The sequence below is a fragment of the Lissotriton helveticus genome, chromosome 10 (assembly GCF_964261635.1).
Source record: "Lissotriton helveticus chromosome 10, aLisHel1.1, whole genome shotgun sequence".
Lineage (NCBI taxonomy): Eukaryota > Metazoa > Chordata > Amphibia > Caudata > Salamandridae > Lissotriton > Lissotriton helveticus.
Genome location: NC_136071.1, coordinates 1,209,722,334 through 1,209,866,512, shown reverse-complemented (window position 1 = coordinate 1,209,866,512; position 144,179 = coordinate 1,209,722,334). Strand labels below are relative to the sequence as shown.

The 144,179-nt window shown below is 46.1% G+C and overlaps 1 protein-coding gene across 5 annotated transcripts; it reads right to left on the bottom strand.

Annotated features, from left to right (window-relative positions):
- Positions 1-23,260: 23,260 nt before the first annotated feature.
- Positions 23,261-119,653, bottom strand: LOC144784964 (vomeronasal type-2 receptor 26-like). 5 transcript variants are annotated; one of them, XM_078664084.1, is made up of 4 exons: positions 119,400-119,653; positions 89,381-89,608; positions 57,323-57,449; positions 23,261-26,156 (listed from the first exon to the last, which is right to left on the bottom strand). In XM_078664084.1, the coding sequence occupies exons 2-4, from the start codon at positions 89,594-89,596 to the stop codon at positions 25,249-25,251; spliced, it is 1,251 nt and encodes a 416-aa protein (XP_078520210.1). In that variant the 5' UTR covers positions 89,597-89,608; positions 119,400-119,653; the 3' UTR covers positions 23,261-25,248. The 5 variants fall into 5 exon arrangements, with proteins under 5 accessions (XP_078520210.1, XP_078520213.1, XP_078520212.1 ...); XM_078664087.1 differs by lacking the exon at positions 89,381-89,608 and adding an exon at positions 56,926-57,025; XM_078664086.1 differs by lacking the exon at positions 89,381-89,608.
- Positions 119,654-144,179: the final 24,526 nt, after the last annotated feature.

The following is a 144,179-nucleotide window of genomic DNA, read 5'->3' as shown; positions in this document are numbered from 1 at the left end:
CCTTTCTTCTGACGCTGCCCGATTTATCGGCGAAGCTTGGGCTCCCAACACCCACAAACGTTATGCGTCAGCTTGGAAACGGTGGTGTGATTGGTGTGCTCAGAGGTCAGTGGATCCCTCTTCGGCAGATGTCACCTTAGTTCTGAATTTTCTTGCTTCTCTTGCTTCATCTGGTTTGGCATACAGAACGGTAAATAATTTTCGTTCTGCCATTTCAGCGGGTCACATTCCAGTGGATACTAAACCGATTGGGGAACATCCTTTGGTTTCCAAATTGCTCAGAGGCATCCGGATGGTAAAACCTCCTTGCCCTAAGTATGTTACATTATGGGATGTGAAAAACAACAAGTTGGGAAGGGTCAAGGGGATTAATATTTATAGACCCTCCAAATTCAAACACCCCTCTTAAGACTATGAAGTAACACGAAAAATTGGAGGGTCTACAAGACCAGAGGCTGAGTCCGTAAGATCCTTACTAAGATGCCAGACTTATTGGATTGCACAAGATCAGTCCAAGTGGTCACATGACACTAGCTGTGTAGTTGATATCCTATCCGACCACCCACTTGGCGGAGCTTCGTCATATAGGACAACTGGAACCAGGGTAGTGCGTCAAGGCCCAGGTGAATTGGCCATAGAGCCCATACTTCTGGTTCGAACGGTGAGAGTGTCCATGCCACTACATGGTACTGGTCGTGTGCAGTGCAAACAAAAATAGTGAGTGAGTGATGTTAAAATGGCGTTCCTGATAAAAAAAAATTTTATTAGTATTCACCAGGACGTCAGATTAAGAACAAGTGTAGAACAGTGTAAAAAAATCACTGTTGCTTAGCTATGTTGTAGAGGCGGCCAACATGTTTCTGCCAACTGGTGTGGCTACACCGGCATTCTTCAGGGCCTTATAGATAAGCTCTTGCTACTGCATGAAAAACACGCTAATTTTTCTTTGTAAAGTGAAAAAGACAGACCTAGAATCCTAAAAAGACTGTCAAAACTACTCGTGTGGTCACATTGACCATCCTACCGTATCCCCTTGTGCCAATATCTCGAAGGTGGATACACTCCTGTAAAGAAAACAGAAAAAAACAAAACTATTTTGTGTTCATTATACTATGCAAACTCTAAGTGTCATAAGGACCAAAGGGGCTCAGCAAGACTAGTCCCTATTAGAGCAGTCAATTATTTAGGTTGCCAGAAGAGTAGACCATAGCCACTGCTACATGTAATTCAAAAAATAATGTAAACACGACTTACCCATCAGTATGTGGGAGTCGAACCTCACCTCACCCGGCAACGGCTCGGAGAATGAGGCCCCGCTCTAAGCACAAAAAACATATATCAATATATAAGCCTAGATGACTCAGAGGGCTGAGATAGTGTCCTGAGTCAAAAACATATTTTAAAGGGTTTGTGCATATATACAACTGGTTGTTAAATTGCCCACCAAGATCATGGGTCCCATGGAGAGCAATGTAAGGCTGGTGAATTAATAGACTAATATAACAAAAAACTAGACTGACTGAAAAAATCCTATGTGAAGACGTATTCTTCATAAGTGACAATTGTCATATGGAAATGTACCGTGGGATGTCTAATCCACCATACAATTACAGGTTTTTGGGCTGTAAGAAACAGCCATAGCCAATGTCTACAACTAAGACTTCTTTGCAATGTTTAGGCATATTATAGGTCCTTCCTCAATTATAAATTCTAGTTATTAAAAAAAGGTCGAACTCATCAAAGCTTAGTTGCTAAACAAGGCTCCCACACCAATTCCAGCGCAGCGCGACGCTCCTGCTTACCTCTCCGTCGGTACCTCTTGGCTGAATGTGAAGCCGAAGGGGAGGCGACGAAGAGAGGCGAGGCGCGAGGTTAAATACCTGCTCTGATTGGAGCAATTATCATCATAGCCGACAGCTGCTCTGCAATTGGGAATGCTAGTCTACACGCGTCTAATACAACGCGCATGCGCACCACGATGCGTGCAGACCCCTGGGCATGCGCGGAGGCATGCCACGGCGGTGTAAACAAACACCGCTCGGTCGCGCATGCGCGACTGATATTTCACTGTTTCTGACGGGAGCAGTGGCTTAAAATTAGAGCGTGATTGCTCGTCAGGCTGGGCATTGTTCAAAACCATCAGTCAAGCATACCGTGGTGGCAAGAAAACACTCTAGGTCATAAGGTCGTCTCCATAGTCTGGAGATTTAATAGAGGCGCTATGTAAATACGAACTGGACAAAGAGAAAAACATCGAAAAAAACATCGCCTCATTTGGCAATTATTAAACAAAAGGTCTCTTTGTCTAAAGGACGTTGTGCAGTCTGTGACACGACCTGGTAAACTGACTAGTTTGGAAACAACACCGGGCTAGTTGCAACCTATAGAGACCGTGTAGGGGTGAATGGTGAGAGCTACCCGAACACTGAGGCGAGGAGAAACTCTAATAGTGTCAAGTCCATAGTCAGGAGACTTGATGGAAGCACTGTGTGAGTACAACTGGACGGCGAGAATGTCTTCGCCTCAGTCTCTTATTATAAAGGGCATGATGAAGTTTGTGATACGCCCAAGTGAAATGAGTTGTTTGGAATTAGCACAGTGCTAGTTGCAAAGTATAGAGACCGTGTAGGGGTGAGAGGTGAGAACTACCCTAACACTGATGTTGGTCAAGTGGCCCAGTGTGAGCCAACAGGGATACGCACTGAAATATAGACCATGAGTGTAGCTCCTTGATAGACAGGGCGTACACTTCATGGGTGGCTACAGGAGTAGGGCACCCGCGAAGTACATACTGACCCCCAGACTGATACCGATGGGGTCAATATCATGTATTACCAGTGTCTGTGGGAAATGGTTTTGGTCATAGGAGGAGGTGGTGAACAAACTATTGTATTTCAGTTCCAGATGTATAGAAATTACAACTCCCAGGGGCTTACATGGAAAATCAAGGATGGTCATATGGAGACCCAAGGAATGTTGTCGTTCAACCCTGATATATCAGTCTTCATTTTAAAGATCCAGCGTTGTTCCTTCAAAAATAGAAATCGTGAGACATCCGTTATGTGCGCTGGGATGAAGGGTTGTTCTAATACCACCCACCTCAGGTCATCTGCTTTGTGCTTCTTGGTTAAAAAATGGTTCGTCAGGCAGGTGGACTGTTTGTTGCACCTTATCGTGCTCTTGTGCTCGCCGATACGTAGCGTAACTTTTCTAGTGGTATGGCCAATATAAGCCAGACCGCACGGGCATGTGATCATATAGATCAATCGCTCAGAGTTACAGTTCGTGTGGTTCATCAATTTCCATGGCCTCGATGTACCGATGTCTATGGAAAGGGTCTTCCGGGTCTGCGGGCAAGCCGTACAGCTACCGCATGGGTAGTGCCCCTGTACCGGAGTGGTATTCCAGATGGTGTCCAAAGTGGTCATAGTCTCTCTCCTCCGTGCCCTTGGTCTCGTGTGAACCAGACTGTCTCTGATACTGGGTCCACGTTTAAAGGCAAACAAAGGCCTGGATATTGCACCAGAAGCAGTGTTGAGCATTTTCCAGTGCTTCAGTACTATTTTCTTCACTGAGTTTGATCGAGTACTGAAGGTGTGTACCATTGTAATCCTGTCAGTTGGTGTTCTTTTTTGCTGATGTTCAATTAGTGCCTCTCGGTTATTATTGAAGGCTCTTTTGTGCGCCTTACGTATCAGATGATTGGGATAATGCCGTTCTTTCAGGTTCCGTGATAACTCTTTGGCGTGTTGTTCGTACAAGCGATTGGTGGAACAGTTTCGCCGGATCCTCAAATATGGTCTTTGGTCATATAGGACAACTGGAACCAGGGTAGTGCGTCAAGGCCCAGGTGAATTGGCCATAGAGCCCATACTTCTGGTTCGAACGGTGAGAGTGTCCATGCCACTACATGGTACTGGTCGTGTGCAGTGCAAACAAAAATAGTGAGTGAGTGATGTTAAAATGGCGTTCCTGATAAAAAAAAAAATTTTTATTAGTATTCACCAGGACGTCAGATTAAGAACAAGTGTAGAACAGTGTAAAAAAATCACTGTTGCTTAGCTATGTTGTAGAGGCGGCCAACATGTTTCTGCCAACTGGTGTGGCTACACCGGCATTCTTCAGGGCCTTATAGATAAGCTCTTGCTACTGCATGAAAAACACGCTAATTTTTCTTTGTAAAGTGAAAAAGACAGACCTAGAATCCTAAAAAGACTGTCAAAACTACTCGTGTGGTCACATTGACCATCCTACCGTATCCCCTTGTGCCAATATCTCGAAGGTGGATACACTCCTGTAAAGAAAACAGAAAAAAACAAAACTATTTTGTGTTCATTATACTATGCAAACTCTAAGTGTCATAAGGACCAAAGGGGCTCAGCAAGACTAGTCCCTATTAGAGCAGTCAATTATTTAGGTTGCCAGAAGAGTAAACCATAGCCACTGCTACATGTAATTCAAAAAATAATGTAAACACGACTTACCCATCAGTATGTGGGAGTCGAACCTCACCTCACCCGGCAACGGCTCGGAGAATGAGGCCCCGCTCTAAGCACAAAAAACATATATCAATATATAAGCCTAGATGACTCAGAGGGCTGAGATAGTGTCCTGAGTCAAAAACATATTTTAAAGGGTTTGTGCATATATACAACTGGTTGTTAAATTGCCCACCAAGATCATGGGTCCCATGGAGAGCAATGTAAGGCTGGTGAATTAATAGACTAATATAACAAAAAACTAGACTGACTGAAAAAATCCTATGTGAAGGCGTATTCTTCATAAGTGACAATTGTCATATGGAAATGTACCGTGGGATGTCTAATCCACCATACAATTACAGGTTTTTGGGCTGTAAGAAACAGCCATAGCCAATGTCTACAACTAAGACTTCTTTGCAATGTTTAGGCATATTATAGGTCCTTCCTCAATTATAAATTCTAGTTATTAAAAAAAGGTCGAACTCATCAAAGCTTAGTTGCTAAACAAGGCTCCCACACCAATTCCAGCGCAGCGCGACGCTCCTGCTTACCTCTCCGTCGGTACCTCTTGGCTGAATGTGAAGCCGAAGGGGAGGCGACGAAGAGAGGCGAGGCGCGAGGTTAAATACCTGCTCTGATTGGAGCAATTATCATCATAGCCGACAGCTGCTCTGCAATTGGGAATGCTAGTCTACGCGCGTCTAATACAACGCGCATGCGCACCACGATGCGTGCAGACCCCTGGGCATGCGCGGAGGCATGCCACGGCGGTGTAAACAAACACCGCTCGGTCGCGCATGCGCGACTGATATTTCACTGTTTCTGACGGGAGCAGTGGCTTAAAATTAGAGCGTGATTGCTCGTCAGGCTGGGCATTGTTCAAAACCATCAGTCAAGCATACCGTGGTGGCAAGAAAACACTCTAGGTCATAAGGTCGTCTCCATAGTCTGGAGATTTAATAGAGGCGCTATGTAAATACGAACTGGACAAAGAGAAAAACATCGAAAAAAACATCGCCTCATTTGGCAATTATTAAACAAAAGGTCTCTTTGTCTAAAGGACGTTGTGCAGTCTGTGACACGACCTGGTAAACTGACTAGTTTGGAAACAACACCGGGCTAGTTGCAACCTATAGAGACCGTGTAGGGGTGAATGGTGAGAGCTACCCGAACACTGAGGCGAGGAGAAACTCTAATAGTGTCAAGTCCATAGTCAGGAGACTTGATGGAAGCACTGTGTGAGTACAACTGGACGGCGAGAATGTCTTCGCCTCAGTCTCTTATTATAAAGGGCATGATGAAGTTTGTGATACGCCCAAGTGAAATGAGTTGTTTGGAATTAGCACAGTGCTAGTTGCAAAGTATAGAGACCGTGTAGGGGTGAGAGGTGAGAACTACCCTAACACTGATGTTGGTCAAGTGGCCAAGTGTGAGCCAACAGGGATACGCACTGAAATATAGACCATGAGTGTAGCTCCTTGATAGACAGGGCGTACACTTCATGGGTGGCTACAGGAGTAGGGCACCCGCGAAGTACATACTGACCCCCAGACTGATACCGATGGGGTCAATATCATGTATTACCAGTGTCTGTGGGAAATGGTTTTGGTCATAGGAGGAGGTGGTGAACAAACTATTGTATTTCAGTTCCAGATGTATAGAAATTACAACTCCCAGGGGCTTACATGGAAAATCAAGGATGGTCATATGGAGACCCAAGGAATGTTGTCGTTCAACCCTGATATATCAGTCTTCATTTTAAAGATCCAGCGTTGTTCCTTCAAAAATAGAAATCGTGAGACATCCGTTATGTGCGCTGGGATGAAGGGTTGTTCTAATACCACCCACCTCAGGTCATCTGCTTTGTGCTTCTTGGTTAAAAAATGGTTCGTCAGGCAGGTGGACTGTTTGTTGCACCTTATCGTGCTCTTGTGCTCGCCGATACGTAGCTTAACTTTTCTAGTGGTATGGCCAATATAAGCCAGACCGCACGGGCATGTGATCATATAGATCAATCGCTCAGAGTTACAGTTCGTGTGGTTCATCAATTTCCATGGCCTCGATGTACCGATGTCTATGGAAAGGGTCTTCCGGGTCTGCGGGCAAGCCGTACAGCTACCGCATGGGTAGTGCCCCTGTACCGGAGTGGTATTCCAGATGGTGTCCAAAGTGGTCATAGTCTCTCTCCTCCGTGCCCTTGGTCTCGTGTGAACCAGACTGTCTCTGATACTGGGTCCACGTTTAAAGGCAAACAAAGGCCTGGATATTGCACCAGAAGCAGTGTTGAGCATTTTCCAGTGCTTCAGTACTATTTTCTTCACTGAGTTTGATCGAGTACTGAAGGTGTGTACCATTGTAATCCTGTCAGTTGGTGTTCTTTTTTGCTGATGTTCAATTAGTGCCTCTCGGTTATTATTGAAGGCTCTTTTGTGCGCCTTACGTATCAGATGATTGGGATAATGCCGTTCTTTCAGGTTCCGTGATAACTCTTTGGCGTGTTGTTCGTACAAGCGATTGGTGGAACAGTTTCGCCGGATCCTCAAATATTGGTTAGGTTATCACGTAGTGATTGTGGATGAAAACTCCGATAAGACAGCAAGGAGTTTCGAGCCATGGGTTTCTTATATAATCGACTCTGCAGGCCGTTCCCTTCCGGAAAAATGAGAAGATCTAGAAATGGAAGTTGCTCCTTGCTGTACTCAACTGTAAAACGGAGATATTGATTTCTTGAATTCAACCACGTATGGAAGTCATTAACCTCTGAAACAGTGCCTCTCCATATGACAATGATGTCGTCTATATATCGACGCCACAGCAACACCTGATGAAAATAAGGGTTGCTGTGGTTAAGGATACGTTGTTGCTCAAATTGATGCATATATAGATTTGCCAAACTAGGGGCAAAGACACTCCCCATTGAGGTCCCGGAGACTTGGAGATAGAGGTCATCTTGATATTGGAAATAGTTCTCCATCATAGCCAGTCTGGCGCACTCCATGATGAAAGGTATTGGAGTAATAGTATCCGGAGGGTTAGATTCAAGTAAATTCCTGATGCAGTCCAGAGTTTCTTGCTGAGGGATACATGTATAGAGGGATTCCACGTCGAAACTCACCAATAGGTCGGTCTCAACGTTGAACTCGGTCTCTGCAATCAATTTGAGCAACAACATATCCTTAACCACAGCAACCCTTATTTTCATCAGGTGTTGCTGTGGCGTCGATATATAGACGACTATCATTGCCTATATGACGAAGCTCCGCCAAGTGGGTGGTCGGATAGGATATCAACTACACAGCTAGTGTCATGTGACCACTTGGACTGATCTTGTGCAATCCAATAAGTCTGGCATCTTAGTAAGGATCTTACGGACTCAGCCTCTGGTCTTGTAGACCCTCCAATTTTTCGTGTTACTTCACATTATGGGATGTCTCTGTGGTTTTACGTTTCTTGAACTCCTGGCCTGTTAATTCAATGCTTTCTCGGAAACAATTGTCCGCAAAATTGACAATGTTGCTATGCCTCTTGTCCGGCAAGCGAGTGTTAGATGTTCGTGCTCTGGATCTTGCCGGTCGCACTTTCTCACCTGAAGGTGTTTCTTTTTCCATTTCTCGCCGTACTAAAAGTAACACATCTTCTGTGTCTTATCCCTCTTTTCCACACAATCCCAAGCTGTGTGTAGTACAATGTAACAAGGATTATGAGGTGAGTGCTGCACCTTTCCGTCATGATTTGCAGGGTCAACTGCTTATAGCTTTGCAAAAGCCTTTTAAGCCTGTGTCTCGCGCTACCTTGGCACGTTGGGTACGATAGCTCATGTTAGAAGCGGGCATTGACGTTTCCGTCTTTGGGGCCCATTCTGCTCGGGGAGATATGGCTTCAAAGGCTTTTTCCTTGGGGGTTGGTCTCCAGGATATCATGAAGGCCGCAGATTGGTCTTAGGAATCTGTTTTCAAAACATTTTATTTCAAACCTATTGTTGCTGTTTCTTCTGTTGCGGTGGAGGAGCTTTGAACAAGCATAATCGGAGCCTCCGTCCTGACATAGAATTTAAAATTTGCTAACATTCGTGCCAAGAATTTTCAATTCTATTAAGGACAGGAGGCGAGGATTATCCCACCCTTATTGACATTTTATGCATTGGATTAAGTATGCATGTTGCTATACTGTAATGTTCTTTATTATATGACTCTTTCAATCAATCAATCCATCAAAGCATTTATATAGCGCACTACTCACCCGGAGGGTCTCAAGGCGCTGAGGGGTGGGGGGTCCGCTACCGCTCGAACAGCCAGGTCTTGAGCTGCTTCCTGAAGGTGAGGTGGTCTTGGGTCAGGCGGAGGTGGGCCGGGAGGGAATTCCAAGTCTTGGTGGCCAGGTAGGAGAAGGACCTTCCTCCTGTGGTGGTTCTTCGGATGCGGGGGACGGCGGCGAGGGCGTGGCTGGTCGATCGAAGCAGGCGTTTGGGAGCGTAGAAGTTGATGCGGCTTATTAGGTATCCTGGGCCTTGGTTGTGTAGGGCTTTGTGTGCGTGGGTGAGGAGCCGGAAGGTGATTCTTTTGTTGACCGGGAGCCAGTGCAGATCTCTCAGGTGTCCGGATATGTGGCTGCGGCGGGGGATGTCCAGGATGAGTCGTGCTATTGTGAATTTTGTACTCTATCCTTTGGAATGGCCTTTACGGCTCTGTTTTTATTTCCTCCAGGCTCCGACCTTAAATGAGATATACTGTGAGTTCCTGCTCTTCGTGGGTCTTCTTCTGTTCCTATGGTTTTGGAAGGTGCCTCCGTCCCTTCATATGGATGATGACTTTTCCTTTGGACGTTCTTAATGGATTTTGACTTTCTAATGTTCTCTTAGTTCTGGACAAAGAAAGAGGAAGCTGGAACCTCTATGACTATATTTATACCTTCTATGTACTCTATGGTTACTATGTGCTCATGGGAAGTGTAGTTTTTTGTTTTCTTTACTGTGTTTTCATTGGCTGCTGTCTCCAGTAAAGAAATTGAGAAAAGCATAATCGGAGCCTCCGTCCTGACATAGAATTAACAATATTAAGTCTCTACTCTCCTCTATGCTAATTCTTTTCCTGTTCCTTCTTTCTCTTTCCCTTGGTCTACACCTACCCAGTATTGGTGTTGCTTTGCCTCTCTTCTATTAGCTGCTTTACTTGATTTTCTTGTGTTTTCCTGTAATAACAAGCATATACTTTATCTCCTGTTTCTTCTATGTTTCTAAAACTGTTGTATCTTATTATGAATTCTAGATTCCTTACCTCAAGTAGTACAGCTGTTGTCTTTTATTGGATTCTCATTAAAGTAAGTCTTCTCCTAAGGTAAGCATGCCTGTCAAGTATCACGCATTAGGTGTGACGCTCATGCGTTTCAGTGCGGTGTTCCGCATCACCGCACTGAAATGCTTTGTCACGCATTTAATGCCTCTCCAAAACTCTGGCTATGCAGGGTGCCAGTGCGGGCCACCGGCGTTTGTGCACCTGTGTGATGGAACGGGTGGGGGAAGTAGCATGTAGTTTGGCAGAGGAAAAGCAGCTTGAGCGAGAGAGCAACATAGGGGCATGGGACTGCTCAGAGAAGTTCTGCCAGCAGCTTCTGGGCTCAGTAAATGAATAGTTAATGGTTCGCTCTCAGCTCTGGAGTTGCTGAGAGTGCTTACAATGTTACAATTCTGCCGGGGAGCCAGCCTGCCGTGCCTGGCTCCTGTGGCACACGCGGTTTTGGACTGACGTCGGGGCTGGGCCTGCCCTCCGCAGTGGTTTCTACTTGCTGTGGCACACCATCGGGGGCCCCGAATTAGAATCCGGGTGTGAATGTAGTGCCTCCTCAGGTCCTGGCTGGAGGAAGAGGAAGTAAGGTAAGACGGGCCAGAAGCGACGGAGAATCAATCGGTGTCGTCGAGTCCTCGGTGCGTGGCTGACTGTCTGCGGTGTTCAGCCCCCAATAAAGCCCCCAGCGGCGTTTACTTTGCCATATACCGAAACCAAAGTGACTGAATAATTTCTGCTCTGTCTGACGAATCGCCGACAGGACACTGTGGGTCGCCGCACATCAGAGGCATCGCCGGTGATTGTGGGCACTAAAAGTAGTGTGGCCTTTAGGGAACTTATAACTATTCCAGACGCCCTGCCTACTCGACGTGCTTTACTTTGTTTCAAACACCGACACAACGTGTTTCAGGTTGTTTTAACCATTTTGCCTGGGTATCTCCAAGAAGAGGTACTACTGTCCGGAAAGGGTATAATATGTAAACGGAAAAAAATTGAAAAATCCAGTCCTGCTTTATTTCTGCTTCAAGAAAGACTTTTGTTTAGCAATCTGTTGTTTCCTTCCTTAATGGGGAGTGAAGTGCTTTGATTGGGAACGATGCAAACGTGCTCAGGAATCCAAGCTACACAGTGAAAAGGTACTCCATAATTGTTTCTTTTTCTAACTTTAAAACTGCCCATGCTCTCCTAGGATGATGCACTGCCGAAATTAAGACCAAGGCTCCTTCAGGAACTAATCTTTGCTATGCACATATCTGCCAAGTATGCCCATGCCATCTGAGACTCCTGAGAGTTATGCCTTTTTAGTTTACAGCAGATTGTATTCTAGGACTTGGGATTTTAGTTAAACCAGTGCAATCATGTGCTTAAAATTAAAATACCAACATAGCAAGTGTTGAAGCCCCCAATTTTTTTTAGCTACGGTTCTTTCACATGACATGGGCTTGTTGGCTAAAAGAGGCAAAGAGCCTCATCCTTTGCCCCAGATTACAATAGCGTCTGTCCTGCTACTTCATTACAAGCTTCTGCACTGATCTAGCAGCTGCCTTATCAGTACTGCCCAACCATGCCATGCTGTGACTGCGGCAGCCGGAATCAGAGTCAGTTGATTGCTGAGAGCCGTGTTGGGGCCTCTCACGCCCTGTTACAGACTCAGGGGTCCAAAAAGGGGTGTAAGACTTCGGGGTCCAAAAAGGGGTGTAATTTATGATATTTATAAGTTTCCCTCATCTTCATGCTTGATTTTCTTCGCAAGAAAGTGTCACTCATAGCCATTGAAATGTCACTCATAATTACAATGAAATTATGAAAATGTCACACATTGCAATCTGAAACCATGGCAGCTATGGGTAAGTAGTTGTATTCCTTCTTCTGAATAGTTACATTCTGATTTGCTGATTACTTGTGGTACACTCCAATTCCTAAAGTTAGTTTTTATCTCTTGTAGTCAATATGCCTAGACTGCTTTTGATTCTTAAAGCTCTCTACTCTCTGTGCATTCCGAATTACATTAATTGAATTGAACAAATAGACGTTGAATTCACTTTTAATGTCACAAACTGGCTCAAGTAACTCACTAATGTATTTAAATGTTATGCTCGCGCTCTATCTATCTCGTTTCGTCAACAACAGAGCTCCAATAATATTGTGTGAATTCTCCTCAGAATTTTCTTGTTAATCACTCAAGAAATGATGGAAGAGTCTTACTGCAGGAATAGTTCGTCGCGCGTTGTATTTGCTCCGAATTCTCCACATGTCTTTGCACTCGACGCTGGATCTCAGGTTTGACCTGCGCCGCGCGCAGCTCGAATCTCCAACCGTCGCCGATGCTCAGGTGACGAGCGTCGGCGCGCGGGCTTCACCGCCTGGAACCTTCTGATGACGTGCACCACTAGAGCGCTAACCTTCCGCTCGCGGGCACGCTTTCCGGCAGCCATGTTGGACATGAATCGTCCTTTCCGGCAGCCATGTTTGACATGAATCGTCCTTTCCGGCAGCCATGTTTGACATGAATCGTCTTAACTGCTTTCCTCTCTGCTTGGGCCCCAAACCTTGTATCTCAGCGCCTAAGGACTGCCCTTTTCTGTGAGGGCAGCTAGAGATCCTAAAATGCGGAGTGAAAGGAGGGTTTCTTGATGGACGACAATGTACGTTTACAGGGAAGCAAGGTAGGATAGTGTCTTTTCACATTTTATGTAATTGTTCATCCTGTTCGGACTGGCAGAAATAATGGTAAAAGGGCGAGACATCATGGTGATGGGGACGAGAGAAGAATATGGTGACGCTCTGAGGTATCAAAGCAAATGGCCAGCGATAATGCATGTTAACACCTGCTTGTAAATGTGGTGAAATGATTATCTCAGCTTTTTTGGCTTTCAAAGCCAAGAAAGTGGAGATAATGCCCTTGTTAATATGCCCCAAAGTCTTTTCGATTGCAGCTTTATCCAGACATCTTCTTCTGATTGTGACTTTTTACACATTTTCCACTAACACGAGAATGTGCTGCACACACATGTATTCTTGGTAGGCATTGCCACCCTATAGTCTACACACTTGACCCAGGATCAGACAATCAGATTGCAATGCCCCTGTTTTCTCTTTCTGTGCTTGTTAGGAGACAACTTGTTTATGCTGGACAAAGCAAAGTAACTGTTCTTCAGCTCGGTGACAGTGTTATAAGGAGAGTGTCTTATTATACTCAAGTCATCCACGATACATTTGGTGAGAGTGGCACTTAATGCTGGGATTATCATGGAACCCCTGTGAACTGGGACTGGGAAAGCAGCCTAGCTGACTCCTGCCTTCATCTTGCAATGGAAGAAAGCTTGCACATTTAGACTGACTTCCTGACACATAAGACAAAGGTATGGGGGTTAGACTCCCCCTTTGATCTGGCAGTATAGTATTAGTATCAGATAAGAGTGAGGTAACATTAGTAAAAATTAACAAAGTTGAACTGTTTGTATTGATCACCAGTCTCATCTTTCTAATAATAGCAGCTCATGCTTTCTTTTGAAAATGCACTTTTGTATCTTTCTTGTGCATACTTTGGACATGCAAAAGCAGCAAACAGCAACTATTACCTTGGTCAGCTTAGGGATTTTGGATGCAGTACCCTGAGCTAGCCAAAAAATCATCAATTATCAAAGCAGAACGTAGACCAAGAGTCTAAGTTTACGACTTTTGGTATTCACAAAGGTAAGTTACCAGCAGTATCACCTGAAGTGGAATCTCCACACTTGGGCGGAGAGTGCGGATGTAAAGATACTACTCGTAACTTACATTTATGAATACCGAAAAATAATACCAAAAATCCTGACTCAAACATTCTGAATCAGGCCCGAGCCTGCAATATTGTGACTTTCTTGTTGACATTTACAGAGTCCTACTAAATTCATAGGATCCTTCTAACAAGAATGTGGTGAATACAAGGGGGGAAGGATGCATGGTGGGTAAGGGCAGAGGTGCATGGTGACACATTCATGGAAGGGGATATTTACTGCCCCTGTTGCAGATTTCCATCTACCAACAACCTCCGTAAAAAGCCTTCCCGGGGGCCTATCTTTTGTTAGAGGGGGAGGGGGGTGTAGCTGACAAAGCAAAGGTACCAGAGAGGAGAGTGATCCGTCGACTATGGTGAGATCATTACAATCAAGAGAATTATTGGAAGACCACAGAGGCACTGGTCAGCAGGGTTAGCCTTGGACCCTACCTCTGTCAAGCAGTGTCAGGCAAGCCTGGGGCAGTGGTTAGTATACAGGCTGTGGGTTTCAAAGTTTCCAATAATGTCTAGCAGAGGCCCAAGTACCTTGGGGTCTCGAGTTCATGATCACCTGTAGGCACTCACAGGATGCCTGTGGTGAGTGTGGGCCACTCAGCCGGTTGTCAGCCGGGCATCCTCAAATCATTGGGCACAGCCCCAGGGAGCAGTGAGGGCAGTGGAGGTGGCAGCAAGGCGCGTCAGGTGGGAAGCAGTGGTCCTGGCAGGGAACAGAGATCTTTCACTCCAGGCTGTTTGTAGCTATAAATTGACAAAAAGCACAGGTTGGTAGGAAAAAAGTCAAACTGGTGGTCTTGTTGCACTGGGGTATCCCGAAATCGGTGGTGTAGGGTCATGAAGGCCACAGAGGGAAGGAGGAGTGTTCTCCAGTCCAGGCAGGTGTAGAGGGCACAGTGTCTGTGTGCTGCCTCAATGTCCCTGGCTCAGGAGGATGGAACAGCAGACCTGGCCTAGCAGGACACCTGTGACTGTTGGGCCGGGCATGAACAGTGCAGGCCACTGGAATTATGTATCAACGGCCATGGAGGGGATGGCAACCCCACCTCTAGGTGGCTGCTCCCAGGTAGAGGGTTGGAGTTCACCTCTTGGGCAGGGAGGAGGGAATGCCAGCAAAAAGGCCCTATAGCTTTGCACTGTTCAATCATTGTGTGAGCCCTGCATAGAGCCTATTGCATAGAGACACTGAATGTTGAAAAGGAAGCCCCTAGCCAGGGGCATAGTGCACTCAGCGTGGGCCATCAACGGTAAGGCAGCGATGTGACTCCATGGTACAGCAAGGGCGGGAGAGCAGGACTCCCAAACTGGGTCAATGCATGCCCGAGGGGATGAGAATGGGGCTTCCATCCATCTGAAAGGGCTGAGACATCAGGTAAGGTAATTGAGGCTGTGAGGTAACCCCAGTGCAGAGTGGCTCAGGGGAGATGGGTTATCCTATGCAGAGCAGACTCTCTACCCCACTTTATGCATCAACTTGAGCAAGCATCCCCTCTCTCCTTTACTACAGGAAGCATCAGCCACTGACAGCTGTCCACCTGTGTAAAGCCGTTCCGAACTCAGCCTCAGTTTCCTTTCTCAAGATGCAAGGGGGGAGTTGGAATGGTGTCCCAGAGAGCACCGTGGAATGGAACGTCCATTTATGGCCACATTTTAGACTTTGCATTGGAGTCAGATACCAAAACCCTTTGATGTGACATGTGATGATATAAAATCCGAAGAAAATTAGTCATTCAACAAGAATCGTGGCTCATACATGCTTAAAAACCTTTGCAGAGTCCATTCAAAGCAGAGTCGGTGCATTACCAAATTGTGAAGAGCCCTTTTCAAAGGATTTACAAGTCTAGCAGGAGCCTCTGGTATTTCTGCATCAAAACATTTTTGTTCAGGTCGAATACATTGTAGGTCTGGCCAAAGAGATAGCAAGTTAGGGTTCGAGGTTTCTTTAAGACAGGTGCAATACAGCATTCTGCAAGGGTTTTTTCAATATGGTCTATGTAATTAGTACATTACATTTGATTGGGAATGTTCCTTGGTCCTTCAATTGTAGAACGGATCCAGAAACAGAAACTGACCTGTAGTGTAGTTCCTATATCCCTGATAGGCTCTGCACATTGGAATAATATACACTATGGTTTTGACATAGGACTGAGGTCAGTATGTCTCTATCGAGTACATTAAACTTAATTGCTTGTGTGTGTCAGATAACTCAGAGGTCAGTAGAAATGTTCTCGAATGAACAAGAAGAGATTAGTTTCTGACAACCGCACAAACATGACAACTTTGTTTCCCTTAGAGTTGGAACAATCTCAGAATCGTGGAAAGAATAGATAATCGTTTCACTCAGTCAATCGTGCATGCTTTGTTTCTACAGAGTTGCAAGAAACAGAGAGGCAGGTGTTTCAATAAAAAGGTTTTATTCAACAGTCTCATTTCTCATGCAAGAGGTATGAGCTACTACAATTGTAAGACAGAATGCGAAGTACAATACGTACAGCATTTACAGTAAGATGAAATAATACTGTAATACCATGGTTTGTAGCTATGACATATATTCATAAAAATACATACATAATTAACACAGGCTAAAATACTCATCTGGTGCTTCTAAAATAATCCTACCCCAGTGTACTTAACCTAAGTCTAGTACGAGGGAAGAAGTAGGTGCTGTTTGGTTATAGTCTAGTTTAGCTATAGTTGCCAGGAGTCCCTCTAGGTTCTAGTCTGCTCCATACTTTAGAATGAGAGAGGTTGGAATCTCTTTCCCGGGTCTTGATCTCTAACACCCCGCAAGGGGAGTCAGAAACACTGGAGCTGGATTCTCTGTGAGGAGGATGGCAGCGTCTGGTCAGTGAGTCAGTTGGGGACTTGACTTCCTTCCGAACTTGCCTTGGCGAGCCGTGTCGTGCAAGTAGGCAGTCGAACAGTGGACCAAACCATGGCAAGTGAAGGCATATTTATACCTTGAAGATGTTTAGGAATGCCAGTTTTAATGTAAAAGTTGGGCATAAGAACGTCGTGAATGAACCCTTAAGGAATAGATGTTCATGCATAATATATGAGTTCTTGGAGAAATCAATATTCAAGCAAGGGGAAGTCCTAAAGGCTCTGCTTCCCTCCTGGAAGCAGAGTCTGGTGTCTGTGGGGGCTCCTGAGTGGGTTTTATGCATGGTTGCGGTGATGTGTTCAATGGTAGTGGGCTTCCAGGTCAAGATTGATGGCTGATCAGCCGCAATGGGGGGGTGATGTCCTGCGTCAGTTCACTGAAATTGTAATAGAGGTTCTTGATCTTATGGTGGAGGTATGTGCTGAGCTTGTCGCAGAGTTGCTGAGAAGGTGTGACATCCGCGGCTTCGCTGGGTGGCTTTGTGAGCAGCTGTATGATGCAGAACAGTTCCTTGGCGTTGATCGCGTTAGCCTTGATTTTGTCCTTCATGAAGGTCCGTTTGGTGTCCCTAATGCACTGGTGGTATACCTTCAGGGTGCTCCTGTGGTTGTTCCGTGCTTCCATGGATTGATGGTTTTGCCAGGTCATCTGCACAAGCATCTGGCTTCCTATAGTTCCGTGGTGAACCAGACAGCCTTCAGCGGGCGTTGCTAGGCGGAGGGCCGGAGGGGTGCAAGTATGTTGAAGCAGCAGGTGATCCAGCAGTGGAGTTCATGGCTGCAGAGTTAGTGTTGGTTGTGGTGCTGGGGGGGTCTTGGCAGAGAGTGGTGGTGAGGAGTTCCTTTGTGACCTTGCTGCACTTTCTTTGTGGCGGTTGGGGGACGGGATTGGGTGCGCTGGTGGTGTTGAAGGTGAAATGGACGCATTGGTGGTCTGTCCAGGGCGGCTGGATGGTGTGGCTGAACCAGATGTTTGTTCCTCCCACGAAGATAGGGTCCAGAGTGTGTCCAGCCCTGTGCATGGGTGTGTTGACCAGTTGTTTCAGTCTGAGGTTGGCGAGACTGTTGAGGAGGGTGATGGAGTGGGGGTTGTTGCAGTTGTCGAGGTGGAAATTCAGGTCCCTGAGTATAATGTAGTGCAAGGAGATGATTGCGTGGGGTGCGGCGAGTTCAGTGATGATGGTTGCGTACTGGGTGCGAAGGTCCGGTGGTCTGTAGATGAGTATGCTGAGTAGTGTGGTCCTAGGGCTGGTCTGGATCAGGAAGTGGAGGTGTTCTGTGTAAAAAAAAAAAAATGTAAATTGATACTTGTATAGCGCACTACTCACCCACAAGGGTCTCAAGGCGCTTGTACGAATACCGCTGTGGAACCCATCCTGGCTTTCCCTGTAAGGTGTCCACTCCTGGGCACCCCCAAGGAGAAGCCAGGCACCCTTAGCGTTGTTGGGGCCGTTGTGGAGATTAAGCAACCTATTGCCCAGAGTTGCAGAGTGGGACTCCATGATTGGAATAGGCACCGAGGCGAGAATTATCAGGTCCGGGGAATTTTTTTAGCTCAAGACCCGCTCTGGCGGGGAATTGAACCCTGGTCCCGGGCCAGACCTCTGCATCAGGGTCTGCCGCTCCAACCATTGAGCCACGCTTCTCCACTGTGTTGGAGTGGGGGTTACTCATTCTGGATATGGAGAGTCAGAGGGGGGTCTTGTAAGCAGTGGTGAGTCCTCCTCCTGGGCGGTGGGGGCAGTCTTTTCTCAGGACCTTTTAGCCGTCATGGATGGCAGTGGCGATGTCGGGGCCGGCGGTGGCGATGGTCCAGGTTTCCGTGAAGAAGGCGACATCGGGCAAGAGGGTTTTGATCAGGTCCCATACCTCTATGGCGTGTCGGCGTGGGGAGCGCACGTTAAGGAAGACGCAAGTCAGGGTGTTGGTGGTGTGTGCTTCGGGTGGGCCTTTGGGGGTGTTGACGATGGTGAAGGATCTGTGGCAAGCTCTGCACGCAAACTCTCCATGGGTGGTGTTCGGTGAGGCTCTTACGCAGTCGGTGTGTCTTCCGGGGTTGAGTGCATTAACCCCTTCAGTGCTAATGACAAGGGTAACTCGTCATGGAGTTTCCATTGATTTCAATGGAAAGTCAATGGAAGTGCATCATGTGCCTTAGCAGCCAAGTGGTTAAGGATGGTTATGTTTATGTTTCAGAGGCAAAGAAACAATTCCACTGGCAACAATAAAAAACTGTGGCATGATCCTGCACATTCCGGACATGCAATGAAGCACTTCAATGCTTACTAGCATGCAGCGTGTTTGCATAAACTCAGTTCCTCCCTGGATGGCATTGCCTCTGCTTCCGTCTCACCATCCACACCCCAAACCTGGTCATCCCTCAATAAGATCTGTCAGAATTGTACCAATACCTGCTAAGGAAGAAGATCACTCTGTTGCATCAGGCTCTATAGAAAAGAGCATGCTGATCATTTTGGCTGGGCACACTACAAGGACATGACAGAGGAATTCAGACTGCTCACCGGTGCACATGTATCAGTGGTAGAGTCCATATCCATCTTCACCATGCACACAAAAGTGAATGGCTGCTGGTTGCAAATAACCTGGTGGCAAATGCTCAGAATGATGAACAAAACTGTGCTCGGCCTTAATGCAATCAATCAAGCAAGAACTGAGAGCCATTGGACTTGATGACTACAATGGAGGGTGGTGTATGTACAAAGATCGGTGCCTCTTGTGTACATTCATACCTGATACAAACAAACAATGGTCCAATCATGGGAGGCAAACACCACAAAGAGGGGTGATTGTATAACAAACACTTTCACAATGTATGAAAAAACACTTGTTGGAAAAGGAAAAAAAGCTGAATTCCGAAAAAAGACAAATACACATCAACAGTTTTTAGTTGAAATTTCTGGAAAAAATACTACTTTATGCATGGACATTTGAATCAATCACATAAGTGCTTAGGATTGTAAGGAATTAGAAATAGGAAGGTGCTCTGGGAAGGTGCGCGTGAAAGAAGATAGGAATTGGAGGGCTCTTCATCCTTTTATTAATTATATTTCTTCATCTACAAGCCTGTCAAATGTATAGGTATGGCATTATCTCCATCATATCATGGGCACAGTTAATGCATTACTTTTGTCAACATGCTGCTGATAGTAAATTTTTAAAAAATCACTTCTGTGGCCAATGAATTTTTTTGTTACTTGTTGGTGATGCGTGTCCACCTTATAGGTAAACTTGGGTTCGAGCCATTCACAATTGCTCCATATGTGTTCTTTATGTGATAATTCCATTATCTTATCCAGCATCTGTGTCTCATTTCGCATTGGCCACAGAAATGATTTGTGTTGGACAGTCATGGATTATTTTGTTATCCAGGTGAATTGTTAACACCAGATGATATGGAGCCTGGAGGCCTGTTTCAACTCGTATTTTTCGGCATTTGTTGTCAAACTTGGTTGACACCTACATTCAGGTCGCAATATTCTCATCAGCGTCATCTCTCTAGTCCTGATGAAGGCCCGTGTTTGAGGCATTCAGTGGCCCCCTCCATTGTGTCAGGTTGAAACGTCGACGCCTCTTAGAACTGAGGCTCATCAACATAATTCTTATTCTCGACTTGATTATTTTTTAATTTCTCATAATCTAATATCCTCAAATTCTAATCCCGCTGTTCAGAATATAAATATTTCTGACCGTGTTCTAATATCATGCATTTTATCTTGCGACTTCCGTCAACATGATGCAGGTCGTTGGTGCATGAATACCAATATTGTTCTTAATGACAAAAATAAGCCAAAATCTGCAATTGTTGAATATTTTTCATTGAACCCTGAAGGTTCTACATCTATCACTAATCAATGGAGAGGAGTTCGCCTAATGGCTAGGGCGCTCAACCTCGGACCTGGGGAACTGGGTTTGAGTCTCGGTAATGACACCAAAAACATCATGTGATTCTGTGCAAATCACTTAATCTCCCAGTGCCTAACAAAAATTAATGTGTGTCCTCATGTAACGTAACTGGTGCTATGTAAAGCGCTCTGATACCCGATTCGGGTCAAGTTCGGGCTATATAAAAATGGGATGCATTTAAAGCATTTATCAGAGGATAAACTACTTCCATTATGGCACATGAAATACATGATTTAATACTAAAATTAAACATTTGGATAAACAAACAGCCAAATATGAACGTCTATATATTACCTCCAATAACACCAAATGTAAGGTACAATTGCCGAAGTGTCGTTATGAATTGAACTCTGTTTTAAGCAATAGAGCAGGCATATAAATCCCTAATAACAAAGGTAAATTTTGCTTAAGTGCCAATAGATCTGGAAGACCTCTTGCTAACTATCTCCGTATAAAAAAACTATAATAATGCTATTCACCCTCCAAATTGTTCATTTGCTTTATCTCACAGTTACATAATTAAGGAATGTATGTAATATTATTCCGATTTATATAATAAACCAATATCTAATGATATAGTGCATATTGATAATTTTTTGAAAGGCTGTGGTTTACCTAAGATTTCACAAGCGAATGGAACTAATTTGGGTCTTCCTATTACTTTAGATGAAATACTTTTAGCAATTACATTTCTGAAGTTAAACAAATCTCCAGGTCCAGATGGTATTACTGCATACTTTATCAGGAATTTTCACCTCAGGTTTCATTGCATCTGCTTTCTTTGTTTTCTTATTCTAGTAATACCGGGTCTACTTTGGTGTCATTCTCTGATGCGCTAATTATAGTCCTCTCGAAACCGAATAGAGACCCTTCTCTGGTTACAAATTATTTCCCTATTTTTTTAATAAATAAAGATTATAAACTCTATGCTAAACTGATTGTGTCTAGATTAGCTATTGTACTTCCTCATTTTAGACATGTGGACCAGTCTGGCTTTATGAAAAATAGACATTCAACAAATAATACTAAAATAGTTTTTCATGCAATTGATCATTATTGCCATTTCCAGCAGGAGTTCTAGCATTAGATGCGGAAAAGGATTTTGATCAAATTCATTGGCAATACCTTTTTTTGCACCTTTTCTGCTTTCCATTTTTGTACATTGTTTGTTCGTCTGATTTAAGCTCTCTACTCTAGTCCGTCTACCAAACATTTTATTAATGGTCGACTCTCCCAGACATTTTTCCTCTTTAGGAAAACTAGGAAAGGTTAGCCATTATCTCCCTTAATTGTTCTTCTTGCAATTGAACCCTATTAACTGCTATTTGAAATTGTATAGAAAAAAGGGTCCTCCTTGTGTTTATCTTGGTGGGGAAGATTGGATGCAATTAAAATAATTGTGGCTCCTAAACTTTATTATCTTTTTTCAATGATACCTATTCAACTCCTTCCTAAATGTTATAAGACCATAGACAAATATTTCTCTAAATTAATATGGAATAACAAATCTACTCCAATAAGTTATAAAATACAGAAATTGTCTAATAACAATGGTGGGTTTGGTGTACCAGCTTTACTTTTGCAAGGGGCAATTTCAGTTGTTTGTGATCCATTCAGTGCCAGAAGGAGTGAGGGAGAGAGATAGAGAGGGAAAGAGAGCGCGAGCAAGACAGAGAAAAAGAGAAACATAGATAGAGGGAGAGAGAAAGAAAGATAGAGATAGAGAGAGAAAAAAGAAAGTAAGAGAGATGGAGAGAGAAAGAAAAGAAAAATGGAGAGAGAATGAAAAGAGGGATGGAGGGAGAGAGAGATGGAGAGAGATGGAGAGAGAGCCCTAATCTCTTTTTTTTGTGGCTCTCGACATGAGCAGTGCCACTGTTTCAATCACTGCTGGTGGTAGCCAGGCTGGGAGTGTGCTGGTCCACCCATTGTTAGTCAGCTTTGATTACAAACTGAGGGGCATATTATCAAGACAGGTGATAAAATTATTGACGCTTTATCTGCAGAAAACTGCCGATAAAGCGGCAATAATGGGCTTGATGATAGATGTCTTCACATCTAACATGGGTTTCGATTGGAATTCCATAGAGCATATTATCAAGCCCATTATCGCCGCTTTATTGGCAGTTTTCTGCCGATAAAGCGGCGATAATTTTATCGTCCAGGCTTCATAATATGCCCCTCAGTGACTGCTCATGCACAGTGAGTGTAATCACTGCAGTTGGGAGTCACTGCAGGATATGTTGCTTCCAGCGCATAGTTGAATGTGGCTTGTGGACAGCATCGTGCAGATCTAGACAGCTTGCTCTTTGGATGAACCCTGGCTCATGGTTATTGAACTGCAGTGCAGTTAGCAGGTGCTGTGACACTGAAACACAAGAATGCACAATACCTGGACACTAGTTGTCACCCTCTGCAGCCACGATGAGTTGACTTGTCACCAGTTTTGATGTTCACCCCAATGTCATCAGCAAAGAGCTGACGAGGCTGTGATTTCAATGTCTTTGTGGGTCTGTGGTATCATCAAGCGGTAACTGTGCTTCCCTAAGGCTGGCCAACTCAGCACCTCACTGAGGCAGGCTCAGATGAAGGAGCTTCTATTGGGTTTATGAAGCACCACAGGTGGTACCTCCCCTTGGACAGCAGAGTCTCACTTTTTGTCACATCATTGAACCTCCACGTACAGCTACAACCCATGCCATCCCCCTGCAACAATACACAGGTAAGGGGGCCTCTAATGGACCTCATGTTAAGGAAAGTGTTGTTGCCATCTTATCAGATAATCTAAGACTCAGCACCTGTGCAGGATTGGAGAGGGTGTTAACCCCAAGAACATATGAGTCAGTGTCCCCAACAGATAACAGTGTGGCAGTAAATAAATCAGCATTGTTGATTGAATAAACCTACAACAAGGCTTAACCCAGAAGCCACATTTAATAGTTAGACAAAATGCATGGAACATCAATACAGGTAATTAGCATGAGGCTGAGTCAAAGGCAGCAAAGAGAAGGACATGAAGGCAAATCTCAGAGTAAACTACTCCACGTCATAATCAGTGCAAATCAAGTTCCACTTACAGACTTACAATCTCAAACCGTAAAGTGCCCTGCAGGAGTACAGGCAGTAGGTGCCTTGAAATGAAGTAAATTCTTCCTTTGACATTGTTAAATAAGAGCATGTCAACGCATGATGCACATTTTGTCACATGTGATGAGAGAAGAAATGAAAACACACATCATGGCTGCTTTAGAATTCAAGATGGAGTTTAGGCCTAGTTTGCACCTAGTTCTGACAAGCACAGCAAAATATAGTTTTGCCAAGTGTAGTACAGTTCTTTTAGCACAGAAATATAATGTTAGGCACACATTACTTAAATCAAAATCATTGCTCTCAACAGTAAAGCTTTGATCACTAGAACAACAAGCTGATGAAGTATTCAATAAGGATCACATGTTTGAGTCATTAAAACTTTGCTGTGTACAATATAAAGCTAATTGTGTGTAAATGACCAACTGTGACAATACACCAGAACAACATGACACCTATTTGATTTTTATACGTTGGGCTCTGGTGGATTTTCTACCACAAAACTGAGTGCAGAATATTGGCCTGCAAAAATATCAAGTCAGAACAGCGTCTGCAGCTGTTATGTCAAGGTAAGTACATTGGTAATTCAAGATATCAGTGCTGCACTGCACTGTGTGATGGAGTAAGGGCATGAATGTGGCACACTTAACAATATATGGTGTATTCCTGTCATTTCTCTGCGCTGGCACCAATGAACGCGCCTTTGCCCCATGGTGCAAGGGTGCCTGTGTGTTGAGCAGGGACTCTCCCTGCACAAAAACATTCCCCTGAGCAATGTTCCTCTTTCTGTGTGTGCTGCAGAGTACAGCACACAATAAAGATGAAGCCACAGGGGGATACACAGATATTTCTCCTTGTTTCGCCTCACCTGGGAAGGCATGGCAGTTCAAATGTATTCCCAGGTCTACTAGTATTGGTAAATCTGGGAATGCTTCAGAATCCATGGGGGGATACTTGGGAACATCCACTCATCCGCCCATGGAATCCCTTTCCCAGGGCTGAGTAATGCAACACTACGATTTGAGTTGCGTCACTCTGGAGATATCATGCCACTCAGGGCCACTTAAGGTGGCCCTGTATGGCTTGAAAATCCCACCTATAATTTACATGGCCCTTGCACCCACTTGAGTGGCCCAAGGGTGATTTAAAACCCATATAAATCTCCCTTAATATTTTTACCTCCACATCAATGTGCCTTGATGATATAAATGTTGTCAAGATACTTAGGGGCTGATTAGGATGGTGGAGACACTGACAGGCTGTTGGTGGCAGTCTCCCTGCCATCCAATGCAGCTTTTCCACCCACCATATTTTGATGGCCGGCGGGGTGCAGGCAGGTGGAAATACCAACTGCCATGCCTCCGACGGGCTCCTTGAGCCCACTGATGCAGTGGAGGGTCTCCCAATCCCTAAAATGGTGGCGTTGTACACCAGGCACAGCCGTTTGGATTAGGATGGCCCCACCATGCCAGCCTTTCCATGGCAGTTCACCAGCCTGTAACAAGCCCCCCTACACCCCAGGTCCTTTTCATTTGGTGTGGGGGGCAACTATGGTGCCCCCAAATAGATCCATGTACCAAATGACTGGCACTGCATGGTGCCTGTCACATAGTACAGGGATGCGTTGCGCATGAATCTGTCCACCATCCAAATTAGGTCCATATATGTAAAGTTAAGAATAGTAAATCTATATACACACTTATATTTGCCTAACTTGACGATATAGTGCTATCCAATTTTCTGCACTTGATATTGTTGCAGAACGATAATTTGTCACTCAGTATTGTGAGATACAACTATCCCAGTCCTGTAAGTCTCAGAGGGTCCCTTGTCTCCCCATTAGATATTCTTTGGTGTTATGCTCAGGCCTAAGGAGGATGATGTAGACTTTGGGGATGAAGATACAGCCCAGCAGTCCAGCGCAAGAAGTCAGGATGGCGAAGATCTCCACGGCCACCATGTACCTGCCCTTGGTGCTCAGGTATGCTGGGATGAAGGAGACCCAGACGCTGCAGAACACCAGCATGCTGAAGGTGATAAACTGGGCCTCGTTGAAAGTAGCTGGTAACTTTCTAGCTATGGAGGCAACAACAAAACTCAAAAGAGCCAAGAATCCCATATAAGCAACCACAGCAAAGAACGCAGCCACAGAACCTTCGTTGCATTGTAAGATCATCTTCCCAGTTTCTGATCTGGTGTCAATGTCTGGGAATGGGGCAGAGCGGAGTAACCACACAACACATATCACCACCTCCCCAAGTGAGCAGAAGAGCACCAAAAGTCTGGACACTCGTGGGTCTACCCACTTCCTCAGCTTGCTGCCCGGCTTTGTGGCGTTGAAGGCAATGATCACTGTTATAGTTTTTGCTAAAACCGAAGAAACAGCAATAGTGAAAATGATCCCAAAGGCAGTTTGCCGGAGGAGGCAGGAAGTCTTTGAAGGGCGTCCAATGAACAGTAGACAGCAGAGGAAGGACAGCAGGAGGGAGAGGAGGAGGATGTAGCTAAGATCCCTGTTATTGGCTTTTACCAGAGGTGTGTTCCTGTATTTAATAAAGACTCCCAGCACTCCAGCAGTGAGGAGGGAGAAGAAACTTGTAATGGAGGATAAGGCAACTCCCAGCTGATCCTCATAGGCCAAGAACTCTATCACCCGTGGAATACAGGCATCTCTCTTCTGATTGGACCACTGATCTTCAGGGCATGCTAAGCAGTTTGCCATATCTGCAGGAAAAGAAAATTGTTCAGTATTACAGAAGATGCATTCAAGTAGGGAGAGATGAGTGGAATATGACACATTATAGTTATTCAGACCTTTCCTATGGCTAGATGTGTTCCTGTGTGCAGGTGTACTGTCTGTGGAACATGCACACTGGGCCTTGGAAAGCCATTACTAAAAACAGATATTGACCTGGCATCTCCATTGAGGTGTCCAGAAGGACAGACGTGTGCACAACTGCCAGCTTGCAGGAGTCACCATACTGCGCTTGAGTGACATCACAAACCTAGGAGTAGTACCAACATATTCTTGAAGTGATTGGCTGTAGGGTGTGGATACACTCATCCTGTCTACATACATGTATGTATAAGTCTTCAATGGGTCCTGCACATAGGCAACAGGAAGACGCTCCTTTTCACAGAGGCATGTCCTCAGCTAATAAAAGAATATCTTTAGAGAAGGGATCATCTAGCAGCACCTTTAATGTAGGGGGCTGGCCCCTGCCTGGAAAAAGTCTCCTTATTGTATTTACCCTGGTGATGCTGGGTTGAACATGCAGCCCCTTATGCTACATTATGTGAATTTCTTAATGTTTTAATCTAATCTCCTGAACTTACATAAGCCTCATTAGCTTCAAGACCCCTCCTCTGCAGTATAGACACAATCTTGAAATGTCTCCTCTCTCTGTTCTTGCGTCCCAATACCTCCATTCACACCTCTTTGTTCTCTAATTAAGGTTTCCTTTGTCAAGTTTGGACTATAAATAGATAAATATCATACTGTAAACAACAAAACAGTATTTAACAGTTTAGCCACGGACGTTTTTTCGAGGCAGTGCAGAGTGGGCGGGGCCGTGGCGGCCGTTGGACGTTCGCAGCACCAGCGAGGTAGCGCTCCCGACAGCCAACGGCTGATGGCATCAGTTAAAGGATTAGACTGTGAGGAAATGTACACAAGTAATCCATAGATTTTTTTGCCTGAATGTCGTCTTCTCAAACACAAGTGGACTTTCTAAACCATATCAGCATTGTAATTTGACTGACTTGTGCTATTCTTATTGTTCTTCTGTTGCTGTCAGACCTCCTCAGGTCGGGGGACGCCTTCGGTGAGTGTTACAGAGAGGAAGGAATCTTGCTCAGCTGGGCTGCTTTGACCTCAGATTCGAGGGTCCACTACTCTCATTTAAACTCTGATTGCATGTGTAGGTCTGAACTCCAATCCCTGTGCAAGCACATGTTTGTGGGGTAATTATCACACCCTCAAAGTTTTCCTCTGATAAATTTTGACATAAACAACCAAAAATGCCATTTTGTTCTTTCTATGTGTGCGCTCCTCGATTCTCAATTTTAATGCCCGCTCCTGCGTGGCGCTGGCTTCATGTAAATCTGGGGCAGCGTCAAAAAAAGATGGGTGTTGCGGTGAATCACCCACAGCAACACCCACAGCACACCCCTTTCATGAAGACACCTGCATAAACGGGTACCATATTTACAAAGCGGCGTTAAGCCACAAAAAGGGGCTTAACGCCACTTTATAGATCTGATGCAGGGCAGTGCGCCACTGGAACATTGGTAAAAGTGACGTTCCAGTGGCGCAATCCCCTTGTAAATATTCCCCATGGTTGCTTGATCAAATCTAATTTGAATCAAGCCTATAATGTATTTTCCAGAATAAAGAGTGTTGCTTTTTTGAGGAAACAAATCTTATTCTAGTCGATTTAGAACCAATTCCTCGTTTAAGGTTTGAATGTCGTAGTGCAAAAGATCATGGATTGACACATGTTGTGTGCTGCCTGTCCCGTAGCCACACAGGTGGGATACTCTGTTATGACTGGTGCACCGGAAAGCGTCTCTTCAGAAGGGGGTGTTAGAGTCATTTTCTGAATTAATTCTGCTAATGATTGTATGGTTTACTTAAGTAGCATGGACCAAGTCACATGTGTAAACTAAAGAGGAAGGGGGTAGATTCACAAAGTTTAACTTAGACCTGATGTTTAAGTTTAGAACTAAAGTCGATCTTTAGACCTGAAATCAACATTTAGACCTCAATTCTACATTTAGACCTGAAGTCTAACTCTACATCTGAATTCTAACTTCAGACCTTATGGTACATATTCAAAATATTTTTGCAGAGAGCAGCGCCACAAGCCTTCTGGCTGTGCTGCTCTACAGCAAAAGATAAGGGGAGGAATGCACCGTATCTACAAGATACAGCACATTCCTGTCCTTTCTGTCAGCGCTGGCTCACAAACTGCAGCCGTGCACCAATAAATGCACCCTTTCACAATGGTGTAAGGGAGTCTGTGTCATTGGCATGATTATTTTTTAGCAGGAAGGGACATCAAAGGGGACATTGTTCCCATTCTCTGTATGCTTCGGAATACAATACACATGAAAAGAGGGAAAAAAGAGGATTGAACACATTTTTCCTTGTTACATCTGCTTCGGGAAGTCATTGGCTTTGACACTGACTCAGATTTACGCTATGTTGTAAATCTGAGGCAGTGTCAACACCCACAACAACACCCATGGAACGTCCCTTTCACGCAGAGTAAGGCATTGCCTTAATGCATAGTTACAAGGCCATGAAAAGCCACACAGGGGCATTGTAATTATGCCCCTAAATTGAGATCTAAAGTCTATCTTTAGACCGGAAGTTTAATGCAGCCGGGCCACATATGCCAAGAGGTCTTTGATTACCATTTAAGATGTTACGTAAATGACTTTCCAGTTACATGTCTGCAACATAGGAGCTCTCATCTTTGATCTGTAAACTGAATACCTGTGCCCTGAGTGTGCACGATAATGCGCTGTACTGCAAAAAGCGAAATCTGTCCCTGAGTGTGCACAGTACCATACTGTGCTGCAGACACTAACATCTGTGCAATCAGTGTACAATGTATTGTACTATGCCTGAGGGTCTACAGTAGTGTAGCTTACTGCAGAAACTGAGATCTGTGGCCTAAATGAGTAAGATATTTCACTCTACTGGAAAAAATGATGCATGAGCCCTGAGTGTGCAAGGTACTGTACCGTAATGCAGAAAATTAGGTCCATGCCCTGAGTGTGTGTGGTAGAAAAGGAGTACCATCATGAATATCCTGGGGGCAAATAATTTGTACAGGTCGTACTCCCCCTCCTCCAGCCTTCTTCGAGCATGATAATCCCATTTACATTCAGAGAAGGGCACAAAAGGGGTCTAATTCATAAACTACACTTTGTAGTAAGTACATAAAGTAGTACTACTGTAGTACTCCTTCTTTCCTACATATTGCATGTCAAAAATGCTCGGTTGAAAATCTCCACCACCAGCTGTTGTATATTTTACATGCATGTGTTTTCTATTAAGGGCTAGGGGTGGGTGTCAAATTCCGTTCCGCTCGCGGAAATTGTGAAATTTCGGCTTTTTTGCGTTCCACGCGGAAAGCGAAAATGTCAAAACTTAGGCGATCCGCGGCAGATCAGAATTGTTTTGCACAAATGGTGGCATCTTCATGGATAAATATGCAGGGCAGGATTCTTTCTGGCACAGTACTCCTGTCACAAAAATTAAACCTCAACAGGAAGCACTTACAGATATGAATAAAGCAGGTGCCCGAGTTTAAGCTCAAATTCAGTAACTCATTAATTAGCCCAAAAGAAATCGTGAGCTTTGTTGAGGCTGGGCAGGTGTGCTTTCTCCCCATATCTGCGGTTGAAAGTTAGCTGTGATGCTTGATTGAGGCCTTTGCATCCTTGTCTTTCACGAGCGCAATCCCCGTGCAGTTTCTGTGACCAGGAGCTTCTTTCTCCTCATCTGCTGCTCTGATCAGTCTCTGACCTTTTATAAACACAAGAGGCATGTGGACTCGCATAGAAGCCTCGCCCGGTTGGCCCCGCCATACACACTAGCGGTGTGCACCGCCTTCCCACCCTTTACCCACTAAGATGGACAGCTCACTCAAGGGACTGTGGCGCCTTTCAGCGTGATGGCAAAGTTACACACACATGGTCACTGGAAACAACTCTTCTGGCCCTTTACGCAACTGTAGTGTAGGAAAAGCACTATACATTTACCCAACGAGGTAGCACTTACTGATTAGCCAATAGAAAGTACTCCAGTTGAGTAGAGGTATCGCACAAAATGGTGGCGTCTTCTTGGATAAATATGCAGGGCACGATTCATTCTGGCACGATGCTCCTGTCACAAAAATTAAACCTCAACAGGAAGCACTTACAGATTTAAATAAAGCAGGTGCCCGAGTTTACGCTCAAATTCAGTAACTCATTAATCAGCCCACAAAAATCGTGAGCTTTGTTGAGGCTGGGCAGGTGTGCTTTCTCCTCATATCTACCGTCGAAAATTAGCTGTGATGCTTGATTGAGGCCTTTGCATCCTTGTCTTTCACGAGCGAAATCCCCGTGCAGTTCATATGACCAGGAGCTTCTTTCTCCTCATCTGCTGCTCTGATCGGTCTCTAACCTTTTATAAACACAAGAGGCATGTGAACTCGCAAAGAAGGCCCACCCCCAAAATCTCTGTAAACCAAATTCCGGGTGTTTGCTGAGTTTTTTGCCGTTTTGCGGAATTTTGCGAAAGGCAATTTCGCAAATTCCGCCCACCCCTACTAAGGGCCCGATTATGATGCTAGCTGAAACGGCTCTGACCGTCGGTTGGAGCCCTTCAGACCGCATCATAATCGGCAGGCTGGATTCCTTTCCAACTGACCCATGTTGATAGGGTCGGTCGGAAGGGAATCTGAAACTAATTTCTGAATGGCCTCTGATGGGCTCAGAGACACCGTTTGCCATTCCGAAGCATTCAGTAATCCCTCGGCCGGCTCTTTCCGGCCGAGGGATTACGATGGCCAATTCCGACAGCCTTTCTGTGCTGTCCTTTTTGACACAGAAAGGCTTTGGGAGTCTGATTTTGGGAGCCCCCAGCAGGGCCCCCATGGTGCAAGGCCACCAAATGGTAGCCTAGAGGGCACTTATCGTGCCCCCCTCATGAACCGTGCACCCGGTGACAGGCACTTTGAGGTGCAGGGATGAACTGCACCTCAGCTTTTTGCAATGACAGCATGCATTCCGTTCAGAATGCATGCTCCCATTGAACAGGATTGCGACAAACCCTATTTGTGAAGTTGGAACCAAAGACAGGAGGTCATTCAGTTCCAGTTCCCAACTGATGTCGGATGGACTACGGCCTGTCTGACATCGGATTTGGGCCCTTTGTTGTTAATGTAAATGTAAAAGGGAATCTGGGAGCGGTGCAAAAATAGGGAATAGCTGTAAGTAAATAGGAGTAGTTTAGGGAGGAGCAAGGAGAGGTTTAGGATGAGGTAAGGAGAAGTTTATTAATGAACATGCTAATACCAGCAACCACCCACAAATAAGTAAGACCATTGTTATTCACAAATTACATGCCTAAGGTTCCTACTGCCCTAATGGTGAAACAACAGGTTCCTACTGCCCTAATGGTGTCACAACAGTAGCAAATGGGGGCAAGGCTAAGATGGCCGTCAGGAATGAGGCATTTTGAGGAGCACTGTTCATGGCCTGGCCCATCATCCTGGATATACAAGCCCCCTCCACAATGTGTCCCCAGAGTGGCAGGCATATGTAAGCACAGTGGAGGGGGCCGCTGAAACAGGCAAAAGCAGGATCCAACATAGCCAGGAGAGAGGCCAAGACGAAAGGTGGTGACCAATGTAAAAAGTGTGGGGGCCGGCTGGGTGCCTGTGCCACTTAATGAATCCTGATTGGTCTAGCGGGACAATGGAGGCTGGGGGGGACCCTGAGATTTGGGGCTCTGACTGAGTAAACAGCACAACAACATCCAGGTGGCTTGACGGCCTGTGGGGCCCCGGATTTGATGCAGACCACAGGAGGCCATAGAAGGAACCAACTGGAGCCCAGCAGACTCTGGGAAGTCAGGGAAGGTCCCCCCTGTAGTGTGACCGTCTGAAGAATGACCTCTAGAGAGGTTGACAAGAAACGAGGATCATAAAGAGACACCTCTGATCACTGAGAAGAGGACCGCTCAGGTGGTGTCTACATGGGGGTACTGAAGGACCTGGTGGGAGCGCAGAGCAGCTCCCCTGGAGCACACTTGTCCCTCTTGGCTCTGAGCAGGAGGTGAGACACAAAAGAGGGGAGACACTGGGTATCATGAGAGCTGGAGTTGAGACTGATGCAGTGACGGGGTGAGGAGCTAAGAGGTAGGTGGAGGGTGCTTGTGCCTATGTGAGGGGCTGTGGATTGAGGTCCTGCTGGGACGTGCACTCTAAACATTGCAGCTACATTGTTGGCCCCAATGGGGGTCAAGAAAGGAGTTCCTGGTTGGGGCAGAAGACCCACTCTTCCCTTGTGTAAGGTGGCCCTGAAGACAGAGTCTGACCAGACATCAGACCTCACACTGCAACCCACCCTGAATGATGGATGTCCAAGAGGTGCCCCCAAGACCTAGGGAGGCAGTCGCCTCAAAGCCAAGGAATATGAGTGCCATGTCAGACCCTTTGAGACTCCCATACAGCAGGGATGGATGTAGTCCACCAGAGAATGGACTGAAGAATCACACAGCCACTATCCAGCAATTAAGAACACAAAACTAGCCCCAGACAAGAAGAAGAAAGCTTTAGCCTTGGATCTTGGTCTCCTGAGGACAGACAACAAGAAATGGGTGGAGAGAGTGGATGGAACAGAGCAAATCCGGGGTTAGGGGCAGCAATGCAGAATTCCAGGCCCTTCTACAAACAGTTGCCCAACTTTAGGAAAATTACGAAGATGCAGAAGGGCGTTAAAGACAGAACAATGTGAGAAGAGTGGGAGTCCCAGAGTTGAAGGAGGAGCCATACATGTCTCTGGAGGGCTGACTCCCAAGGCAAAACAGCCAAAATGATGATGATTAAACAAGCCAAACCATCTCAACCAATGGTGGCATTGCTGTATAACTTCCATCACAGGGACCATATCCTGCATTTGGCATGGACACACAGGCCCTGGCAAATGGATGATGCCAAAGTGAATATTTTTCCTAACTATGCCAATGCCATCCAAAAACAAAGAAATACTTTTTGTGGGGTACAGCAACACCTCCACACAACCTTAAACCCACTTTTTCCACGCAACTGGGGATGCCTGGTAGTCGGGTTACTACCCCCTCCCATATCGAGGCAAACAATCTACTAATCAAAAGTGGAGGAGGCAAAAACGGAGGCAGAGAAGACCTTGGGGGCATAGGGGAAATAAGTCAAGGTGGTTGAGGACATCCAGAGCTGCAAATTTTGGGGGTCAAGCAACAAAAAGGAAGCATTGATGAAGGACTCAGAAGAGAATTAAAGCAACTATGGGGGCTCAAGAGAATGCTCAGTCAGACTTGGAAACATTTCCGACTGTAATTAAACAAAAAGGTAATCGAGGGTCCAAGGGAATTTAAAGACACAAACCGGGTTCAATCCCCAACTCTAAATTGCAATAAACAATCAAAAATCTGGGGTCTATAATAACCAACTACTTATTAGAAGAAGAAACTACACTCCTATTGCCTCAAAAAGTATACCTCAGGAGAAACAGACAGTAGGACAGTGGAAAATCAGAGGATGAAAGAACCTTTGTTGTTGACAACAAGGGCTCTTTCATCCTCTGATTCTCCACTGTTCTACTTTCTCTTTCTCCTGAGGTATACTTTTTTGAGGTGATGGGAGTGTAGTTTCTTCTTCTAATAAGTAGTTGGTTTTTATAGACCCCGGATTTCTGATTGTTTATTGCATTTAAATTTCTGACTGACCAATTACGATAGAAGGTAACTGTTCGGACTTGATCTTTCCGACTTGGTTCGGACCGGCATTCGGAGAAACCGAGTCAGTCGGAGATGAATTGGATAGGTCTATGAACTGCGTTTCTGACAAATGTATTACTATATACGATTCGGGCAGCCTTTCCAACTCGGTTTGTCTGACACAGGACTGCTGTCAGAAACTGACTATGGGGGCCTGTAGCTGTCCCCCCCTTCACTCAAAGGTCTCCGGTTGGGGCCCATGGGGGCACTCATGGGACCCCTCGTAACAACCATGCACAGTGTGGCAGGCACCATGGGGTGCCCGCCACAGAGTGCAAGGTTTTCTGTAACCACCCCTTTCTTCAATGGGAGCCTGTGTTGTTGGTCAGAACACAGGCTCCCATTGAAGTGAATGGGAGTTCGACTGAACGGTGTTTCGAACCACCTATTCGATCAGTCGGACTCCCCAAAACTGAGTTAGTCAGCAATGATTCCGACAAGGGGTCAGTCTGATTGCTTTTTAACTGACATTGTAATGAGGCCCTAAGTTACCTCCTTTGCCCGCATGTGGAGGCCCTGATACAGGCCCCAGCTATATCTCCCTTGGAGTACAGAGTGTTAGTCCCCCCTTACCAGCCATGTGGTGTCTCAACTATATTCCACCCTACAACAAAATACCAACCCCTTTCCCCACTGGATAGCCTTAGGGAAAAGTGGGAGGTGGTCCTGGGTAAAATGGAGGATGACAACTGTGGGGGCAACCTGCAGATACCCACGGGAAGTAGCCATTCGGGACAGTTTCAGCTAATACAACTGAAGCTTCCCCACCAAGCCTAATATATCCATTTCAGACTGTTCTGAATGGTGAAGATTGGATCATACAGTGGTAAGAGAGGCTGTGGACAGAGATAAACCATAGTCCACATCTTGTGGGACTGTCCATTCCTCTGGAAATACTTGGGGGGGTATTTGAAGGTGGCTCTCCGAGTCCTAGACTGTATGATCGAACTGACGCCTCCCCTAGATGGTAGCCCTGGGCATATGGAGCAACAAGTCCCTAGACAGATAAGCCCTGCACTTTTGCAGTACAGCTCTTATGGTAGCCAAGCAGGATGTCATTGGAATGTGGGGGGTAGTGATTAGGGGTGAGCGGAACTCACGCAGTTTTTATGTAATGATGCAGAGTTTCGTGAGCAGTCAGAATTTGGCACGTCATTGAGGAGCCGCAGATGAGAAAAACCTCCACCACACTGCAGTTGACAGAGTTTTGTCTGAACTCCACATTTCAAGTGGAATTCACAGTGAGCAAAACTCTACAAATTCCCCAGCCTAGCAGAATGTATCACCCACCCTAGTAGTGAGGTCCTCAAGGAGAGAACTTGGGAGACCAACGTGGATTGGTGTATGGGCCATGAAAAAATAATGGTATACAAACTACAGGGATGTCCTAAGAAATTCGACAAAGTGTGGGGAGTCTGGAGACAAGTCATAGATTAGTTGTGTTAGGCTATCTGCTTTCTACTCAGTCAATCAATCAATCAATCATGGCATTTATATAGCGCGCTACTCACCCGGGAGGGTCTCAAGGCGCTGGGGGAGAGGGGTGTGTCACTGCTCGAACAGCCAAGTCTTGAGTTGCTTCCTGAAGGAGAGATGGTCTTGGGTACGTCGAAGGTGAATGGGGAGGGAGTTCCAAGTCTTGGCTGCCAGGTAGGAGAAGGATCTTCCTCGGGCGGTGGCTCTGCGGATGAGTGGTACGGTGGCGAGGGCGTGACTGGTCGATTGTAGCTGGCGGGTGGGCGTGTAGAAAGTCATGCGGTCGTTGAGGTACTTGGGGCCCAGGTCGTGTAGAGCCTTGTCAGCGTGGGTGAGGAGTCTGAACGTGATTCTCTTGCTGACGGGGAACCAGTGCAGTTCTCTCAGGTTTCCGGTGATGTGGCTGTGTCGGGGGATGTCCAGGATGAGTCGTGCGGAGGCGTTTTGGATGCGTTGGAGTCTTCTCTGGAGTTTGGCTGTGGTTCCGGCGTAGAGGGCGTTCCCGTAGTCCAGTCGGCTGGTGACGAGTGCCTGGGTGACGGTCTTCCTGGTTTCAGTTGGGATCCATCTGAAGATCTTGCGGAGGATGCGCAGGGTGTTGAAGCACGAGGAAGCAACGGCGTTGACTTGTCTGCTCATTGACAGGGAGGAGTCCAGGATAAAGCCCAGGTTGCGTGCGTGGTCCGTTGGTTTGGGGCGGTGCTCAGGGCCGGGGGCCACCAGGAGTCGTCCCAGGCGGAGGGTGATGATCCCAGGATGAGGACTTCCGTCTTGTCTGAGTTCACTTTAAGGCGGCTGTTCCTCATCCAGTCGGCGACATCTTTCATCCCTTCATGTAGGTTGGCTCTGGCGGTGGTGGGATCGTTGGTGAGGGAGAGGATCAGTTGGGTGTCGTCGGCGTAGGAGATGATGTTGAGGTGGTGTTGGCGTGCGATGGCTGCGAGGGGGCTCATGTAGACGTTGAAGAGGGTCGGGCTGAGAGAAGATCCTTGTGGTACGCCGCAGATGACTTCGGTGGCCTCGGATCTGAACGGAGGAAGGCGGACTCTCTGGGTTGTTCCGGTGAGGAACGAGATGATCCACTCCAGTGCTTTCTCTCGGTTTCCGATGTTGCTGAGGTGCTTCACTAGGGTGCGGTGGCAGACCGTGTCGAACGCTGCGGAGAGGTCCAGGAGGATGAGGGCCGCTGTTTCCCCGTTGTCGATCAGGGTTCTGTTGTCGTCGTTGGCTGCAATCAGGGCGGTCTCGGTGCTGTGGTTGGCCCGAAATCCGGACTGCGAGTGGTCGAGGGATCTGTTCTTCTCGAGGAAGGCGGCAAGCTGTTTGTTGACGGTCTTCTCGATGACTTTGGCCGGAAAAGGAAGGAGCGTGATGGGACGGTAGTTCTTGAGGTCGGTGGGGTCCGCCGTTGGTTTCTTCAGAAGGGCGGTCAGTTCGGCGTGCTTCCAGCTCTCCGGGAAGGTGGCGGTGCGGAAGGAGGAGTTGATGGTGTCTCGGAGATGGGGTGCGATGGTGGCGGCGGCTTTGTTGAAGACGTGGTGTGGGCACGGGTCGGTTGGTGATCCTGAGTGGATGGAGTTCATCGTGCGGGTGGTGTCTTCGGTGCTGATCGGGGTCCAGTTGCAGAAGGTGGTGGTGGCGGGCGTTGGTTCGGTGGTAGGGTGCGTGGTCTGTGAGTCAAAGCTGTTGTGTATGTCGGCGATCTTGCGGTGGAAGAACGAGGCGAGGGAGTCGCAGAGGTCTTGCATGGGAGTGATGTCGTTGGTTCCGGCGCTGGGGTTGGAGAACTCTTTGACGATGCTGAAGAGTTCCTTACTGTCGTGGGCGTTGTTGTCCAGTCGTTCTTTGAGTGCCGTCTTCTTGGTGGCGCGGATCAGTTAATGGTGTTTGCGGGTGGCGTGCTTGAGGGCGGTCCAGTTGTCTGTGGTGTGGTCAAGCCGCCAGGCTTTCTCGAGGGTGCGGCAGTTCTTCTTGGATTCCTTGAGTTCGTTGGTGAACCAGGGGGTTTTCTTGCTGCCGGGTCTGCTGGGAGGGTTCTTAAGTGGTGCGAGGTCGTCGGCGCAGGCGGTCAGCCACTTGGTGAGGTTGCTGGCTGCTACGTTGGGGTCCGTTGTGCTGGTGGGAGTGTTCTGGCTGAGGGAGGCGGTGAGCTGCTCGGCGGTGATCTTGCTCCAGCTGCGGCGGGGGACCCGTTGCGGTTGGTGGTGGGTCGTAGTTCTACTGAAGCTGAAGTGGACGCAGCTGTGATCTGTCCAGTGGAGTCCGGTGGCGTGGCTGAAGGAGACGTGCTTGCTGGATGAGAAGACGGGGTCAAGCGTGTGTCCGGCGTAGTGGGTGGGGGTGTCCACCAGTTGCTTGAGTCCGAGGTTGGCAAGGTTGTCTAGCAGGGCGGTGGTGTTTCTGTCGTTGTTGTTCTCCAGGTGGAAGTTGAGGTCCCCTAGGAGGATGTAGTCGGCGGAGGGAAGGGCGTGCGGGCTGATGAAGTCTGCGATGTCTTTGCTGAACTGCGTACGCAGCCCCGGTGGTCTGTAGATGAGGGTGCCTCGGAGGGTGGTCTTGGGGTCGGTGTGTATCTGGAAGTGCAGGTGCTCGGCGGCGGAGAAGGTTTTGTCGGAGTTAGTCGAGATGCGGATGGTGTTCTTGTGTACGATGGCGATGCCTCCTCCCGTCTGGTTGACGCGGTCCTTCCGGGTGATCTTGTATCCGTCCAGGATGGCTGTGGCGATGTCGGGCACAGAGGAGGCGTTCATTCAGGTTTCGGCGAGGAAGGCGACGTCCGGTGTAGTTGCATCGAGCATGTCCCAGAGTTCCACGGCGTGCCTGTGGACAGAGCGGGTGTTCAGCAGGATGCACTTCAGGTGGTTGCTGTTAGTGTTGGTGTCGGCGGGGGCGGTGCAGGTCCGGTAGCAGGTGAAGCGGCAGGCTTTGCAGGCGAAGGGTCCGTTGGTGCGTCTCGGGGTGGCTCGGTAGCAGGCAGGGTTCCGGCCGGCATTGAGTGCGTTGAGGGTGGCGGCGTCGTAGGTATGTCATGAAGTCTTGCATCGGCGGTGGGGACCAGGAGTCCTGGCGCTGGGCGTGGTCCAGGCGCGGATGGGCGCAGACGGGCTTGCCTTTGACGTGCCTTCGGCGCACAATCGGCGCGCCCACTGCGCGTCACCACTGCGCGTGCGCACAGTCGCCATTTATGGCGAAGTGCGAGGGAGGGAGGAGCAGCTGGGAGGGGGGAGCGGGGAGGGCACAGAAGGAAGGGGGCGTGTCCGCACTCACGGCGGCGGGAAGCGGGGAGCGGGGCGGGTGGGCGCAGGGGGCACTGCAGGGGAAAACTGCACAGGGGGGACAGAAAACACAGGCAATAGGTACAAAAAAGGTACAAAATTACAATTAAACTACAAAACAGAACAGTACATGCGGGAGACAACCACGAGCGACGGCGGGGGGCGTGGTCAGCAGGATTGCTCAGCGAGGCTGAGAGCAGCAGCAGGCAGGGAGCGTATGCGACAGCTGGTGGCCGTGCGGCGCGGGGGTGTCCTAAGAATAGGTCACCCCTCAGATGTATACAAATAAAAAAAAGATACTTTCAAAAGTACAAAAAACATAAACAACAGTAGCAAACGAAAGCCAGCAAAGCCTTGAAGTGAGTTCAGCTCCACACAAAACCACTCACAGTTTGTGCGAAACACTCCCATAGAAAATAATGGAGGCAGAGATGCAATAAAACACTCTGTAGTAAAATAAAATGTTAAAATAAATGAATTAGGTTTACTTTTAAATTATGTGCATATGTGTGTATGTGTTTTTGTGTGCGTGCCTTAAAAAGTATACACAATTAATAATTAAATACGTAGTTTACCAATTAACAGTTTTTTTAATATTCAAAATTTAAAAAAAAATCCATTAATTAAATACAATTTTTGATTACGTTTAATAAATAGTAACTGAAAATAAAATTGCTAGGTTGTTTCTTTTCTTTAATGTTATTTGAAAATTATTATGTATTAATATTACATTTGGGCATGGTGAATAACCAAATGTAGGAAATTCCCAAATGAGAAAATCCACACATTTAAATGTGCTCTTACACTTTGTAGTAAATGTATTCATTTTGGCTTTTCACTATTTCCGCGTGTAAATGTACTACATAGGGCCTTATTTTGATGTCGGAGGAATTTCTTCCGCCCGACACTGACTCCGTCCTGGGACTGACAGACGTCCGGGCAGCGGTCCCACTCCCGTAATTAGGACGCGACTGAACACTGTTCAGTCACGTTCCTGCATTTCACTATGGAGCATGCATTATGGTCGTAATGCATGCTCCCATAGGGAAATGGGAGGGGTGGTTCATCCTTGCAGCCCGTGGCAGGCACCTACAGGTGCCTGCCACGGGGTGCAGGTTAGGAGCCTGCCACGGATGCAGGGAGCAACAGGGAGGCAAAATAGGTGACCTCTTTGGGCCCCAACAGGAGTCTGCACACCCAGGGGGCCCCATTGTGGGCTTACAAACATGTTTCTGACATGGTTTCGATGTAAGACAGGCCGTCATAGAAACCTTGCTAAAAACTGTGCATCGTACTCTCAAGGGCGGAAAGGCCCACCCTTGAGATTACTGGCTGGCTTCATACTGGCCATCGGAAGCCAGCCGGTATGACCAGCTGGTTTACTTTCTGACCACCTAGAACCAAAACCAAGCAGCCCATTACGATGCGGCCCTGAAGGCTCTGACTGCCGGTCAGAGCCTTTACGAGCCTCATCGTAATCGGCCCCATAGTGTAAAATAATGTATCCCCACTCCATGAAGCACAGAGGAAGAGCCTCATTTTATAAGTGGAAAGTCACACCTAATAACGTTTCACATATAGGCGGAGTTCTTAACCACTGGGCGGATATCTCCCCATGGTAAAGTGGAGTGAAATTTAAAAAAATATATTCAACATTAAAAAAACATCTAAAACATATTCCCATGGTTACTATTAATATAACTTAATATTAACTATGTATTTTCTCAGTAGAACAAAATAAAGTAATACTACAGCACAAGAAGGCTAATTAATTAAAACATATTAAATTTAACAAAGATGTATTTTTATAGATTTATTTTTTAAAACCCTACCAAACATAACATGTTTATATTTATTTATTTATTATGTAGTAAAAAATGACCAAAAATTATAGAGAAAATGTATTTAAAGCAATTCATTTATTAAATAACTGAGGTTACATTTATTATTACATTTAAACTGTTGCTAAACAATTTTATATGAATACAAAATGAATATTGCATTTTTGATATAGACATTTGTTTTTCCTGAAATATCTCGAAAACTACTGAATGAATTTACACCAAACAACAAAAAGGGTTCTTTCTGTAGGCTTTGAGATACTAATGTAAAAATAAATGTATATATCTATATGCACAGATCCTTTGGGCCTATTTTGCAATGAATCACACATTCGAGGACCAACAGGAATGCTGTGATTGGCTGGGTGCAACCTCTGTAGAAAGTTGCGGCCACCATGTTATGTAGCAGGACGCGGTCCCCGGGAGCTGAAATTAACCAATGAGAGTGATAGAAATGGTCAGGGTAAAAGTACTCTGACCCCATAGGCGGATATAGGGTGTTTGTGGGACCTCTTATGTGTATAACACATTGGAAATAGGTTTGCATTGAGAATTACGTATATATAAAAATTCAAAATACATTAATTTATTTTAACAGTATTTGCTGTATAGTAATATTTTAAGTCTCTGTCTCAATTATTTCACCAGGAGTGTTGCAATACCAGTGGTTGGGTGTGCGTGGTGCTGGGATTACTCTAGGTCTGGGAATAGCAATGGCCTTACTCTTTTGTGGGATAATGCTTGTCCCTCCCAAAATCCATCCTTGAGCCTCCCTTAACTCCTCCTTAACCCTCTCTAGTCCCCTCTCAGTTTGTAGTAAGTAATTGCTCCCTGCCCCTAATCCACATTTACAACAAAAACATAGATGTATGTTTATGGAGATCTCCTCCAACTAGAGAGAGGTCTCTGCATTTAAATATTAGGAGAGACAGAGACGTAGGCCTCTGTATGTAGACTGTTGAATAGTATTTTATGGGCGCAAAATCCGTTCCGCTCGCGGATTTTTCGGATTTTCGGTAAATCCGCAATCCGCGAACTCTCGCGGATGTGGCGAAAATCCGCAAATCCGCACGCGGCAGATTTTTTGCTTGTGTTCGCACTGCTCGCGGGCCGCGGCGCGGGCAGCAACAATCTCGCACCCGCGAAATTACAAAAATTACAATTGGGGAGGGGTGAAGGAAGTGACCCAGTCTCCAACTTCCTCTTCCTGTCCAGCAAGCTCCTCCCATTGCTTAGTCCATTTCCTGGCCACTTTGAATTCGATCTTGACTGGGAAGGATTACTTTTTGTGGATGCTGCTGGAGATTTGGCTTTGAGGCCTTTTGGATTACTTTTTGATTAGAAATTTGATTTACAAGTAAGTTGATAAGTTGATGTTGTTTGTTTGTGGTGATTTTTGTGTGTGTTTTTCGACTTTTTGGGGTGGGTTTGGGGGCTGGCTATGTGTGGGAGGCCATTTTGAGGCATGGTCCTGCAGGTCCTGGCCATGTGGATGGGGTCAATCGGCCATTTTGAAGTCAGGCAGTGTGCTTTGTGCCCTATGCCCACCCAGTCTGCTCTGATTGCTTTCATTATGCCCAGGGGGCCTCGAACTCCCGCGGATTACCCGAAAATCGGATTTTGTAAAAAAAAAATTGCCTGTGTTCGCACTGCTCGCGTCCCGCGCAGCAACAATCTCGCACTCGCGAAATTGTAAAAATTACAATTCTGCACATGAATTGAAAACTACCAGGCTTAGTTATGGGTGCATGCATGATCCAACTGTTTTTTTTTTATTTTAACATTATTCTGGCCAGGGCATGGATGGCATTGGATTGTTGTGATTTTTGTGTGTTTTACGACTTTTTGGGGTGGTGTTGGGGGCTTGCTATGTGGGTGGGGGCCAGTTTATTGCCTGGTCCCATGTGGGTGGGGGTCTAGGGGCCATTTTTAAGGCAGTTTGTGTGCTTTGTGCCATAGGCCTGCACCCAGTGTGCTGTGATTTTATCATGCCCAGGGGGCCCAGAATCCATCTGTTCGCGGATTTTGCTGGTTTTTAGCCACGTTCGCGTCGTGAAGCAACAATCTCGCACTCGCGAAATTGCAAAAATTGCAATTCTGCACCAGAAAACCACCAGCAGGCAGCCTAAACCTTCTGAAACTTGATTGATGGCATTGGATTGTGGTGATTTGATTGGTGTTGTGTTTTTTGACTTTTTGGAGTAGGGGTTGGGGGTTGGCTATGTTGGTGGGGGCCATTTTGAGGCATGGTCCTGGCATGTGGATGGGGGTCAAGCGGCCATTTTGAAGGCAGGCAGTGAGCTTTGTGCCATAGGCCTGCACCCATTTTGCCTTGCTTTCACCCATTGTGCCCAGGGGGAGTCAGTGGTACATGAAACTAAACCCTCTCTGTGTGTGCTCTCTTGGATCAATGTTAAATTCCTGTTTCCCAAAAATTTAGCAATTCCTAATTTTGAAATTTCCATATTGTGTGGTGTGCACGTGTGTATTCATAAATGCCTACTTGCAAACTATTTATTGAAGCGCTACATATGCAACATATATTTACTGATGTTCCTCTGTCTTCGTTTGCTTTTAGGTGCACAAAGTCAATAACTCCGCATCATCGTTTAGCATCAGTGCCAGGAAGAAGTCCTGCTGCGGCCTGTTGTTCCGACATCTGAAGAAGATGGCTCCAAAAAGAGGTGCCGGTAGCTCCTCTTGCAAGAAAGATGTCTCTACTAAGGAGAAGAAGAAGCAAGTGGCACCACTTACCAAGGAGACTGGTGGCTCGACCACTAAATTTTAATGGAAAAAACAAAGGCCCACCATGAGTGCTGCACAGGTAGCCTGTTTAGTGGTTCAATCACCAACGACCAGTGATGTTGGCTCATCACAAGAAAGTAGCAGCACACCATCAACACAGGTTGTAACTCATCTCACAAGTACTATTCAACAACCAAAGCCGCAACAACAACTGCAGGGGCTACTAGTACAAGCACAAGTACATGCGCAAGGAGCTGGCCGAGAAGGAGCTGGCCGAGAAGGAGCTGGTCGAGAAGGAGCTGGCCGAGAAGGAGAAGGCCGAGAAGGAGAAGGCCGAGAAGGAGAAGGCCGAGAAGGAGAAGGCCGAGAAGGAGAAGGCCGAGAAGGAGAAGGCCGAGAAGGAGAAGGCCGGGAAGGAGAAGGCCGAGAAGGAGAAGGCCATGGAGAGTTGCAAGTAGAGGTCAGTGAAGAGGCCCATGTAGCGGCGCATGGAGCGGTGCAAGTGCCCACAATGGTTGTTCTTTCAGAAGTAGGGGCACAGGAGGAAATTGACTTTGGAGCCGGGGTATCGTGTCAGGAAGACGAAGGCATTCCTCCTGATGATTCATTTTCTCCCAGCTCCCCACCAAGGAAAAGATCAAGGAGTGTGTGTAGAAGTTCCTCTTCAAGCCCCGCTCCATCAGATGATGATCTGGATCTAGATTGGCAAACATCTCCGACGTCTGAGAGGGAGGCACACCATGAGCTGCGAAAGGTATCAAATGTTAAAAGGAAGGGCCCCGGAAAGCTCATACTTATGGATCCGAACGTCGGACTTGATGAAGTGGTGCATTCTGATGTTGTTGAACAGGATGACAGCAATGACCTAGTCATCACACACGTCATTCCAGCCACACCGGCCATGCAGCAGACAGACATTTATACCCTATCCCGACGTCATGCTGAGCGTGACCCTGGCGACGTGGCACTGGTAGCACCACCAACGCAGTCAAGTAGTACAACAAGTTCAACAAAACCTACAGCTCCCGTATTTTCTCCCCAGAGGGGGACTCCATCCAGCTCGACTCCCTCAAGTAGGGTTGCTGCAATAATTGCACAACCCAGTAGATGTCTGCAAGGCTCATCCACCACTGCTTCATCTGGCATTGGCAGTATCATCTCGTGCGGCAAAACCAGAAGTTTCCAGTCACCAGTTTGGAACTTTTTTAGTGTCCATGCAAAGTATGATAACATAGCCGTTTGTTGCATTTGTAAGACTAGAGTTAGCCGTGGTAAGACTGGTACCAACTATGGAACCGGAGGCCAGATAGGTCATCGTCAAAGAAGGCACGCTGTCGAATGGTTTGCGCACCTAGCAAACATCAAGGGAAAGCAATCCCAAAGGGCAAGTGGCCAAAATATACCCATACTAGGTGTTTCATCTGAAGATGACGGGGAGGTAGAAGAAGCGTCAGACATTTGTCCGGTTGCACCCAGTACCCCTGGCAGCACCACACCCTCCGGAACACATAGGAGGCACACTGAGAGTCTGGGAGACACACCAATGCGGAAAATGTCAACACTGAGCAGAAGTGGGTCGAAGAAGGCATCAGCATCATCCAGTAAATTTGTCCAGAGCACCATTTCAGCCATGTTCTCCTCAGATGCGCAATTTCAACGCAACCACCCAATTGTACGCCTGTATAACACTAAGCTGGCTAAAATGCTAGCGGTGGACCTTCTCCCTTTTTCGTTTGTCGAAGGTGTGGGTTTTCTTGAACTCGTGGCAACACTGGCCCCTAAATGGAAGGTTCCTAGCCGGTTCTATTTTGCCAGGGTTGCTGTTCCAGCACTACATAAAGAGGTGCTTGAGTTGGTTGGGGCAGCTTTGCAGAAGAGTGCTGTTCACACTATACACCTGACAACAGACATGTGGACCAGTTGCCAAGCCCTTGATTACATGTGCTCTTTTTCAGGGGTTGCAAAACAGATAAATGCAGGTGGTGACTTGGTCGAGATTTTTAAGGGTGCTCGTAAACATGCAACATTAGCCATGTTTGGCATGGAGAAAAGTCATACTGCAGCCAACATTTTGGATGACTTTAACAAAAAGGTCTCGCAATGGCTGCCCCCAAGAAATTGCAAGGTTGGTTATGTTTCTACTGATAATGGCAGCAATGTAGTTAAGGCCATGAAGAACGGTTACCGTGTTTGGCGCACTGTATGAACCTTGTCGTGCAAAAGTTCTTGAAAAAAGAACTTGCAGTCGACAAAATACTGACCATCTGCAGAAGATTATGCACACATTTCAACCATTCTTTTAAGGCCCGGAAAGAGCTGAGGCGCCAGCAAAATGTACGTAGAATGCCAGTGAAAGCACTTATCCAGGAGGTGGCAACACGTTGGAACTCAACCTTCTACATGCTTGAGCGTCTGCATGAGCTGTTTCCAGTAGTCAATGAGTATTTCTACAACCTGGGTGGTGATACGACAGAAATGATGCTAGCGGTGGAGCAATGGCAGCTAGTTAAAAGCCTGACAGACATGCTTCGTCCTTTTGAGGTCTTCACGCGTGACGTCAGCAGGGAGGACTGTTCTTTGAGCAAAGCTATCCCATTGTTGCTGAAGCTCGAGCACCAAGTCAAGGTGGTGTCTTCAGAATTAAAAGATGCTGGAAAGAATGAAGCATATGAGTTGGCGCAGAGATTATTACAACGCCTAGTTAGCAATAAACGGCTTGTAAATATCAAGAAACAACAGCTCTACATTTGTGCTACTATTCTGGATCCACGTTACAAAAAGCCATTGTTTGGCAAAGTAATAATTCCTTTTGAAACATCAGATGTTACAGAGTACAAAGGTTGGCTAGCTCAGTCAGCCATTCGTTTTGAAAGAGAGCGGAAGGAAACTGTAGGAGAAGACAGTACTACTAGTGAATCAGCAGGCCATCAGGCGTCCCAAAAAAACACTGCTGCATCTGTGCCTGTGGCAGAAGTGAGTGACTTTTCCTCTGAGCCGTTAACCACACCAGCAACCGTATCATCTGCACCAGGCCCAGGCGATATGTCTGAAGCGGATTGGCTAAGTGAGCTAGGCTTTCCTTGTCCCAGAAAGGACACAGAAGTGCAAAGTACAGGAATCCGGGAGGACATTCTTTCAATGGTGCAGGCCTATCTGGATGACTCAACAGCGGTCAATATTACTGAGGACCCATTGGCGTATTGGCATGGGAAAAGAAACATATGGCGAGAGCTCACCAACCTGGCTATCAATTACTTGTCTTGCCCACTCGCAAGCGTGTCTTCAGAACGTGTTTTTAGTTCTGCTGGTGGCATTGTGACTTGCAAAAGGTGCCGCCTCTTGCCCGCAAATGTGGAGCGGCTCACCATGATAAAGATGAACCAGCACTTCATACCACCAGATTACAAAGTATGAGAATGCACGCAGGAAGAAGAGGACACCGACCTACCTGAGGAAAGTTCTACTCAGTTACCAGAAGTACTACCGACTCAATTTGCAGAGTTTGAGGACGAGCTCTGCTTCCCTGACAGCGAGTTCTGAAAATGAGTCAATGATTCATTAACTTTAATATTAGTCCTTATTCACTTTTATTCCTGTGTGTCTGTCTTTCTTTTTTTAGCAAGTGCTTCATCACATTCACAACAAAACTGTAATCACCCAATCAAACAACAAACCCATCAACAGAACTGTCTTGATTTTGATGCCGCAGCATTCCTCAGGTTCACAACAGTTAGTTGACAAGAACTCAGTCCTGGTCGTCTATCCTCCTCCTCCAGACTCACCCTATCCATTTCCCGTAATGCTGATGCCTGGATTCTGCACAATGAAGAAACTTACGTTGACGAGTCCCCTAAAGAGGGACTGTCTGGAAGTAGTGAGTCCTCATTTAAATACATTTTGCTAAGTGTGACTTTTTTGCGTTTGGGTTTACGGGTCTTGGCTGGGCCATTGCTGGCAAGGTCTATTAAGGGATGAAATTGGTTAGGCATTTACTTTGGAAAACATTTGGCCTATTACACGTGAACGTTTAGGCGTTATTATTGCTCGCTTGCCTGTCTTAGGGGTGCTGTCTGTGGGGCTTCTAGGATTTTGGGGTCTGTGAGCACCGCTGCCATATTTCTAATGTTGATTGCTTTTGTTTTGCAGAAAATCCACGCCGGGAAACTCCAGTTGGGGCCCTGCTGCAGAACGCTTTAGGACACTGTGAATTCCAGGTGGAGCCAGCCCTCAAACACAAATTACAGGTAAGATAAGCGTTTGGATGGGAGGTAGTATAATGGAGTATTAGGAGAGGCGAGAGAGTGACAGTGGTACTAGTAGTAAAGTCCTAGGACTCTTCAATTAACAAACTCTGTGACAGGCATTTACTTTGGAAAACATTTGGCCAATTACACGTGAACCAACACGATGACAGTGTTCAGTAAAACGAACTTACTGCAAAACCACCACCCACCAGGCTCAAAAGTAGTAAAAAAAAAGATATGCTCAGATAAAGTTTGAAAAAGTATATTTTTATATCCCTAACAAAATAATCTCCCGCAAGACCCTCCCTAACCCCAACAAATAAATAGACCCTCAAAAGTCCCCAAAAAACCCAACTCCCAATTCCCACCCCCCAAAAGTCTCTAAAAAAGGGGCAAGGGACACTCTAGGGATGCATGGTGTTGACTTTGGCCTCCAGGGCATCATGCCTTAGGGCCAGGGCATCATACTGCTCCCGGAGGGTGGCGTGATCTAAACGGAGGCCCTCCAACAAATGTTGGTACTCTTTCCATTTCCGGACCTCCGCCTCCAGGTCCGACACTCTGCGGATTGCACGGCGCAAGCGAGCCTTAACAGTACTGTGAGGTGCAGCCTTTGCTGCTCGGCGGTGGCGTCTGCCAGCACGGCTCCGTTTGGCTGGAGCACTGCGCTGACCGGCAGAACGTGGGGTCACGGAGGAGGATGCAGATGTTACATTCGAAGTACTGGACTGCGTGTCGTCCCCCTCCAGTTCCACCAGCCGCCGATATTGGGCAACAGTTGCATCCAGACTCCGTTGCCGGGCCAGTACAGCCTGCATACTCCTTGTGGGTTTTGTTGTTTTAGTATGACCAACTATATGAAGAAAGAAAGACATAATCTGTAACCAATGCTCTTTAAGAATATGATTAACACAAAATGATTCAGCAGGAAGTTGTGTCACAGTACAACTAGCAACTAGCCAGCGCAGTACAAAAGAAACTATTCAGGCCAATATCATGGGCGTCCGCAGGGATGGGCAAGAGAGGGCGCGATTGCCCCCCCCCCCTGGATCGCAGGTCCATCCAGTGCTGGCCCAGTGACAAATTACAATATGGTAATTACAGCAGGCTGGGACCGACAGACAGATAGAGGCAGAGACAGAGAGAGAGGAAGACAGAAGGAGAGAGAGAGAGAGGGAGGGAGCCAGAGGGTGACAGAGGGAGGATGAGGGAGGGAGACAGAGAGAGAGGGAGAGGGAGAGAGAAAGAAAGATGTGTGTAATGTGTATGCCAGGTCTGGTGGCTTAGTGGACGAAGGCATCCGCTGCAGGGGCATGAGTTCAATTTCATGGTCATATTTTTTTTTGTTGCTCTAGATCCACCCCCCTCCCCCACTGACCCTGCCCCCTTCGGTGCGGCCCTTGGCCACAAACCACACTATCAATTTGGCCCCGAGAGAAAGTTTGTGAGGACCCATGCTCTATAACCACATCCTCTTGATTTAGATTGAATTTTTTTTTCTGCCATTTTTTGTTTTTCCCTCTGTTTTAATTTAGTTGCCAGGTCGTCTGCTGTGGTGCTGCACAAGATTTTTCTCTTCTCCCTATGGGGTTCTTTGTTTATTTAAGCTCAATGTCGTGTTAGATTTAAAAAAAAATTATTTAATACTTGTGCTCAATCATGTCAGGAGTAGGACTCAGGAGATGGTGATGATGTTGCACCCCCCCCCCGGAAACATTTCATAGTATGTTCGTAGTTCATCCAGTGACCGTCTACTCTCTGTAGATACACATCATATGCTATCTAAGAGTCAGATAGGACCATGATCCAGCTTACCTGTACCCGCCACCGCCACTGTCTGCTTCCTCACAGTCTGTTCTTGCGCCGCCTCCTCCCCAGAGCTGTCATCGGAGTCTATCACCACCACCTCATCCGAGCTGGCCCCGCCACCAGATGTTCCACCTACAAAGTAGATTTAAGAATGTTAGATTACACCACTCACTAGTATTTGGTCTAGGAATGAAGAAATGTGAAAACAACAGAAAAAGTAATTGACTGTCTACTCTAGTCTAAAGTAAAAATGTCCCTCCTTCCAGGGAAGGCTGTTGTCTTGCTGCACTTTTTTTTGTCACAATTGATGAATACTTGCTTAATTTTAACACACACCATTTTTCTCTGAACAGACAGAAGCTGGACTTCTAAGGACAAGAGCAACATCAACTTCAAACCAGGTGAAAGCTCGGCTCGACCACAAGAAATGTGTTCCATTACTCATCAACTCAGCACCAAGCACTTTTCCATTTCTAGCTAACTTTATTTTAATATATGTGTTTACTTTTACTTTTAATAAAGCTTTTAAACTTGAATAGACTCTGTGGTTTTTGGTCCTCCAGACTCGAGTGACTGAGCGAAAGGTTTTGCAATTTTTGCAAGGAGTCCGTGCCGCTGACACTACCATGTTTATACAGTGTGCCAAACACGCCACTCTGAAATATTATTACTCTGGTTTTTGGTGTCCATAGTTCGGTTTGTGGAGAATTGTCCCTGCAACAGTAGTATTATGGATTTTGCTCCTATCTAAACACTATGTCAAAAAAATTAAATTAGGAACGCTTGGACAACAATAGGTCCTCTATATTTAAATGAAAACTTACTGGGGCCAGCAAAGGAGCACTCGCCGCCCTGGCCTGCATCCTCCTCCTTTGGAGCCACAGCATCCTCCTTTTCCGTCCGCTTGCCCCTGGGCGGACCGGACGTACAACATGAAAAAAAGAACAGAAAACATTGATGATTGCTGCTTGTCGATGGGCTACAAAGGAAGAACTGCACCTGAGCCTCTACTCAGAGGTGCACCAGAACAAATACGTAACGCAAAACTAACCTTGCGTCACGGCAGATGCGCCGCAATTACAATGCGGCAAACCCTGGCGCAAGGGTAGGCAGATGCGTGACGCATCTCGTGACGAAAGAGGGGCGCATCTCTAGAGTCGCGTCGCAGGCACGATGCAACTCGAGCAATGCTCAGGGCTGCCCAATACTCAACATACCGCATCAGTCCTTACGCCTGCTTCAAGCAAGCAGGCATAAAGAATTGACGTAGCAGCGTCGCGGAAGTGCCTGCGTTAAATCTTGTAGATTTCACGCAGGCACTTTTGCGAGGCGCACAGCTTCCTGACCGCCACCCACCCCCCCCACTGCCCTGCGTGGGAACGCACCCATTGTGGCGCAGGCACAGGCCTTAACGTGGCGCATCTCCTTAGATGCATCACGTTGTAAATGACTCGCAGGGATGCGCCACGTAAGGCAGCGTAAACGTGGCGCAAGGGGCTTGTAAATCTGCCCCTTTGTGTCTAGCATTACGCAGTTCTGTAAAGTACACTCATACATTACTCAGCCCAATTAAATGAACACAAAATAGAAAACAAATAAGCAGTGGCACCGCCACAGAGAAGGAGAGCAGTTCACCTGAAATGCACAGAAGATTTTGAAATATTAATTTACCTCTCCTATCAATGTAATCGGCAGCATTATTGCTCTTTGTAAAAAAGTTAAAGCAAACATTTGCAATATAACACACAGAGCAGGAGAAAAAACAGAGTAGTGAGTGATGAAAAAATTGCTAATACTACTCACCAAGCCCGGGGACCTCCACTCCCAGCAGGTCGAGCAGGTCGCGCTCCCGGTCCAGGATATCGGTCCAGCGGTGGGTCACCTGATTGCAGGTGCGCTGGACCCCCGAGATGTGAAACAGGGCCCGGCACACCTGCTCCCACCGCTTCCGTCGCTCCTGGCGGTTGGTGTAGCCACCAGCGATCCTGCCGCCTGCCGCGATGGTCCTGGGGAGGCGGCGCTGCACATAAAAAACGAGTGCGCCCACCTCCTCAGGGCTGAAGATCTCCCTGGGCACCACCATTTCTGCCCTCAAACGGCCACACGGGAGTCGGGCACGGGCTGCGGGGGCCGTCTTGGGCAGCTTCACAGCTGTCTTCACCATGGTCTGGGCAGGTGTTAGCAGCAAGGAGACAAAATGAAAAAGAATAAGATTAGGGAAGAAGAAAATAAAAGTTTTAAAAAGTAGTTGAAAAGTAAACAAAAGTAGCCTAAAACACAAAAATATAGACCTAGAAAAATAGAGGGATAGAAAATAAGTTAAATAGATCAAAAAAATATTAAAACAAGCAAAGGATGGCAGAGATATAAAGAGGATAGAAACACCATGCCCAGACACATAGGAATGAATGAAAAACAAGATGGCGGCCCGATCACGTGCGCGTAAGTAAGTTCGCACGCGATTTCTCTCGCGAACTCGTGCGAACTTGCATTCGCAATGCGCTCATTCCGCGAGATTACACATAGCGGGCGGAAACGGAAATACGTCACGTAAACAAAATGGCGGCGCCCATACTCAACCTTGGGGTAACTCGCACAAGTTAGCGGCTTCCACGGTCGAGTTCGCACGACGCCGCGCCTCGCGAATAGGGCGAAATTACCGAAAAAAGAGTTTTGCAAAAGCAAAACCAACGAGCAGGTGCAAAAGTTCAAGCTCATCATTTGTAACCATTTCCCTGTAGTGCTTCCTGAAGGGGCCCTCCAGAATCCGGTTGCCTACTTGCAATTATTGTGTGACCCTGCTTTGACAGTCACAGAATAGTTAGAAGTATGCCATTGCATCCTGTTAAAATTTTTTTACATTGCAACAAAAAGGAAAGGGAGCAGACAAGCAGGTGCCAGCCTTCTTTAATGTCAGTTGGGTCAGGGCAGGTGTTGTTGTTTGCAAAACTTGAAGCAATTACCAGGTGTGCTTTGCTTTGCTATAATAATGTACACTCACTGGTCAACCAGAGGGTGCTGTGATGACACCGAGGGTGGCATGGGTGTGCCAGCCAGAGGGTGGCATGGGTGAACCAGAGTGCCAGTGTTGACAGAGGATGGCAGTATTTTGCTTTGCCCCAATAATGTACACTGGTGAACCAGAGGGTGCTGTGATGACACTGAGGGTGACATGGGTGAGCCAGAGGGTGGCATGGGTGAACAAAGAGAGTGCCAGTGGTGACAGAGGGTGGCAGTGATGAAGAAAGCCTTGCAAACAGGCTGGGCACGTAGAAACAACAAGTTCGCAAAACTGGCGACCCGACAAGTAAGTTCGCAATTTGCGAAATTCTACAAAACCCTCGCAAACTTGCAGAAACCCGTGCGAACACAAATCCCCCAAAAAACCCGCAAAATCCGCGAGAATTCGCGGAGTTTGCGGATTTTCGCAAACCGCAAATACGCAAATACGCAAATTCGCGGATTGCGAATCCGCAAAATCCGCCCATGCTTAGTGATTAGTACTATTGTTTGTGCTACAAAATGCAGCTTGTGAAATGGCCTGAATTGACCCGAGTATCAACATCTTTGTCTGATCTTTGATCTTTTCCTTGGCCCCTTCTGTCTCTCTCAGTTTATCTCTCCTCTTTGCTTGATACCATAGGTGTTTGCTTCTCCCCCTCTTATTGAAACCTCTGTGTCTTTACACTTCACCTCTGTCTCTTGCTCATATGTATAGAAGGTCTAATGGGGAGTAGTGTGGCATAGGCGGTTTCAGATGAAAGACAGAAGAAATAAAACATAGATGAAGAGAAAGGCAGACAATGGAGAGAGGAAGAGAGCACAACATAGAGAGACAGAGTAGCAGAATGAACGGGAACCCAGGAGAATTGAGAGAAGAAAGGGAAGACAACAGTGGATAGAGGAAACATAAGACCCAAATGGAGACAAAGCAGTGTAGGAAGAGAGAGAGTAAAAGGAATGAAAAAGAGAGAAAGTGAAAACATGGTTAAGACGGATATAGACAGAGACAACTGGGGAAACGAGAAAGAGGGTAGGAGGGACAGAGTTTGATGGAGTAGAGAGACAGAGAGAGAGAGAGAGAGAGAGAGACCGACAGACTGACAAAGACAGACATCAAGGAAAAATGTGTTGCAAGGAGGGGACAGAAGGAATAATGAGAGATCACTGCACAGAGAAAACAGAAAGGAAGCGTGTGTGCTGTGCTGACAGGACAAGAGGGTCTGGTGAGTGATCCATTATCCTGAAAACTGAAGAAAAGGGAGAGAATGTCTTTCAGTGAGGGGTTGAAATAGGGCCGGCATCATCATTAGTGTCGCCCGGTGCAACAATCTTTGTTTGACCGCGCCATAGCCTTATTCTTCATATATTCCCGCTCTGCCACCTGCCAATGGTGCCCCCACATCTTCTTAGCCACTACCTGGCATGTATTTATTTATAGCGCTAATCATCCCAACATAGACTGTCATAGTACTTCACATCATATACCGAGAGCCGTAAAAGTGTGTAAACCAATGAATAGGACATGTCACTTAAAACAATAATGACTAAAATATGTAGGAGTCACGTGTCACCCCCATGGTAGGGTTGGAATGGAGTTTATTAGTAGGTGAAGGTAGGTGAAGGTAGGTAGCTACCACTAGTAATACGGCCCCAATAACAATATAAGGTCCAATCAAGGTCTGGAAAAATTATCCCCTTGCTCAACCCTTATAAGCTGGCTATGAGCATACAGGCCTTACTTAGGCGATAGGTTTGTAAAGCATTTAAAAACACCAATATGTGAAATAAGAAAAAACCCAACACCAATTTATGAAAATAGGAAATCATTTTATGATTAAAATGACACCAAGACAACAAAAAACCCAATGTAGGGAACTAGAAACATTGTTTTTTAAAGAATAAAATATTACTAATGCCTAAAAGCTAAAAGCACCACTTTGGGACTTCTGGTTGTGATTAACCGGAGCAAAGTCAAAGTTTCTGGACTGACACTTAGCAGTAGGGCTCTGTAAAGTTTTTACCTTCTGACTACATCACTTTTTTGGAGCTTTCTCTCTTGAGGTCAAGCAACGTTCCTTGTCAGGCCCGGTTTTGAGTTAATGACAGAAGTTTGGGTCACTGCGATGCCTAGGTCATCTCCTGGAAGTCTTGTGAGCAACAAAAAGCTCCAGAGCTTCAGCGGGGCAATTGTGAATATCAGGCCGGGTTGTAATTCAACGTCTCTGGCTTGACTCCCGTCGATGGGTGGGTCACCGTCATGGTGATTTTTACCAAAAATTTTCTAATCGTCTCCAAACTTCTTGGTTTACTGAAGTGTAGAAACACCAATGCAAGGTTCCAGAGGCACTGAGTTTCTCCGTGGGATGTTGTTACTATGTGTCCCGCAATGAACTTGGCCAAACCCTCTAAAGTCTAGTTGAAGGTTGTCAGCTGGTTTCTTCTTGGTGGAGATGATGCAAGTGGAGCTCTTTTAACATGTTGATTTCAGGGAGTCCACTCCTTCTATTTTTAAAGCAAGGCAAAGACCTTAAATCTATAGTTCCAAAAGTGTGCAGCAGGTGCAGTCATTCAGAGTGCAGTCCTCTTGGTGCAGGCCAGACTTCCAGGGGGTCGGTCCTTCTTCTTCTTGTAGTTTCAAGCAGGGATCTAAGTTGCTGGGCAGCTCTCCCATATGTATCCAGTGTTCTTGGGTGATAAGCACGAGGGCTCTCCTGATCAATGGGGTGCAGGGTTCCACCCGCAGGTATGATCAATTCCTCCAATGTGTGGCATATTCTTGTCCCAGAAACACTATTTCTTAAAAATCCAAAATGGAGAATTGTCTCTGGAGGTTAAGATCTGGCTAAGCCAAACAACAGGCATGGCTAAGTTTCCTTAACACTTCCTTTCAAGCCCCCTCTGCTAATTTAATTACTGGGGCTCCTGTCTGGCTTGGGGTGCAGGAAGTGAGTGTGAGCTTGTGCCCTGTCCTAACTGTCATCCCCACTTTAAAGACCAATTTAGCTACTCTACGCCCACCCTGCCTTTTGCTCTACAGCTTGCAGATCTCCTCCTACCGGATGCCCTTTGTCCCAGCTCAGGCCACTTCACACCTCATCAGAGCAATGTGGACCAGCCTGTCAAAGGCTGGCCAATCAGGAGAGACTGCTGGAAGGCTGGCCAATCAGGAGAGACTGCTGGAAGGCTGGCCAATCAGGAGAGACTGCTGGAAGGCTGGCCAATCGGGAGAGACTGCTGGAAGGCTGGCTTGTTACTACATCATAAAACATAGTTCTCTACATTATTTTCTGTGATAGTTATAATACATCTAACCATGGCAAGTTGTTGGATGTATTCTAATGATCATTTTAATATTTGAAGTGCATTATCAGCTGGCTTCTATCGATAGTTATCATGTATTAAAGTATTCCTATGTTAGCCTTTGGAGCCCATGTGCTAAAATGGGGAAATATGCAGTTACTCTTACACCTGGGCATAGAAAACATCTCTTATATAATGTTCCTGTTTATAGTTGCAAGGCATCCTACCCCTGGGGCACCTAGGGCTGACACAGACTACTGGCCCTGGGTCTGGTTAGCATGACCCAGGGCACAATCAGAGTGAGTTACCACCAGTGTCAATCAAACAAGGATGACTTTCTCACAGATAGGCATTACAATTTACAGTCCTGGCCATGGAGAAACGAAGGGGCGCTAAGATATGATGCTGTTGCTCTCTCCTCCAGTGTTTGCATACTTTAGGCTGCCTTGCACCAATGCACACACACTTGCACCATGGTGTAAGGGAGTTCAGGTGATTTCAAGCTTAGGTTTTATACTGGAATGGTGCCCTTACAGCGCAAAATTCTATATTTGACAAAGTGCAACCCTTTACCACTTTGTGTGTGAGTTGTACTGCGCAGAACCTATGCCAAGTTTGAAAGGTTTGGAGAAAATAAATGCTTCTTTAACCTTTATGTCTGTCTCATGGATGCATAATTTGTTTATGTCAATCCCTTCATACCAAAGTTAGTAAATGGAAATCAAAATCTATGGGTGAGAGCAGGGGAAGGTCAATGTGCCACCCATGGTAAGCCCCAAAACAATACTTTGCAGCAGGTTTGCATCACTTTTCTGAAGCAAAGCAGGCACTAAGTCTTTGTAAACCTGGCCATAAATGTAACACATGATCGAGGATTCAAGCTAATAAAATTGCATTTCTCCCCAAATGATGCCTTTTTAGCAATGTTGCAATAATGTTCTGAACCTCTGCCTTTTAATTTGCATGCAAGATGTTGAGGCCAGTTCATAGCTCAGTGGGTTATATCTGCAGGATTGTCACTATTGAACTCCAAGTACAGAAGGATCTATGTGATAAAAGCGATAACCCAGTAAGCTATCGACATAAAATACTAATCTGTGATCTGCATGTCACATGTTGTGCATTGCAGCAGGAACATTAACCCTCTATGCTTCTATATCATGAGTCAAAACTGTGATAGACAAATCTAAGATCACTCCCTCGAGTGCATTAACCACCACAGTTGTCATTCTCTTGAAAATACCCCCTGAAAATGCTGCTCACACAAAGATCTCGGCAGGATCCTCTTATCTCAGTTCAGCCTGCCATGCAGAGGGCACTTCCTTGACATTGGCACCTGGTGCCACTGTACCAGTGGCCGCACCTCAAAGCCATCATTGGGTTGGGAGAATGGAGAGGGAGAGAATAAAAGAAAGAAAGGTGTGGTTTAGTTGATGACCATGGACTAATTCTAGCTTTGGCAGATCCTTAAATTATATTATTATTCTGTTCTAACAACTTTATTTCCATGTGACTGACATGGTGAACATATGTAAAGCAAATATTTCAAATGAAGAGGGCTATTTGCCAAGATAACTAACACTCATGAGGAAATTGAACATCTTCTCATTTGGGTCTTTGAAAAGGATCATTGGTTGTCACGCAATGCTTTATCACTTACCACTCTTGTTGGTAATCTCTCCTTCTGAGCAGAGGGTGCAGTCATAGCAACAGATATGTTTCTCCTTTATGGGGACCTTCCTGTATCCAGGAGGACAACTCTCACTGCACACAGATGTTGGGATGATCTGGAGGGGAAGAGATGGAGATGTGTGAGACATCAACAGGGGAAGAAACAAAGGGGGACATGCAACATTATCACACATCCTGCCGACTGAGAAAGAATTTGTATAGTTTGTCATGTAAGAGAACAGAGATGAAAGAAATAAGGGGCAGGGCACATGTGATAACATCAGTTTAAAGAATCCAGGGAGTAAGAGATACAGGGCAGATGTGATAGCATCAGTGTGAGGGATCCAGGGAGTGAGAGATGCAGGGCAGATGTGATACTCTCAGTGTGAGGTATCCGATGGCCATAGAGCCAGTGGTATGGGATAATGTTAGTGTGAGAGATCCAGAAAGGAAGAGGTGTGAGGCAGATGAGATAACATCAGTGGAACAGAGAGGACATATTTAAGGGCACTTGATATACCAGAGCCAGGGTCTTCATGGGGAAGAAACACACCGTACATGCCATATTATTACAGAACCAGGAAGTCTGAGGAGAACAGGTTAACAGACAATACTAAGAGACCTAGCATCCAAAGGACGAGGAACAGGGCTGTCAATTCACAGACCTATTTGAATGTGTAGGTGTAGTTTACATATAAAGACCCTTATGAAGTGTAAAAATACTTTAGAAATTAGAATTTCTAAAGAGTAAACATTCTTGTTTGAAGGGTTGACAAGATTTTGCTGATCCATAACCACCTGGTAAATGGTGGAGATACACATCTGTCAAGGGCAGGTGGAAATCCATTTGCAAAGTGTGAATGTGCTTGAAACAACCCCAAAATTGGCGAAAATGTAAAAAAATAGTTTTTGCTCCAGGAAATATATTTTTTGCATAGAGCAAATGAAAAAGTGAGCAAGTAAGCTTCCACTTCCTCAGGATTTTTCTTATGAATGTATATGCACAATTTCTCATTCAAAGATGAGATTTCTACATTGATATTAACAGTAGTGCGATAATCACTTTCTGGATTACTCTGAAAGTATTTGTGAATTCCAAAAATAATTAAAATCTTAATCAATTGTTGGAGGAACCTGTAGAAGTAGTTTTACAATTTAATTTGTAACAGTCACCTAACAACTCCTTGAATGGAGACGAGATGAAGGGGAACTCCCAAAGGTCTGGAGCCATCCTCAGCCACAGTGCTTGTGTGCTGAGGAGAAATCCAGGCTGTCCGGGCACCCACCCATATGGAGAACACTGGGGGTACCCCCACACCACCCCATAACATGCCTCCATTGGGTGTGTCAGCGGCACGTACATCCCCCCCCTTCAGCATTCCGATGATGTCAGTGCGTGCATGGAGCATCAACATCATCAGATGGTGTCGGGACATTCTGGAAGTGATGTTCTTTCAGCGCATTTTAGAGAGAGGACTCCTTTTAGGTAAGTCCTTCTCGGGAGAGAGGAGTGTACTAGGCAGACCTACATAAGGGGAAAGAAGCAAGTTTGTCCGTTCCCGCCGTGTCTGTTTGTAGACGATTTCTGCTCTATGGTTGCGGGTGGGGCTGCGATTGTGGAGCAAGAAATTGAATCTACCAGACCAATAGGAGTTTATTTTTGTTGGGGTAGTGGCCCCTTGGGCAAGAGTCACTCTACTTATGGGCTAATGTTATGACAATGTTTCAGCTCCCCCACGGGATAGTTAGGCCTTTCTTTTTCAGCTGATTTCCCTCCACCCCCCTGGGGAGTCAATGCCAACTAGACCCCAGGGATGTCATTTTTGCAATTATTGTGGGGACTGGAGCGACTCCGTGGGCAAGGGTCGCTCCACTTTGGGGCTTTTTCTTTGTATTTATACCTCCCCCATAAGGGAAAATTAATCATGTTTTGGCCGTTCTTCCATCATGGTTGGTGGAAGCCCACCATACATTTTAGAATTTTGTTTAAAATGCGATCAACCCTTTTGTTAAGAAGCCCACAAGACACTAGTGATAGTGTCCACAAGTAACAATAGTATAAGTAAGAATATATTATAAACATATGCCACAACCAGTAACTACTGGCAGACACTATACTCAGCATCATCCTGTAACATAAATCATATTACACACAGTATCACATCAGGCGAGAAATCTATTCTGCGCCACCTCATAAGCCTAAACACATAGACTCCGTATTGTCATAAATCTACTGGAATTCCTTTAGTGTCGAGACTGCACCCCCAGCTTTAGATAATCTAAAGCTCCAAAGCAGTTCCAGGGTCCTCTCTTGTTTACAAAGTGTGGCCTAAATGTAAGGTTCTTATCTTGCGTTACTTTTAAGCACTACACACCTAGTAATGTAGAACTATCTAGACTGACTTCCCATAAGTCCTAGGCCTCAGAGAGAACACAATGACCTCGGTGCTGACATGAGGAAGAGGCAAAGCAGATGCAGCATTTCAACCAGGCTGAGGGCGGGAGCTCGACTGTGCTAGTAACAGTTTGTGTTATCTAGGCGCCCAAAGATCATTCAGCATCTTATATAAAGTTAATATTATGTATTTGAATTATATGTAGCATGAGCTCGACCCGAAGATATCAGAGCACTTAACATGAGCACCAATTGCGTTACAGATGGAAACATTCATTTCTAGGCACAGGGAGATTACGTGATTTGCCAAGAATCACAGGATGTTGAGTGTCCCTGCCGACACTCAAACCCGGTTCCCAGCTGGAATGTCGACCGCTCCAGCCGTTACGCCACATCCTCATTGTTGTTTATATCATCCACAACAATTGCACAAAAAGCAGTAGAACTAATAATAACAATAGAGCTGACAATCATAAAAAATAATGTTATTGTTATCAATAGTGTGAGTGTAGTAGTAATATGATATGCACACTGTGAGTGTAATAACATCATGATATGCATACTTGTCAAACGTTTGAGCATGTTCTCGGTATTTGACCAGTTACTGGACAGAAAATCCAGATATTTGCGATTCATGTGTTTCTTTGCCCCTGTTATCCCAGGCGAGGCCTCTTCTGCTGACAATGTAGAGTGGAGGCGGGTGTGCGACAACCTACTGTGCTGTGTTTTAATGTGCAGAACTGTTTCTGTATTTGTAAAAGCTAATTTATGTCAAATAAGTGTAAATGTCCATGTGATCGTGGGGTGTAGGCGGACCGGAATAACAGGCGTGGAGGCCGTATGTAGTGGGCTATCTCTTAGCCGATTTTTATTTTCAGTACAAAGTTTGAGGGTGAGGGAAAGGGAGAACAGAGTCTTGAAGCGATGCTTGGCGCTGTGTCGAGGTGATGGCTCTTCGTTGAGGGAAGGTACTTGGCTGGAAGACGTGTTGAGGGTTTCCTGAGGGGTTAGTCAGTCGAACGGCGGGACGGTGGCTCCTCGGAGGTATGGGAAGGAGAGAAAAAGAGGGCCGTTAGTTCTTCCACTCAGAACTGAGTGATACCATCTACCTTCATCGGGGTTGTGTGGGAATACCAGCGAACGTGAGGTAGGTAGGGGAGGAGGAAGAGTGGGAAAGAGGAAGTAGGGGCGGGCAGAAGGGTGACTGGGTGACGGGCAAGTGAGGGGATAGTATCTACAATCGGGCCGGTGACTACAAACGGGGTATATATACAATATCCTACAGTGCTGGGTGCAAGGTGGAGGGGGATGGCCTACTGAACATTACAATATTTACACTCGCTAGAAAAGGGGAGTCGGTACTCACTTGGCCCGCCGCAACTCTCCCGCGAGTTGCGGCTGCTCTCCAGCATCCTCCACCGGACTCCACCAGTCCTCCGTCCAGACTTCGTCTTCTTCTTCCACTTCACCGCTCGGCTCCCGGGGTTCTCCACACGCTGTCTCCTGCCACAGGTCTGCCTGCTTGAACGCCCTGTTGTCCTCGGTTCCGGCTTTTCTGTGCTCCGCCTCTGGACTATGGGAGGGACTTCCGGGGTCACGGGAGAGTCCTTCCGGGATCTTGCTCGTCGTGATTGGGTCCTGAAATGAAGGAGAGAGGGGTGGAGTCCGGGTTGCAATGGACGCCCGAGGATCGGATGGCGGGCGCCGGGATCGTAAGGGAAGGCGCGGCTTCGCCAAGGTAGGGGTCGTGGCCCCTTCACATCCCCTTCCCCTAGCTGTCCTTCTTGATCGGGTTGGAGGGAGAGGGTATCGGGAAAGATAATCGACGTTCCCCTGATCAACGCCTTTCCGATGTAAGGTCCTGAACCTGAAGGGCTGTAGGGATAAGAACAAACGAAGAACGCGGTTGTTGTGTCCCTTGTTCCGCGCCATCCACTCCAACGGGGCATGGTCGGTGTAGAGGATAAAGTCTCATCCTTCCAGGTAGTAGCGGAGGCTCTCCACTGCCCATTTGATGGCCAGAGCCTCTTTTTCTACTACGGCGTAGTTCATCTCTCTGGGAAACAGTTTTCTACTCAGAAAGAGGATGGGTCGCTCGTCTCCATTGTGGTCTTTTTGAGAGAGGACGGCCCCTAAGCCCTGTTCTGAGGCATCAGTCTGGAGAATAAAGGGTTGGGAATAGTCCGGGCAGATGAGCACAGGAGCAGACATCAGGGACTGCTTATGGATGTTGAATGCGTGTAGCAAAGAGGGGTCAGGCTGCCTTAGGGCCTCTTCCGTCTTTGTGGATTTCTTTAACCCCTTCGGCGCTGATGACGAGCTCAGCTCGTCATCAGTTGCGCCGCTCGCACGCTGATGACGGGCTGAGCTCGTCATCTAACGCGGCTTTTTGAAAAAAGCCGCGTAGCGCGAAAATCGCCGAAGCGCGCATGCGGTTAAGAGATCGGTTAGGGGGGCTGCGGCCTGAGAAAAGTTAGGTATGAATCTCCTATAGTACCCTAAAAGGCCTAAAAATGCGTGGAGTTCTTTGCGTGTTTCGGGAAAGGGTATGGACTGTATGGCGGTGATCTTATTGTTTTGGGGTCGGATCACTCCCTCGCCCAACAGATAAACCAGGTACTTGACTGTTTGGGCCGCTAAGGTGGTTTTTGAGGGGTTAATGGTGAACCCATAGGAACCCAGGGAGGAGATGACTTCTTGTAGGTGGTGTAAGTGATGGTCCCAATCATCGCTGTAGATGATTATGTCATCCAAATAGGCCACCGCGTATTGGGAATGAGGCCGTAACACCTGATTCATGGCTCTCTGAAAAGTTGCGGGAGCACCGTGAAGGCCGAAGGGCAACACGGTGAACTGGTACAGTCCTTCGGGTGTGGAGAATGCCGTTTTCTTTTTGTCTTCGTGTCTCAAGGGGATCTGCCAATACCCTTTGCAGAGGTCGAGCGTGCTGATGTACTTGGCCTTCCCTAAACGTTCAATCATCTCATCAACACGAGGCAAAGGGTAGGTATCAAAGGATGAGATCTTGTTGACCTCGCGGAAGTCGATGCAAAACCTGATCGACCCGTCGGGCTTTGGTACTAACACAATCGGCGAGTTCCAACTTCTAACAGAGGGTTCTATGATCCCCATTAAGCATGGGCGGATTTTGCGAATTGGCAATCCGCGAACTTGCGTATTTACGGATTCGCGAAATTGTGGATTTTCTTTTTTTTTGTGTTCGCAAGGGTTTCTGCCAGTTCGCGAGGGTTGTGTACCAGTTCGCAATTGCGAACTTACTTGTCAGCCACGACTATGTTGTTTCTACATCTGGTTCATCATCACAGGTTCACAGCACCCTCTGTTTCACCACTGCCACCCTCTGGTACACCCATGCCACCCTCTGGTACATCACTGCCACCCTCTGGTTGGTTTATCACTGTAGATTATGGGGGTGAAAAAAGCAAGCACACCTGCCCTGCTTCAACTGACATGAATTAATTTGGGGTTGATTAATGTGTCACTGAATTTAAACTTCCAGTCTGGCTGGCACCTGCTTCCCTATCTGTAATTTGCTTTCTGTTGCAGTGCAATTTTTTTTCATAGGACCTTTGTGGCCTACTTGTAGCTATTCTCTGAGACTGCTGTGAGGGTCAGAGCAGGGTCATAGAATAGTTGCAAGTAGGCAACTGAACTCTGAAGGGGCCCCTCAGGAAGCACTACAGGGAATGGTTACTAATGATAAGATTGAACTTTTGCACCTGCTGAGTGCTTTCTGTTTTGTCTGTAATTGCTTTCTGTTGCAGTGTAATTTTTTTAACACAACCTTTGTTGTATACTTGTAGCTATTCTCTGAGCCTGCTGTGAGGGTCAGAGCAGGGTCATAGAATAGTTGCAAGTAGGCAAATGAACTCTGAAGGGGCCCCTCAGGAAGCACTACAGGGAATGGTTACTAATGATAAGATTGAACTTTTGCACCTGCTGAGTGCTTTCAGTTTTGCAAAAATCCAAATATCCAGCAGCATCCACAAAAAGTAATCCTTCCAGGTCAAGATCCAAATCAAAGTGACCAGCACATGAAGAAAGCACTGGGAGGAGCCTGCTGGACAGGAGCAGGAAGTTGGAGACTGTGGGGCACTTCCTTCCTCCCAACCCCCCCCCCCCAAAATGGACTCCTTGCAAAGAAAAAGTGCAGGCAAATGTCAACCTGAGGAGTTATTCTGAAAAAACCCATAATTTTCAAGGTTTATGCTGCCTGCTGGTGAATTTCTTGTGCGAAATTGAAAATTTTGCAATCTCGCAATTGCGAGATTGTCGCTGTCCGCCGCATCTACGTGTTCGCAAGTGTTTACTCCCGCGAAATTGTATAGTATTCTAGTTGGCAAGTGCGACCAAGCAAAAAATCCGCTTCGCACGGATTTTACGAATTTTCGGCAAGTTCGCGAGAGTTCGCGGATTGCGAATTTGCCGAAAATCCGCAAAATCCGCGAGCGGAACTGATTTTACGCCCATGCTTAATCCCCATACGTAGCATCTGGGCTATCTACTCCTTGATAACGGGCCTACGTGCCTCAGGGACCCGATAGGGTCGCTGGCGTACTGTTTTGCCGGGCTCTGTTAGAATGGCATGCTCGATGACAGACGTGTGGCCAGGGTAGGAGGAGAACACCTGTTGTAGCGGCTTTAAGGAGGTACGGAGTTCCTGTTTCTGCCTGTCCTTTAAATCTGAATCCATGCAGACCTCATAGGAAAAGACAGTTACAGGTACTGTGCTAGAGAGAACAGGACGAGGGCCTACCCACTCCTTTAATAGGTTCACGTGGTATATCTGGGTGACTATCTCATAAGTAACCGGCGTCACCTGTCTCAGGACCGAAAAGGGGCCTTGCCATTGACCCAGCAGTTTGTGGTCTGAGGATGGCATCAGGAGAAGTACCAGGTCACCGGGAAGAAAGGACCGTGGTTTTGTGCCCTTATCATATTGCTGTTTCTGGTTTGCTTGTGCTGTCACCATGTTCTGCCGCACTATGTCTCGTATTTGACCCAGATGGGTTCTAAGGTTCTCTACGTACTCCGGGAGGGGTCTGGTTCGGTCGGGTTCGGCCTCCCAAGCCTCTCTGGCCATGTCTAACAGGGTTCGTGGGGGTCTCCCATACAGAAGCTCATAGGGCGAAAAGCCTGTGCTGCTCTGGACTTTGTAGCGGATCGTAAACAGCGCTAGGGGTAGCATCTCTTCCCACCTCTTGCTTTCCAAGGCCAATAACTTCTTTAAGGTGGTTTTTAGGGTGGCATTGTAACGCTCACCCAGCCCATCTGTTTGGGGATGGTAAGCGGAAGTTCTTATCTGTTTAACGCCTAATTGGGAACATACTTGTTTCATAAGGGCTGATACAAAGGGGGTCCCCTGGTCCATCAGGATCTCCCTAGGGAAGCCCACCCTGGAGAAGATCGTGATTAGAGCCTTAGCTATGTTCTGGGTGGTGGGTTGACGTAGGGGTATAGCTTCCGGGAAACGGGTGGCAAAGTCAACTAGGACCAATGCATACCGACACACGCTTCTAGATGGTAACATGGGGCCTATTATGTCCATCCCTATCCTACTGAAGGGGATGTCGATAAGGGGTAATGGCTGAAGGGGCACTCTGGGGGCCGATATCTACTGTTCTTTTGGCAGATCGGGCAGGCACGGCAGGACTGTTTTACTTGCTGGTAGACGCCAGGCCAATAGAATTTTTCCAGGATTGCCTGCCTGGTCTTCTCATCGCTAAAGTGACCCCCCAAGAGGTGACTGTGGGCGAGAAACAATACTTTATCGTGGAAGGGCCCAGGGATGATCAACTGGGGTGTTTGTTGGGCTCCCCCCTTTCTATACAAAAGTCCGTTCTTTTTATAGAAGTATGGACCTACTTGTAGGGGGTCTTCATTGTCCAGGGCACGTCCCCATGCATCCTGTAGGACGGGGTCCTCCTGTTGGGCGGCGCGAAACTCCCTGTCTGTTTCCCAGGGGTGATCCTCCACACGGATGGGAAAAGCCGTAGAATAGTTCCTCTTCTCCTTTTTCTTGTGGGTTTTTGTTTTGTACGGTCTGGCGGCTGTTGTGTCTGTGGATGGAGGGTCGTGGGGAAACGGAGCTTCCAACCACCACTTTTCTAAGGAGGTGGTGGTGTCGTGGAGAAGGCGGGGAAGACCAGGGTAGTCGCTTCCCAGTATTACTTGCTCTGGAAGAGCGGGTATGAGACCCACAGTCAGCGTGCTTCCGTGATCCATGGGGTGTTGAACTCTGATCCGGGCGGTAGGGTACAGTTTTGTATCACCGTGTATGCACTGGATGGCTACTGTACCGGTTACTGGTCCCACTGGGTGAGGAAGCTCCTGGGGTCGGAGCATGCTCTGTCTGCAGCCCGTGTCGGCAAAGGCTAGTACCGGGTGTCCATCGATCCGCACGGGGCAGTGGTATGCAGGAGGGGTTGTTTCCGCTGGGAGGCAGACAAAGTTCCGGGCGAGACCCACCTCCATTGGTTCTTCTTTCTGGGGGCATACACGGGCAATGTGTTCATATCCCCCACAGTGATAACACTGAGGACCGGGTGGAGGCGGTCGAGGCATAACAGGGTAAGGGAAAAGAGGAGGGGTTTCCGGTTTTCTGGGCAAGAACGGTCTCGGGGTCCGATTGTGGCCATGGGGTTGGGGTCGGTGAGTATGTTCTTCTTTTGGTTTTTGATAGTCTTGGGCCCGGCTGTAGGCACTGGCTATCTCTACCGCGTTCTCCAGTGTGAGGCGGGCATGCTGACGAACCCATTTCTGGGTGGTAGGATGGAGAGAAGCCAAAAATTGCTCCAGGTAGATTTTGGAGAGGATTTCTTCTTATGTGGCCATGGCGGGTCGCAGCCAACGATCGGCCAGATCTTTGATACGAAAAGACAGGGCCCGAGGGGTTTCTTGTGCTCCTTCTTTGGCTTGGCCTAGCTTTAACCGATAGGTTTCGTCGTCAATACCCAGGCATTCTAGTATACAGGTTTTGATGTCACCATAAGGTGTCTGTCCCTAGATATTGGCTTGTTGGTACGCCGCCTGTAACTCGCCTGTCAGCAGGGGACCCAGATAATGACCCCAACGGTCAGGGGGCCAGGCAGCGGCTTGGCCAGTCTCTCAAAGTTAGTGAAGAAGTAGTCCGGGTCTTCCTACCGGCACGTACTTCTGGAGAACCCCTGAGGGAAGAGTAGTGACCGGTCTTTGATGCCCTAGGACGTCGGTGAGCTTGCCCAACGCTTGGTCCTGAGCTGTGCCCTGGCCTTTCAGCAAATCGTGTAATTGTCCTCGGTCGTCCTCTGCTGTCTTAAGGAATTGCTCCATCAGCTTTTTCACGGCAGCCTCCATGCTTCCGGGTGATCCTACTTCTGACACCACCTGTGATCGTGGGGTGTAGGCGGGCCGAAATAACAGGCGTGGAGGCCGTATGTAGTGGGCTATCTCTTAGCCGATTTTTATTTTCAGTACACAGTTTGAGGGTGAGGGAAAGGGAGAACAGAGTCTTGAAGCGATGCTTGGCGCTGTGTCAAGGTGATGGCTCTTCGTTGAGGGAAGGTACTTGGCTGGAAGACGTGTTGATGGTTTCCTGAGGGGTTTGTCAGTCGAACGGCGGGACGGTGGCTCCTCGGAGGTATGGGAAGGAGAGAAAAAGAGGGCTGTTAGTTCTTCCACTCAGAACTGAGTGATGCCGTCTACCTTCACCGGAGTTGTGTGGGAATACCAGCGAACGTGAGGTAGGTAGGGGAGGAGGAAGAGAGGGAAAGAGGAAGTAGGGGCGGGGAGATGGGTGACTTGGTGACGGGCAAGTGAGGGGATAGTATCTACAATCGTACCGGTGACTACAAACGGGTTATATATACAATATCCTACAGTGCTGGGTGCAAGGTGGAGGGGGATGGCCTACTGTACATTACAATATTTACACTCGCTAGAAAAGGGGAGTCGGTACTCACTTGGCCCGCCGCAACTCTCCCGTGAGTTGCGGCCGCTCTCCAGCTTCCTCCACCGGACTCCACCAGTCCTCCGTCCAGACTTCGTCTTCTTCTTCTTCCGCTTCACCGCTCGGCTCCCGGGGTTCTCCGCACGCTGTCTCCTGCCACGAGTCTTCCTGCTTGAACGCCCTGTTGTCCTCGGTTCCGGCTTTTCTGTGCTGCGGCTCTGGACTATGGGAGGGACTTCCCGGGTCATGGGAGAGTCCATCCAGGATCTTGCTCATCGTGATTGGGTCCTGAAACGAAGAAGAGAGGGGTGGAGTCCGGGTTGCTATGGACGCCCGAGGATCGGATGGCGGGCGCCGGGATCGTAAGGGAAGGCGCGGCTTCGCCAAGGTAGGGGTCGTGGCCCCTTCACAGTCCAAAATAGATTGATAAACTGTGCACCCTAACATCTGCACAGCAGAATAGCTATTGACTAAGAGGTGAGCACAGCCCCCGCTTGAAGAAAGTGGTATATCCTCCCTCCCTTAACTCACCACACATTTGTGTACGATTGTATTGGCATTACACACATTTTGTGTACACCATTATTCAATGCACTATCTTGTTATATTTTGTTTCCACTCTTCTGTTGCCTAGGCTGTTGCTGGCACAAACTGATGTCTAGCATAGGTACTTGAGACTCAATTCTATTTCTCAAATTGACCCAACTTTTCTGTGCTGTTCTTATCTAAATGCTCTGTTTCTGCCACATTAGGAGCCATAACTGTGTGAAGCTTTTGGTGGCGGCAAGCAGAAGTGAAAGTGGAATCTTGTATCTGTGAGCCTTGCACTCAGGCAGCTGGTGCAATAAAACCTTACAGTGGAGGCAGGGAGTGCCTGCCTCAATATCACCTCCATTGTTCTGCTTGCTTGAGACAGGGATGCACTTTAGGGTAAAGCAGAAGGCATTTAACACATTTATGTTTCCAAAATAAACAATCAAACAAGAAAGTTCTACTCGCTGCTTGAACCTCATCATACGAGCACTGCAATAAATTCACTTATTTCACTGTTTTTGGCACAGGCAAGTGTCGTTTTTCACTTAATTGCGTGCAAGCTTTGGGTCAGCCACCACCAGACCACGATAATAAAGGGTGCAGCACTTTGTTAACCGATGCGCTGGGGAACGTGGAGTGGTGTGGCTCACTGGTTAGAGGCGGCAGACCCGGGAGCAGAAGTCGGCCGGGACCAGGGTTCGATTCCTGGCGCGGCAGGGTCTCGGACCAGGGTCAGCGGACTCGATAATTCTCGCCTCGGTGCCCACTCTAACCAGGGGTCCCCCTCGGCAACTCTGGGCATCAGCTTGCCTCATCTCCACAATCCCCCCCCAATGCTGGGGATGCTTGGCTCCACCTTGGGGTTTCCCAGCAGGGACCATCCCACAGGGAAAGCCAGGATGCGTTCCCCAGCGGTATACAGCGCTGAGATGCCCCCCGGTGATTCGCGCGCTTTACAAAAATACATACTAACGTACTTTTGCTTTTCCTTAGAACAACGAGAGAGAAAAGTGGAAAAGTGAAGAGATAAGCAGGGCGGTAATGAGGCCAGGGAGGGCGGATAACTAATAGAGCAGGAGGTTAAAACAAGGGTGCGAGGGCACTGAATGTAAGCAAAGCAAGTCATGCTTGCAGGAAGAGAAAACAATCAAGAAAATATTGCCTACAAGACTGAATAACACGTACTGTGTAACAACCCAAGTAAAGGGGCCAGTAGCCATGGGAGGATAGAAATGAAGAAAAGGCGGCACTAAGGAGGGACTAACAAACCAATTACTTAATCAGAAGCCTGTGTTTATGAGGGACAAACACAGAAGCCAATGACAAATATGGGCCGAGAGTGGGCGGGGCTTCTCTTCCATACTCTACAACAGCAGATTGCCAGAGAAGCGCATGCGCGCTGCCTCAGGCTCGACCTAAAAAAGAAAGAGTAAGTCAGCACCTGGAGATTATATTTAACAGAGATTTTAAATACTTTTAAGTCCCCGTCATTTGAACATGGAAATGAAACAGACTTTAAATCAATCTACTAAAATGTTATCATTTTTATTAGACCAGGAGGCGATCGCACAAAAAAAGCATGCCTGGTCAAATATTAACATGTATAATAAAATAGAGTCCCAACAACACCTAACCACTTATTTTAAACCAGTTGTGAGGGATAAACTTCTCATGTTAAGGTTTGGTCGCTACCCAAGATGGGTGAAAAACTGGCAATCACAACACTGAAGACTATGTGGCTATGTCAATGAAACATTACTGCATATTGTATGTATATGCGCTAGATTGCGGCAAGAGAGGCATACACTGTTAAAATCAGCTTTTAAGGACAAAGGATTGAGAATGTTCCACCAAGAAATGATAGCATGCCTTTTAGGGCATTACATTAACCTAACTGTGCCTTTTGTCAAGTTCATCCTAATAGTTGAGAAGGAATTGATCCAGGATGATGCTTCGTCCCGTTGGACATGTGCAAAGTTACGCCTATGCTCCGGTTCCTTGTAAAGTGACAAGTTCCGAAGCACAGGGAAAGGCGTCCACTGCCGCTGGAGGTGACATGGCATCGACTTCGACTATCTGGTACCCTCTAGAGATATACCTGGGCACTCACATAGAGAATGGAAGTGATGCAACTGTTACCAACCCGGAAGAGGGCGCTTTGTTGGAAATATCCCCTCTGGAGCCTTTGGCCACTCTGAGCTGTTGGTCTTGGGCGAGAATGATGTATGCAAAAGTGATCCTGAGGCAACAACTAGAGACTACTAGGGACTTTTATAAGTCATTATACACTTAGTTATTATTGACTGAGTGGCTCCCCTCCCCCTTCCACCCTTACTTCTCCTTTCTTTCCTTCACTTCATCCTCTCCTCCCCACTTCCCCCTCTCTATCCCTGTTCCTTTTTAGTTCAACAGAATAAGGTACCACAAACTGTAACAGCATTGTTATGAATATTAATGTGATTCAATGCACACTGTATACTGCAGTATCGTAATCTTTTATGTCTTGTTTTTTAGAATAAATTCAATGCATATATTTATGAGGATTTGTGCGTAATAAAACCTGATGGGTGTCAAACAAGTCACCCACAATGAATTCTTCTAGGGGTACAGTTTGCAAAAATGTACTGTACTGCTGTTTCCCTTTGTGCTGGTTGAGGTAGTGCCCAACATCCGTGTCTAGGCAGATTGCAAAAAAAATGAGTCCGCTTTCAGTGGAAAAATGTGACATATCCATGTTGTGTTTTGGGGCCTATTTTGTCACAGATAACTAGCCCTAGCAAAAAAAAAGTGAGGTACCATTTTTATCAGGATTTGTCAGCATTTTTGCAAAATGTACGGGTTTGCTAGGTTACCTTAGGTGTTGGCTGAGCTAGGGCCTAAAATCCACAGCCAGCCACATTGCAAAATAAAAAAAGGATAAGTTTTTAGTGGAAAAATGTGGTGTGCTTGTTGCATTTTGGGGCTTTTTCCTGTCCCAGGTACTAGCTCTACCCACATGAGGTACCATTTTTTTGGGAGATGTAGGGGAATGGTTGATGGTAGGAAGTTAGTTGCTTCCTGACGATTTGAGAACATTTAATCACAAATGTTTTGGTCAAAGTTTGAGGTTTGCAAGGTAAGAGTGAGTAAGAAAACCTGGTGAGAGGTATGCAAGTCACCCCACACAGGATTTCTCCAAGTGTTTAGTTTTCAAAAATGTGCAGGTTGCCACTTGCAAAAATATGTTTGTTTTCAGTGGAAAAATGTGATGTGTCTATGTTATGTGTTGGCACCTTTCCACCAGCCCTATCCACACATGTGGGGCGCCATTTTAATAGGGAGACTTGGGGGAGTGGTAGTTGGTGGGACATTAGTTTATGCCTATACATGCCATAACTTTCAATCACAGAAATGTCATGAAAATGTTTTTTTAGTTAAAGTTTGAGGTTTGCGGGGACTTCTGGGTAAGAAACCCTTGTAAGAGACATGCAAGTCACCCCACTGTAAATTTTTCCAATTATCTGCTTTTGAAAAATGCACAGATTTGCTAGGTTTACTTAGGTGCCTGCTAATGTTATGTTCCAACCCCCACAGCTAGCAATATTGAAAAAAAAAGGGTCAGTTTTCAGTTGAAATATGTGATGTGCCCATGTTGTGTTTTGGGGCCTTTCTTTTTGCAGAAACGAGGTCTACCCACACAAGTGTGGTAACATTTGTGTTCGAAGACTTAGGGGAACATCGAATAGTAGAACAAGTGCTATTACAAATTATGTTTCTCTGCATTGTGCCTTCCAAATGTAACCCAGTGTGTAAGAAAGAAGATGTTTTGAGAATTGCCATAGGTTTCCTTGATACCTATTTTCACTCTTTATAATTTTACCATGTGAATTGCTCTATACTCATTAAACAATGAAAACACATTGCAAGATGCAGCTAAGATATTGGCTCTGGGTTCCTTGAATTCTTGGAAAGCCACAAACCCTAAATATCCCCACAAACAGAAGTCTCTAGCAGATTTAATCACATATTGATTTTGTAAATCGGCCATCATGAGGAGAATATACAAATAAAAATGTCGTCACAATTAAAAAAAAAATCCTACCAATTTTAATTTTCTTTTATTTTACTGTTAGCTACTATGAGAAAAACATTGAGGCATTTACACAAAGGCTGTATGTCAGAACAACAAAGGACATGACAACGAAGGGCTTTTATTTCAAACAGATATTCCTTTACTACACATACCTTTACCACCCAAAAAATTATATGCATACATATATAAATAAAACTACTCTGCTCCTTTACATTTCCTACTCCATGGATAAAACAGACACCGACCTCAATCGTTTATGGCTCTGCTCCCCTGCGGTGTGTCTGGAGCCAGGGCTCACACTGAAAATGAAGGTTGTTGTGCAATTGCAAAGTGCCCCCAGAACTGGTTTGGACTGAGCTCAGAGCCCTGGGCCCAAAAGAGAACAAATACATTTACTGTGTAAAAAGAGGGTCTCGGACCCCAGACTTTTGGATCACTTCTGGGAATCAAGAGGAACCGTTGCCAAGGAAAAGAGCTGGAGAAGATGAGGAGGAATACTGCCCCTGTGCTGTTTGCCTGCCGTGGCTAGTTGCTGCCAAGGAAAGGAGAAAGGACTTTGCTGTATCCCTTGCCTGAGGAAGATCTCCAAGGGCTTGACCCTGAGCTTGATTCCTTCTGAAGTCTCAGGGACACAAAGACTACACCACCAGTTCCCCTCAAGTTCCTTGCTGGGATTTCGGTCTTGCTAAGAGGTGCTGGCGAATGTTTTGGACCTCTGCAGGCTGTTTGCCACTAGAACCGGGGAAAAGTAACGCTACTTTGAGAAGCACCACGCACCCGCACCTGTTTCCCATGCACCGCCAAAGAAATTGTTGCAGCGCCTTCCCACGGCTCGAGAAATCACCACACGGTGCATCAAGTGCACCGATCTCCGAAGTCCGAGATCACAGCACCAATTTTGACGCAAGGCCTGCTGTGCGGCTGCAAGAACCCATGCATCATCACAGATCATTGCATCCCATCGAGGTGCCAAGTCTGTCACATCATTGGGGAACGCAGTAAGAAACTGATGCATCACCTCCCCACGCAGTAAGAAACCGACACACCACCTCCTCTCCAGTAAGAAACTGACCCATCACCTCCTCTGGGCAGCAATAGGGAACTGGTGCATCACCTCCCCCGGAGCAATAAACTGACGGATCACCTACCGTGAGTGTAAGGAACCAACACATCACCTTCCCTGTGACCCTTTTTGTTTGTGTGTGTGACACATTCAAGGTACTTTGTGTGAAAAGTGTTGCATCTGCAATTTGCTTTGAACTGAAATATTTTTACCATTTGAAAGTCATATTTTTTATACTGTATTGTGGATTTTTTACATATTGGTTTTCTTTGGTTTAGAAAAAGACTACAAATTTTTCTAAACTGTTGTGGTGTCCTTTTGTAGTGTGTTCATTGTATTACGGTATGTGTTCACAAATGCTTTACACACTGCCTCTGAGATAACCCTGTCTACTCGTGCAAGCTACCAAGGGGGCGAGCAGGGGTTATTTTAGAAGTGTATCTCCCTTACCCTGACTAGAAGCAAGGGTCCCTACTTGGATAAATGTATCTGCCTATGCCAAATAGAGATGGCCATTTCTAACATTGGTGGTTAGCGGTGAATTTGCGGTGAATATGGTGGAATTTGGTTGTTGGAACTCTGGTTAATCTCTTGTACACCTCTCGTACACCTCTCGTACGCTCATGACGAGCTGAGCTCGTCATGAACCGCGGGTTTTTAAAAACACCAGCGCACAGCGGGAAAATGCGCCGCACCGATGCGGTTAATTGTTGCATCTGTTGGGCCTTGTCAAAATGGAAGTCAACTTTTGGTACCTGCCCATCTACAAGATGAGTGAACTAAAAGTATTTTGTAAGGAGAGGGGGCTACCTGTGAAGAGGCGATCCACAAGGCAGGTTCTTGAGGCACTACGCAGGAAAGCAACACTAGCAGATGACTCTGAGGAGGAATCTGAGGGGGAGGATACCCAGCCAGAATACCAAGGGGGCAGTGGCCATGAGGAGGAAACATTTTGGGAAAAATTGTCTCATGAAGTGAGGAATCTGATTCGTGCTTGTGACCAGAGGCTGAGGCAGCTGGACCGGGAGTGCGAGGAGACAGATCAATCAATCAATCAATCAATCAGGGATTTCTAAAGCACGCTACTTACCATTGAGGGTCTCAACGTGCTGGTGGGGAGGGGGCAGCTCCGGTTCAGTCAAAGAGCCAGGTCTTGAGGCTCATCCTGAAGGCATGCCAGGTGGGGGAGCGCCTGATGTTGACTGGGAGCTTGTTCCAGGTTTTGGCTGTGACGTAGGAGAAGGCTCTTCTGCCTGCTCTGGTTCTGCAGATGTGGGGCATCTCTGCGAGGGTGGTGCAGCGTAGGTTTCTCTTGGGTAGGTTGAAGGAGACGCTCTCATTGAGGTATTTGGGTCCGATGTTGTGGAGGGATTTGTAGCTGTGGGTGAGCAGTTTGAAGGTTACTCTCTTCTTGATGGGGAGCCAGTGGAGGTCTCGTAGGTGTTGGGTCATGTGTTTGTGTCGTGGGTTTCTGAGGACGAGTCTGACTGTGGTGTTCTGGATGGTTTGGAGCCTGCGTAGGAAAGTTCTGTGTGTGGTCTGTAGGAATGGGCGGGCTACCGAGGGCAGAGCACCACCAGGAGTTGTCCCAGGTGGAGGGTCCGAGGATGAGGATTTCAGTCTTCCCAGAGTTGAGCTTCAGGCAGCTGTTTGTCATACATAGAGCGAGCCTTTACTGAAAAAGAAATGTGTGTAGCTCTGGAAGTGAGCTTTGCTGGGCTGGAGGCGAAGTCCAGCACAGATGGTGGCAGCAAAAATGTGTTATGTAGTGCTGTGGGAGTAGTACACACACCCAGAGATGAGGCACCTGACTTGAAGGAGGAGGTTGACAAACACAAGGGTGTTCAGGTTGATGAGGTAGCTCCAGTGGTGTGGACTGCCCCAAAGTGAATTGGAGAACTGGCACAGGGGATCATATTCCTAGTAGTGGGAGGGACACTCTACTGACTCTAGATGAGAGGTGCAGGGAGAAGGGTTCCCCCTTGCTAGAAATCTTGGTCTGTGAGTGTGGAGACCACCCAGAATAGTATAGGTTGAGTGACAGAGACAGTCAGACACTGTCATACCAATCTCAGGAGAGTTATGTGTGGTACTTTTGCGAGGCACTGGATGGTGAGGCAAAGGGTATCTTGGTTAATACCTGTGTTGGGGCAGTGGGATTCAATTGGTGGAGAGCATATTTTAAGTCCCTGTTTTCCAGAGCTATGCCAATACCTGGTGGAGCGTGAGTTCTCTGACCCCTGGGAGCTCACACTGGACGCAGACCTTTTGGTGGATTCTATAGGGTCTCAAGAGGCATCTGGGGTGATCCTGAAGGAGGGGGCTCAGGTTTGCCCCAACCAAGTGCGGTAGGGGAGGGTTGTGATGGCACAGATAGGTCCCAGAGTAGTGGGAGGGTGTGATGGGCCACATGTCTTGACTCAGAGGAGAAGGAGTTGGAGTGGGCTGTGTCCTGAGGTGCCTGAAACCCAGTCTCAAGGCGTGGTTGGTTCCATGAAGGAACACCAGGAGGGGGGACTAGTCTGTGCAGGGAGGCCATTCCCTGAGGCTGATCCAAAGGTGTAAGTTGAGCTATGGGATACTGCTGTAACTAGCATTCTACCAGCTCTGTTGACTGGCAGCCCCTCCGCATTTGGGGGGGGGGGGTACATGAGTCCAGAGAGAGGGGAGAGAGGGGATGCAGTTCCCAGTGGAAGGAACAGTGAGTCAGGGGTTGCCAGCTCTAATGTCAGAGCCCCCAGGTCAAAATCTGGTGAGGCCACTTCTGGCCTGGAGAGTCGTCATGTTCTGTCAGGTGGACAAGAGGCAGGAGGACTATACCAGGCAGACTTTTACACAGAGGAGGATGTTTCCCTTAGGGGTTGTTGGTGTACTCCCCCAGAAGTCCTAGGTTGCCAGGCAAAGGTCCAGCCTAAGGGTACAAACCCTGGGTTGGAGGGCCAGTTTCAGGGTGTCCCCCCTGACTTGAAGGAAGAGGAGACTGCTAACAGTATTTATTTTTATTTTATTTTTATTTATTTTATTTTATTTATTTAAGAGGTTTTATATAGCGCTGGCTGGACCCAGGAGTATCAGAGCGCTTTACAAGGTGTTTCCATACAGGTACAGTGTGTATAAGCACAGACAACGGAATAATAAAAGAACAAGTCCACATAGGATACATGACATCTAGATAAAAAAGTAAAAACAATTGCTAGACACTATGAGTCATACAAAATAGCGGTCACAGTTTGGCGGGAAGCCTCACTTAGGTATACAAAAACATGCAAGAGAACTGACTGTCATGAGGAGGGGAGGTAAGGTGGTCAGATAGAAGGAAAGGGAGTTGGCCAGGCGGGATGGTCACAAGTCATATGCAGAGCAGATAGGTGGGGTGATGCAGAGGGGCGAGGCTACCAGGGAGGGATTAGAAACCCCAGTATTTATTAAGGAGAAGAAGTTTGAGTTCTTTTTTGAAGCTGGGGTAGGACTGGTTACAGCGGAGGTCTTTAGGGAGGGCATTCCAAATAAGTGGGGCATTGCCTGAAAATGAGCGTGACTGAGTGGAATTCTTTTTCTGAATGGGGGGGAATAAGTAGGAGGGTGTTGGAGCTTCTCAGTGATCGCGTGCAGCCTGCTTTGGTCAGTTTATTGGAGAGGTATGCCGGTGTGTTTTGGTGGAGGATTTTGTGCGTAATGCAGGCGGTTTTATATGTGGATCTACCTTCAATGGGGAGCCATTTAAGGGATTTAAGGGCGGGAGAGATGTGGTCAAATCGTTTGCAGTCCGTGATAAGCCTAGCTGCGAGGTTGAGCACAGATTTAAGAGGTGCCAGGTGGGTTTTGGGAATTCCGGTGAGGATGGCATTGCCGTAATCAATGCGCGATAGAGCAAGCGATTGGACTGCCAGTTTAAAGTCATCAATTGGGATGAAGGGCTTAATTTTCTTAAGGTTACGGAGGGTAAGGAGGGCTCCTTTGGCAGAGTTGTTGATGTGAACGTTGAGAGTTAGTCGGTTGTCAAGAGAGATGCCCAAGGATTTGACTGAGGTGGCTAGGGACAGGGAGCAGTTGAGGGCGTTAAGGTCTGTGATCCACTTTTGAATGGGGAGCTGGTTGTTTTTTGGGGAGAAAAGAATAATTTCAGTTTTTTTTGGGTTAAGTTTGAGATGGTTCGAGTGGAACCAGGCTTGAATTTTGATGAGGGTGTTGTTGAGGTGGAGGATGTCAGCATGGGTTTTTATCTTATGGTAGAGTTGTGTATCGTCAGCGTAGAGGTGATAGTTAATCCCTGCTTGTTTGAGAATGAGGGTGAGAGGTTCCATGAAGAGGTTAAAGAGAGAGGGAGATAGTATGGATCCTTGTGGAACTCCTAGAGAGATGGGGGAGGGGTTCGAAAGGCAATTGTGGATTTTAATTTGCTGAGCGCGGTGCTGCAGGTATGAGACAAACCAATTATGAGTCATGCCATTAAGGCCGAATCGTTCTTTAAGGACTTTGAGAAGAACAGAGTGGTTAACAGTATCGAACGCTGCGGAGAGATCAAGGAGGATCAGTAGGCTAGATTCGCCATTGTCAAGGGAGTGGTGAATGTCATCTATAATGTTAAGCATGGCGGTTTCGGTGCTGCAGCCTTTCCTGAAGCCAGATTGAAGAGGGTCAAGTAAGTTAAAAAGTTCAATGTGTCTGTCAAGCTGAAGAAGGACACATTTTTCAAGGGCTTTCGAGAGGAGGGGCAAGTTGGAGATAGGACGGAGGTTGTTGAGGTCATTAGGGTCAGCCGTAGGGTTTTTAAGAATGGGGGTGATTTGTCCCAGTTGAAGGGAGGTGGGGACACAGCCGGTGGCTAGGGAGGTGTTAATGATCGAGGTCCAGGCAGGTGTGATGATATGTTTGAGGTTTTGGACAAGTTTAGTAGGGAGGGGGTCTTTAGTGTGGGAGGAGGGTTTAAGTTTTGCAATGATGTCAAAGACATCTCTTTCAGTGACTGGCTGGAAATTATGCCAAGCGGCGTTATTTTTAGGGTGAGTGTTGGGGGGATTAGAATCTTGGAGGGTGGAGGGAAAGGGGGGGGGAATGAGATCAGAATTATGGAGGGTCGTGGAGGGGGCGGGGGGGAGTGGGCAGGAAGCAGGTGCGGTAGGGGGGATGTGTAGTATGGAGGTAGGGGTCAGAGTCGGCAGGAAGGATTGCTCTATTTTTGTAATTTTTTCAGAGAAAAAGAGGGCTATTTCTTCGCATCTGGACGTCGAGGCCATAAGTACAGGCGGAGCGGCTGAGGTTTGATTGCGAACAATGTTGAACAGTTCTCTGGGTCTGTTTTTGGCTTGGTCAAGTTGTGTTCTGAAAAAGGATGCTTTTTGTTTAAGGATGTGTTTTTTGTAAGAGGATCTTGCAAGTCTGAGGCGAGCTAGGTGCAAGGGGGATGGGTGCAGTCTCCATGTTCTTTCCGTCTGTCTCAGTGAGCGTCTTTCATTGTTAAGCTCCGTATTAAACCATGATTTGGAAGGGACGGTTCTTTGGTTTTTGAGCTTAAGCGGGGCCAGGAGGTCTAGAGTTTCAATAACTGCTTTGTTGTAGTGTTCAGTAAGTTCATTTGCGTTAAGTGAGGGCGGAATGGCGAGAAGTTGGGCATGGAGTTTGGATTCCAGTACATCCGGGGGGATATTATTCAAATTTCTGGTCAGTTTCGAGGGCTTAGTGGTTTTCGTGGGCGGGGGAGTGGCAGAGACCGCTATAGAGAACAGTATGAGATGGTGGTCGGACCAGTCGATGGGAACAATGTTGGATAGGAGGGCTAGATCTTTGCTAGTAATTATTGCATCTAGGATAGCTCCTTTGGAATGGGTCGGGGAGTGACAGAGTTGCTCTAGGTCATTGATCTCGAGAAGGTTGGAAAGGAGGGTGATAGAGGGATCGCTGCGCTCATTCCAGTGGAGGTTAAAGTCTCCCAGGAAAATGTTGAGTTAACAGTACCCCTACTGGGTTGTCTTCTCTGGGCACCGGCCTAGGTGGGAGGTGCAAGGCCCCAGTATGGGTTCGGGGAGAGAGCACCCTCACCCCTGACCTCTGCCCAGTCTAAGGGTATAGACCCTAGGCTGTGATCCAAGGTACAGGATTGAACCCCTGAACTGGGGGGCGAATTATACAGGACACCTGCCACAGGTGCCCTGACAATTTTGCAACGGAGTTCCACTCCATGGGTCTGGACAAAGGTACCTATCTCTGCCAACTAAAGACTCACATTTCTAGCAGATTCCAACCTATGGGCCTCAAACTGGTGGTCACAAGAAGTTGGTATTGCCCCAACCACAAAGATGATTGTAAACATCTTAGAGTGTTCCTGGGCCAATCCCTGTCTATGGAAGCTCAGGTCTGCAAAACTGGGGGACCTTGTTTTTAAATGTTACGCTTGTGAAGAAGTGCCATCCTGCTTCTTCCTTTGTCCAAGCCTTAGTGGCGAGTCACTTGGATTATGGCAATGCTTTACTCTCTTCTATCAATGAGTCCTAGTTGACAAAACTACAGGTGGTGCAAAAAACAGCAGCTCTCTTAGCTGCAAAGCTCCTACAAGGTCCTCATCTGCTTATCTTTTACAATCTTTACATTGATTGCCAGTTCGTAAGAAGATTGTCTTTAAGATCTGGTGTATGACTCACAAAGCCCTAATAGAGGAGGGCCCACAATGCTTAACCTCGAGGCACACTCTGTAAAGTCCTAAAAATGCTCTTTGCACCCATGGAAAAAGGGTGCTTGTAATCCCTTGGATTAAAAAGTCTCACTTAGAGGGCAGAGCTTTTTCCTCTCTAGCTCCTCTCTACTGGAATGCTCTCCCTTTTCATTTATGTTTCTGTACAGATCATCGCAATTGTATTAAATCACTTAAAACTGAACTGTTTTAGGGATAGTTTTTGTGGTGACAGCGGTATGGTGTCAGGAGGCTCCTTGTGCCGAGATAAACCACTGGGGGTGATTTGTGTGCAATATAAATTATTGTAACATAATATGTAGAATTTCAAAATGATACCATCAGGGCCAGGGCATTCCATACAAGTCTGTGTTTAATAGTAGAAACAACCTTGTCTACACTGAATTCTGTCTCTGAAATGACTTTATCAGTACATTAACTTGTTTGATTGGTAGTCCAGAGCAGTATTTGATAACCGTGTCACCCAAAAATGTGGAAAAGCGGGAGTGTTAAGAGAAGAGAGCCTTCTAATTAAAAATGTAAACTGAACCGAAATGAACACATGCCAGAATTTGGATCGTTTTTCTACATCACAAGCCTGATGTTCTCCTACCCCAAGATAAAATATATTGTTCTCTGATTTTCTGCCCTTTCTTCCTTGTCCAGATGAATTGGTCCCAGTGTCTGTACCTGAGCCAGCCAAGTCAAACAGGCTATGTAACCGGAACAGCTTCCAAAGACAGAGAAAATTGATGCAACTGTCTAGCATAGTTTCTGTATGTGGCTGTGCCTTGCTGCAAAAGAAAGCCATCAACAAGCAATTCTCAGTCCACCTCATGCATCACCACTTGCTAGACAATGCCCAATCAGGACTCAGTAAGAACCACAGTACAGAAACACCACTCATGGCAGCCACCGATGACATACAGACCATCCTGGACAGAGGAAGCACAGCAGTCCTCATTCTCTTTGACATCTCCATGGCTTTGGGCACTGTCTCTCACAACACGCTCATCAGAAAACTCCATAACATTGTCGTCCATGGATCCACGCTTACCTGAATCTGCTCCTTCCTCAAAAGAAGAACACAAAGGGTCAGACTGCCACTTTCACCTCAGAAACCAAGCACCTGATCTGCAGAGTCCCTCAGGAATCATCCCTCAGCCCTATCCAGTTCAACATCTGCATGACACCGCTCACCAACATCATCCAATCACAAGACATCACCTTCATCCCCTGTGCCGATGACACCCAACTCATCCTCTCCCTGATGGGCAATACAACTTCTACTATAACCAACTTCACCAAAAGCATGACCATGGTAGCAGAATGGATGCAAACTATCTGTCTTAAGCTCAACTGTAACAAGACAGAGGTTCTGATCTTTGCAACCAGGACCTTTTCATAGGGCTACAACTTTCGCCCATTGGAGCTAGGACCAACATCTACCAACCATGCAGAAAACATGGGGGTCTTCCTAGAGGACACAATGATGGCACAAGTCAACGCAGAGAGTGCATCCTGCTTCCACATCCTACATATACTATGAACGAGTTCAAGGTGATGCCTCAGAACACTAGAAGGACAGTTATGCAATAACACTTTGCTAGCTGGCTTTTCTAGCTGTCTAGACTACGACAACGCATTATACGTCGGAATCTCCAAATAACTTATTCACAGATTTCAGATCATCCAGAACACTACTATAATACTGAAGTGTAACCTCTCACACTGCACCCACATCACATTTCACCTCAAAGAGCTTCACTGGCTCCTCATGCACAAGCACATCTAATTCCAGCTTCTCATGCCCACATACATTTTAAACAATACTGGAGCAACTTACTTCAAAAGTCACATACACTTGCACCAGCCTGCAAAACAACTCTGCTTTACTTCACTCTTACTTGCACGCACTCCGCATATCCGTAAAAGCAAAGCAGAAAGTCCCTCATTCACTTACATCCCACAAAAACATGGACAACCTCCCTCATCACATCAGAGCTTCCTCCTCACTTCTTGAGTTCCACAAGAGGATAAGACTTGGCTCTTTGAATTCCTTCCTTGATTTCCTTAGGTGGTTGTAATCACAGTTCTCTCCACATACACTCAACCGTAGATTTACAGACCTCCACTGACCTATACGGCTTAAACAGAAGATTTCTTCTAAGTAGCCCTCTAGTAAGGCCCGTGCGTAATTGCAGCCCGGGCCCCATGAGGAGCAAAGCCCCACGATGAATCATGATACCGTAAGGGGTATTTGAGGACTCAATCTTCCATCTAGGAAGACCCTCTCCTTAATTGAATCATTTCCACATACAAATTATATTTGACATTGTTTCTTCCTATAGGAATACGTACCCCCTGTTATGTATTTATTCCTTGAATAACACCACAGGCACTACATGCCTACATGTCTGCTCAAGCGCCGCAGTACCCTCATGGGTGATTAGTGCACTATACAAATGAACATAACATAACAAAGCATGACATAGCATAACAAAACCATATCATAACATTTCATAACATGCATCTCTATTCCAAAGTGCAGTAGTGATTGTATTTGGTATCACCTCACAGCTAGCCACCCTGTTTTATTTGGACAAAACTTTTGCCTGGCATCCAACCCAGATGCTGAGCTCAATTTTGTGTTTTAATGAGGATTTGCTGACTGGTCTTTGAGGCATGGAGCCACGTTGTCTCAGTCCACTCAGATCTTGTGAGAAGTCAACCAGACGACTGCACCTCAGTATTTAATCTATAAGACTTCTACCCTGATGTGAAGTGAGCAGTCCCATCAGCACCTACTATTCTAGAGAATGCACAGAAAATAAAGCTGCTACTCCCAGTCACATAGGGCATAGGATCATTGCTGGACCTTATCCTCGTGCCCCAGAGAGGAATCACAAATCTACGTCACCTAAACGCAACCTTCTTAGGAAACAGGAAGAGTATGATTCTGATGCACTCCCAATTTCTAACCCCCCAAATCTCTGACTGCAAGAATTTGTTGTTTCCTAAACATTTGAGGAACTAGTTCCTTGGGTGAATCTCTGCAAAAGAACTGAGCAGACCCACCCTGGTCCAGACTCTCCCTGCACCCACCACATTGTTGGATATTTGGCTTAAAACAAAAGCTTGACAGCTAAAGATATAGGCCAGGAATTGTTTCTCAAATATTAGCTAAGCATTAAAAATCATAGTTGAAGCTTAAAATTGAGTAATTAAGTTTATTTGGATCCAGTTAAAAATGGCTCATTGAAAGAGTAATTTACAAGGACTAGAATTTGGTACATATACAACCATTTCTATCTGTTGCAAATGGAGATTCAGCCCATTTGTCACCAATAAAATGGCTGCTGCCATGTACCAACCCTATTTTTCAAGTCAGTAACCTATTTCTGACTTGGTAAATAAGGTTTGCTAGTTGCTATTAGGAAGGAGCGTGCCAAGGGTGTCCCTTCTTAACAGCGGGTCACAGGGCTATGTACAATAGTTTTGCGACTGCAAAATATTTTCAGTTTACTGCCTACTTCAAGTAGGTGGTTAGCCAGTAGCAAACAGTAAGGGGACCCCTTCCCGCTAGTGAATGGTAGCAAATGTTTGTTCTTAAGAGCAGGCAGTGGCCCCACGGACCACTGCCTACTCTAAAATGAAAAGGACACTGTTTGTTTTTCTTTTTAAAATGTATCCTGTTTTCCTTAAAGGAAAATGGGCTGTATTTAACTATAAAGAATATTGCTTTATTTATAAAGCAACCACACTCATGGTGGTCGGATGACCCTAGTGGTCCACCATCCCTGGGATCACAGGCCATGCCCAATGGGTCACACATTGCAACCTACCTCATGAAAATGAATGAGAGAGGTCACTGCAATCCCATTGGGAATTGCTAGATGTGTCTGATACACAATACTTTTCATTGAGCAACATGCAAATTGTGATTTTAGAGTCACAACATGAATTGGTTGTACTTGTGGCACTTAGTGTATTATTTTGTTAACAACAACCATTGTACGTGGTTAGTACACTTGATTATATTAGCAGCGTCATCAGCATGTGGTCGATCCTGCACACATGACAACTGGCATTTAGACTGTGGTGGAAAATGTGCTTACCCATGAGGTCAGCAAAGGCTACACTCTCTGCTCCTCTGATAAAGTGCTGCCACTTGCATTTAGAGACCCCGCATTCCTGGTGGGGACCTCTAAGCCTTCAGAGCATCCACTGCAGTGGTGTTTGCTTTGAAGGCATAAGAACCTGCAAGATACAAACTTTTGTGTTTTATATTATAGTTCATGAGCTAGAGTTTTTTCATGAAAAACAATAAAGTAAATGGTCCTGGAATTTGAGGAATTTTGTCCTTGAGTGTGGGCATCATTTGACAATTTCCCTGCCATGGGTCGCCAAGCCTGACATGGTAAGCCAGGACTGGGAAACATTGTGACCTTCATTCTGCCCAATACAGCCCAGGCATTTGCTACTGTAAGCTGGCGGTCAAGTGAAAGACAAGCTATCAGGTTAAAGGTTTCTGCCACTTTAGAATATTTAGGCTCTACCGGTAGAAAACTCACATTGTTTGACCTCTTTCTATGATCCTCATTTACCATAGATTGACACACTGCAGCACAGCAAGCCTTCCTGCTGCGCTGCCGTGCGCAAAAGAAAAGGGTAAGAATGCGCAAGATCCACAAGATATGGTGCATTCCTGTCCTTCTCCCCTGCACTGGTGCACAATGGGATGACATGCGTCAACGCAGGCGCCCTCATAGATACTGCACATTCCTACCCTTCTATTTTGATGCACAGTAGTGCAGCAGGAAGGCTTGCTGTGCTGCAGTGCATCAAAATATTATATAGTAAATGAGGTCCATAGAAAGAGCAACAATTAAGAGAAATTGAAGTATTTCTACTCATTAAACCACATTAAGGGCTACATCTAGGTAATCTGATTTTACCGATTCTTAAATACCGAATTTTACCGATTCGGTATTCAAAAATCGGTAAATAAGATGTAGGGGAAAAATCGGTATTTTTTACCGATTCGGTAAAATTCGGTATCGAATAGGAATGCATTGGAAATACCAATTCGGTAAATACCGATTCGGTAAATACCGAATCGGACAGCAAGCAAAAGTGAAACTTAACACAACAGCCAATCAGGTGCAACCACCCTCCCCCTTCCTACCAGGAAGTGGCTACACAGGCAGCTGCAAGTAATTAGAAGGTTCTGGAGAGGCAGTTGGAGCAGAGAGACTGGGAGCAGCAGCAGACAGAGTTTGTGCTCTTTTCAAATTTAAACATGGCAAGCAGCAAGGACACAGAGCAGACTGAAAGGAAAAGGAAGCTCAAATTCAGCAACATGGAGCTACAGGTCCTTGTTGAGGAAGTGGTAAAGGTTCACCACAGACTTTTTGGAAAGCAGTCCCTTACTGTGCCAGAATCAGCAAAAAGGAAGATTTGGCTGGACCTCCTACAGAAAGTAAATGCAGTGGGAGTGACCACCAGAGTCACTGAAGATTTAAAAAAGAGGTTATATGACCTAAGGAGCCTCACAAAAAAAAAATTGGCTGACCACCACAAACAGGCCTCTCAAACAGGTGGCGGAAAGAACACTGCACCCCCCCTCACCGACCTGGAGGAGATAGTAGCCACAACCTTGGAGCCTGAAAGCGTCCATGGACTGGGAGAAGTGGACAGCTCGGCGAAAGCTGCAACTAAAAAAGGTAAGATGCATGCACAGCAATCCCCCTCACACCCTCATCCATCCCTCACCCCTTGCAGCTAAGTTACCCCAGTCCCAGGGTCTCTGTGCAAAACTGTAGCAATGCATCATGGTACACGTAGTCAGTTAATGAAAGAGCATGTCACACAGCACTGTAATCACCAAGTCAGTCAAATGAATGCAGACATAATGAAGGGCAGGCAGCATGTACTAAGTGCTATTTCATATGTTTAATTGTAGTGGCTGTGAGACATTTGCACCTAGCTAATATGTGCTCATATGTCCACAGGTCACACATCCAGAAGGCAGTCTGAGGAGGTAGAAGGCACGGCACCCGAGAGGGATGACAGTCATGAGCCAGGTCCCAGTGCATCACAGGACACAGGTGTTCCGAGTGGGCAGCCACCTTCCCAAGAACCTGACATCAGTGAAGAAATGCAGGCCTCCCCAATACCTACACAGTCCCCACTATTGGTTTCGTCACCTGAAATGCCAGCATCCTTTGAAATAGAAACACCTGCTGCACAACCTAGCAGGAGGCATGTCGTTTCCCCACTGCTGGAAATGGAGACAGCTGCTGGTGAAATGGTGGGTGAAGACTCACACAACTTGCCTGAAGCTGCCATCTCTGCCACACTGCAGCCCAGCACAGGGCCTGTACCAAGCATCGGTAGATGCCGCACAGTACAAGGAAGGAGTGTAGGTGCACGTGGGGAGGGGTCCAGTGTCTTCCAAGGCCTGGAGGGATCCATGGTCAGGATTCAGAGGATGCAGGGCAAGGGCATCATGTCCTGTCAAAGACAAATGCGAAACCTCAACATCAACATGCAGGAAATTGGTAGGGGCATCAGGGAGCTGGTGGAAGTTAACAAGAGCATGGCAACAGGCATACATGACATGACCCAATCCATGCAGCAACTGAGCACAAAACTGGACTCTGAAATTACATCAAGGCGCAGGGAGAAGCAGCACGCAGAGAGAACAGAGACATCTATCCACCGCCTGGCAACAGCCACATCCCTGCTATGCAGGCGTAGCATGAATAGTCAGGAAGTCCTGACTCATAACAGCAATCAGCTGACAAGGGGCATAGCCAGAATGACCGGTGCGCTGGAGGCTCTACTCAATGCCCAAAGTGCACAAACTGCTTCGATTGACGTGCCGGACACTGTAGGTAGCACCAGTAGGAGCAGCACGGCAAGCCCCCATGTCGTAGAGACAAGGAGGAGCAGCAGGCGACAGGGTGAGGCTACAGGCCAAACGCCCAGTGAACAGGTTGAGCCACATACACCTGCTAGTGCAAAGCGTGGCCGCAAATAAACTGTTGATAATATGGCCTTCAGCCATTGGACATTGAAATCATAGATTAAAAAGTTTTAGTTGCACATTTGTGCCATTTAAACCTGCCTAGTGACAATATACAACTATGGTGGGTGGATTCAACACCTGTGTGTGTGTGTGTTTGCTCACTGTGAGCATTGCTGTGAAATGCTTACTGTTGCACTTTTGTTCTTTAACATACCTGGAAATATACTAAATAAAACAAAAGCTTGTGCTTTCAATATAGGTTTCAGTGTCATCACTTACTCAGAAATAGTTGCGTGTTATTTCCTCACGTTTGTATCTGCCATCACTTGGTGTTGACACTCCTGCAGGTTGTGTTTCAGGCACAGCAATGTCGTCGTCATGATCCTCATAGTCTGACAACTCCACCTCAGTCCCCTTCTTCACAGCAAGATTGTGCAACATGGCACAGGCAGCAATGATCTTACAGCAGGTGATGGGGGTATACTGCCTTGCACCTCTGCTCTTGTGCAAGCATCTGAACCTGCTTTTCCAGATACCAAATGTTCGCTCAACCACATTACGTGTGCTCTTGTGTGCCCGGTTATATCTCCTTTGCCTGGGTGTTGAGAGGTTGAGGTAGGGGGTGAGTATGAAGGAGCGGAGGGCATATGCACTGTCTCCTAAAAGGTAATGGGAATACATTACTCACATTCATTCATGTACTTCTTACTGCAATAGGTGTTATAGGGGTCACACACTGTGTCTTACCTAGGAGGTATCCTTCACCAAATTCACCTGCAGTCAGCCGTGCATAGATGCCACTGTTTTGAAATATAAAGGAGTCGTGGTTATTCCCAGGGAATTTTGCCACAAGGTCAGTAATGGTAAACTTTGCATTGCAGATAACCTGCACATTGATGGTGTGGGTGGACTTCCTATTCCTGTATATATGTTCTGTGGCAGCAGGGGGACAAATGGGAATGTGCGTGCCATCAATGCAGCCAATTATATTGGGGAAACGTGCCATCTGGTAGAAGTCAGATTTTGTTTGGACCAGTTCAGCCTGGGTTGCAGGAAAAGATATATAATGCTCCATCCTCTGTAACATGGCGTCAAGGAATTTGTGGAAAAACCATGACAGGCTGCTCTGGGTCACCCCACCTACCGCAGCAACCACACTCTGGTAGCTCCCAGAGGCAAGCAGGTGTAGGCTGCACAGCTCCTGCACATGGGGTGGAATAGCGTGTGCCCTTGGGGTAGTGTGCTCCAACAGTGGGTGTAGGTCCCTGATGAGTTCCGTGATGGTGTCTGGGGCCAACCTGTACCTCTGGAGTATCTCTGCCTCTGTGAGCATGAACAGGGTTATCCTCTGTCTGTACACCTGCTCCTCTCTCTGACATCCCCCCTCTCCTCCCTCCTGTAGCCGTAGCCGTCTTGCAATGACATAAAATGCCGCCATTGTGCAAGAAGAATTGCATTTTGGGTCCATTTTTATAAGTTGCACCTGTTTACCACCTGATTCCAATCCATGGTAAATACCGACTCTTAAATACCGAATTTCAAGCAAATTCGGTATTTCTGAGCTTCCCTACATCTCAATATCCATTTTACCACTTCTTATTTACTGAATCGGTATTTTACCGATTCGGTAACTTTACCGAATCGGTAAATTTACAGATTCGGTATATTTACCGAATCGCAAACCGTTGCGATTCGGTAAATTTACCAATTCGGTAATATTTCCGATTCGGTATTTTACCGATTCGGTAGGTAAATTTACCGATTCAGATGATTTTCGGTCTCCTACATCCCGAATGCTCAATACCGGTCGGTAACGGACGAAAATACCGATTTTCGGCCGTTACCGACCGGTAAAGGGCTTCCTACATCTGGCCCTAAGTCCTCCTTCTGAAAGGCACATTTTTGGTGCTGCCTCAGATTTACAGATCCTTGTACATCTGGGGCAGTGTCAAAAAGCCATGAGTGTTGGTGGGAATGCCCACAGCTACACCCACTGCATGTCCGTTTGCTGCAGAAAACTGTGTTGGGGAGGGCCAGATTAGCAAGTCACTGTTAAGCCATGCAAAATGGCTTAGAGCAGCCTTCTAACTATGGGCTTGCACAGAGCACCACCGGAGCATAAAAAAAGTGACATTCCAGTGGCGCTAATGGCTTGTAAATATGTCCCTGAGAGTTAAGTGGGGCAACTGAACTGTGATAGATTGTGGTTCACCTGCTAATACAAACTCAAAATGAGGCAACAATTACGTCTCCTTTGATTATTCTTATTCTTGCACATCCATACGGTTCTCACCTTTTTTCCAAGTCTGTTCCCAATTCAGACAGGAGACATTACCTGCTTAAAGTTGGGGTGCCAATGAATGGTTCTGTCATCAATGGTGAGTTGTTCCTCCCCGGAAGGGCTTCGATGGAAGCTTCCCACTTTGATTCTTGTAGAATTACCCCAATCATGGTAATGCCAGTTAAAAATGTGAAAGTGCGTGGGCGGGTCCCCGAGATCATCGAAGTAGATTTCATCCCCAGAGGAAGTTTTAAAATGAAGATCCCTCATGTAATGATGTAACTGGAAGAAGACAGAGAAATGGAAAGAGGACACAGCAAATAAATAACCCCACATTGCAATAATACCTACAGTAGGGTCCTGACTAAGCTGCTACTTTCATTGTTGCACTGGAGGTTGTGATTAAAGCCTTTTTGGTGGGTCACAGGTCATAAAGGTTCCAAATCAATGCACCACATGCAACTATATTGTCCAGTTTAGTCATGTAGACAGAGCATGCAGGGCAAGAGCTGCTGCACTGGGTTTGAGGCAATGAATGTGCTATTTATACAAGATGGACATCAGTGGTAGAGACCACACCGCCGCTGTTGAAGAGCGTTGGATGCTGGCACTGGGCAGACAGGTCAGAGTGAAGTGAGAGGTGTTGCAGGAGTTGGTCATGATGGCAGGCCATGAAGGCAATAACTGGAGCTATTCAGTGTACAGTGCCTAATAATGAGTTTTCAGCAAAATATTAAAATTGAATGGATTCTATATTTTTCTGAACATTTTTGTTCTAAAGCTGTTATATGATTATTCACCTGCATGAGGAGGCATGTTGGGTTGTTTATCAATCAAGGGATTCTCGTACATACTGGGCTCCCGGCTCCGAGCTTCAGTATTATCACCGGTCAATCTCTGATAATTTTATCTATTGAAAATACTACACCCATATGACAACAGTTCACAGCAAGTGCAAATAGTTTTAACCCTTTCGCTGCTCGGGCCTTTCCCCCCGTACCAAGCCTTTTTTAGGCTATTTTTGGTAGTTTGCGCTTAGGCCCTGTAACTTTTATACCACATACGGTATCCACACCATATTTTTTGTCCTTTTCTGTTTTCCCCCCTGCAAATGGTATCAACAAAGGGTTTGTGGGACTGAAATAACAATGTTTCCAGATTTCAGGGTCTGAGAGACGTTTGTCTGAAAACCAAACATTTTTGCACAGTTTTTGCATGTTACTGGGCCATGGCCTATTTTTTGTGTTTTTAACCTTCTTCCAGGTAATGGTAGAAAAGGGTATGACAGCAATAATGGATCCTGGAAATCTATACATTTTAGAAAATGTGTCAAAAATTCAGAATTCATAAAGGGGTCATTTGTGTAGATCCTTCAAAGTTTCTTCATAGAAACTAAAAGTTGAAAATAGGAAATATTGAAAATGAGTTGAAAAAAACAGCCATTTGTGCCAACTTTTGCACCTGTAACTTATTCTAAGTATGACAGATGTTTGAAACAAATATACCTTTACATCCACTAGACCTTCCTGGTTGTGGGGGTATATATAACTTGTAGGTTCACCGAGAACCCGACGAACCCAAAGCCAATAACTGAGCAGGGTCTTGCAATGGTTTATTATGTGCCGGGTATATAGCAATTCATTTGGGAAAATATATGCAGTGAAAATCGGGATGAAAGACACATATGTATTTCTGAAATTGGAACAAAATATAGAGTTTATAAACAGTAGCTATTTGCACATTTCTGAAATTTGAAGTACCCATAGTAGCATGATAATAAGTGACTTCTTTTTTGCACATTGTCTTTCATTTTAAAGGCAGTAATGCATCAAACGTCAATAGGTAATAACAGTTGCTTTACAATTCTGTGTTACCCTAAGTCTCCTAATAAAAATGGTACCTCACTTGTGTGGGTAGGAATAGTACCCCTGTGGTAAATAAATAAATTATTACCGGATCTATTTTTCGGAATTAATCAATAAACAGGTAGCTCAATAAATAAGAGTCAAGATTCGAGGTAGCTGGAGTTTTACAGGCTTTAATAGGCATAAAGGACAGGAACAGGACAGCCTGTACGGGAATAGGATGGCAGCTGCCGGGGGCAGGATCTGGGAGCATAAGGGATAACTTTTAATAACAGTGCACAATATTTATAGTTAAACAAGATACATTTCATTCAATACAGTAGGCGTAGCAGTAGGCGGGGTTCGTAACAGTCGCGAAAGATAAGGGCAAAATGAGGTAACAAGAAGGCGTGTACAGGGCGTATACATAGACATGTGATGTAAACGTAACAGAATATGTCATAAAAGGGGCGGAAACATGGAGGGGGCTACCTGAGCAGCTGGGACCTTTAACCTAGTGGTGCGCGCAAACTGGCAATGACGTGTTACCAGGGAGAACTGGGGGCTATGACTTCTGTGCTAGAAGAGGAGACTAAAGTCTGGAGTGTCAGAGCGACATGTACCCAGGCATATCTAGTATCTGGTGTTTATAGTACATGTTGATAGGATCCAAAAGTTATCAGGGCAAAGGCTACTTGATACTAAGACTGGTGCATGCATAATTCCATATGTATTGTGTGTGCGAGGAATATTCTATGAATATTAATACAGTATTTCTCTTACATGGAGACATAAAGGCTAGACCATGACGGAAACTATTGATGTGATTCAGTAGCTTAGGAATGCAGAGAAGGAGGGCTGGACTGATAGCTAGAATCATAACATACTTTTGGCAGACTGGGAGGCAGAGCCAGGCCGGGCCGGGCACTGCGAGGCAAGAAGTAAGTGAAGGGTCAGGGATACAGGTGGGGGCTGTATCGCTCCTCGGAGAGGGTTCAGGAAACAAGAGCTGAATCTGAGTCCGGGCCCTTTTGAGGCCTAGAAACGGGGACAATTCAATTAATTAACGTGCACACTGTGAAACGTGGCAACGTAGGTTTACATAGGCCTAATATTCGTTGTTTTCACGAAGACTGGAAACTGGCATACTAGTGATGGACACAACTGTAATTGCGTCTTTAATCGATCAGAAGGGAATACATGCATATCGATCATGCACATATAACATAAGATGGGGAACACGTAGGCACATATAACATGGCAAATTTACTTTTCCACATTCCCTCCTTGTGCCCTACGTTTCCATCAGGAAACATCAATATTCATGATACCATCTATCATTTCGTATAGCATCATTTGCTCGTCTCGAATTGTCTTGGAACGGGACTTAGGACTAGGAATACAAGAGGTAGCACACATGCCGCAAATCGCAGGGCCACATTGTATACAGAGGCAGCAACTGAATATGATCATTACTGCAATACCTAGAAGTGACAATACTTTCCATCCCCAGGCAGATATGATACTCCAGAGCCAACCGGACCATGTCCAGGTGCCTGGATTCTGGTGTAACTGATGGGCAATTTTATGAAGTCTGGTTATAGCTGAATAAACAGACGGCGCGTTATTAGGAATGAAAATGCAGCAACTAGATCCGATGACTCTACATGCTCCTCCTCTAAAGGCCAGTATGACGTCAAGAACGAGACGATTTTGGAGCACAACAAATCTCATAGCAGATTGCTCTTCAGTTAAGTTACCTAGAGCAGAAGTAGTCTCATTCACTACTGCTTCAAGGGTTCTGGTTAATCTACGTATTAACTTACTATTCTGGATAGGTCCTATAAAGAAGAAGAAACCTTTATTGAAGTCTTGATACTGTTCTAGAGTAGTTTCAGTTTGATCGACAATTGGGGACTCGATCTCCCTTCTATGTCTGACGTGTACTAGATGTGTATTTCTGTGATAATCAGATGGGGCTAGAAAAACTGGTGGCAGTAGAAAGGCAATGTAACATGTTCCATCCCAATCGAGGGGCAGACGAACATATGCGGTCTGACCACAAACAAAATAAGAATGACGTGAGGCTTTGAAAATAGATTTCCCACTGTCACTATACTCGACAGTAGTAGTACAATCACTATGTCCTACATGTGCGGAACCATTCTTTCGGACACATAATTCGCCTTTGACTGGTAGTACTGAAATAGCAGGCAAATCTGGAGTAGTATCAGACTGAACATTCAGGACCATAAAATTCGAAGAATAATTACCTAAATTATAAACTTCATTTTCTAGATCTAACCCTGTTCTATGGGGGAGACCTTGCTTGTCTGGAAAACATGTTCTATTCAGAAGGGACATATCATTTGAAGATGACGTTAACGTGGACCATGCTCCACACGAACCATTATGTGAAAATGGATAAGGAAAGAGTGGCAGAACTCCCTTTTGTGTCTGGAAAGGGGGGAGTCGACCACACACCCAACAATTTGTGGCATTGCTGGTCTGGTGTGAATAGTGTAACATTCTTATAAATGTATTATTTCTCATAGCAAGACGATAGGATAGCTCGTGAGGAGGCAGATCACTAAATGTGTGCTCTACTGTAGCATTAGAAAACTTATTTACATGAGAAACTGGAAAACATAAATGTAATGCATAACTTGTGCAGGTAACCATTAAACTTAAAAACAATAAGAAACTTAGAATGACGATACATCGTATAGAGTTTTGACTAACTCTCTCACTATGGGGGTCTATCTCATACATGTCAGAAACCTGTCTAACCGTTTCACCCGAGAGGGACTTAGACAATTAAACTGGCTGACTTATTTTACTAGACCGGAGTCTTAACTTATACTCCTGTTGCGGAGTTTTCTCTAACAGAGGAACTTTCAGTTCAGGATTCGGGTCAGAGTCTGGTTTCAGACAGTCTTTCAGGCAGTCTTTAGAAATGTCCTTCGAAAATGTTTTTTCTCGGACTCCATGGAACTTCTTTAGATGAGACAGATGGACCCACCCCTTGCGGCCCTCCAACTTCACGGCCGTGCGGGTGGTCAGAAGGACTAGTCGTGGCTCCTTCCAACGGGGCTCCAGTGGACTTGAACGATCAAAGTTCCTGACCAATACGAGGTCGCCTGGAATGACCTCATGCGGTTTCACTTCGGTATTGTCTGGAAATGCGGCGGCAACCTGTGAACGACAAGAGTGTAGGGCAGACATCAAGGACGCTAGGTAATCTGTCAGCATATTACTGGAAACATCTGTAATACTGCGGGGTCTAGGTGTACCCCACATGTTTGGGGGGCGGCCGAATACGACCTCATAAGGGGACAGACCTGATCTGGAATGTGCAACCATTCGCATATAAAATAATGCAACTGGCAGGGCAACTAGCCAGTCTACACCTTTCTCTTTACATGTCTTAGCAATACGGATTTTCAGGGTCTGATTATGTCTCTCTACGAGACCGGCTGCTTCAGGATGGCGCACACAATGGAACTTCCACTGGTACCCTAACAAAAGGGAAACATGTTTCATTAACTCAGATGAGAACGGCTGGCCGTTATCAGAATACACGACCCTAGGGAGTCCATAGCGGGGAAAGAATTCACGAACCAACTGCTTGGCAGTGGTCGCGGCTGTGTAATCTGGGACTGGATATGCTTCTGTCCACCTGGACAAAGCGCATACAACTACGAGAACATACTTGAAACCTCGACATCGCTCCATCTGAATATAATCCATCTGGAGGACTTCAAAAGGGTGGTCAGGAGGTTGGAATCCACCTTGTTCCACCGGGACACTTTTACCTGGATTGAACTGGCAACATATCATACAAGTACGGACTTTCTGCTTGGCTGCAGCTCGTAAGTGTTTGTTGAACCAAAGGTTCTGAATACTGTCTAACATAGCTTTTTCTCCTAGATGTGCTGGACTATGTGCGGTATTAATAATGACTTGAACCATAGAGTCGGGGAGAAACCATGTGGCTTTTCCCTTCGTCACCCATCCTTGATCTGTCTGGACCCCTCCTTGTTCGGACCACTTCTTGATTTCTTCGGGAGTAGCATGTAACTGTATGTCTATGACATCTTGTGTAGGGTCCTTGACTGTCATACAAGTAGTCTGATCTAGAGTGAATGTCTGTGTCGTGTTAACTGGAATGTCTGGAGTCTGAGCTGTTAGCTTGGCTGTTCGATCTGCTAGATCGTTACCTTGGGAAATGATATCAGTAACTTTCGTATGTGCCTTGCACTTCATGATAGCGATAGCTGTCGGTAAATGTATTGCATCTAACAGAGCTTGAATGAGGAGACCATGCTGAATCTTGGTTCCATGAGAAGTCATGAAACCTCTCTCCTGCCAGAGTACTCCGAAGTCGTGTACAACTCCGAATGCATAACGTGAATCTGTATATATGTTTACTTTCAGGTTCTTGGCACGTATGCAGGCTTGGGTCAGAGCAACTAGCTCTGCTGCTTGAGCAGACAGGGTGTCAATACGATGTGTTTCTATAACTTCAGTGTCAGTGGTCACTGCATACGCGGCTACTAGTTCTCCTGTACTTGTTCTCATACATGAACCGTCCACATAAAGTGTCAGGTCGGGATTAGGTAATGCAATGTCTGTCAGGTCTTGTCTTGGCTTGGTCATAGTGTTAATGACTTCCACACAGTCATGTGTGGCAGGATTTGAAGTAACTGACGGTAACAGTGTAGCAGGATTTAGAACGTTGCAGCGTCTGATTTCTATGTGTGGCTGGAACAATGTCAGTTCATAACCTGTTAAACGTGCAATTGTCAAGTGCTGAGTCTGTGTTCGGTTTAAAAGAACTTCCACGGAGTGTGGAACTTGTACTGTCAGGGAGTGTCCTAATACTATGGAATCACTTTGTCTGATAGCTAGAGCTGTGGCTGCAACTGACTTGAGGCACGCAGGCAAAGCCTGGGCTACTGGATCTAATGTACTAGAAAAATAAGCACAGGGCTTGTACTGTCCCGCTTGATCTTGTGTGAGAACAGATAATGCAGTACCATCACGTTCTGTGACAAAAAGCGTAAAAGGCTTACTGTAGTTCGGTGTTACTAGAACAGGTGCTTGGCATAAGGCTTTCTTTAATTCATTAAAAACAAGTGTATGTTCCTGGGTCCAAGGGAGGACAGTCGATACGGCTGCCTCCTGTGTCGTTAACTGTATCAGTGGCTTAGCTAGAAATGCATACTGAGGAATCCATTGTCTGTAATAAGAAGTGAGGCCAATAAAAGCACGTACCTCCTTCTGTGTCTTGGGCTGTGGAAGACTCGCTATTAACTGGATACGGTCTGGTGTCAACTGCCTACCCCACTTGGACAGTAAGTGGCCTAAGTAGATCACTTGCTGGACACAGAACTGAAGCTTCGAAGGGGACACCTTGTGCCCCTGCTCGGCCAGGAAATACAGAACTGTAAGTGACGCACGCTCGCAGTCACGTTCAGAACGGGCTGTAATCAGTAGATCATCGACATACTGGAGCAGGGCAGTGTCAGCTGGCATGTGAATATTGTCTAGTTGTCTTTTAAGTGCTTGACTGTAAATACTAGGACTTTCTGTGAAACCTTGAGGAGCTCGTGTGAATTTATAGCTCCTTCCATTTAAACAAAAACCGAAAAGGTACTGGCTGTCTGGATGAATTGGGACACTGAAAAATGCATTCTTGAGGTCGATGACAGTGAAGAACGTAGCTTCAGAATCAATTGCTGTTAATAGGGAAGAAATATCTGGGACTACTGGATACTGGGGTATGATACATTTATTAAGTTCTCGAAGGTCAATCACTAATCGATATACTGGAGGTGCATTTGGATCAGTACGTTTCATGACTGGAATGATAGGAGAATTACATACATTGGAGTCAGTTTCTACAACCACTCCTTGAGCAATAAGCTCGTCAATAATTTTGGATAAGGCTGCTACCGCCTCAGGTGGCAATCTGTACTGTCTGATTCGTGGCAAGACTATACCTTGTTTGAGAGTCACACGATGGGGTGTGATTTGCATAAAACCTACATCAGTTGGACCTTGCGCCCATAAATGCTGCGGTACATGTGATAATCTTGGATCAAAATCACGTAATACATAGTGACCTTTAAAGTCTCTTAAAAACAATCGGATTCCTTCTGGGGAGCAGCAAATTACTGCACCTAATTCTTTCAGTGTTTTAATACCTAACAAATTTTCTGGACATGATTTCGTAAGTAACAAATCAGTAGTTCGGGACAATGGACCAACTTCTAGAGAAACTGGTTTTGAAATCTCGTTAACAATAGGCTTTCCTGAAAATCCAAGGGAAAAATTTTTAGAGCCTGAGAGCGGAGCCCCTGGAACCTCGTCATGACTGATAGTAGTCCTACTTGCCCCTGTATCAATCAAAAACTTTCTGTCTTTCCCTAATACTTGACTGTGTACATAGGGACCCTCTTGATCTACAGGTATCTCGATGAGAGGCAAGCCTACCTCCCTCTCTAGGCTGTTTCATGAATACTGTTGATACTCTGGATACTCTGTCTGGGCATACTGGTACATTTGCTGTGTAACATGCTGTGTTGCAGCGATAGGCTGCGGTGCTGGAACTGTCTGTTGTGCATTCTGTGGTGACTGAGAAGTCTGTGTAACTTGTTCTTGTCTAGGCGGACGTGGTCTTTCTTTAGTCTTACCAGTTGCTATGTTGTGTTTCAGAACTGCACACTCGTTTATAAAATGACCTGGCTGTTTACAGTAATTGCAAGTCCCTTTAACGGGAGCTGCAGGGTGACTGGCTTGATTCGGACCCCTCTTCTGACTGTCTTGTGGAACAGATTGTGCAACTAACACTTTCATTTTCGTGTCTTTCATACGTCTCTTTTCGTGTTCTTGCTCTTCCCTGATTCTGTTCTGGTGATACTGGAGCATTTGTAACATTTGGGACGGGGTACTAGCTTGCCAGGTACTTTCGACTTTCAAAACTCGATTTTTAACTTGTGGACTTGAATTCTCGACTAGTTTAGTAACAAAAAGATGAGGGTATGACTCGCTACTTGTCTTCAGACCACTGTTGATAATAAAACATTTTTCAAATCTAGAATAAAAATCACTAGTGTCTTCATCCTGTTTCTGTTTGCATGCTGAGATTGCATCCCAATCTTCCTTTTTCGTGGCTAGTAACCTTGGCAAAACTTGTATCAATAACTCGGGCAATTCTTTACATTTGTCCCCAAGACCGGTACCTGGTACTCGTATTTTATCTTCAGCTTCTAGAGCTGTCCAATCAATCTTTTTCTCTCCCACCTCCCATTCTTTTTCCTTGAGTTTTTCATATACCCCTGCGGGCAACAGGACCCTTAGCATTTTAATGATATCTGGATACGTGTATTCTCCCATACGGAGCATGTCTTTTAATTCTCGATGGAACCCTGCTGGGTCTTTGTCGTGACAGGGAATTATTTTCTTCATCTCTAAGAGTTCCATCTTTGTGATAGGGGTGTAAACAAATACTCGTTGCATTTCACCACCCGCTGTCCTAACTGGGTGTACTTCTCGTAACGGATTCTGTCTATCTATGTAAAATGATTTACTTTCTGGAGGTGAGACAAACAAAATGCGGGTTCAGAAACGTTCTATATTTGTGGCGCTGTTCTAGAATAACACTAATTAAATCAGTACCTAAACCTCTCCATCTATATTGGAGTAACTCGTTCAGAACATCATGTAACGGACCTGGATCAGAATGCTGTCCCTCATACAGTGTAATGAGGTGCTGGATCATATACATACCCACCAGTCGCTGCTCGGCTGGGGGCAGTTTCAGAAACATTTGTGCCACTATTTCGCCTGGAAAAGTGGTAGAATCAGTAGCCCATCGGACTGCTGATCGGACTAGTTCTTGTTCATGCATAGTACTAAGTTCACTATAACCGATTCGTGATTTCAGAATGTGATCGGTAGCTTGAAATACTTGTTCAAGAGAACCTTGTTCTGGTGCTGGAGGAGGAAAAACTTTCTTGTGTTCTAGGCGTGAATGTCGGTCGGGAAGTCTAGTTTTACCTACATACGCTATTCTGGTGGGATTCTCGTCGTCTACCTCTTCGGTAGCAGAATCGTCTTCTTTCTCGCTTACTCGTGCTGCTTTACGTTTCTCGTGTAACCTTATTATTTCCTTACGAATTTTCTTGTACATACTCTCTATACAACTTAGTGTCCTGTGTCTTCCCTCGGCTATATTATCACTCCACCTTGTCAGGACTTTCATTTCGGTTGGATCTTTAGTCGGATAATCTTGTTCCCTTATTAAACAATTAATTAGAAACTTTAAAAGCATGAGCTGGGTCTCAGCTTTCCTTTGAGACATGGCTTCGCCAATACTTTCTGGGTCTGTTCCTGTACGGATGAAACGATATATTCTGTCTAGATCTTCTTTCATATTCGGTAGGGTGTCCAAATACTCGGTCACCCGTCTTACACGCAATGAAGATATGACCATATCATTATTGCCTGGGACTGGATCATAACGTCATTCGGTAAGAGCTCGCCTGATATCTGCAACGGACTGCTGTTTGGGCGTACGCTGTAACGCACGTTCATGTAACTCAAGTAGTGTCACACGTTTGTGTTGGGGCGGGGTACGAGGAGGATCTCCCCCCGCGGCTCCTAAACTGGAATCGTCGACGGGTACTGTACGGGCGGGCAGAGTGACTGATGTAGCGGGTACTTGTACTGTGGGCTCGACCGGGGGTACCGTAACAGGTGCTGTAACAGGTGCCCCGGTGGCTGGAGGAACAGGAATTACATTATTTACAGGAGCTGGCGGAGCAGGATTTGCATATTCTGGGACTGTGTCGTCCAAATAGGACGAGAGAAAAATATCAGCTGCGGTCGGTTTGTGACGTAGCTTAATCGGAACTAATGGCGGCGGAAAATTACATGGTGCTTCCGGGGTTGCTTTCGGCAAGCCCTCGGCAAGAAGAGGATACATACCCTTAATAAGGGCATTTCTCTGTCTATCTGACTGTTCGGCATTAACTCGTTCACCTACTTCGATTAATTCCCTTTCTTGGGCTCTTTCTGAGGATTCTCTACTTAATTCTGACTTTCTGATTTCTTTTTCGGTTCTTTTATGAGATTCTTTGCGCCATAACTCGATGGCATCTTTCTGGGACTGTCTGGCTTTCTTTTTCCATAATGCTTCTTCTACTCGCATGATGCACTAGGCATCCCACGTACCCGATACGGGCCATCTATATTTCTCGTCTAATTCCTTGGTGTACTCCACCCATAAGTCTAGATATAATATGGCACTTATGCCATGCTTATGATACATAAAATGACCTGGACTGTCCCTAGGCGGGACAGGAACTGCTTCCTCGAGCAGACCTTTTCTAGTTCTTAACTGACGTAATTTCGAGAACAGAGGCATAACTGAGGCTGGAGTCTGGACACAATACAATACACGATAAACACAATAATAATAACTGAAACAAATCACTCATACCACGACATTGAAAAACACATGAAATAACATTTAAAACAACAGTTCGGACAGAATATTACCTGGAATACTGAGAACAGAAACACATGAATTTCTCGAGAACAGAACTTACTAGACTGACTAGATGTACTGCTAAAACAGCACGAAACTTACCGGTCCCATAAAGAGACACGTCAGGACCCGCATCCACCTAGGTGGACACTTCGTGTTGGATCTGTGTACCCAAACCCACGGACCAGAGACAAATTAATTGACCCTGTCTAGATACTACCCCAGCAACGGTACTCACTGGGCAGCAAGAACGGAAGGCCTCGGACTGGACTGCTACGACGACGGACGGACGAACTTCGGACTTCAGTTACAGGTGGGCCTCCGGATACCTCGGACCTTGGACTCTCGGCTTGGGCTCTGGTCGGGACTCGCCGCGTTCCTCCACCGCCTCGTCTGGATGCTGGACCGCAACCTCCGTCTCCTCCGTGGGCCTGAGGGATACTTGAAGCAGAAATATCTGCACATGCACGGTATGATTCCGTCACGGCTGCAGAGGATCAGGGGGCCTGCGTGGCTTCTCCGGCGCGTGGGGAAAGGGCAAGTCCCTGTTCGGGCGCCATTATGTGGTAAATAAATAAATTATTACCGGATCTATTTTTCGGAATTAATCAATAAACAGGTAGCTCAATAAATAAGAGTCAAGATTCGAGGTAGCTGGAGTTTTACAGGCTTTAATAGGCATAAAGGACAGGAACAGGACAGCCTGTACGGGAATAGGATGGCAGCTGCCGGGGGCAGGATCTGGGAGCATAAGGGATAACTTTTAATAACAGTGCACAATATTTATAGTTAAACAAGATACATTTCATTCAATACAGTAGGCGTAGCAGTAGGCGGGGTTCGTAACAGTCGCGAAAGATAAGGGCAAAATGAGGTAACAAGAAGGCGTGTACAGGGCGTATACATAGACATGTGATGTAAACGTAACAGAATATGTCATAAAAGGGGCGGAAACATGGAGGGGGCTACCTGAGCAGCTGGGACCTTTAACCTAGTGGTGCGCGCAAACTGGCAATGACGTGTTACCAGGGAGAACTGGGGGCTATGACTTCTGTGCTAGAAGAGGAGACTAAAGTCTGGAGTGTCAGAGCGACATGTACCCAGGCATATCTAGTATCTGGTGTTTATAGTACATGTTGATAGGATCCAAAAGTTATCAGGGCAAAGGCTACTTGATACTAAGACTGGTGCATGCATAATTCCATATGTATTGTGTGTGCGAGGAATATTCTATGAATATTAATACAGTATTTCTCTTACATGGAGACATAAAGGCTAGACCATGACGGAAACTATTGATGTGATTCAGTAGCTTAGGAATGCAGAGAAGGAGGGCTGGACTGATAGCTAGAATCATAACATACTTTTGGCAGACTGGGAGGCAGAGCCAGGCCGGGCCGGGCACTGCGAGGCAAGAAGTAAGTGAAGGGTCAGGGATACAGGTGGGGGCTGTATCGCTCCTCGGAGAGGGTTCAGGAAACAAGAGCTGAATCTGAGTCCGGGCCCTTTTGAGGCCTAGAAACGGGGACAATTCAATGAATTAACGTGCACACTGTGAAACGTGGCAACGTAGGTTTACATAGGCCTAATATTCGTTGTTTTCACGAAGACTGGAAACTGGCATACTAGTGATGGACACAACTGTAATTGCGTCTTTAATCGATCAGAAGGGAATACATGCATATCGATCATGCACATATAACATAAGATGGGGAACACGTAGGCACATATAACATGGCAAATTTACTTTTCCACACCCCCGCGACAGGAATTGTCTCAAAACCCAACATAGACACACTTCATTTTTACAGTGAAAACTGAGCCTTTTTTTGCAAAGTGCCTAGCTGTAGATTTTGAACCCTAGCTCTGCTGGCACCTATACCTTGTTGAAAATTAGACACACAGGGGAATCCAGGATGGCGAGACTTGTCTGGCTCTCACCAAGGTCTGTTACCCAGAATTACTTGCAAACCTCAAATTTTGTAAACAAAAATCACATTTCCCTCGCATTGTGTTGAAACGTGGGTAGATCAAAGCAACTAGCAGATTCTAAATACACATTTATTTAATCCTCTTTCCTTACTTACTTAATCTATGCATTCTTATGATGAAAAGCACTGTCAAGTTGCCTGCAATCATTATCAAAACCTAATATAAGCCTACATTACACACATTCTATGTTTTGTTCCTGTAGTGTCAGGTGAGGTGAATGCATGAGGACATGAATGATGGGATGTTTGAGTAGTTAGATTACTAATATTTGTATATGTTCAAGGGTATTTATACAACACTGATACGGAATCATATGTGTTTTTAAAACCTTGGTATTTATAATTGAAATATTTATATGATATTCACCCTGCACTTGTGTTATTGTGAGTCCTTGATATCATACAAAATATAGTGGAAGTATGTCTTTTTAAAAACTATTTTGAGTTGCCTTGGATTCCTTCACATTCATCCAAGGCACCCTACCACATACAATAGAAAATGTCAGACTGGGTCACCTCAGTAATGAGGAGGTAACATGGCCAGTCCTAGCCAGCTATAGACCATATCCGCAAAGAGGAGTTGTCACAGCAGCAGAAATGTGTAGACTTTATACAGCTATAATTACACTATACAGACAACGAATACAATTTGTTATGCGAGACATAACATCAGCCCCAGCAAGGGCTGTTCAATCTGCACAACCACAATTGTAGATGCCCACAATTAGTCCAGTGACTGTTAATGCAGTTATGGGTAAGGTTCCCTTAGACCAGAGCAGATTCCATTCTGGATTGCACAAAAGAAATCAGCTTGAAGCAGCATTTCCCCATACAGGACCCCAAGATAAACATAGAATTCTCACAACGTGCCTTCCTTCGGAGATTGTTCCCCCAGTAGAAAACTGCGCCACTTGGGGCACAGTAACTGCTGCTATTTATACAACATCAATAGCTGTTGCCCATGCCCTGGATCAGGGAATGAAACCTATTAGCAATTATTCTACAGTCTCCTGAATTAGTTCTAGTTTTATTAACCTCGTCTATGCTAATGACAAGGTCAGCTCATCATGCAGTACCACTGGAGCTGTGCTTATGACGAGCTGACCTGTCATGAACAATGGTAAATCTGGGAATGCAGCACAGGAGAAAAATACCCTGTAGCATTGAAGGTGTTAAAGAGGAAGCAGCAGCATTCGGTGGTATAGCAATGTCTCACCCAGATACCATTAGAGAATCAGGAGTGAGAACTGCCAAAAATTATTATTGCTCAAGCCTATACATCCAGAGGTTGAGATAATTTGGGAGCCAGGCCTAACAAACCACTAATGAAGTGTAATTCTGAAAAGGATAACCCCAAAACAGGCACACAGTCTTCAAAAGAATGCTAGGATAATAAGAAAAATAAAGACAAGATTAAATTACAAGGTGGATCTCCTTCACAGGAGTCATCTGAGATGAGCTACAATTTGCATAATTATGAAACAATTAAACAGCTTTAAATGTATAAGGCCACTGATACATATCCTTCTCGTTCCTTTCAGGAGTCATCCAAAAAAATGCTGGGAGAGAGGAGGTCGATCAGAGCACAGATTGGAGGAATACGGGAAACCAATGAAGGAGTCACAATGCTCATCTGACTTCATAATAAAAAAGAGAAAACAAAATTCCACAGTAAACACCAAAATTTGAAAAGAAGAAGGTGGCTGAGATAAAAGACATGCCACACATATTGAGGACTCTGCTTCAGAACAGAGTGGGCTCTGACTCTGCTAGACAGCAAAACAGAAGTCACAATAATTTGCTAAAATCATCTAGAGTGTCTGGCGGCAGTAACAACTTGTGACTATATTCAGGTACAAACACCGGACCAGAGGCTAAGGGGGCTCATTATGATGGCGGAAGGACCGCCACCGCCAGCCATGTGGTAGCAGTCCTTCCGCCATTGGACCGTGAATTTCCCCCGCCACATTACGATGGCGGGGATCTAGACTGCGACCATGGCAGACGAAAAGACCGTCCACTATGGAACCACCACAGGTAATCAGACCGAATGCCTGGCTGAGCGGCCTGCATGCATAAAATGGTGGTGGTGCCTAGCAGGCACGTCCACCATATTATGATGCAGGCTGTGAGCCAGCCTTTCCATGGCAGCGACACCGTCATGAAAAGGCTGGTGGATATCCTGTTTGACGCTCCATTGCAGGCCCCTAACGGGGGGATGTCTGTGCATAGGTACCCCCCTACGTTTGAGTACACTAAGTGGAAGCCACATCGTGGTGCCTGCCACGTAGTGCACTGCACTGCTCAACATGCATTTTCAACATTGCAGTGGGTGCTGCTGTCATTGGACAGTGACACAGTGTATGCTGGGGAGGAATAGGTTGTTGCATGTACTTTTCTCAGTGATAGCAATAGTAAGGCTGAGGCGATCCTGGTTTTAATGGAGCAACTGTGCCTAATTGACATATGGAGATATAAGTTCTCAGAAACCACTGGGTATATACATTATTTGGCTGTACACAACATTTACACCTGCATTGAGTTTTAGTAAGTGTCCAAAACATTAGCTTGCAGAGTAATTAAATGTGATCATCTTCCGAGGACCTACTATGACCACTCACCAATAATTTTAGATTTAGCACTTCCTCCTTGAACATTTGAGCTATTCGCCTGGTGCTTCCCACCCTATTCCTTTTTAGATACCGTTTTAATGCAGAACTTTATAATAACATAGGCACAGTCGACAAGTTTGCGACAGTTTGAGAGACATTTAAAGTCTCTATCGGGGGGGTCACCATTGCAAAGCATGTTTGGGTTCTCAGGTCTTTGAGAGGTAGTCTCATAAAACTGGAAGTATAAATTGCACAGTTAGAGAGGGAACATCAAGGTTACAGTGATCCCCAAACCCTGCATGACATCAAGACAAAGCTTAAGGAGAATTATGACATGGTGAACAGTGAAATTAATCACTTGAGTAATACTCAACTGCTAGGATGTATGGGGAAGGTGAAAGACCTGGAGCTACTCTGGCAGGGCTGATGCGGTCAAGGAGAGACATGGAACAATCACAGACATTTTAGACAAATCTGGACAGTCCCTCTATGACAGTGAAAATATAGCAGATAGATTTTGCAGATACTATGCCGCTTTGTACAATTCATGAATTACTGCCAACTTTGAGGCTATACTTGATTACATGGAGCACATACTCATGTTGTGGCTCAACCCAGAACAAAGAGAGCACCTTATGACCCCCCATGGAGCCTGCTGAGATTCTTGAGGTATTAAAGAACATGTGAGCTGTGGATGCCCCTGGTATGGATTGCCTCACTGTCTTTTTTTACAAGACATATCATGAATTGCTCCAACTCCCCCTATTTACATTATACAAGGAGATGGGTGATGCTAACAGTATGCCGTCTTCAATACAGGAAGCATTGATTTTCACTCTTTTTAACCATGTAAGCAATTCAATTAATGTTCCTCCTATAATCCCCTGTCACTTTTAAAATATTGACACCACGATTTTTGCTAAAATCTTGGCAAATAGACTAGCTTCATTGGTCCCATTTATAGTCAGTCCCAAACAGGCTTCATGCCAGGCCATAGCATAATGGTTAATCTTAGAAATCTATTCTTTGTAATACAACGCGTTGACCCTGAGGTTAAAGCAACTGCTGTTTTTTTAGATGCCAAAAAGGTGTTAAACTTCGTGTAATGGGCCTTTATGAGGAATGTTCTGTGCCGCATTGAAGTTAGGGAAATATTTCTGCAACTAGTGAATGTGCTAAATATGGCCCCTTTGGCTTAGGTTTGCATTGGTAATTTGGTTACAGACCCCTTATGATTACTGTAGGTACGCAATAGGACTGCCCATTATCACCTTTGCTATATGTGAATAATTCAGAGCTACTGGCCTGTGCTTTGGGAGAACATCATTGCCATAGGGGGCTGCATTTTCCTGGTTCCCACCTCATCATATAAGATTATGCGGGAGACACGTTGTTGTATATTCACAAATCAGAGATGAATCTTTCTCCTGTTCTCAGTGAGATGACTCTTTTTGATGGCCTTTCTGGATTGTACATTATCTGGCAGAACACGATAATATTTCCTCTCACTCCATCCACAAGTCTCTCGACATTTGAATTTCCCTTGCAATGGAAATCTGACTCAGTGCGGTACCTTGGCATCCAAATACATATGGACCTGGTTATAGTAATGAATGATAACTATGGCACAGAGATTCACAAACTAGAGACTGATGTTGATTGCTGGACCACGGTGCTGGTATTTTTAAGCCTTTTACTGCTTATGAAGGAATCACGCCGTCATGAGCCACGGGTGGCGTGTGCTCATGATGGCGTAGTTCCATCATGCGGCTGCCGCTCTGCCCACGCAGCATTAATTCTCCGTCTGTGCGGGCAAATTAATGAGCGGGCGGGACAATGACGGAACCACGCCGTCATGAGCACAGCCCGCCCGTGAATCATGATGACGTGATTCCGTCACGAGCATGGTGGTGCCCCTCTCACCCCCCACTCCCCAGCGCCGTGGCAAAATTAGCGCCAAGGGGTTACTGAGGCATATAGCCCTAATGACAGTGGTTATACTTCCTAGGTTCCTGTTTCTGTTTCACAATACTGCAATGTTACTCGTGAGGTCATTAATTGCTACCCTATGCTCACTAATGATTAGGTTGGCCTGGGTTGGTAAAAAACCCAGGGTTAAGTGGGACATTCTTACTTTGCACATACGGCAGCGAATCCATGCACAGAAAAGACGACACGACTCTAGACAACACTATCAGTCGTGCATACAGGGCAATCTTCCATCTATCCACCTACACATCGCCTGCTCAAATCTGCCTTGAATTTGGGCTACAGAAACAAACAGTGGCGAGAAGAGGCGCATATATAAAAAGTTGGCGGAAATCAGAGATTCTGACCATGGATCCCTAAACACCCAACTTTGGGACGAACTATCTACTAGAGATCAATCACCCGCATGAAATTACTTAAAAGCATCACTGGAGACCTTGGGATTTACAAACCCCTGGGAGTCATCGACCGACCTCAAAACCTTCAGAAAAGTGGTAACGAAAGTAACCAAGATGATTTCATCCATAGGGGATAAAGACACCCTGGCTAAGATGGGCAGTGTTGAAAGATTACAACGCTCTGAAGCCAGAAGAATACTTAAAAATGGGCCTCACACAGACAACAAAAAACACGTTTTTAAACATGCGCCTTGGCAACATACCGATACTACCCCATTTGGCACCTTGGAAAAGGGAAAGCTCAGCAAACTTTTGCAGACTCTGTACATCAGGAAAAGAGGACCTTATACACATCATCTGTATCTGTACAAACCTCATGGACATAAGGCGATCCCTACTTCAGGTCCTATGGAACCAGAAGGGTGTAACAAGTTGCAGGCAGACTGTAATGCTCTGTTTTAATCCTGAAGAGACTCATTTAAATTGTAGACTAGCAAAATTCTTCAATATAGTGGCAAGGAGACTCATGAAACAATCACACATCTCACCTAAAGTACCTGCCAAGCCAAAGCTGGTGCTAAGTCCATCGGAGTACTTTGTTCCCTTCAACTTTATGGCCTTTATCAAAATATATTGTGACTTTTATGATCTTAATAAGCGAGCCTACCCGCTCTTCTTATATTTTAATTGTACTTATGGTTTTCTCTTATACATTTGTAAGTTTATATATTGCGAGTTTTTATTAACTGTACAATAAACAAACCTCAAACCTTACTTTGCCTATAAATATGGGGGGGTTGAATACACCATACCTGGAACTGTACTATAGGGCAGCTTAGAGTTTGCATGCTCACTGCTGGCTTTATAGGCCATATAACTTGCTGCATCTGTACATTGAGAGATAAGCAGCTGCCCCCCCTTTACCTCTCTCAGGCTCTTTTCTTTGACCCTTTGAGGTGTCACTGTGCACTTGGCTCAATTAATTCAACAATAGATGCCTGGCACAATTTATTGTCCAAAGTACACCCCGTATGTGCATTTTTAATTGGCAGGGTATGCTCAGACGTGGGTCCCTTAATCACTTTGCCACTGGATTCAATCTAGCCTGGCTGATAAGGGTTGTTACCCCATAACTGGACCTAGGATTCTTGTTTCCGGTACAGGGAAGACCTGGCTTAGCATTTCGGGCTGGACTGTTCACCTGAGGACAGGGTCAAGATTGATTTGCATATGGTTGGGTCGGAACTTGGGTGGTGAAGTGAGCTAAAGAACAATGATGGATTCAACCTAGATCTGTGACTGATGATGAGCATCTGAAATGTTTCAGCAATCCTTCAAACATTTCTTCGCCCTAAGTTGGCTGGGTATGCCCACACATATGCCCCTTGTTCGCATCACAACTGGATTCAAGCTAGCCAGGCTGATGCGGGTGTTACCCCAAAACTGGCCCCAGGATGCTTGTTTCCGGTCCAGGAAAAACCTGGCTTGACAGTTCTGGATGGACTGTTCCCGTGAAGCACAGCATCAAGACTGATTTGCATATGGCTGAATCCAAACTGGGGTGGCGTAGTGTGCTAAAGAACGATGATGGATTCAACCCAGATCTCAGACTCGGTTTGGGTGTCTGATGAACTTCAGCACTCCATTCATCATCTCCTTGTGTTTCCTTGTTTGCCTTAAATTGGCAGGCTATGCCCAGACATGGGTCTCTTGCTAACTTTGTCACTGAATTCAAGCTAGCCTAGCTGATGAGAGCTGTTACCCCGAAAGTGATACCAGGATTGCTGTTTCTGGTCCAGGGACCACCCTGCTTGGCCGTTCGCGCTGGGCTGCTCCCATGAGGTACACGATCAAGACAGATTTGCATATGGCTGGGTACAAACTGGGGTGGCAAAGTGAGCTAAATAATGATGATGGATTCAATCCAGGTCTGTGACTGGAGGTGAGTGTCAGAAAAGTTTCAGCGCTCCATCCATCATCTCCTTGTGTTTGCTTTGTTCGACCACAGTTGAGCAAGGAAGCACAAAATCACCCAAAATACCAAATAATGCACCACAGTCCACCAAGCACCACCATTTTTTTCCCATCATCCATTTGTACAGAAAGTGAGGCATTAGTTGGTTTTCCATTATCCATTATCACTGGATTTACCATCACCCATCCACACTGGAGGTGACATCACTGGTTGTTAAATTTTGTTCATTGAAATTTTCATAGAACAGAACCATCAGAGATATCATTAAATTATTACATATCGCACAGAATACAGAAAAGCCAACCATCACATGTGTACACAGAGTAAAGGTGGTCACAAATAAAAAAAAACAATTACATTGATGATCAGGGCAGTCACATGGGTACAATAGCAAAGATGGCATTACTCAGCAGTGCTAGCCAGCAGGTCGGCAGTAAAGGGGCCCCAAATGTCCCGCAGACGGGACGCGCTGGGCAGTTCCTCCGCAGTACACGTGAGTTGATCTCAACAGTACGTTACATCTTGCAGCCAATGTGCCAACTTAGGAGCTGGGCAGGCCATCCTAGTGCAGCGAGACCCTGTGCTTTGCAAACTGTAGCGCCAGCACCACAAGTTTGCGGTTCACATTCTTAATATGCAGTACATGCCCCAAAAAACAAACTTTCATACTACATTCGACTACCTCACCCACCATGGTTGACAACGTTGTCGTGACTTCACCCCAAAAGTCTGCTACTTTGGCACAGGCCCAGGCTAGATGCTGAAAATCTGCCTTCTCAGCACCACATCTTTTACAGCAAGGAGAATCTTGCAAACCAAATGTATATAATTGTATTGGGGTAGAGTATACTTGATGGACATGTTCATAGTGAATATATTTAAGATTACCGTTTGCAGCGACCCGTGAGACGGCAACTCGTTTCCCACTCTTATTCCATTAGTGGTTGTGGCAGGATAGCAGTCCATTTTGCTAGTGCGTTTTCCGCAATGACTGCCTCATCAAGTTGTGAGGCTGTATACAAGCGTGAAACCAGCTTTGTAGTGTTTTGTGCAGTGTGTGGAGATTGCAGAGTATTGGTGGTTCCCCTGGGAAACTAGGATACAACATTTTTAGTGCTGACCGCAATCTACTATAAATAAACATAACAACATTTTCCCTATTCCCCACAAAGTCATTGAGTTGCAGAAACTGGCCATTTTGGTAAACGTCACTCATAGTGGGTGCCCCAGCAGCATGCATCATTTTAAGTGATCCAGTCTCGCCAGTCACCGATATATCCATATGATGGACTAGATGCAACGCCGGTGAATATAGTGGTAGTTTCTTTGCCCAACGTCCCAATTCTTGCCATGCCTGATACGTACACTTCACCGTGTCAATTTCATCCTTTTCAAGAACCATAACGTTATTCACTACCATTGCCTTAAGAGGTATGGGATGGGTGGCACCCGCCTCTACTGCAACGTGCAGTGTATATGGTGGAGCCTTTTGCCAATAATAGGCATAGTGCGCCTGGGCACAAGATAGTATAGCTGCATATCAGGTACAGCAAAACCTCCCATTTCATACTGTCTTGTGAGTGTCTCACACTTTACCCTTGGCTTTTTGCCCCTCCATGCTAATGTAATTAACAGTGACCGTAACATAGAAAAAAAATGTTCCGTGAGGCGTATAGGTTTTTTCACAAGAAAATATAAAAACCGTTGTAGCACCACCTTTTTAATGATCGCCACTCTGTCCGCAAAAGTAAGTGGCAGTTTGATGCATCTAACAACTTGGTCTTCTACCGTAATTGGCGCTAACATCAACTTGAGAGTCCCTATGAGCCCAGATACCCAAGTACTTGACTGGCTCAGTCGTCCATGCTAAAGGACATTCCAACTCAAACGGCATAGTACTGTCCGTCAAGGGTAATACTATTGGTTTGTTTCAATTTATGGCAAGGCAAGAATACCATTCAAACCTTAAATATTCATGAATCAACATGTCTTGATGCACTGACGGTTCTCGCAGGTATAGGACCATGTCATCTGCATACATGGACACTGTTATGGCCGTTGTAAAAAATGCAGTGCTGCATCAACATTACTTTGCCGCAGAATACAGGCCAGGGTCTCCATAACTAACGCAAAAAGAAAAGGCGACAGTTGGCACCCCTGTCTCGTGCCGGGCCTAATCGGTATCGTGCCCGGGGTCTGGCCATTAACAAGTATTCGGGCCACTGGGCTGGTGTACAATCATTTAAACCAATTGGAATAAAAGTAGGGAATCCCCGAGCGGTGCAGTACTGCAAATATATAAGTCCAAGTGATGGAATCAAATGCTTTCGCGGCATCCAGCAGGACTGCCGCCACAGACATTTCAGGTTTAAGGAGGTTCAACTCTGCGAATAGAGTCCTGAGGTTGTGAGCAGTGGAGCGGGCCGGGATAACCCCTGACTGGTCAGGTAAAACCATACCCGATATTAGTAGGCGTAGTCGAGTCACCAGCAATTTCGTGAGGATCTTGACATCCGTGTTCATCAGTGATAAAGGTCTATTGGAGTCTCATTTGTCTGGGGCTTTCCCTGGTTTCAATAGTGTGATAATGAGAGCCTCGCTGCTGTTCATGCACCTCATCAAACATGGCCTGCAGATGAGGCACCAAGATATCCACATATTCTTTATAGAACTCTGCCGGAAGCTGATCTGTGCCCCTAGCTCTACCATTCGGCAGTGCTGCGATAGCATTCCTAATCTCACCCGCTGTCAACGGATGCATGAGGAAGTCCTGTTGCCCCTTCGACAACCACACCAGGGCAATGTCATCTAAGTATTGAGCAATGTCTTCCTCATTCGCAGTATGCCTAGCCTCATACATATCTCAATAGTGTTGTGTAAATATGCCAAGTATCCCCAGCGTATCACAATGCATATTCTCACCTTCTGCAAATGATTGGATCAGGCAGTGTTTGGTCCATGACTCTGTAATCCTGCTCAATAATGCACGATCAGGACGGCCCCCTTCCCCATAATATTGGGCTTGCCAACGTCTGCACATATGTTTCACCTCTTGCTCTGCTAACTCATTGTATTCGGTAACTTTTAAACGTATAGCAGAGAGCAGGACCGCTTTAGTCGTCTCTTCATACTGCCATTCTAGTTGACCCAATTCCCTTTCTAGCTGTGTCCTTGAGCCACGGAGCGATTTAATTACCCCAGCCTGCAGGCCTATGCGTACGCCCCGTATAGTGACCTTGAAGGCCTCCCGTAGAGTACCGAGACTCTGCACTGATCCTACATTTTCAGCGAAGTAATTGTCTATAGCTTTACGCACTCCTCCATGAACACTTGATCTAGCAGCTCGGAGGGTTGCAGTCACCACTGAAATTGGGCTGGTGTGTAAGTGGGTATTGTCATAGTAAGTTGTACTGGGGAATGGTCTGATAAGGTACAAGGAAGGTGCACAGCCCCAGTGATCCACGTGCTAACATCCGCAGTAGTCAGCCAGTAGTCCTTACGGGACCACGAATTGTAAGCATATGAATGGCATGTACCCTCCTGCACCCCAGGGTGTCTCAGTCTCCAAACATTTAGAAGGCCGAGGTCTTTCATACCAGTGTGAATTGCCTGTGTGGCTCTTTTGTGGACGGGGTCTGTAGCAGTGCGGTGGTCCAGTGCAGGATTTAAAATTGCATTAAAATCCCCCCCCCACATATAAGTGCAGAAGGTGGTAACTGATATATTTTGTTCCATAACCCTGCATAGAAATCAGGGTCATCCATATTTGGCCCATACACATTGACTATTGTAACTAGCTTACCACACAGTTTGCCTTGAATGAGTACATGGCGGCCAGTGTCATCAATTTCCTCTTACGTACTAACAACGAGGAGAGGAGTTGGCCTAACGGCTAGGGCATTCGACCTCAGACCTGGGGAACTGGGTTCGAGTCTCAGTAACAACGCCGAACATCCTGTGATTCTGGGCAAATCACCTAATCTCCATATGCCTAACAAAAAAATGTATGTGTGTCCTCATGCAACCTAACTGGTGCTATGTAAAGCGCTCTGATACCCGATTCTGTCAAGTTTGTGCTATATAAAACTCTGCAAAAATAAAAAAAGAGAATATTCTTTTTTATTAAGACCATAACCCCACTCACATACGAGGAATAGGAGGAATTAAATCGAGCACCCGCCCACTTAGTGGCTATGGAGGATGCTGCCGCCTTGGTGAGATGGGTTACCTGCAGCAGTGCCCCCTGTATGTTATGGCAGTCTAGGTACACCAACACTTGCCTTGTTTTCTTTGGATTATTGAGCCCTCTAACGTCCCATGTTACCCAGTGCAGTCTACCCTCTGCTTGAGTCATTCACACTTGTCACAACAATATACTCAACATATATAGTACGTGACCTGTATACTCCAATCACCCACCATCTTTGTATTATGTTCGTCAAGAGTGGATCGCTGAACAATGCCCCAACGAAACCCCCAACCCACCCCAGCATCACAATCACACTGAGGAAACCCACATAACTGAACAGCAAAACTTTACTCGCCCACACGGCCCACAGCAAGCAGCTAGTCCACTCACTGTGGAGAACTGCAGTTAGTAACTGTGCGGGGAACACCCTCATTGAGGACACCAGTTGCCCAATGACCCCCTTGATGTGAAAAAGGGGGGTCAGGGCACACTCGACGTTCTCTCTGTAATAAGTCCTACCAGCATGGGACCTACATCAGGTTATCGTAGAGGTCTCCAGCAGGAAGCATTAGGTTGCGTCACCCACGCCACCAGTTAAGCAACAATATCAAGAACACATACAATCAATCATTACAAGACAGCTATCAATTCAGTCCTGCATGCGATACGGCTGTGTGTGGAAGTCAATCAATCAATCAATGACACTTGTAGAGCGCGCTACATACCCGTAGGGTCTCAAGGCGCTGGGGGGGGGGTGCCGCTACTGCTCGAACAGCCAGGTCTTCAGCTTCCTCCTGAAGGAGAGGTGGTCTTGGGTCAGGCGCAGGTCGGTCGGGAGGGAGTTCCAGGTCTTGGCAGCCAGGTAGGAGAAGGACCTTCCTCCTGTAGTCGCTCTTCGGATGCGGGGGACGGCGGCGAGGGCGTGGTTGGCTGATCGAAGGTGGCGTGTGGGAGCGTAGAAGTTGACTCGGCTGTTGAGGTAGCTCGGGCCTTGGTCGTGTAGGGCTTTGTGTGCGTGGGTGAGGAGGCGGAAGGTGATTCTTTTGCTGACGGGGAGCCAGTGAAGGTCTCTGAGATGTCCGGAGATGTGACTGGTTCGTGGGATGTCGAGGATGAGTCTGGCTGAGGCGTTCTGGATCCGCTGGAGTCTCTTCTGGAGCTTGGCGGTGGTCCCGGCGTAGAGGGCGTTGCCGTAGTCCAGTCGGCTGGTGACGAGGGCCTGGGTGACGGTCCTCCTGGTCTCGGTGGGGATCCACCAGAAGATCTTCCGTAGCATGCGTAGGGTGTTGAAGCACGCCGAGGAGACGTTGTTGACTTGCCTGGTCATGGAGAGGGAGGAGTCCAGGATGAAGCCCAGGTTGCGTGCATGGTCTGTTGGTTTGCGTGCGGAGCCCAGGGCGGGAGGCCACCAGGAGTCGTCCCAGGCGGAGGGTGAGGGTCCCAGGATGAGGACCTCCGTCTTGTCAAATTGTAACAGCCATTGATGGCGGGGACCACTGTAGACAAAGTATAGTTTACCATGGTGCCCACCGTATGGAAAAAATGACAGTAGCATGACATCTCAACCTCAGTCTCGAGTCAGTGAGCCATCAAAACATCGCATCAATCACAAATGGGGGTGACATAATGCCGTCCTTCTCCATTACTATACCAGTTCAGCCAAGACAGTCGCTCAGTTTATCAGTCTTCATTGTCCACCTCATCTCCATACACTCTTGCTGGTTCTTTGGGCTCAAGCTGCTTGATAAAGTGTAGTATTCAAGTACATGAGTATTAACCCGTCAACCATGTTGGGATTGGGGTAGAGAACTATAGCAAATACATGGTGTCCCAACTGGTATAATTTTAAAGACAATTAGTAGGGATACGAATACAGCATTATCCAGAGAGAGACAAGGAGACTCTATTTATTTGTAGCATGTGCTCATGGCATCATTTATGTAAATTATTAAGGTAAGGGTCAAAACATACAGCAGTTGTATCAGCACTGCAGATAACAAATTAGAAACTTGAAAAAACAACGTCAGGCTCACTTGCAGATCGAACGAATACAAGCGTAGAGAGATTCATTCTCCAAGACACGCCGATCACGTTGAGATCGGCTATTTCAAATCGCCGTACCAGTCTCCCCACGAGGCACTGGTATATCTCCAGCCATCGCGGACCAGTCCCGCCGATAGGACCCTTTTGCCGATCCCCACTTAACACAACAACCGCTGGCCTCACTCCTGAATTGCCCTGACGATCCAGACAACGACCGAATATTCTCCTTCATCTAATCCAGCACTGCTTTCAACCCCACCCAGTCCTGATGATGATTCCGATTAAAGTGGATCGAAACGCCGTAGACTACTCAGCAAGACCATAGGCGCCACCTACGAAGTGGTTCACATTGAAAATCAACATCAGAATAACCATTCTAAATAATTTGGAACCACCTTGTCCTTATTCACTGTATATATCTATGCACTAGTCACTTTGAGCCATCCACGCTGACCCTATTGTCGCCTGCGTCGCCTCTGTTTTTTTTCACTCACACACTTGAGCACCGAGTACAATTTGGGTTGTTTTTTCAAGTTTCTAATTTGTTATCTGCAGTGGTGATACAACTGCTGTATGTTTTGACCCTTACCTTAATAATTTACGTAAATAATGCCATGAGCACATGCTACAACTAAATAGAGTCTCCTTGTCTCTCTCTGGATAATGTTGTATTCGTATCCCTACTAATTGTCTTTAAAATTATACCAGTTGGGACACCATGTATTTGATATGATGAAGCGTAGAGCATCCTTTGGAGTCGTGAATAATCTGGTCTTACCGCCATTTTGGATCCGGAGGCGCGCTGGGTAAAGCATGGCGTATTGTATCCCCAGAGCTTGCAGCCGCTTTTTTACCGGTTGGAACTCATGCCTTGCCTGCTGTACTGCTGTCGTGAAGTCTGGCAGGAGCTGAACCTCCACCACTTGGTATTTGTTAGTGCCCATCTCCCTCGCCATCCAAAGTGCTGCGTCACGATCCTGATAGTTAAGCAGCCTGGCGATTAATGTTCGGGGAGGTTGCCCCCGGAACAGGTCGCGGCGCCAAGGATCTATGCGCTCGCTCAACCACCAACCTGTTGGAGAAGTTCTCTGCACCAAACAAAGTTTTGAGCATATCCTCAACATATATTTCCATCTTCCCAACATTCGTGGACTCCGAGACCCAAAGAATGCGCAGATTATTACGCCGGGACCTGGCTTCCAAGTCCTCATTCTTCACATTTATCACTGAGAGCAACTTCTCCATCTGTGTGCAGGATTTAGCAGTAGTGTCCACTTTGTCTTCAGCGTTGGAGATGCGTTGTTCCGCCTCTGCTAAGCGTACTCCATGCTTGTCCAGTTTGGACGCCATGGTGTCCATGCGGAGGTTGAGTGTGTCTATTTTGCCATCAATAGTTTGTAAAGTCTGTTACATGGTCAACAACATACTTTCCAGTTTACTGGTGCCTCCAGCCTCCATGTCTATCTCTGTGTCTGATGCTGCTTGTGTTATTAATTTTTTGAAGCGCTTTGATTCAAAAGATAGCTTCAGCTGCACTTGCTTATCTGGTTTCCCATCTCGGCGATGAGGTTGCACGGTGCGCTGTCGGATTGCAAGCACGATTTCACTAGATATTGGTCCGGTCTCCCACCGCGCTCCACTCAGTGTCCAAAGGCCAGTAGCGTGCTGCAAGATCACAATCCCACTGATGTGAGTGGTTTAAGCTCCGCACCCCCCGGATTGTACTCATTCAAGGGATAGTAGCCACCTGGAGCGCCTCGCGGTCACTCCCTGACCCACACTACTCCAAGGGAGGCCACGAGAAGCGTATATGTCGGCATTTTATATTTGTGTGCAGGGGAGATGAAAATAAATGTCTAAAACGATCACTGGCATGCCCCTGCAGTCAGGCAAGTCAAAGCGAGTCCCTGAACTCACTGTGTGTAGTGTAAGTGGCAGGCAGATGTATAATGTGTGACCTTGGGCGCAGGGAGCAAACGTTTATATTGGCCATGTTCGCCCGTTAGCAGACACCGCCATTTCCCACTGTGCGTAACAGAAAATGGCGGGTGGTGGGTGCCGGGAGCGCTGTATCTCTTCATAGGAACCCCCAACAGGTGCGCACCAGCCGTTGCAGCGTGTAGTGGCATCAGACAGTCTTGCCGGTAAGCCGGCACTCACCCAAAGCAGCCGCCCGGGCAAACAGAGCGCAGAGGCTCCGCGGTCACGCCGCCCCCACCGGCGGCCTCGGATCCCTCAGCGCCGGAGCCAGGGCGCACACTCCCGGGCAGCGCGGGCTACTCTGGACTCGCTCTCCTCACCGGCGATGATCTGCAGTGGGGGCGCTTCACTCTCCGTACCTCACAGCGGGTCGCCAATACGCCTTGATCTCCTAGCACCTTGCACTGCACTCCCTGCCGCACGAGCAGTGCCCGGAGCGCAGCAGCAATCCTCCGTAAGCGGCCACAGCAATCACAGGGTTTCGGTCGCCATTTTCTGTAAGTATCGTCAGCTAGCGCTGACAGGCAGATTAGAGTGCGTATAGCTCACCAATTTTCACCACAGGGACATCTTTGTGCTGCCCACAGCTAGGGGAGACATAGCCGCTGGAAAGTACCAATGGATGTCACAGAAAGAGGCAGGATAAATGTTAGATTATGGCCCTGACCAGTTGAGCTGCACTAATGTGCGGCCATCTTGATTCGGGCTCTCTAGCGCCCCCTGGCGCCCCCTGAGGTGACATCACTAGTGTCTCTTCAAAACCATTGATAAAAGAAGATACCAGGCAAGAGGACTTCATTTCCCATCATCCATCATCAAAGAAAGTGACAACACTGCATTTAGAAATCTGACCGGAAGTGACATCACTGGAGTTCCAATAATCTATCTGTACAGGAGTTGATATCACCTTCTGCCTCCTCCCTTTTCAGTCGACTCTTCAAGGCATCCCAGGACCTTGGGAAAGCACCTCTCGACCTTTTAAACTTACAAGATAACATATAATCATCTGCCTGAACCAGCACACCACACTCCTGTGGTATTCTGACTTAGGTCATATTTAGAATCGTTATGTGTCATGGTGGAAAGTAGAAGGAGGGAATTCAGAGTGGCCTTTGGAGTGGACATAGGGGGGGGGGCGGTGGCATTTTGTGCTTCCTCTTTCCAGTGCTTGTTCAGCTGTTTTTCAACCTTGAAGAAATCTTCGTTTTGGAACCTGCTTATTTCCGTCTTTAGTGCAACTTTGAAATTGGCGACGACCAGGAGTGTGAAGGTTTCAAGGCTTATTCTGCCGGAAAATAAACAGACTTTGAAGGAATTTAAATTTCATCAAGAAACAGCTTCTGGTAACGTCATTTTTCACCAGCTATTTTATGCAACCTTACTAAACCTAGAATTTAGCGCTGACTGTTTATATGACATTTGTGTGTACGTGAAGTCTCCTAGTGACACTTTTGTGTGAGAACGACTGAAGATTGATGAGAGCTTGAAAGCGTCACCTGTGTTTCACTTCCCTGGTGACCGTTGCCGACGCATGACTCGAGCGCTGAGAGGCCTTCATCGAGCGCCGAGAGGCCTTCATCGAGCGCCGAGAGGCCTTCATCGAGCGCCGAGAGGCCTTCATCGAGCGCCGAGAGGCATTCCTCCTTCAAACTGAGGCGCTTGCTGCATTTCTGCGCCGCGTCTCGAGCAGACTCTGTCACAGACTCCAATACTCTGAGAGCACTTCCTGTGGGGTTTCTTCATGCTCCGTGTTCGACTCGGATATGACGTCTGCTTCATCATTCTGGGAGTTGAAGTTCACGCTGCGTAAAGAGACGTCATCTGCGTGCCTCCATTTTAATCACATCTTTACTGACTGAAGATCCTCGACGCTTCCTTCCTCATTATTTTTGCTTTAAATTTTTAGGAATTAGAAACCAGCCTTTAAATTACTTGTGCATCGTACACTATTAGTGTAATCTCTATTCAAACTTTACCATTTTTACAGCTAGCACATCACGGTGATGCGCGCACCTTTTCATCCATTATTTTAGGTAACAGCTACAATTTTTATTAATTTTGCCATGTTGTTTTAATTATTATTTTCAGTGTGGAATTATTTTCTTATGGCTAACATTGCTGCAGCCCCACATTTTTTACAAGTAGCAGGTGAACACAATATCGAATGGGATCTTTGGTTTCCTCTGTTTTTAGCTTATGTTGATGGACTTGAAAAAGATGGTTGTTCTGCCAAAGGAAAATTAGCATTACTTAGACGTTGTTTGGGTGGGGGGGCATAAAAGAATTTGACAATCTTCCTCCTATAGAAGATATTGATGTTTTTGAGAAGGCTACTAGACATATGAAGATTTGTTTTGGAAAATGTAATGGACAGATTAAAATGTTATTCACGTGCCCAAAAAGTGGAAGCGTCAATTGAAGATTACGTGTCTGCCTTACGTCTTTGGCTTGTTCTTGCACATTTGAAACTATTTCGTATGAGCAAGTCCTCAGGGATCAAATAATGATGAAAACTAAAAGTAAAAAAATTCAAGGCAGACTGTGTTTGGGCGCGAAATCTTCTCTCCGTGCTGTCATTAATATTGCAAAAGGAATTGAACAATCTGAAAAATGTGTAACTGAAGTTAGAAATCAAACTTCAAAGGTACAAATTACTGAGCCTGAAGTTTCCTTAGTCAAAAGTCAAACAGGTTCTAATGTCAATCAAATAAGTATCGTCAAGAAAGATGTTGAAAAAATAATGTTGAGAATAGACCTTATTTTAAAAGGAATACTGTTGTGTGCTATGTGTGTCAGCACCAACCATGTTGGTAATTATAAAGAATGTCCTGCTTGGGATAAAGTTTGCGTGAAACGTAAAAAAAAAGGGGCATTTTGGTAATGTTTGTTGTTCTACTAAAAAAATGAATTATATTTCTCATGAGGAAGAAGAGGTTCTTCAAGGTATACATTGTATACGTTCTGTTAATGAATCCGAACAAAAGAAATTCCCTTCATGCACAGCAATGATAGATGGAAAACCAGTGGAGTTAATGGTAGTTTCATGTTCGTGGTACAGTATAATTGAGAAAACATTGTTTGATGATCTTTGGGGCACGAAAAACTGTGTCTCTTCCTGATATTCAGCCTGGAGGGTATTCAGGACATAAAATTGACCTTGAAGGATTTTTTTGGGACAAACATTGAATTTGAAGGTAGAAATATTAATGTTAAAGTATATGTGTCTACAAAAGGAGTTTCTATTTTAGGTTGGCCACATCAACAAGAATTGGGCATAAAACATCATCCTGATGCTTCTCCTCAAGTAAGTGTTATGGCCATTAATAATGAGACGTATGTTCCCTATGCGGGAAGGGTATGCCCTGACGTGGGTCCCGTGCTCACTTGGCCACTGGATTCAAGCTATCCCGGCTGAAGATGGCTGATAGACAGAAACCGGTCCTAGGATGCTTGATTCTGGTCCAGGGAAGACATGGCTTGGCAGTACGGGCTGGACTGTTCCTATGAGGCACAGGGTCAAGACTGATTTGCATATGGCCATGTCTGAACTGGGGTGGCTTGGTGAGCAAAATAACGATGGATTAACCCCAGATCTGTGACTGGGGTGAATGTTTTGCCATTGTGCAACATTCCGTCCATCATCTTGTGTGTTTCAAAGATCCTTTGCTACCTGTTGATGTGGTTGCATGAAAACATAATACAGACACTGAAATTAATGGGGCGGGATGCGCAGCGGAGTGCTTGCATTGGGTGTGAAGATCTGTGGGTAATTCTGTTTATGTTTACCTTTATATCAGAGTGTACTCCACATCCTCAATGCTCACCTTTTATTACATCAAGGATGATGCCTACATGGCAACCACTGACAAGGGTGTCCATTGAACCAATAGACATGATCTTGTTTCTTAATTATTTTGTCCCATTCCCCCATTCCCTTCATTGTGACACAGGCCATCAGAAATTCAGTCCACATAGCAGTGAGGGGCGTGGTAGAATAATTACAAATATCGCTCCTGCTGGGTTTAGGATAGCTCAGGTTAGTGCATCTGACACAATCTCTGGTGTATTGTAGCACACCCGGGGCCATGACACCATTAGACTACAGATTAAGAAGTGTAAAGAAGAAAAAAAGACAAGAGACGCCCAGGCTGCTTTGAACCGTTCTGCCGCTGTCATATTGCAACTGCTGCCTTGTTTTTGTGCCCTGCACTGCGCCCGAGGGAATCCTGCACCATCGGCACAAGTGGACCACCCCAGGACAACTACCACTCCCAGGGGGCATTGCTTTTGCGGCAGGTGCGACACATTAACATTGCTCTTGGCTCCCTGGAAAAAAACTTTTGTCTTCAAGCGTGTGGTAAATATTACAGTCAATATTGCTGTCTGATTACATTTCTGGCTTCTCATTTTGTGAGAACTATTACCGCCGGATCATTGACATTGATTGGCTGGTGAGCGGTTCTAGGGTTTTTTGAGACAGTGGTTAATTTACCCCAAGCTATTAATCTTCGAATATTGTTTATCTTGCCAAATGTGATGTAAGTGGGGGTTTTCATTTTACTTCCCATTAGAAACTTATTGTTTAGTAATTTTAGAGGGATAAAGCCCGTTTCTTTATTAGGATAGGGGCTGCCTTCTGGAATCCTTATGGGGAACAGAAAATTGCACAGTCAAACAGTGGACAAAAATCAAAGCAAGCTAAGGACTCCAGCGCATCCTTAATGAAATACTTGACAGGGGCAGTGGGCGCCCTAGAAAAGCCCGTTTCCAACGCGGAAGAGGCCTTGAACAAAGAGTCATAAAGTAAAGCCTACTCTCCCACCCATAGACCGCTTGAGGGGGTTTCAAAATATAACACAGCAAAGGCATCTGTGGAACAACAGAATGGTTGTGTCCATATAGGGGGGAAGGAGATCTCATTAATTGATCTCGAAGCAGCGCCGTCACCTCCACAAAAAGAGCGTGTGTATCTAAGAACTTGCACGCCCACATATCTTTACCACCACAGATTCACGTAGCTCCCACTACCCCGAAAATTTCACAACCCTATCTTAAGTCTAATTATGGAAAGGATTGCCCAGCCACTAGTAAAGTCAAAGAACGCGCACGTCTTATAAATCTTAAAAGTAAAAATAAAGGCCAAGCAGCTAACAACATGACAGGAATCATGAACTCATTATCTGATTTAACCATCTATATTAAAGAGTCAATTGGTACCCTGGTGAAAAGACTTGATATAATCAAGCAAGGCCTGGCATCAATTTCAGGGCACCTAAAGGACGCACAAGTGAGCCAGAAAGGGGATAAGTACGATACACAAAAACTGTAGCAAGACAATAGTTGATTGTGCCTCTAGTCGTAGTGTACAGACCAGGGATAGGGAGAGATCTAGTTCTTTTGCAGGTTCTAGGCCGAAGAAGGTAAACTCTCCTAGTGTGCAACTAGCTAGGACCGTAAAAGAGAAGGGGGGTGGAAATGACCTGGGTAGAGATCGATGTGATGATCCATTTAGTACCGATACTTGCCTTAGCCCAGAAATACGAACGACCCATAATCAAGTGTCCACATTAAACCATGTCAAGTTGATCCTTCCACCGGCAGCGGTTCCCTATACCTTGATTTTGGCAAATGTGCCATCGCCTATTTAGGGAGAAAAAGAAAATTGGGTGACGTTGAGGAATAAATCGCTACATTATCTTGGGGCCAAAATTGGTTTGACCCAAGAGATGTTTTATTCCTTTAAAATGGTGAGACGTGTTCAGTGGGTGGGCCCTAGTAGAAAGATTTTCAAAGGGGATTGTGTTGTTCTATCCTTAGGCTCCCCTGCCCTAGTACAAGAAATTTTAATTCGAGTTGGTACAAATAGATCCACGATTGAGGGAATTAACGTGTTACCCCTGGGCTTCTTTTACCGGCCCAAAATGCTTAACAGAGCTACTGCTCTTCCTAGTGGTACACACTGTAATTACCATTGGAGTTACAACTTCGATGTGTCAAATAAGTATGGGTCCTTATACTTGTTGGAAGAGGTGAATTGACGCAGAGTCACAAATGTTAACCAGAAATTGGTGACTAGTGGGGTGCCTGAGATAGATCAGAGAGTATGTTATTTGGTACCCCAGGAGACACAACCCAAACCTGTGTCTAAGGCAGTGTGTGGGTGTTATCGTTTAGCTGATCTGCCTTCTTATAAACATCTAAATTATCATACCTGCATAGGCTCACAAAAAGTGGGAGATCTCCCTGCAATAAGTGTCCAGGAAGCGGACCAATATGCCCTCATGAGCAAGGAAGCATCTAGCGAAGTAGTAACAGCTGGAGCTACAGAAAGCAACTTGAGTGCTGTAACAGTGTTGGAGAGGCGTTATAGCCGGGGGAGAAGGACTTGACATTAAGGTCTCAATCAATGTATGCCCAAGGGCAGGTAACAATAGCATCCTGGAATATCTTTGGGCTCAAATTCAAGGTCAATAACCCTGTCTGGAGGGATTTTATTGCAAACATTGATGTCTTGTGCCTGCAGGAGACATGGTTGTTGGACAAATTACATATTGATGGTTTTAAAACGTTCCACGTTCCCGTGTTGCGTTCAACGCACAGGAGACATAAAGGGGGGTTATGTATCTACATCTCGAATATGCTAAGGGCTTAGAAGATAAACATTATTAAGTTATCTACCTATTATCAAATTGTCACCATATACTTCTCCCCGCAAGTCAAGTTAGCTGTCATCAATTTCTATAACAACATAGATAGGGGAACTTCATTGACTTGTTAAAAAATGTCAATGATGATATAAGTAATCTAATTGCATTAAAACGGAAGGATACTATCATCATTTGGGCAGGGGATTTTAACAACTGTGTTTGCACCCAGTATTCTTGTGGGTTTGGGGAAGTTGAGGAAGAAGATCATGGCTATGCGGCCCACTTCGTACACTTGATTAGGGGTGAATGTTTTAATGAAGTTAAGTATTCGCATTATCTTGGCTTTGCCAACACATTGTGCTCCCCTCCCGTAGAGTTTGGCCCCACGTTTACTTGTCGGGCTTTAGCTTCACGATAGACTTTATTATTCTCCCCACCGATTCACAACGTGGGTTAATAAATTCAGTATCCACCGAACGGGCTGGCTCAGCGATCATCTTCCGCGAAGCATTAACTTTTTAATCCCCCATAGGTGTACTTCAGTGGTTGAGAGCTTGGCTTGGACACAAGGTAGTGTGTTGGATCGCCAGAATGGTTATTCATTGTGCTGGGCTAAGAATTATCCCGAGGCATTGAATACAAAACTAATGTCACAGGCTATAATTCCCATTAATGAGTGCCTGCGAGAAGAGATCTCTCACTCTGATATATTGGTTGCATTTTCACAAATTACAGCCGTGATTCAAAATACTTTGACTCGCCCATGCAGGGAGCCAAGAAATGTTAAACATGGCTGGTTTGATTCTACGTGCACCAAGACATACTCCCTGTTGAAGGCTGCGTTACACAAGACAGCGAGTGAGTATGAGGAAATCAGCGGGTATAGGAAGGCCTATAATCTTGCTAGAAATAAGCATAAAAAAGAAATAAAAGATCAGGCCTGGAACAACCTCTATGAAGCATCTCTGTGTAGGGATTGCCCATATTTCTAGCAGGCTGTGAAGGCCCCTTTCTTTACAAATAATGAGGGAGCTAGGATTGAAGTGGCAATTAGTGAAAATTCCTGGGTTGATTATTTTTCTTTGGCCTATGATAACGGGGGCAATAATACTTTAGTATCTGACAAACCAGTACTACTGGGCGAGTACATTCACTTATCACCGATAAATATCCAATTTACACATGATGAAGTATTGGTGGCCATAAATGAGAGTAAATGTGGAAAGGCCCCGGGCCCGATGGGACTCCGATCGACTTGTATAAATTCACGGCCGAGCTATGGTCCCCACTTTGAACTCGTGTCCTCGAAGCCAGTTGTGCAAAGGGTTTATTAAATCCTGGTTGTTGTCCATAATAATACCCATCTTTAAAAAGGGGGACCGGGAAAATCCCACTTGTTACAGACCCATATCCCTTCTAGACTCTTTTATGAAAATTGCAGGAAGGGTCGTCTTGAATAGATTGCAAGAGTGGGCTGAATATAATAATATCTTAAACCCCGTTCAATATAGGTTTAGGGAGGGAAGGGGTACTGTTGAGCAGGTTTTAAACTTTTCAATCTTACATGGGAAATACACCCAGGCTAAGTCAGGAAAATTATTCACGGTATTTGTAGATCTTACCGCCGCCTTTGACTGTGTCTATCATAGTCGGCTTTGGCAGATCTTAGAGGAGCTTAAGGTCAACCAGTCCCTGATGTTATTTCTGAGACAGCTATATGTGGGGACATCAGCTAAGGTGAGGTATGGTTTAGAGGGGGAGTGCACCAGGTCTTTTCGCGTGGAGAAGGGAGTGAGACAAGGCTGTGTTCTGACACCTTTCCTCTTCTCATTATCTACCAATGCTTTGGAGGAGGAACTGGTGGTCAGCGTGAGTGATTCTCCTTAATTTAACAACAAGCAGATAGTCTCCCTACTTTACGCGGATGGCGTGTTTTTTTCTTTTTTTTTTAAAAGACTTTTATTAAGAAAAAGATAACAACATACAAGGCAAAAAAAACAGTGCGCATGGACATGTGTTTACAGAGGAGGACACTCAATCAAATCGTTATTCAGCAGAACAATATTACAGAGAGGTGGGGGGAGGGGGGTCAGCGGGGAAACAAATCAGAGATAACAGAAAGTACGAAATACGTAGAATGTTGGATCAGGGGGAGAGGGAGACAGCTTGGCTCACACTGAATGGAGGCGTGCATATATTTCCTCGGTATGCGTTCCACTGGCTCCAAATTTTATTCCATTTCCGAGGTCTGCCCCACGCCACATACACAGTCTTCTCTCTGAACATACACCAGTCCATGTTCTCTTTCCACACCGATACCGTGGGCGGCCGCTGGGAACCCCACAATTGCGCAATGGCTCTCTTAGCGATCATATTCCCAAGGGTCGCCCACTGCGTCTGCGCCACATTATAATCATTCGGCTTCCACACATTCAACAGGCAGCGTCTGTCTTCGGGCAATAATACCACTCCAGTGACCCTTTCCATCACAGCATGCACACGACTCCAGAACATCACAACCTCGGGGCACTCCCAGACGATATGAAGGAAAGTTCCAACCATTCCACAACCGCGCTTACATAACCCATCAGAGGAATAGCCCATTCGAATCAAGCGCGGACCGGTAACATATATACGATGTAAGATCTTGAGCTGAACGAGTCGGAGACGGGCAGGAATCGCCACCTCCTTGGGCGAGGATAATGCAGCCTGCCAGTCCTCGTCATCCAGCTTAAGACCGTCACGGGTCCAGGCCTCCCTGAAGCGTACCAACAGATCCACCCGACTGTTGATCAACATAGTGCTGTCTGGCACATAGCCGTCGAGGACCCGATCTTCAAGAGGGGAGGACTCGGGGATGTCGGTCCCCGCAGGGAAGGCCGATGTCAAAGCATGGTGAATCTGTGCATACCTAAAGAATCCCCTATCACTCAGATCATATTCTGTCTTCAATGCCGCAAAGGTCTTGATTTTGCCCTTGGCCCAGAGGTCGCCCACCGTACTGATACCAATCATGTCCCATTTTTCAAAGCCTTTCGTTTTCCAGAGACATCCCAATCTTTCAGACGCATACAAAGGGGTCGCTCGAATCAATCGATCCCTCCATCCCACTGCCGCAGTCGCATCATGCCACACTTGTACAGCAATCTTGGTGGGGCCAGATAAGTCCTTACCCGCCACCTTGGAATAGAGTGCCCTATTGTAGTCCCCGCCCGGTAGCAGATATTTATCCATCTCAAATGCAGGGTTAGGGACAGGAGCATACGTTGCATGATTAATCGCAATCAGCTGCGAGGCCCAGTAATATCGCCTGATATCCGGAAGTGCTATACCCCCGTCATACCAGGGAAGTGTGAGTTTAGCAAGGGCGATACGCAAACGGCCATCCCAGATTAATCGTCTCTGCAGGCTCTCCACCTCTCGAAAATAGCTCGCCGGAATAGTATCGAACGTATTCTGGAGGGCGTACAAAAACCGCGGCAAGGACATCATTTTGAAAAGAGCTGTGCGCCCGAATGGAGATAGCGCCAGCGCACAACATCTAGCTTTAACCTCTGAAGAGGCGGGAGCAGGTTATGCTCATAGCGAGCAGCTGGGACCAGAGATATAAAAATCCCCAAGTACTTGAATCCCATCGGTGAGATCTGAATAGGGCACCTGCTAGGCAGGGGAGGGAGACCACCCGAAAGCACATACACACAGGATTTGGCCCAATTGATCACAAGGCCCGAGTTCTTTCCAAACGAAGTAAGCACGTCAAACAAAACATTCAGAGATTTTCGAGGGGACATAAGGTACAACAAGATATCATCTGCGTAGAGCGATACGCGATCCTCGAAATCCGGGGTCCATTGAATACCCTTAATCAAGGGCTCCCACCGCAGCCAAGCCGCCAGCAGCTCCAGGGCGAGGGCAAAAAGTAGTGGTGACAACGGACAGCCCTGCCGTGTGCCCCTCCCGAGGACAAAAGACCCAGATACTCGGCCATTCAAGACCACCTGCGCCAGTGGCTCTTCATACAAAAGTTTCACCCAGCCGATGAACCCAGGACCAAAACTGAGCTTCGCAAGAGCGGCCCAGAGATAAGGCCACTCTAGTGTATCAAAGGCCATCGTGGCATCCAGGGAAGCCAAAATGGCTCACTAAGAGACGCCGCCCTCGCGAGAGCACCATGCAAGCGTCGCAGGTTGAGCGCCGTATTACGGTGCGGGATAAAACCGGACTGATCCGGGTGGACCAAATCACCGATGACCTTTATCAGATGGCTGGCTAATAATTTGGCAAGAATTTAGGGTTCGGCATTGAGAAGCGAGATCGCCTATACGAAGCACAGCGATCCTGCGGCTTCCCCTCCTTATGAATTACCACAATAGTGGCAAGACGTTGGTCACGAGGAAGGGAGCCGATGTCTCGTGACTCTAGAAACATATCACGAAGATACGGAGCCATTTTGTCAGGACGCAATTTGTATAATTCGATGGGTAGGCCATTGGGACCCATGGCCTTGCCAGAGCGCACGGCACGAATAGCGATAGCTACCTCATCGGCCGAAAGCGCCGCATCCATTAGGTCTCGGTCAGCCTCAGACAGACAGGGCAACGCAATATCGCGGAGCAACAGATGAGAGTCTTCCTCTGGCCTATCAGAGACCGGAGAGTAAACGGTTCGGAAATTTTCCACGAAACACTCAACAATGTTAGCCGGGTCCGTAACACGCACTCCATCAAGCCTCTCAATCACGGGAACCACACGACTCGCCCTTTCTTTCTTGTCCAACCACGCAATCAAATTACCTGCCTTATCTCCAATATCATACAGCCTGCCCTGTTGCTGTCTATTCATGACTTTGGCAGCATCAGTCACCAGGGCTCTAGTTGTTTAAGGCTAAGGGAGTGAAGCTTAGCACGGGTCACACTAAGCTCCAAGTCACTTTCCAACTCGGTTATTTCAGTCTCTAAACGGGCCACGTCTTCATGTTTACTTTTCTTGGCACCAACGATTAGAGACAAAGCCTGCCTGCCCACGGATCACAGTCTTAAAAGCCTCCCATAATGATACAGCAGAGGACACAGATCCCACATTTTCAACAAAGTAGTGATCGAAGGACGTTATCAACTCGGCGCGGGCCTTAGGGTTGCGAAGGTACCAGGGGTTTATCGGAGCGACCCGCCCCGCATTAATCATGGTGGTATCCATGCTGAGCCACAGTGGGGAGTGATCAGATATGCCCCGGGCCAGGTGTCTTATTTCTCTGACAGAGGAGGCTTGTGCCGCTGGCATCAGAACATAGTCAAGTCTAGAGAGACTGCCATGTGCTCCAGAATGGAAGGTGTATTGTACCTGCTCCGGATGCATCAATCTCCAACAATCCACCAGGCCCAGGGTCTCCAAAAACCCACCCAACCAGGATTGAGACTTAGTAAGATCTCTGGAGGGGTAGCGATCCACGTTACCGGAGACAAAAGAATTAAAGTCTCCGCCTATCACCAGGATACCCTCTGGGAGCCCCAGTACCACACGCCCAAGATCTGCAAAGGTCGAGGTCTGTAGACCCGGCGGGATATATACACTGATCAATGAGACAGTCCTCCCCTCCCATCTGCCGGTGAGAGCAGCATAGCGCCCCCTATCATCGAGAATTACATCATCTATCTCCAAGGGGAGAGAGGACCTGACAAGGATGCCCATGCCCCTAGAACTAGAGGTGAATCCAGAGTGTACCGCGAGACGATACCCTCGCCGATTCATGGCTTGGCACATATTTCCGATCAGATGCGTTTCCTGCAATAGTACAATGTCGGGGGAGAGGCGCCGGAGTAACTGCAACACCACACCCCGTTTTATCCTATCTCCCAGTCCATTGACATTCCAACACATTAGTTTCAACCCCCTACCCCCATCCTGAAAAGAAATGCAGAATCCACCCCATAATGAACACAATAATCAAATCAGAAAGAAAACCAATATGTTGCCTTGGGAAAAAATACACCCAAATTCCCACCTCCACCCCCAACTTAAAACCGTTACGATACCCCCCACCCTGCACCCCTGCGTTAGACTCAAAAGCCACCCCAACTTGCAGTGTGCCTGTCGCCCTAACAATAAACTAAGCTACGGAAAGAACCCCTGAGGAGGATAGAGTCCCACTTCCCCCGCCACCCTCGGGTATACCTCAGTATGACAGTGGTATGAGAAGCATCAAACCCAGCTGTATGATATGTCAATTGTTAGGGACTTGGGAATCATAGAGTCACTCTTGTTCCAATAGGCCACCCTCGGCTCCACCCGGGTGCCCGGTTCGGACAGTCTGCTTAGGAAGAGTATCCAGCCAGTCACTAACTCTCTCGGGACGATCAAAGAAGAATGTCCGGTACTCATATTCAACACGAAGCCTAGTTGGAAATAGCATCGCATATTTCAGGCCCATGTCTCTCAGCCTTCGTTTCACCCCCTGAGACCCCATCCGCTGCCTCTGTACGAGCTGGGTGAAGTCAGGGTAGAAACTCACCGTCGTGTTCTTGAACTTGACGAGGCCACCCACTCTCGAGGCCTGCAGAATAATGTCTCTGTCCCTAAAGTTGAAAATTCTGGCGATGATAGGCCTCGGAGGGGCACCCGGCTTCAGTTTCCCACCCGGCACTCAATAGGCATGCTCCACAGCAAAAAATGTACTCAGTCCTGTGGGGGCGAGGTGATTCAAGACGAGGTCTTCCACCAGGAGATCCGTTGCCATATTGTGGGAGGTTTCAGGGACACCAATAATGCGTATGTTATTGCGTCGGGCCCTGTTTTCAAAATCCTCCAGTCGATGGGCCATAAGGTCATTAGAGGATCGCAGATTTCCAATTTCCGTCTGCATGTCGGACACATCGGTCGTGAGGCTGGAAGTCTTCAGATCTTGTGTCTTGGCCCTTTCATTGGTCTTTGACAAATCCGCTCTGATCAAAGTAACATCGACGGCTACAGTGTCAATTTTGAGAGCGAGAGTCTCATATTACTGGCCAATGGAAGCCTTCATGCTGGCAATGACATCCTGCAGAGTCAATTCGGTCGACGCGGCCGGGTCTTCCTTGGAATCTACCAGAGCACGGCTGGCGCCGTCGGGGGACCCCTTGGAATGGGTATAGTGATCAATGACGTTAGTCTGGATCGGTCCCCCCTGTAGAGGCGTTTTGGTTTTCCGTTTCTTGTTGTCAGCCCTAGCCGCCATTTTGAAAAGTGTGCCCTGGAGAGGCCCGCGAGATCTGGTGAAAATGGCCGGTCAAGACCAGACCACCGAAGACCACGAAGGTGGGCCCCAGAGGCACAAGCAGCAGAGTAGCTCAACACCCAAGCATCGACGACAGCCGGCACACAATAGATAGGCAGTGTTAGGCCGAACCGCGCGGGGGCCGGAGCAGTCCTGTGATCTGATAAGGCCAGAGACCCAAAAGCGAAACCGAAAGTAGATATGGGGAGCAGGGGTAACCCCTCAGGCTGTTGTTGTTCAACTACTCCTCGGTGTCCTGGTGTGTCAAGCCCCCGGTGTTGCCGCGGGGCGGGCCTCAAAAGCTCAGATCGACGTAGCATCGGTTCCCGAAGTCCGAATAAAATTTTAAAAACAGCGAAGGTGTCAGCTGAGATTCATCTACAAGAACCCGTCATCAAAATCAGGATATCTTTCAGGATATGTGTGGAGGGCTGCAAGGGTCTCGGGAGCCCTGTGCTCACACGGCCATCACGGATTCGCGCGAGATGGCGTGGTTTTAATGGCCAGAACCAGCTTGGCCTCCAGAGGGCCCTCACTACTTATATTGACTTCATGGGCAATAGGGCACTGAGGCGCAATGTGAAGAAAACGTTTGTTATGTCTTGTGGTAAGGGCAGGAATAAACGTTGCACACTTGTAGCTGGGACCGATAAAATGTAACCGACTAAAACGTTCTCCTACCTTGGCATTCTGCTGGAGGACACTGGTTCTTGGAGCCCTGCTGTTAAGAGTAGGGCTCTTTTATTTAAAAGGTCAACGGCGGCCGTGATGATATTTTCAAAAAAGATGGGTAGAAGGCCGCCAGAGATCTTATTGAAAATCTACCAGGCCAAGTGTATAAGTATAGCCACATATGGGGCAGGGGTCTGGGGGTTTTATGACGTCACACCAATTCAGGTGGTAGAAAATGTTTTTCTTAGATTTATACTAGCTGTTCCTCAGAGTGCATCTGTTTTTAATTGTGATAGTGAACTGGGGATCCATCATATCACTGACGTGATTAAAATGCAACCTATGCTACTTGGGCTTAGAGCCTGGACTGCACCCAATCTTGGGTTTAAGCGAGATATTATTAGAGATTCTATGGGCCTGGATCAGGCTAGAAAAAGTCCTTGGTTAAATTACATCAGTAAATTATCTAACGATTTGGGGAGTCCTGAGTTCTATGTTAACCCTGATTCCTTACATTCAATATCTAGAAAATAGCTTAAAGTTGTATGTCTGAACCACTTTGAGACGATAAGAAGGGGGTTGGAGTTTAACAAAAAAACTGTGATCCAGCATCAACTTACCCTGGTCTGGTCTGTAGCTCCATTCAACCCTATTTAGTATGGTGTTTGGGGGGTTACGATACATACATTTCGACCAGGTTTAGGTTTGATTGTTTTCATCGTCTCGTTTCATTCCCAACAGTCAATGACTGTCAAACCAAACGACCATGGACGTGACTCTTTTCTGTAAATTTTATGTAAATAAACGGGCCAGATGGATTATTGCCTTCTTCAGGAAGGGTACATGGCGGCAATGCCGTCCGGCCTTTTTATTTCTTCAATTATTGTGTAATGTGTATTGTGTTGTAATCATGTCTGTTTTTTTAAAAAGCATACTGAGAAAAAGAAAAAGTATAAATTGATAGTTTCCTGCTTAGTTTAAAGTATTTTTAAGTGTATACATTTAATGAACTGAAATTTTGTATTATCTTGCTTTTACGAGTTTATCAATTTTTAAAATCGAAGAAAGCATTTTTCTGATTCTGATTCTGACAACAGGTCTTTTCCATCTATGTGAAACACCATCCCTTTTTGCAATTTGGGAAAGAGTTGATGAATCACCTCTTTAAAGAACCCTACATCACAATGCAGTAACAGTCCACGAAGCTGCCACCTCTTCTATCAGTTATTGACGTCATGCTTGGATATGACTTTGTACAGTGCTCCACTGTCCTTTGGATAGGTTTGCAATAAAGAAATACCGCATACGTACATACATACATAAATTCATATATACATACATATATGAGTGTCTGTCAAAGGGAGTATGTTAGATAAAAAATATGACCTGTATGACTGTTTTTGAGAAGCAGAACTAAGCGAGCTTGTTCAGAACTCTCCCATAGTGTACCACTATTGAACTTCAATCTGTGTGCTTTTCTTGGTGAAAGCAAAGTAATAGTTGCTGACAAGATTTATTAATCACTAACTCCTTAGTATGACTCACCTGTAGCACAATATTATGTTGCCTGATATGTCTTACTTTAATTAGAGGTTGTGAAAGAATTACAACTACAATTTTTCAACTTCAATGTACTCTCTCTCTTTCTCCTGCTCTCTCTTTCTCTTTTGATTGAGCCGTACTTTTTGATGTTGGTCTCACACTGGGGTACATGTTGGACATCTACAGTGGCCATTCTTTAACCTGTTTCTGCTCTTCTCTGGGCGAGTCTATAAAGTTGCTATGGAGGCCATGCTGATCTGTTCATCTCAGAATGAAATAATTCCCCCAGCCAGAACATTGACAGCTTTGGCGGCCATTGGGTCCACTTGGGCTTAGGGTGAGTAGGGACTGATGGCATGGAAGCTACTGTAAGCACTTTTCTTTTTAACACACTGCCCATGCAGGTTTGAAAGATCCCTTCATGGCCCTGGATAGAAGCAAACTCCTTTGAACGTCATCACTGAACTCTACTCATTGTGCAAAACTGAGTTTGTTTTATCCAACTGAGGGGCTAATTTCAAGACATGTTGAGGGTATAAAATCAAGCAAGAAATTGAGTCATTGAGTGGAAAGTGAATGAGTGATCACATGATTGAGCATATAGGAGGGTGGGTGAGTCAGTGAGGTAGGCTGGAGGATAATAATTGAGATGTCAGGTAAGCGAGTTACCAAGATGATGAGTAAGTGAGTAATGTGGGGGTCATTTAGAGTTTGGAAAAGCTCATGAACAGCCATACATTTGGTGGTTGACCCATCTGCCAAACTCGCTGATCTGCACCATTTCAAATTAATTAAGTTCTTAGATCCTTCTGGCTGAACTTCCTGAGATGGGATGAGTCACCTCTTCATCACAATATATCCTCTCAACAAAGCCAAAGCTTTCGTTTGCTCCCTGGGAGCTGGTATCAGATCTCATTAAAGGAAGGCATGGGCAAGCCATCTGCCAGTAGGGCAATGCTAATTAACCCACTAAAGACTTAGGCAGGTTAAAGGTAACTTTTCCTAAATATTTATTAAAAATCTACTTTACCACTGAATTGGATTTTTTTAATTACAGATTAAAAATAGGTGTTTAAGCTGCTCTGTAGCTTCCCCCAATTCAAACTAGCATTATGCCTTTATTTTAGCTTTGGTATTATCTTATAGGAAAGGTAAAGCCCTAATAGTGAAAATAGGTTTTGGGGCTATTCACTGTAGGACGATGCAAATATTAAACACTTGCTTGTTCCACTTTTAAATACCAGATACTCTGACTTGTGGGCTAAATGGCCTAATTAGAGGTGACATTTCATTTTCAAAAGTAAGGTTTCTGCCAGTCATAAAGATGTTATTTTGACAAATTCACTTACATATTTAAAGGGAGCAAATTAGAGTATGGAACAAACTGTGCTGCAGCCCGTGAACAATATTTTACCTTTCCCATGGCATTGGTATATTGGAGAGCTGCATATGTCAAGTAGGATTTAGACAATTTATCATGTTTTAAGAGCCATAGCACATACACTGGACATAATTGCCTTAGTGTGCACTGTTAAAAATCAGCAGCATTAGTTTAAAAGAAATGGAGGAAACCAGGCAGAAAGGGCAATGTCTTAAATTATGTAAAAGCCTTAGAGGAGGGAGGGGAGGATTACCAACCATGGGTGCCAGCCTAGTTTCAAATCACATGGCAGCACCAACACTGCTCCTTTACACATTGAGCCAATGCCCTATTAACATAATTTGAAGATGACCTCTCCTGCTGATATTGTTAGACTTCTTAGCTGCCTTTGACATCCTGGAATATCGAATGGTATTCACCAGCAATGTCCTTCATTGGTTCTACTCCTATCTTTCCACCCAACACAAGGTTGTTCACATGGGTACCTCCATGTCTTAAAAGATCCCTATCACACATTGTGTACCCAGTCTTCCATGCAGGCCAATGTTATCTTCAAATTTTATGTGGGACTGCTTGGCACTGTTCTCACAGATAACATCAAGATTCCTAGTATGCTGATGAAACATAACTTGAAAGTCTGCTCTTCTTTAGACACCCAAAGTCTCAAACGCTGCATGCACAGTATAAGTTGATTTGATCAGACTGAAGGGTTCATTTCTAGACATATTGAGGGTAACAAATCAAGTGAGCAAAGTGAGTCAGTGAGAAGAAAGTAAGTGAGTGATCAGATGATTGAGAATCTAGGAGAGTGAGTGAATCAGTGTGGAAGGGTAGAGGGCAGTAATATGAGTGTCCTGGTGAGTGAGCTAACACGTTAATAAGTATATTTGTGAACTAGCGGTGCCATTTAAAGTTAGGAGAAGCAAATAAACAACCATGAGTTGCTAGTTCATCCATCTGCTGAATTTACTGGTTTGGTACCATGTATAGGGGTGAGCGAACATCTGCGTTTCTACTAGTGGAGCTTCAGCTGGCTCCTCTAGACTTGTCATATATGTGTTTGAAACCTTCATTAGGTTGAGGCTATACGCATTAGATTTCCTTTCGTCGGCCTCCATGGGAAGCATGATGGTCCCAGGTAGGAAATCCATCAGCTAACCCCAAAGTGCAGGAATAATTATCACTCTTTATCAGGGTGTTGACTGTTTGTTTTACTCAAACTCCCACTTTTGGGTTGTTTATCTAATATAGACTGCCATGCTGAGCAGGATTCTAAACAAGATAGCACCTGCTTAATAATTCACTGATCCTACAGAGAAGCTGCTGATGGGCTCCCTCTACTGTAGGCATAGAGAGACCAGCCAGGTAGGTGGGCAGGATAGACAAATCAGGCAGATGGTACTCCGCCAGGGATGTGGAGGCAACATTTATTTATCTATTCATTTATTTCGTATTTGTAATGCGCATAGCTGCATCTGCGACGAGGCATCCCAGCGCAACCAGAGACCGAAGACAAGAGCCTGAAGTGCAACAGAGTGATTAAACAGCAAAAGTAGGAAAGAGCCATGTCTTTAAGGCTTTTTGAAACGTAAGATGGTTCGGAGTAGCTCTAACAGTAGCCGGGAGCGAGATCCAAAGTTTTGCAGCAAGACAGCCGAACGAACGCCCCCTGGCCCTCGCTCTCCAGACTCGAGGGGTGCAGACCAGCGCGAGTTCAGCAGATCTCAATGAACGCCCAGGCACATAGGGCTCCAGCAAATGAGATAGCCCTAATGGAGCCTGGCGCATCACAATCTTATGTGATATGCATAGGGCCTTAAACTGAATGCGCTTTTCGACAGGTAACCAGTGGAGTTTAGGGAGCACATGTGCCACTGAGCAGGATCTAGGCAGTGCAACCAGAGTCCGAGCCGCCGCATTCTGGACCCTCTGCAGGCGATTTATGCTGGCCTTATTAGCGCCCAAGTAGAGGGAATTACCATAGTCCAGTATGGACAGAATTGACGCCTGGACAACTGCCTGACACACCGTGGGAGGGATGAAACCAAGCAAAGGTTTCAGGCGTCGCAGAAGCCTGAAGCAGACCCCAGTGGTGGCTTTCGATTCTTTGTCAAAGGTCAAGCCATTATCAAACCACACACCCAAGTTCTTCACAACCTCCTTAGGGAGTGGGGCGGATTTGAGGTGATCCGGCCAGCACTGATCAGCCATAGCTCCCGGTCCTTCCCAGACAGCAGAATCTCAGATATACTGTCCTTCAACTGTAAACAGTTGGCTGCCATCCAATCGGAGACTACCAGGAGATCCTCTTTGAACTTATCCAAATTGGTATTGCATTTCTTGGAGAAAGCGATCACCAATTGGGTGTAATCGGCATACGACACCAAGGACAGCCCCCTGCCCTTTGCCACCTCCGCCAGGGGTATAACATAAAGGTTGAACAAGAGTGGGCTTAATATTGAGCCCTGCGGCACCCTCTGATGCAGAGCAAACTCCTGTGAGTAAAAAGGTGGTACTAAAAACTGGAAGGACCTCCCCTGCAGAAAAGACCAGATGCAGTCCAAGGCCACATCCCTGATCCCAATTTCCTGAAGGCGTTTGAGTAGTATCTAATGGGAAACAGTATCAAACGCGGCACTTAAGTCCAGAAGGACTAACCTCAAGCTCGCTTTAGCTCCCTTTAGCGGTCCACTGTAGTGAATAGATGAGTGAGTTTTGTTATTACTATATAATCTATAGCACACGTTTAAATGGGAACTCCACTAGCGACGTCACAGAAAGATAAGAGCCTAGGAAGCTCTTCCAAAGCAGATCGGTGCTTTGTATCTAATGTCATCCTTACATCAATATTGTGCTCTCAGATGTCAACACGTAAGGATCCATGCTTCGGAAAAAGTTTTTTCTCCTATGTTAAACAGCTCATTGACCAACCTCAGGACTGTATAAATCAATTTCCTTGAATGCCTGAACCTTCAGGACCAACATCACAAGAAAGAAGCCTTGAAAGCAGATCACTGGCAGAATCAAATATCTATTCAAAATTGTACATGTTACCATATTAGCTCCTAGAACAAAGGCCTGGGATACCTGCCAAGATCGTTATCTTACTCCTCCTTTCAACACATCTACACCTCACAACTTCACATTTCACCCAGCAATGAGTGCAGAAGCATATTAGAAGGCAAGAGCCTCAATCAATCAATCAATCAGAGGTTCTAGTATAGTGTGGCTTGTTACCCTGGGGGGTCTCAAGGTACTGGGGTTCTGTGAGCCTTGGTTGGAGTGTGGTGGCATTTGAAGAGCCAGGTCTTGAGCTGTTTCCTAAAGTCCTCCAACATTGAGGAGGCGTGCAGGTGGAGTGGGAGGTTGTTCCAGGACTTTGTGGTGAGGTAGGAGAAGGAGTGGCAACCGCAGCATTTCCAACAGATGTGGGGTATATGGGCCAAGGTGAGAGAGGAGAATCAGAGCTCTATGGTCGATTTGTGGAACGTCAGGCAGTTATTGATGTACATGGGTCCGGACTTGAGGTGGGCTCTGTAGATGTGTGTGTCGTGTCTGAAGAGGCATCTTCCTGAATGGGCAGCCTGGGGAGGGCACTTAGGTGGGGGTGATGCTGGTTTTTCTGGGGAGATGAAGGACGAGTCTTGCTGACAAGTTCTAGCCTGTCTGGAGGTGGTTTAGGAGCTGTTTGGTGGTTCTGACGTAGAGTGCATTGTCGTAGTCGAGTCGGCTGGTGATGAGGGCCTGGGTGACCGTCTTCCTGGTTGAGACAGGGATCCCTCTGAGGGCGTGGAAACAAGCAGAGGGGACGGTGTTGATGTGCTGCCTCATGGTTAGCTGGGTGTCTAGGATGATTCCGAGGTTGGATGAGTGGTTGTGGGGGTGGGTGTGGGGCCGAGTGTGGTGGACTGCCAAGTGTCACTCCATGGGATGGCTGGTTTCTGAAGATGACAACCTATGTCTTGTCTTAGTTGAGCTTGCACCAATGCCCCAGTCCTGTTCCAAAGAAGACTCTAAATAACCAACATTATTAAAAATAATAAAAAGATTATAAACAATATTGACTGGAGGAATAGAATTTTATAGGCGTATTCTCAGCAACCAACGTAGCATTGTGCTAAATGTAGGGGGCAGAACTGTACCAAATGTACAAATATTTGGTGCTTTTCTTCTCTCCCCATGTGGTACCACCATTTAGGATGCCTTGTGCCAATACACATGCTCTTGCACTAGTGAGTAGACAACAACAAGGGTTTGGCTTGAGCGCAGTAAGGCTACGCCATCAACAAAACAAATCAAATGCCAGTACTGCTCAATTAGTTGAGAACTGTATCAAAATTGAGCACCTAATCTCTCATTTCCATAGACCACTCTTTCAGTCCAGAATTCAATCTAAAAAAATATTTTTATTTAGTTTCTACCATTGGTTAGAATTCCTTTTTATATATTGCAAAAAGATTTAGAATATTTGGCTTTGTCACTCAGTCCTAAATATCTTTCATTAATACATAGGAGGGGGAGGAGAACTCCTAATACTAAAATCTATGTGTAAATATTTACAAGTGCGCGATACAAAAGTGAAGTCAAGAATGGAGAGCTAGCAAACATAGTATTCTACTCAAAGTCGTGCATCAACTTCATACAGAGTATCATTCACAGCAAACATACATTCTAACCAATGGTAGAAACTAAATAAAAATATTTTTTGAGATTGAATTCTGGACTGAAAGAGTGGTCTATGGAAATGAGAGATTAGGTGCTCATTTTTGATACAGTTCTCAACTAATTGAGCAGTACTGGCATTTGTCTTGCACTAGTGAGGGCTTGTGCTTAATGTTAAGTATAGTGTTTATTGGAAGGAGACTCTTCCTGTAAAAAACACTGTGCTTTTGCCAAGTTGAACACTTTTTGAAGTTTCTATTTGTACAGTTCATCACACATGTGAAGTTGAAAGAGGTCTGAGAAAAGAAAAGTTTCCTTAAACTTTATTCCTTCTTCGAGCAGGCAAACATTGTGGGTTTAAAGTTTTGTTTATTGTTCCCAAAAAATTGTGATTTGCATCAAAATCTATGGATTGGTGGGCTGCCTCATTCAAACAAAGCAGCTCAAAGCACTAGCATTCATTACTTCAGGACTATTTTAAAACACAAATGCAGGTTTGTACTGTACAGTAATCCCAGATCAAGCCTTTGGACTTGTTTGCATCAAAGGCTTGATGAATAGCTGCAAACTGTCTTTAAATTATAAACCTATCCTTACTAGTTGGGACAGGGGCTCAGAAGTGACTTCATACTGACAATAAACACTGTACAAAATGCCTAATTAGGAAATGAGTTTACCTCTCGGGGAATTACATCAAATGAGCACTATGTGAGGCAAATTATACTTGATTGACATATATATTTGGAAACAGAAAAGCAACTCTCCTACCTGCCATGGTTGGAAGTCCTTCTCTAGACTTTCACTCCCTGAGGGATGTCCTGAGTGGGCCTTGGATGAGATCATGTTGTGTAAGGCGTGAGCCACGGCGTAGACCGCAGTGTGAACACTGTAAGTAATGTAGAAATTGTAAGCATCGTACATAAGGGGGTCCAAATCTCTCATTGTCTCGTTCCCTGTACAAGGAGGGTACCTGTTTTCATTGGCATGAGTCGTATTCAGTAAATCAGGAGAACAATGGAACGTTAGCACCCAAAACCACATAACCATGGAATTGTCTAAGAAATTTAAAGGGTTCACACTGTACAAGAAATCTGTCAGTCCAGGAATCTGTCCCTTACGAATGGAAAAATCCAGTGCACCACTGAAAATATTCATTCCAGGGTAATTTAAATAATCTTTCAGATGTGATGTGACTGCAGAAGTGATCCAAACTACAGGACGCAGACCTACCAAGCGATTTAGGAAGTTTCCTAACATGTAAGCTAAAGAACAGTGAACAATAACCACATTGGCAGAAGAAACACTGATTGTTTTAGAAATCTGCTCCTGCTCAAGGTCCCAGGACTTGCTGACTTTTAGTAAGTAGGCCACACAGCCCCCACTGTTGCTGATCTCTCTCTCCAGCTCCTCACCAGCCCTCCTGCCGCTCTCCTCATCTGAAATAAGGATTCCAACCCAGGTCCATCCGAAGTGCTTGAGCAGCCGGGCGATGGCACTTGCCTCATGGATCTCATTGGGGACAGTGCGGTAAAAGGATGGGAAGCGATGTCTGTCACTGAAGACTGGATCCATGGCACCATAGCTGACCTGAGGAAGACACAGACATGAGCTATGAGACAAATTGCATCACCCTCCACTAAAGAGCATCACCAGCCAATGGTGTGTGGCTCGTGGATCTCATTGGGGACAGTGCGGTAAAAGGATGGGAAGCGATGTCTGTCACTGAAGATTGCATCCATGGCACCATAGCTGACATGAGGAAGACATAGACATGAGCTATGAGACATATTGCACCACCCTTCACTAAAGAGCTTCAGTGGCAGATGGCCCATGCCTCATAGCTCTCATTCAGGACAGTGCGGTAAAAGGATGGAAAGCGATGTCTGTCTTTGAAGATTGGATCCATGGCACCACAGCTGACCTGAGGAAGACATAGACATGAGCTATGAGACACTTTATATTGTGATTGGTATTTCAAGGTGTTTTTCACAGAAGTGCTCAGTTTTTGCACCTACAACAAATCCCTTCAGTTCCAAAGTGCTTTCTCATTGCAGTACTAGATGTCTTCTACCTCCTCACGTTAAAATGGACGCCCCGCAGAAACTAATCCACATCATGTTTCCTTTTAAAAATGTTGTTTGACTTTGCTTATGCTGTTTTTACTTGTGTTAATTATACAACCTTAAAAATCCCTGCTAAGTGAATTGCTGGAAATCTTGCACTCTGCACTAAAAATCTGCACTTGGAAATTACGAGCCAGAACAAGTCCACTATTATTTAAAAATCTGTTTCTACTTAGAATAACCAACTGCTGATAGACTGTTGCACTGTTGCTTGATCCTGCTTTTGCACTTTTGGCTGAAGCAAGGCATTTTCGAATGGGCAACTATTTTTACCCCTGCAAGAAGCACTCCCACTAGATACCATTGTGGTAGGTGTAGTTTATTTTGCACACCGTGTATCCCACCCATTGTATTGGGAGATGGGCTTTGGACACGTGTACATGGCATCCAGAGGGCGTGTCGTTGGCAGGCTGAATGCAAAGTTGATGGACAGAATTCAGAACAATGTCATGCATTCACCCCAGTACAGAGATCTGGGCCAAAATCCATCGTTTTTTTGCTCACCGTGCCATTCCAGTTTGGACCCAGCCATATGCAAATCAGTCTTGACCCTATGCCCCATGGGAACAGTCCAACCCGAACTGCCAAGCTAGGTTTCCTTGGACTGGAAACAAGCATCCCAGGACCGGTTTCAGGCTTTCATCCCTCATCAGCCAGGATAGCTTGGTTCCAGTGGCATGGAGAGTGTGGGACTCACGTCCAAGCATACCCGTGCCATTAGGGGTGACAAATGCAAAAACAACAGTTGATGGACGAAATGCAGAACAATGTCATACATTCACCCCAGTACAGAGATCTGGGCCTAAATACATTGTTTTTTTGCTCATCATGCCATTCCAGTTTGAACCCAGCCATATGCAAATCATTCTTGACCCTGTGCCCCATGGGAACAGGCAAGCCCAAACTGCCAAGCAGGCCAAAGGCATACCTCACACATTGGCACATGGACCGCACACACCGCCTGCCCCTATGCTGGTTCTTCCTCACAACACGGAGCTCTCCATGACCTCAGCACTCAGGTAGAGTGGAGAAGTTACACAAGGACTTCTTGACCCCCACTTCACTTGAAGGGAAAACATTGCGAACGGCTAGCAGCGGTTCACGGGTGATCGCGGAGGCATACAGCAAAGTTGACGCTATTCAGAAGGCAAGCGGCGGTGAAAGCGGTGAAAGTTGCTGGTATACGCGGTATTAACCAAGCAGGTCTAAATTAGGTATTCAGAGAGAACTTACAGGGTTTTGAGTGTTCTAAAGAGCTATTGGAGCTTCCACTGAGGTAGGGAGCTCCTGGAGGCGAGTGTGGATCAGCAAGATAGCGAGGCAGCAAGGCAGAGTCTGGGAACACGAGGGAGCAGCCGTGGAGGAGAGCAGCACTGGGGTTACAGAGGGGGCGTTGTGCTGCTGCCAGGGACCTCTCTTGAGGTAGCGGTCGAGGAGCCAGTGGGCTAAGTGGGGCCAGCGAGAAGCATGCTTGTAGGAGTTGAGTGGAGCATTCATTGTGTGTTAAAAACGCTGCGGTACAGTTTTTCCCTTTTCTTCAAACGGCCCAGGAGCAGAGGACTTATGGAAAGAGTGGATGTAAGGTTGGTGAGATGGCCGGGTTACTTCCTGGTTCTTCAAGGTATTCACTGAAAAGTGTGGCGAGAGGGGGTGCAGCGGATTTTCCAGAGTTGATGGATATTTCGCCTAGGTCTGGAAAAAAGCAGGGGTGAAGAAGGAGGAGGAGGAGGTGAAGGTGGTGAAGCCCATTGGCCGATGGTGCAGTAAGGGGACCAAGGTACCTACTAAACTGGCAAGAGGGGGTTCTTTGTAGCACAAGATTAAGGTGACACCGTCCCTTAGGACTTATTTTAAAGCATTTTAATCCCATGTCAGCAACAGTGGTGGACCTTCAACAAAAACAGAAGTATAGTGATTATTCAGGAGGTGGGGGCAGCCCTGAGGAGATAACAAATCCAGAAGAATGGTCTGCACATTTAAACCCAAACCGAATGCAAGTG

What these genes read in the sequence shown, in the direction of transcription:
- LOC144784964 (XM_078664084.1), bottom strand. Translation starts at nt 89,596, where the DNA reads ATGAGGGATCTTCATTTTAAAACTTCCTCTGGGGATGAAATCTACTTC. An exon ending in GGCACCCCAACTTTAAGCAG is followed by an intron (nt 57,450 to 89,380) that starts GTAATGTCTCCT and finishes CTTCCCCTCCAG; the next exon opens with ATCATCCCAACATCTGTGTG. An exon ending in AGAGATTACCAACAAGAGTG is followed by an intron (nt 26,157 to 57,322) that starts GTAAGTGATAAA and finishes CTTTTCCTGCAG; the next exon opens with ATATGGCAAACTGCTTAGCA.